At 37.1% G+C, this 144179-nt stretch overlaps 1 protein-coding gene across 1 annotated transcript; it reads right to left on the bottom strand.

The window, feature by feature from the left end:
- Nucleotides 1-35007: 35007 nt before the first annotated feature.
- On the bottom strand, nt 35008-126306 carry RAB28 (RAB28, member RAS oncogene family). Its single transcript, XM_068543224.1, has 7 exons — nt 125996-126306; nt 121072-121168; nt 115862-115950; nt 104565-104694; nt 51861-51964; nt 47036-47113; nt 35008-35956 (listed from the first exon to the last, which is right to left on the bottom strand). Exons 1-7 carry the CDS (start codon nt 126068-126070, stop codon nt 35864-35866), a joined length of 666 nt encoding a protein of 221 aa, XP_068399325.1. The 5' UTR covers nt 126071-126306; the 3' UTR covers nt 35008-35863.
- Nucleotides 126307-144179: the final 17873 nt, after the last annotated feature.

Raw genomic sequence — 144179 nt, 5'->3', positions numbered from 1 at the left:
AAAAGGAGAAGTAACAACTGACACTGCTGAAATACAAAGGATCATGAGAGATTACTACAAGCAACTAAATGCTAATAAATTGGACAAGCTGGAAGGAATGGACAAATTCGTAGAAAAGCAAAACCTTCCAAGACTGAACCAGGAAGAAATAGAAAATATGAACAGACCCTCACAAGCACTGAAATTGAAACTGTGATTAAAAATCTTCCAACACACAAAAGTCCAGGACCAGATGGCTTCACAGGTGAATTCTACCAAACATTTAGAGAAGAGCTAACACCTACCGTTCTCAAACTCTTCCAAAATATAGCAGAGGGAGGAACACTCCAAAACTCATTCTACGAGGCCACCGTCATTCTTATACCAAAACCAGACAAAGATGTCACAGAAACAGAAAACTACAGGGCAATATCACTGACAAACAGAGATGCAAAAATCCTCAACCAAATACTAGCAAACAGAATCCAGCAGCACACTAAAAGGATCATACACTATGATAAATTGGGGTTAATCCCAGGAAAGCAAGGATTCTTCAATATATGCAAATCAACCAATGTGATACACTGTATTAACAAACTGAAGGATAAAAATCATTTGATCATCTCAATAGATGCAGAAAAACCTTTCAACAAAATTCAACACCCATTTATGATAAAAACTCTCCAGAAAGTAGGCATAGAGGGAATTTACCTCAACATAATAAACGGCATATATGACAAACCCACAGCAAACATCATTCTCAGTGGTGAAAAACTGAGACCATTTCCTTTAAGATCAGGAACAGGACAAGGTTGCCCACTCTCACTACTATTATACAACATCATTTTGGAAGTTTCAGAGAAGAAAAAGGAATAAAAGGAATCCAAACTGCAAAAGAAGAATTAAAGCTGTCACTGTTTGCAGATGACAGGATACTATATATAGAGAATCCTAAAGATGCTACCAGAAAACTATTAGAGCTAATCAATGAATTTGGTAAAGTAACAGGATACAAAATTAATGCACAGAAATCTCTTGCATTCCTATACACTAATGATGAAAAATCTGAAAGAGAAATTAAGGAAACACTCCCGTTTACCACTGCAACAAAAAGAATAAAATACCTAGGAATAGACCTACCTGAGGAGACAAAAGACCTGTATGCCGAAAACGATAAGACACTGATGAAAGAAATTAAAGATCATACCAACAGATGGAGAGATATACCATGTTCTTGGATTGGAAGAATCAATATTGTGAAAATGACTATACCACCCAAAGCCATCTACAGATTCAATGCAATCCCTATCAAACTACCAATGGCATTTTTCACAGAACTAGAACAAAAAATTGCACAATTTGTATGGAAACACAATAGACCCCGAAAAGCCAGAGCAATATTGAGAAAGAGAAACAGAGCTGGAGGAATCAGGCTCCCTGACTTCAGACTAAACTACAAAGCTACAGTAATCAGGACAGTATGGTACTGGCACAAAAACAGAAATATAGGTCAATGGAACAGGATAGAAAGCCCAGAAATAAACCCACGCACATATGGTCTCCTTATTTTTGATAAAGGAGGCAAGAATATACAGTGGAGAGAAGACAGCCTCTTCAATAAGTGCTGCTGGGAAAACTGGACAGGTACATGTAAAAGAATGAAATTAGAACACTTCCTAACACCATACACAAAAATAAACTCAAAATGGATTAAAACCTAAATTGTAAGGCCAGACACTGTAAAACTCTTAGAGGAAAACATAGGCAGAACACTCTATGACATACATCACAGCAAGATCCTTTTTGTCCCAGCTCCTAGAGAAATGGAACTAAAAACAAAAATAAACAAATGGGACCTAATGAAACTTAAAAGCTTTTGCACAGCAAAGGAAACTATAAACAAGACGAAAAGACAACCCTCAGAAAGGGAGAAAATATTTGCAAATGAAGCAACTGACAAAGGATTAATCTGAAAAATATACAAGCAGGTCATGCAGCTCAATATCAAAAAAACAAACAACCCAGTCCAAAAATGGGAAGAAGACCTAAATAGACATTTCTCCGAAGAAGACATACAGATTGCCAACAAACACATGCAAAGATGCTCAACATCACTAATCATCAGAGAAATGCAAATCAAAACCACAATGAGGTTTCACCTCACACCGGTCAGAATGGCCATCATCAAAAAATCTACAAACAATAAATGCTGGAGAGGGTGTGGAGAAAATGGAACCCTCTTACACTGTGGTGGAAATATAAATTGATACAGCCACTATGGAGAACAGTATGGAGGTTCCTTAAAAAACTAAAAATTGAACTACCATATGACCCAGCAATCCCACTACTGGGCATATACCCTGAGAAAACCATAATTCAAAAAGAGACATGTACCACAATGTTCATTGCAGCACTATTTACAATAGCCAGGACATGGAAGCAACCTCAGTGTCCATCAACAGATGAATGGATAAAGAAGATGTGGCATGTATAAGGAATGAAATTTTACTCAGCCATAGAAAGAAACGAAACTGAGTTATTTGTAGTAAGGTGGATGGACGTAGAGTCTGTCATAGAGAGTGAAGTAAGTCAGAAAGAGAAAAATAAATACTGTATGCTAACACATATTTATGGAATCTAAAAAAAAAAAGTTCTGAAGAACCTAGGGGCAGGACAGGAATATAGATGCAGACGTAGAGAATGGACTTGAGGGCACAGGGAGGGGGAACGGGAAGCTGGGTCGAAGTGAGAGAGTAGCATTGACATATATGCACTGCCAAGTGTAAAATAGATAGCTAGTGGGAAGCAGCTGCATAGCACAGGGAGATCAGCTCGGTGCTTTGTGACCACCTAGAGCGGTGGGATAGGGAGGGTGGGAGGGAGATGGAAGAGGGAGGGGATATGAGGATATATGTATACGTATAGCCGATTAACTTTGTTATAAAGCAGAAACTAACACAAAATTGTAAAGCAGTTATACTCCAATAGAGATGTTAATAAAAGAAAAAAAAAAAAAAAAAAAAAGGAGCAGTTTTTATCCTAACCAGGGGAAATGGCTGTTTCTAAGTCTAGAGCAAATGTTACAGAAGGTGGGCCTAAGAGAAGTTAATGAGATCAACAGGAAAGAATATTTAGTAAAGTTGACCAGTCAGGGTTCTGTTTACATTCTGACTGTCAACTCTAATCACGATTTGAACTCCTATCTGTGTTTATCAATGGAATTAATGCCTGTTGGTTCTGCATTTCTCAACCAGGACCCAAGCTCAGTCAACATTTTCATGTCAGAGCAGCAAGAGTTAACTGTGACAACCACCGTTTATGTGTCTGCCTAGGTCAGGTCACTGGGATCTTTTGTCTCTGGGAATTTCTCTCCCCACCTGGCTGCCTCTGGCCATCATATTTGCCCTTTTGATTCTACATCTCTAGCTATGACTGCTTGAATCAAAATGAATACCTGACCCTGGCTCCCTGAGTTTGAGCTAGGATTCTGGGTCAATCAATGAGTCTTTGCAAGTGGTGGCATGGAAATATTATGATTATTAATTATAATACATTAAACCTTATATTATAATTAAAACTAAGCAAATAACTCTATACTACCCAAAATATTGAAAAATAATACTCCAATTAATTTATTTACTAATTATTTTTTCCTGGTTTGTATAATAGTCCAGAAAACAATCCTAAAATTCCTCATAAGGAATTCTGAATGCAAGAGCTTCATAACTGGCCTCCCAGGCCCCCACCTGTCCATTCTCCCAATCTTCCTGTTTGGTTTCTTCCCTAAGCACATGGCTTATCAGGTTATGTCCCAGATCCAGAATTTTGACAAGTTTTTCAATGCCTTCAAAATAAAACTCAGTTGCTCTTGTGACATCCATCATCTGACAACCATCAGTCCTCCTTTCTTAAATCTTTTACGCCCTTCACTCAGCCCAGTCCCACCCAGGAATGAAAGGCTTGCTGTTCTCCATGATGCTCTTACCGTGACCATGAAGCTGGAGCTGCCTAGACCTACACTGACCAGTATGGCTGTCAATAGTCATGTGTAGCTACTTAAATTTAAGTTAATTATAATTAAACAGAATTAGAAATTCATTCCCTCAGTCACACTAGCCACATGTCAAGTGTTCAAATGGCACATCTGGCCGGTTGCTACCACGTTGGATGGCACAGATAGAGAACATTTCCAACATCACAGGGAATTTTATTGGACAACACTTCTTTCTTCTAACCTCTACATGTCCAAGCCTACTCATCCTTTCTGGTCACACTCTCATATGCCACAATCTTTCCACATGAGAGCCATATAGCCACTCTGAGAAATTTCAGTCTTTCAGTTATTCTTCTCTTGGTAGTTGTGATAGACTGAATGTTTGTGTCCCCCCACTCTAAAATTCATGTGTTGAAATTCTAACCCCCAATGTGATGGTATTTTGAGGTGGGGATTTGGGGAGGTGATTAGGTTATGAGAGTGGAGCCCTAGTGAATGAGATTAGTGCCCTTATAAAGAGGGCTGAGAAAACTCCATGCCCTCTTCCACCATATGAGGAGACAGCAAGAAGACAGGCTGTCTGCAAGTCAGGAAGTGGGTCCTCACCAGACACTGAATCTGCTAGTACTTTGACCTTGGACTTTCCTTCATTCAGAACTGTGAGAAATAAATGTTTGTCTATTAATTCCCTCAATCTGTGGTATTCTTCATAGCAGCCCAGATGGACTGAGGCATAGTTAAGTGTCTAGGCTTTGGATCTTGTCTGGAAATATCTCTACTGATTACTAGCTGTGTGACATTGAGCAATTCACTTAACCCATCTGTGCTCAGTTTCTTCATATGTAATATAGAGATAAGATATACTTGCCTGGTTGCATTATTACAAGCATTAAACAAGTTATTAATATGTGTATTAATGGACAATGTTAATGTATGCAAAGTCTTCCAGCAGAATACTTCTATTAAATACATAGACTATCTTCTCCTAAAGGATACAGACAATAGGTAGGCAAGCAAATAAACAAGAAGCTATACTAAGAAGAGATTGGGTGGGAAAAACAGCAGAGTAAGGAACAATTGGAGTGGCCATGGTGGGTAGGGAGGCAGTAACTTCTATTTAAAGGAGGTGGTCAGGATAATTTTCCCTGAGAAAGCAAAGACTTGAAAGTGCTCAGGGAGTGAGTCACTACGATATCTGTGGTAAAAGCATAGTGGCACAGAGAATACCCTGTGTGAAGGCCCTGGTGGATACAGATTTGAAATATTAAAACAGTGGTTCCCAAAGGGTGGCCTGAATTTTTTCCTACTTAAAATGTCTGAATCAGGATTTTGATGTGGCCACTCCTCCTATGCTGGGGCATTGGGCTTGCCAGGTGGAGAATCTCCATCAAACTGTTAACTAACCTCATCTTCCAAGTTGTCCCTCCACGTAAAAGCATCCACTACTTGCAAAGTGATGCTGAGGCTTAAAGAGAGCTTGTCCATCCAGGACTCAGTACCAGCCTGGGCATGCGGTAGGACACACTACCTGGTCTTTTTTTGGTATTATCACTGAACAGAAAAGGAAAAAGATGTTGTTCATTGAAATAGGCAAAATTATACTTTGGTTACAAAAATGCTCACATCTCATTTGCTCTTTTTCCCCATAAAGCCCACCGTGGATTCAGATGACACCAGGGCAGATGGTTCAGAGATTCATCCTGCCTCAGTCTTGTGGAACCCCCATCCCCCATGGTGCTGCCAGCATGGGCACAGCAGCGGATATGAGCACATGAGGGTCTCACGCAGGTGGTTAAATGCTTTAATCTGGAGGTAACCACCTCTCCTGTGCTTACAGCCCATTGGCCAGGACTGATCATATGACCCACCCAACAACAAAAGTAATGGTGAGGAGTGGCCCTCCCATGGGCTGAGAACTGTATGTGGCCGACATCGGAAGTCCCCACCACAAAGGTCCATTCAGAAATGACTCTCCCAAGATATATGGCTAAGCAGGGGCACTAACAGGATGAACACCAGCTCTGCCAAACTACAAAATCCTTGCTCTCCTACCACATCCCATGCTGCTAAAAAAGGCTCCTTGGCAAATAGAGAAAATTCCTCTCAGATCTCAACTGGCTGCTGAGTAAAATCTGAGGTGGACGCACTTCCGAGGACATCACCCAGAATCTGTTCAGAGGAATCCCAAAGGAGCGAGATCACACACAGAGAGTCAGAGGAGGGATTCTCCCAGACTGAAGACCAAGGTAACATGAGCACATCTTCAAAGCAAAGACATCACATGTGATACTCTGGAAATGCCTCTTCACAACAGCATCCTCTGATTATTGTCAGTAACTCCACCCACCATCCCTGGGTCCGTACTTCTGGGAAAATGGCAATTGCTCTGTTCCCTAATCTCTAGTCAAACCAAATATCTGGCTTGTGTCTCTTTTATTGGACAGCTGCAAAAGGCACCATCATTGCTCTGGCATTCGGACAGCTGAGCAAAACCTGAGCCCAACTGTCACCTGTGCGTGGAGAGAACCGGCTTCCGCTCACTTAGTTCATCCAGAATGGGACTTGGTTGCTCCCAGTCTGGAGTCTGGAGAGTCTCTGTGAACAACAAAGTGTTCCTTTGTAGACAAGATCCCAGTAGAAACAAGCATCTTTTGACAAATCTCCACAAGACAATAATAGTGCTCAACAAGAAAACTCAGGAGGGAATTTCGTTTTAAACATGTGCTCCATAAAATGGAAGCCAAAAGCCCAGAGGATGCAGCTTTGGGGGAATTTCCCAAGTTCATATCTTCCTGCTTAAGAAGAGCCCTTTGACTTCAGCAGTAGTGGGTCAAGCCACGTTTCCTGCCTTTCATCAGGCTGCTTCGAGGCCAGCTGTGGTGCCAGGTAGCACAGAGGAAAATGCTGTCTTTGGGAACTAGAGTCCTGAACTCAAGGCCAAGTGCCCCATTTTAGCTGTGAGAGCAGCAAAGAGTGGCTCAGTTTACTCATGTGTAAAATAAGGATGAAAATACTGCTCGTGCAAAGTTGAATTAGATAAAATGAGACATAGTGAAACACCTAGAATGGTGTCTGGCTTAAAATGACAATTCAATCTGTTGTGCCAGTCTTCTTAGTTATGTGAATACCGTTAACCTTTGAAAGGAAAGTCAAAGACAGTGCTGATGAGGTGACATCAGAGGTAACCCAAAAAGGTGGTGGCCCTCAGTGGGGCATCCTTTGGGAATGCATCAGGTCCAGGGTCTGGTCCTTAGTCTCTGAGGTTGAGAAACTGGTTCAGCACACTCAGAGGTTCAGTCTCTTGCTGATGGGTGGATATAAGAAGTCTACCCTTTCCTGGGAACCCTTCCTAAATATCAAGTGTTAGTCATCAAAATCATCACAGGATGAGCAAAATGAAAGAAAAGGCACAGAAGGGCTGCATCCAGATGCCATCTAGACCGCTGTTCTCCAAAGTTTAATTTTCATTTAAATGTTGTGTTTTCTTTTAGATGGCAGTCTAAAAAGAGCATGTAACCACATTCTGGATCTGAACTACCATATGTGGTTACCAAAATTTTAAATTCAAATTAATAAAAATTAAATAAATTTTAAAATTCGGTTCTTCAGTCACACCGGCCACATTCCAAGTGCTCATGGCTACATATTGGACAGCACAGAAAGTTCTATTAGACATTGCTGTTCTAGATCACTATTTCATCCACGAGTATTGCCGTAAGATTTAAGACCTCCAATTATGATTTGCCTTTACCACTGAATAAGAGCCAAACAATACCACTTTGTTGAAGGCTGATACTAAAAAGGACCAAGAACATAACTGGTATGACACATTCCCAGTAGTAGCAGTAGCAGTACTCAAAGTTGTCATATTAACAGAGAGGAGAACAGGTGGGTGACAGCAGGAGGGGTCCCTCTACTGGTATGTGCAATCGCAGGAGTCCAAGCAGCAGAGGTTTAATCTGTGGCTTAGAGTCCACGGTCATAGTGAGAAAACAGAATTGTCAGGCTCTAAAGGAGCCCCTGCCTCCTAATTCCTCCCAACCCGTTCAGAAAGTCTCCACAGTGTGTCCCCTGTGTGCCTGAGAACACACAGACTGTTGTTTGGAAACGCAGTCTTCTGGGCCGTGGGACACAGTCTGCCATTTTGTCTTTTCCTGCCACGCCTGGCCAGGTGATACGTCTGCCACTTCCTGCTCCAGAGACAGGAGACCCCTGTGGCCTCCTCCCAACCTGGGGAAGCTTCATGCAGAAGAAATATCTACCACCTGTATGCCTTTGTCTTACTAAGTGGCATCTTTCAGACATTTCAGTGATGTTGCAGCCTTGGTTAGTTTTTTATTGGTGCATCTTCCTCTTTTCAGGCACCGGCCTGAGTCCCAAGCAGGAGGCAGGGCCAGAAGGCTAGCCAAGTGCTACATACCATGCTTTACTCACCCATCCCTCCACACCTAAAGGTATTGGGGGGGGGGGGGAATGTGCATCTTCATTTTCTTTCCCATTGAAGTGCCCTCCTCCGGGCTAAGTGGAAATTTTTTTTAATTTAAAATTAAAATTTTTTCACACTGCTATATTTAAAATAAATAGCTAACCAGAACCTACTGTATAGCACAGGGAATGCTGCTCAATATTCTGTACTAACCTAAATGGGAAAAGAATTTGAAAGAGATTAGGTACATGTATAAGTGAATCACTTTGCTGTACACCTGAATCTAATACAACATCGTTAATCAACTATGCTCCAATGTAAAATAATTTTTTTAATAAATAAATAAAATTCATGATGACAAAAGTAAAAAAAATTAAAAATTTTTTAATTTAAAGAAAAAGAACCTAAGATCCTCCATGTAGAACTATGTTAAATACATTTGTAAAAAGAAGGAAAGAAAAAGTATTTCCTGTGGTCAGGTCTGGGTAGTGGAACTCACTTGTTCCACAACTACCTATAGGATGCCTTCTAGGTACCAAGCACAGTTCAGGCACTAAGGATATAGCAGTGAACACAACAAATATCTACCTTCATGGACTCTAGTGGAGAGACAAACAGTAAAAGCAAAACAAGTGAGATATAGTCTATCAGATGGTGATGAGTGCCATGAGGAAAAGTGAAGCAGAGGTGGGAGACAGGTAAGGCTCGGAAGGTGGAGGTAAGTGCTCTTTGACAGTGTTCATTCAACAAGGGGTCCACTGACAAGGTACCATTTAAGCATAGAAAAAGGGAAGGGAGTAACCCAAGCCCAGTGCAGATTCTGAAATTCCTCCTTGTGGGGCCTCAGCCCTCTCTCCTTCAAATCCTCATGAATCACTTCTGTCTTCCAAGTACCACCAACCCAGTTTTGTTGAACTTCCAGGAATTTGCATTAACAAAACAATACCCTGGGTTGTTTGGGGGTTTTTTTAAGCACTCCAAATATAAAATTAGGTTCTAATATTAAATATGTTCTTTTAAATGAAACAGCCATTGCCCAGAAATTCTGATGGACGCTCTGTCCCCAGATAACTGCCTTATGGAAAGCAATACTTACAGCAGGTGGCGTTCTTCCAAAACCCACTTTGGGCTTTCGTCTTTCTGAAAAATCTGATTTTTCACATTTTCTCTTACTCGGAGACATTTGTGCATATTATACCTTATTAGTAGCAGTTAAGAATTAGTCAGAAAAATACACTGTAGGTATTTCAAACAGGAAGGGAAATAGGTTCTAACAAAATCATTGGAAGAGCTGAAGAAGAGAGAGTTAGGGAAAGCTTCCACCAGATCTCAGATTCACCACTAGTTTTTAGAGGATTAGCAAGTTGCAGTCACAGAACAACCACTGATGACAACCACAGGCAGCAAAGAGACAGGTAATCCGAGGATAACATCTGGAGGCCATCGCAAAGCCTCCCATTTGCCAAAACTCATGCATCTGCCCACCACTGCCGGAGAAGGAATAATATTGATTTGGCCTCTGTTCACCTGGTGAATCACATCTCAGTGCCTGTGGTCATTGATGAAATCTAATCTGGAAACTTGCTGCAAGGAATTCTGGGAAATGTCATTCCCAGGCTCCAGCCTCTGTGATTTAGGGGAGAGCATGATATCTTCACCCTAGATGGGTGAGAATGGTGCCTACGTTGACAGCAGACTCTCCTGCCCAGTCAACTCACTGTGATTTTCAACTGATAAATGTAACTTGTGCAACAGTGGTATCCCTCCCCCACTATCCCAGCTAAGCACTCCGAGAGGCTCACTTTAGCATCTCAAGCAGAGTGACAGCACTTTTATCTCCTAGGTCTCCTGAGTCTTTCAGTTGTCCTGAGGGAAGACAACAGATAGAATTCTCCCAGTGGCAGAACTTAGCTCCCTGCGGAAGTGGTCAGCTGGTGGGCTATTGACCCAGCACTGTTCCCACTCAGACAGGAGAGTTGACCAGCACCGGAAACAGGACACCCTACATTCAGGTTCTCTCCCTCTTTTTCCCCTCCTCCTTGTAGCTCCATCACCCCATCCCATCCCACTTGACATCCCACACAGAAAGCCCTGGAGTTTAAGATCCCTCTCCACGGACCCTGATGGGCCATCAGAAAGAGGTTCAATGGAGCATTAAAACAGATCCTCTAATTAGTAGAAATTAAAGCTCATTCCCTTCTCCTCAAGGGCCCCATCTACACAAAACATGGCCTATTTCCATTCTCCTGGGGAGGCGTTTTCTATCAATCCCGGGAGAGATTACCCGCCTCTGTAGAATGACCTAAAATATCACTTCTTTCAGTTCCAAAAAGGAAGACAAAACAAGTTGAGTGTCCATGTAATTTTGTAAAGGTGTTGAGCCCCTGGTATGTGCACTACAATAGGGTTCCCAGGCACTGAGAGTGAGGGATGCAACAATTGTGCATTTGAGAACTCCCCAGATTAGGACTCTCCTGGGTTCTGACTGTTGGAAATGATGGCGAATTTTCAGAGATGCACAGTCAAAGACAGTCAGACCGTGATAAAATCATATGGTGTGAAATTTACATTTTACAGAGCACAGAATTGTTTTCATTTGTTCCAAGTAACTTGGAATGACTCTATCAGTAGACTGTGCAGATGAAGTAAATCCAAACGCATTATGTCTCCTAAAAAGAAACTGAAATCGCAAACACACTTAGTTTGCAGAACAAGTACTCAAAGCACACTTGTGTGGCTGAAGCAAAAATGTATTCCTGTATAAAAACCAAATGTCCCATCTTCTTAAGTTAGGCCAGGAGAGTGTTTAATGTGACCTAGTACGAAGTCCATGATATGGCCTTTGGCCCTAAGAATACCTAAGGTTCTTAATCTTTTCGATCACAGACCCTTTTAAAGTCTGGTGAATGGTGGCCTATGTTTGCTATAGTTTTACCTGCTCCGTGTGCTTTCTCATCTCCCTTCTTCTGGGGCCTGTGCAGGACTCCTCCCCCACTCCACGTGGTTCTGTAAGACTGTCAGTGTCACTGTGGGGCCACAGGGCACAGATGTGACCCAGGTGGATCAACAAGAGTGGCTCAGTGCTCTAAACTCAGTGAATGGTGAAGGCATGTCTGAGTGGCCCAGGCAGGGGACTGAGAGTCATTCTCTTTCTACTCGGTAGTACTAATCTGGGAGGTGTGAGTGCAGGGTTGCTGGCAGCCTTTTTGTTCACCAAGTGCAAAGAACCTTGAATCAGAATGAAGTGAGAGGCAAGCTGAGTTGAGGGGTGGAGTAAGTGAGAAACAGAACAACCATATTCAGCCATTCTGGAAGCTATTATTGTCCTGGGTATGAGCCCATGGAAAATAAGCCAATAAATTACCTTGACGCTCAAAATTTCTCTCTTATCCAGCTAAGAGTTCAGGATAAACAGATCCTCTGCCTAAAGAAAACACACATACCTACAACCTGTGTGCATAAAATAATTCATATAATATCAGAGGCTGAAGTCCTTCCAAGGATCCTAGGTAAAGAGGCCTTGCCCATCCAGTTTTCTAGATGGTCTTAGAGTAGAGCTGATTTTACAGTCAAAACCATCTTCTTCCTACGCATCAATGTTCTGTTACACATTAAAATGTTAGCCCCTGGAAAGGTAAATACCACGAGCCATTACCAGTTGTAACAACCATTAGCAAACAGTCCAAGGGTCATAACTATAATTCAGAACTACCTGCATAGACTTATTTGGCCACAGATGACAGACAAGTGACATTTTACTCTTAGGATTTGAGTTCAAGCAACTCATTTTCCCCATTTGTACAGTTTTCCTATTTGTATAATGAAAAATTTGGACATGTTTCCAAAGGTCCTTTCACTACCGGATCTGTTAAATTAACCACAAGTGCTTCTTCCATTTTCGATTATAATATCATCTAAAGCCAAGTCAAAAAAGGAAATATTTCTTCAGTGAGCACAGCACTTTGCTTTCCCCCATCTGTGAGTCCTGATGTTATACAGACTAGCTTTGGTTTCCTCTCTACCAGAGTTGTTTATCAGAATAATATGCAGAGGAGGTTACAGATTAATAAAGACATCCCATTACCCTTTTATGTCTGTTCTTTTAGTTATTCCAGAAAGACTCCAAACTCAATTAAATTCTCTATGTTCGCAATCCCCTTGGGAAGGCTGGGAAATGAATGTGTTAATAGTTATATTTATTCATAATATTTTAAAACAGATATATATGTATAATTAATATATATTGTAATTATATACATATTATATATAAATATATATTTAAAAATAAGTTCATATATATATATATACATACATATATGAACAGAGCAAAACATTTTAAGATACAATGCCCAAATACATGGGACTATTCTCATTGGAGGAATAAAATTTAGATCTTGCAAGTTGAAACATGGAAACACCTTTGTGCTAGAATCATCTCCAGAGGAGAATGTGTGAACGAATAACTATAGCCGAAATATAGTGTTTTTCTCTTTGAAATAATGTAATGGGGGTCCCAGTCTGAGCCTCATCTGTGCCCACCCTGAGGTTTATTCACAGCCTGCAATAATGGATGCACAGTGAGGCCCCAATGAGATTTATTTCAATAAGGGAGAGAGAGAAGAGTACCCTGGTAAGGAAAAGCTTATGAGTGCCTTTATACAGGTTTGACCAGAGAGCAATGTGTCTGCACCTGTGGGGTGAGTCTGGGTACAGCTCACACTGTCAGTTAGAGATCCCTGAGGTCCTCTACACAGGATCCGAGCCTGATTTGTGATAAAGGGACTGCCATACAAAAGCAAATACAGGTTAGAAGAATGGGACAAGTTACGTGTAAGGTACCCGCAACCTTGAAGCCAGCAGCTGAGGCACCAGTTGGACAAGGTGTGTTTGAGGCCAGTTTCAGTGGCCTTGAGCAGGCACTGGTAGACACCAGCAATCCTGCTGAAAGCTTTGACAATCATTGTCCAGAAAACATATTGCGCTAGAAATCAAGACTGGGAGAGGAATGAAGCTAAAGCCACACAACTCGAAAAGGACAGGTTCCTAGAGGAGAGAAGATGGACCCACTTCTTGGGGTTCTCAGAACCATATGGAAGGCTTTGGAGGATACTTGGAGGCTGGAATTTCTCCTCATTCCACTCCCACCCTCCCCCCTGACCCCTGCAGTAAGGCAGAGTTTCTTTATTTTTTATGTTCTGCATTCTATGCAGAAAACCACCCTATCTCCCCTCAAGATGATATGGCCTGGGCAGCAGAAGTACCAATGAGGTAGGCCAAATGGAGCTTTGCCCTACAGTGGTCAGCAGATAATTAGAACATGGAAATTCTGGGCTGGGTTCTACCATTTCAGGCCCTCTGCCCAAGTCGACATTATAGATTCAAACTGAGACCAGCTGCCAGATTTCCAGTTCTCCTTTCTCTGGATTCCCTATTTGTAAAACAATGCTACACCATTTGGATACCTTTGAACGGAAATATCCAGTGATTGTCAAGGTGATGAAATGAGATTGGAATATTCCAGAAACAAATCTGTATAAATGACACTTGGAAATCTAGGGCCTGAAATGAGGAAAGAGTGGGCAGGCCTGTTTAATGGTGACTGACTCTAAAAGTCACAGTTCACTGTTCCCTGGTCTTTATCCAAGAATCTATACTGTATACAACTCAACAACAAAATCCAAACAACATGGTTTAAAAAGGGGCAAAGATATGAATTGATATTTCTCCAAAGAAGACACACAAATGGCCAAAAAGCACGTGAAAAGATGTTTAACATCATTAATCATTATGGAAATGCAAATCAAAACTGCAATGAGATACCACTTTATAACAGATGGATGGATAAACAAAATAGGGTATATCAAGGGAATATCATTTGGCCAGAAAAAGGAATGAAATTCTGACACGTAACAGGATGAACCTTGAAGACATTATGCTTAGTGAAATAAATCAGATACAGAAGGACAAATATTGCATGATTCCACTTCTATGAGGTCCCTAGAGTAGTCAAATTCATAAAGAGCAAAGTAGAGAGGTGGTTGCCAGAGGCTAGGAGGGCAGGAAAATGGAGAACTATTGTTTAATGGGAACAGAGTTTGCATTTGGGAAGCTGGGAAAGCTCTGAAGATGGATGGTGGTGATGGCTGAACAACAATATGAATATACTCAATGCCAATGAACTGTACACTTAAAAAATGATTAAAATGGTCAATTTTATGTTATGTATGTTTTACCACAATTTTTAAAAAAGAATCTGTACTTGCCACCCTTTCCACATGCCTTTGAGCAATGATCACGTGTTCAGGTTGAGTGTCTCTGGCTCTCGCTGGCACCACACCATTTGCTAAGTTGGATGCCCTGTCACCAAGAGGTGGCTTCAAGTACTCTGATGAACAAAGTTACACTCCGAACACTCCCATTTGCTGATGTGACTATGTGATTTCACAAGATCCTGTGCAACCCAGGCTACCACCGTGTGGCAGAGAACAGGAAGGGACAAAGAAAAATTGGACATCAGTGTCAGAATGTCAAGCTCCTGCTGTCTCAAGTGTCTGGAGGAGCCCTTAGAGGCACCAAGCCCACTGCAGGGGGGCCGTGTGTCCTCAGTCCACTCAGCCCCATCTCAGAGAGGCTGGCTTCATTTATGCAGCGCATGTGGTTTACAGAAAAGAGAAGCAGCAGCACCAAAACCACACCACTCCATATGCATATGAAGCCCTTGTTTAGAGAGGCTCAAAAGGGAAGTTCTTAGTCTATAATATCTCTTCCCTGAAAATTCCTTCCGGGCCTCCTCCAACCTCAGCACTATATAGAGATGTCAAGTGTTTATCCAAGTTGCCTCCTGCTTTCTGTGGCTCAGCCTATTCAGAAAGAATGTGGCTTCTCTGTTCCCTGCCCCTCTGAATATTCTGGCTCCCCTTGGATTCCTGTAGCTGATTTTCTAGCTTTCCTCTTGCTCACCCATTCTTCTGGTTTTCAAATTGATTTTTACTTCACTTGCTTGTGCAAAGGACTGGTGAAGCACATATATACATAAAGATTAGCAAAATGACACAATCAGGATTGAAGAAGAAAAGGAGAAAGAAAATACTTAAGCTGTAAAATTTAGCGTAGCTACTGTAGCTTCAGAGAGATGCATTGTTACACCAGCTCTCCATGCCAAAACGAAGACGCCTAGAAGTTTCTAAGGGAAACAGTGCTTTTGAGGATAGTAAATTCTGAAATTTCTTACTTTATAAAAGGGACATTGACAGGGAGACATTGTCAACACTTTCATGGGATATGAAAAATTTCATATGGCTTTGTCGTGTTCCCATTTTTACTGCTTCCGGATTGGTTAGACCGTTTTCTCTTGGGTTCTATTCTCTTTTCAGTGGCCAACTTGGAGATCAAGAGTTCTTCAAGTTACAAACTTTTCTATGCCATATTTCCTATTATGTGGGAAAACTCAGGTCCTATGGCAAAGCCAATGAGGAGCTATGGTGTCAGCCTGCACCAGGAAGTCCTTCCTCCCCTATAGCTTACTCTCTAAGTCAGCATATCTGACCATCAGATGCCTTTGACTACCTAACCCCTTACCCACTGCCCCGTCCCATTACTGCGTCTAAACAGTTGAAAAATGGACAGAAGAGCTTTGTGGTGTACATTTGCCAACATGATTAATGGTGGATCAGTGACAGCAACTGGTCACAATGCTGCATCTTATCCCCTCCTCCTTGATGTGAAGGGAATAGAGGTCAACCCCTCATCCGCCCTGTGTAAGACAAAAAAGCAAGCATCCAAACTCATCTCCTTTACTTACTACAGGCCAGAAAACAGGCCAGGACACCTGAGATTAACCCACAGAGGAAAAGAGATAGGATAGGAGAGGGCAAGCAAGAAGCATGCTTGAACAATGACCTTTAATATGATAAACGCACCAATTATTAATTTAGGACAGTAGTCTATTTTAAAAAAAGTAATTCCATTGAGTCAAGTGGGACTGTAAGGTGTATTACCCACTGGATAGACCTGCTTGGCTATTTGTTAATTATTTCCCAGTGTGGCAGACACTGTTGGTTGGCTGTCATGTCTCAGTGGCCATTTCCAGACCCTACTACATTATCCATATTTTCTATATTGTTCTAAAAGCTAAAACTTGATCTCCTGGTCTGCCCTGAACTAGGGATGGCCTTGTGAGAGTCCAGTGGTGGCCAGTGAGAGACAGGAAATAGCCCCTTGGGGAAGGTGTCTGTGGTAAGCAAAATAATGGTCCCCAAAGTTGTTCGTGTCCTAAACACTGGAATGTTTCCTTCTCTGGCAAAAAAAAAAAAAAAGACTTTGCAGATGGGATTAAGACAAGGATCTTGAGATGGGGAGATTATTCTGGATTATTCAGGTGGGCCTAATGTTACCCCAAGGGTCCTTATAAGTGAAAGAGGGAGACAGGAGAGTCAAAGGAGATGTGACACAGAGCAGAGTGAGAGTGATATGATGAGAGAGTCAACTGGCCACCTCTGGCTTTGAAGCTAGGAGGGGTTCACAAGCCAAGGAATGCGGGTAGCCTCTAGAAGCTGAAAAAATCCAGGAAACGGATTCTCTCCTGAGAGTTTCCAGAAACAAACAAACAAGCAAACAACAACAACAAAAAACCGCAGCCCTGCCCACACTTTAACCTCAGCCCACTTCGAATCCTTTTGGACTTTTGACCTCTAAACTTGTGTTGTTTTTAGCCACTGCTGCTTGGGTGTGAAGTCGGTGGCAGTTTGTTACAGCAGTAATTAGGAACTATACAGTGTCTCTTCCCAAATAAACGTGCTTCACTCTTTTTCTCCTTCCCCCTTCTTGCTGAGTGGGATGTAGCTACAGGGTCTGGAGGGATAGCAGTTTTCTTGCAATCTTGCAGCAATACCCATGAGGATGAAGGACTCATGCTCAGGATAGCAGAGCAGAGTCTGGGTCTCCAAAGCCTTCACCAAGCCACCAGCCCTGGGCTGCCCATCCCTGAACTTCATGTCACATGAGACAAATAAAATGTGATATGTTTAAGTCACTATTGTAGGACTTTGTACAGTGGTGTGCTGGGGCTGACTCAACAAGCCTCTGAGAGGGAATTATTAAATTTTCAGGAATTTTGTGAGCCAGTTATTAAGTACAAACATTATTAAAACTTGTTATATAGTCTTACAATCAAATAAATTATGTCAAAAATAAAGGTAATAGATACTCATACTCTTTGATTTCTAAAATATTTTACAGATTTTACTATTACCTATTCTCTTGAGACTATGTACCTCTATTGTATCTGAATGATGTTTTTTATTTCCCAATTCTATATTATGTACATAGTATATACTATACTAGATACTATATATCTTCACAATTCCATATCCAGTTCCATCACACTCATAGCTTAAAACCAGCCATGGTGGGAGTATTTCCACTATGGAAATCAGCAAACACTACAAGTCAGGGTTTTATTTTTTCCCAGCGTCAACTGTTAAACATTTACTTATCCGACATTGGTTTTGTATTTATTTCTGCAGCCAAATACATTTCTAATTGATGCATCCCTAATGGTTTTTAATGCTACTTATAGTAAGAGAAGAGCCACAACTTGTCAGTTCAAATTATATTTGTAGGGAACTGGATTCTCCTTGTTTCTCTTAAATAAAGATTTAGGTACCAGGCACTGTGCTAGGCAGGCTCTTTCATATTCTACCTTATATAATCCTTCCCTTATCCCCAAAAGGTAGATATTATAACCCCATTTCACACACGAGGAGACCAAACCTCAAGGGAAGAAGGGATTTGCCAATGATCTGTGGCCCGTTAGAGGCCAAGAGAGGATTTGAACACCCTTTCGACTGAATCTGTGCTCATTCTTCCACAGCACAATGGGCTTTGAACATAGCAGGCACTGAATAGATATTTGTTGAGTTATTGAAACAAATATTAACTCTTCCTTCCAGGTAGTTGGGGACCCAGGATGCTGGACTCATGTGCAAGGCGGCTTTCACACCATATGTGCAAAAGACATTGGCACCAAGCAACTTTTCCTGAACATCAAAGAGAGCCCTGAAACACTTATGGTTAGAAGATTGAGTTTCATGAAAGTATTAAATTTATGTTTTTTTGAAAAGCATCACTGGGGGAGGCACCGTGGTTACAACTCTCTCATCTTGAAATAGACACAGAGTAATTTCCTCCTTTGCTGGTTGTCAGCCTGGCTCCCAATCATTCCCCCCAGAGCTGGCAGAATTTCAATGACTCTAAAATTAATCTGTGGGGCAGAGAGTTTGTCCAGTGCCTTGAAACTCTGGGAGCTTTGCTGTGGTCTCAAAGTCAGTGCCTGGGATGGAAAGTCAGGAGGTCAAAGGTGAAATCCCAATTCTTGGCCCAACTGGGGACTTTGGACAATCCTGTGGACACACTTCTCCCCTGGTTTTATGACAGAAAACCCCACAAATTATTCTGAACTAGAGTGATCTAGCAACTAATAGAATTGCTAGACACATACATGGAATTTTTAACTTAATTTTTTCAACATTTGTTTGCATTCCTAAGGAAGACAGGCGTGTGAACAGTTAACGTGATGTGTGTAGTGAAAAAGACATGGACAGGCTGCTATGATTGCACAGAACTTCAGGGTGACTAAGTCCAGTGAGGTGGGGAGGGAGAGATCAGTAAAGGCTTTTTGAGATGATGATGCCTGAGGTTAGGTTTAAAGAAAAAATGGAACTAGATAAGTGAGAAATTGGGGTGGGGATTACAAGCAAAGGGAGTCATGAACCTACGAAGCAATTAAGACGGCTAAAGTACAAGCAGCTCAGTGTTATAAAGTAACACACAGAATGGCAGAGAAATAGTTACAGGAGTAAGCAAAGGTACGGACACATAGGGAACATGGATGTCACAGTAGAGTACCTGCGGTTTATCTGTTATGCAATGAGAAGCCATCAGAAGTTTTAACCAGGGGTTGACACAGCCCTGTTTCTGTTTAGAAACTATCCTGAAGGCCCCGAGATCCATGAAAAAGTTCTTGCAAAAGAATAGGTAGGAGATGAGCATCAAGGATGGAACTGTGGTTAGAGGGTAGAAGGTCAACATACACATTCAGAAATATTCATTGGAAGAATCATAAGACATACAGATTGAGGTTAGAGCTAACCTAGGGTAATGCTGAGTTTCTGACTGGAGCAACTAGCCGGATGGTAATACCATGAACTAAGCATGGGCACTGGAACAGGTCTGGGTGAGAGAGAGCTATAGAATGAGTTCAATATGAGTGGTGCATGTGTCATCCAAGTGGGGATGTCCAACAGCAAATGGACATATGAGTCTTCAGAGAACAGCGTGCTTTATTCATGTCTGAATCCAATCTAGAGCAAATCCTGGCACACACAAAGCTCTTGACATGTATTTGTAAATTGGAAGGATGGAAGCCTGAATAAAACTTAGGAGAAGGGTTCAAGGTAGGAACAGAGGTTTGATGGAGTGAGGTTAGCAACTTACTGAGTGTGGTTTAAACTGAGAAAGAATGAAACTCCAGAGAAAGAGAGAGTCTCTCAAGTGAGAAGAGGGCCAAGAATGAGATCCTTGGGAGCACCAATAAGCAAGGGATGGGCAAGACAGACCATGCAAGGAGATGGAGACTGGGGGCACAGAGAGATTGGAGGGGGACAGAGACAGATATCCCAGAAGCCAAAGGAGTCATGTGGAGAAGCAACATACACCCTGAGAAAGATCCATGGGAGTTCTGTGGGAGCCTTTGCAAGAGCAATTCCAGTGGAATGGAGGAGGTGGAAGCCAGAATACCCTGAGGTGTAACACAGGGGTGAGGAAAGGAATATTAGATAGGGTAATAGCAGGACTCAAGGTCAAGGGGGTGATGTTTTAGGACAGGAGAGACTTACACATGCTGGAAGTGTTAAAGGGTTGAAAATATAAAGAAGAGATGGGATTTTCTACACTATAAGATCCTATAGGAAGTGCCCAGGTAGGAGACTGGCAATAAAAGTGGAGAGAAAGGGAGATGTGGATCTGTCTGAGACTGAGAAGATACAGGCTAGGCATGGAGATTCCTTTGAAAGTGCATCATTTACTTACATCATTTACAGAGGATGCAAAGTGCATCATTTACTGTAGCTAAAACGTTGGGGAAACCCTCTGTGTCCAAAAAAAGGGAAACGGTTGTATAATTATGATATACCTACCCAATGAAATATTTTACATTTATAAAAAGCAATAGTTATGAAACCATGTGGTCATATGAAAAAAGGAGTCATAAATGATGCTAAATGAAAAGGATGGAAGATTGCCAATTCAAGAGTTACAATTATTTTTAAAAGAAACTTCAGAAAAACTTCTGGAATATTAACACCAACTATGATCATGTTATAAGATTTTGAGGGTGCTTCTTGGTACTTTGTGTTTGATTTTCTACAAATTTATTTAATTTATTTTGAAAATTTAAAAAATAGAGTTAAAGTAGGACTTACTTGATAATAGCCAAGTTTTTCCATTAGCAATAAATCTCATTCTTCTGCATTAATCCAAGAATCAGAGCTCCAGATAGCATTTCCCTCTGCTAGAAACCTTTCCTCCATCTCAGCTGCCTCATAATTTATTCTTCATCTTTTCCTTCACAGCCCTTCCCCTGGAGAATCTGAAGAATACCACTGTCATGGACATAGGTTTTCAGTTGGAATGTCCAAAGAACTATGTCCAATCCCCAGGACAGCATCTGTCCTCACCGTAGGGCAGGTGGCCAGGGTGCCAGCCAGCCCTGAAGTTAGCATATGTTTCATTTGACACTTTGCTTAAGGTCTCACCTAATTCTGAAAATGTAATTGAGACAAGGAATTTAGGGGGAGAACTCAGGGGTTGGAATGAGACAGAACTGGGTTAGAATCTCCATGCCTTCTTCCTATTAGGGCAAAACAATTATGGAAATGGAGTTTCAGTCTCTGCATTTGTAAAATGGGGGTAATGAAACCTACTTCACAGACTTTTGAGAATCATAAAAAAGGCATCACATATGTGTGTGTATGTATATTTCTTATTATATCTATGTAAGACAATATCTATATCTATATATCTATATTTAAATCTATATTAACTTTAGAATTTCTTAGCTTGGGTTTGTATTTCAGTGTGGTCACTTACAAACTATGTGAGCAGGTTACTTAACTACCAGTGATTGAGAATAAGACAGGATAATGGAGGAGGAGGATGGTAGTAAAGGTCAAATGGATCAGCCACTAAAAAGCTTACAGAATTTGCTCATGACCCTGGGGAACGATGGGACAGACCACTCAAGAGTAAATGGGACTTGAGACAAAAATTAAGTTCATTGTAGAAAAACAAAGGTATATTTCTTGCAGCCCTAAGTTTGTGCAGTGAACATTACCTGGTAATTTGGGTGAAAAGGTAATAGTGGAGATAGCTGGCAAATGTGGAAGGAGATAACAAGACAAACCTTCTGTTCCATTCCTGGTCTAATAATCTCATTTTACAAACCAGTCAACGGAGGCCCAGAGAGATGAAACAAATTGTTCATAGCAAACTAGAACTCAGGTCTTCTGGCTCTCAGACACATGCTGCCTCCCAAAATAGTTTTCTTATGGTTTTACCAAAAAAAAAAAAAAAAAAAAAAAAAAAACCAACACAGAATAGGAAGGCCATGCGACCATGCTCTGGGTTAGAATGAACCAAAGCATTGAAGCTGAGCCATTTTCCCAAAGTGCAATTGCTCGAGGGAAGAGTCTTCATGGGAAAGGCAAAACCAAGTCTCTACATTTCATCTGATTCCTGAGTTATGTCTGATGACATATAACCAGTGCATCCTAACTGGTTGGCTTGAGAGATTTTCATCTATAGAGTACACTTATATTAGGTTTGGCTCAAGCCATGATGGCCCAGGCTGATGACTATCAACTAATTGCTTCAGCTCTGTGGCCACTCCAAAATCTTTCAACAGGATACATTCTTAAGTTCAGATTGCCTGTGAGAATCTCTGTCAATGAGCCTATCTTGAACTGATCCAAGTGACATGGGGTCATTTTCTGATCTAAATTATTGTGTTGCATAAGACTCCTTTGGCTGCAGGTGACTGAAACCTGCTTTGAACTAACTTAGATAAGTGTGTAAGTTTCTTATAAGGATGCTGGGTCTCACTCAAGGACAGTATTTGGACTCCAGGACATATTGGAACCAGGGGTTTGAATGCCATCAAAAAATCTGTCTCCATCTTTCATTCCTGAGCCACTGTGTCCTTCCTAAATTGAGGAATCCTAAAGAAGGAACTCACTGGCCTGTTTGGGTCAGGAACTCACCGCTGATCAGATCAACTTGGCTAGAGAAGGTGAGTCACAATAAGTGTCTCTGTCTCAGCTTCCATGTAAGAATGAGGTGGGAATAGATAGGCACCAAGTGTTAATTTTAGTATTTACTAAGTGTAGGGCTCTATACTAGGTTCTAGGAAACAGGAAGCAAGGGCAACCAAAAGTTGGAGAAGAATCAGATTCCCCCTCAAGGACCCTCCCACCCTGGAAGAGAAAATGATGTAATACAGCCTAGGCACTGCCCCCACCATGTTGGGTAGACAGAATGGAATTCCATCTTATACAGGGCTTGGATTCTGAAATTAACAAGCAAAACAAAAGAGGTCTATAGTCAAACGCATTTGCCCTAAATACTTGAATCACACCCCACACAAGATGTTCGTGGCACGAGAGACAAGCAGAACCAACACTGACTTAGACAACTCAGGTCCACATCTCCCACCTCTCACTCCAGGGTACATGCTCACTGAATAGATGGGCAGGCAAAATCACCCACACTGTCAATAATCATCTCTCTTCTTATCGTGCTCTTTTACCAACCTTGCGGAGTTAAATCTATGGAAGTTAAACACACATAGGATGTGACTCATTAACTTACCAAAGCCACACAGCACCAAGTTTGAGAACCAGGATCCAAGTCCAGGGTGGCCTGACTTTTCAGCCCATGATCACACCCGTACACTGGGAAGGCTGCTAGAATTACTTCATGCCCCATTCTCCGAGCCTTTTAAAGATGGAGGTCCCCACCTTCTCCTCCTTGGAAATCCCTGGCCCCGAGGATGGGGCAGCACAGAGCTCTGCTTAGGTGGGTCCACATGTGTAGGATTGGGTTGGGCTAGGCTGGGCTGGGCTGGGCCAAGCTGAATTGGGAGGTCATCTGGACAAGCACAGGGGCACAGTGATTCTAGGGAGGCTGGTGGGAAGCCATTCATTTTCCTACATTGTATATGCTATAAAGAGCTTATCAAGGAGATGTTTACAAATGGGGAGCCTCACTGTTTTTAACAGATTAACTGTAACATATTGATTCAGTGACCTGACAACCCATTTCCATGAACTGCTGGTTTACATTTGACTTTTTTCCTGGCCGGTAGGCGGATAAAGAGGCCACCAGGTTGACAGGGAAGAGGTTGGCCATGCCCAGAGCTTCCATTAAGCAATTAAGCATGGGCTCTGCAGGCTCTGATACACCCTAGGATCCAGCCAGAACTCACACCTCACTCTTTCCTACATGGTCACTGAAACCTTCCACCCAGCCCTGCCTAGGGCAACGTTCTGACCAACTCTGTGCCAAGCCTCTGCTCCGAACAACACAGAGGAACGTTGCTGTTGTTGTTTTAGTCAATTAATCAGGTTGCAACCACGTTGGACAGGACAAAAGGCCTCCAGGACAGGTCCAATTATATTTTCTGGTCTGGAACAGGAAAATCTGACCTCTAGGGACATTAACTTGCATGTACTGAGCCCTAATCCGTGTCAGCTGTGGTCACTGCCTTGATCTCATTTAACCTCAAAACTACTCCAAGAGGTAGGTAGTATTCTCTTCATTGTTGGGGTAAGAAAACTAAGACTCAGAGAGATTAGGTTAACCAAACTGATGCAATTTACAGGTGGTAGAACTGGAGTTCCCACTCAGGTCTGTCAGATTTTAACGTATTTTTTTTCATAATACCATGTGGCCTAATCCAGATACCCTTCCTGTACCCGTATTGGCAGATGCATTTGGATAACTACTACACTGCCCTTTCTAGAAGTTCAATTGACTCAGATGTCCTATGGCCATGTTTCTCACTGAAGACTAGGTTGCTCCCCACCCCAAGGAGGGAAACTTGGAGAGTCTAAGCCAATGATTCTCAACCCTAGAGGCTCATCAGAGCTCTTTGGAGTGTACACACACACACACACACACACACACACACACGTGTGTGTGTGTGTGCACAACAGGGCCCCAACTGAGCCCAGTTAAGTCAATCTCTAAGGGTAGAACCTAGACATCTGTATGTATTTTAAAGACTCCCCAGTTCAATCTCAGCCAGAGTTGAGAATCACTGGGCCTAATCATTTCCCTTACCACTGGTCTGGGATGAGCATCTGATAAAAATTCGGGCCAACAAAAGGAGTGAGAAGTCTTCTGGAACTCTGGGCTTTGAGGAAATTATTCTTCTTTATTTAAAAGAGGCATGAGGATGGAATGGGCCCCCTTTTCTCTTTCTGACCTTTGGATTTCGTGCTGTAAAGATGTGACGCCTGGTGTTATTGCAGCCATCTTGAAACCACGAGAGAGCCAACCTAACAGCCAATAGGCTGAGGATGGCAAAGAAGAAAGGTAAGAATCTGGGAACTTGGTGGCATTTTTGAGCAGCTTAACCCCAGAATCACCTTACCCTGAGAATACCTGTTGTGAGAGGTGACCAATATTAATTTTTAAGACACTTTAAGTTGGATATTCTGTTGCTTGCAGCCAAAGAGATCTCAACAGATAACACCCACTAATGAGCTTCACCTGCCTACTGCCTGGGCTATTTCTAACAGGGGCAGAAGTACATCAGCAGCTAGGGCCCACCAGACAGTAAGTCCTAAACTCAGTCTTGCTGCCCAAAGGACTAATAACTAAAGTGAGCCCTGGGCGTGTCATTAAACAACTAGTTACCATGAGAGCCATTCCAATAATAACCATGACATTTATTATGCACTTACTTCATGCCAGGAACTGTGTGAAGCAAAGTGCTATAAGTATGTCATCTCATTCCATCCTTATAATTACCCAGTGAGATAAGTACTGTTATCTATGTTTTACACATTAGGAAACAAGAGACCCAGAGAAGCTAAGGAATTTGACCAAGTTTGCATAGCTAGAGAGTGGCAGAGACAGGATACTAACCCCAATCTGTCAAACTCTCAAGATTTTTCTTAGTTCCAGGAGACCATGTTGTTTCACTTCCCTGTGACTTATGATGTTCTGTGTGCTCACACATTCACTGAAGTGCTTAACGATGCGAATAAAAGGCATTCATCATTGTAATCCCTAATGGAGATAACAGAAATATTAGCAAAGGCTGAAGTGAAAACAGTTCAAGTGAGGCCTAATTTTTCCAAGGCCAAGTAATAATTTACTTTATCACAGCAAAGAATTTTATTTGACAAATGTACACTTTATCATCTCTGGTCTGCTGAAAAAGTAAGTTTACATTTTTCCTAGCCATAAAATTAAAATAATTTTGGCTCCAAAAACGTAGAAGAAATCCCATTCTAGGTTCAAGCATTTGCCTGGAAATTTAAATGCTAAATATGGAGCGTGAATAAACACCATTCCCGTCAGGCAGGGCAGACTCCTGAGTCAATCAGAGGAGGGTTCAAATCCCAGTCCTGCCTCCTGCTGACCAGGTGACATTGCACAAGACGTTTCATTTCTCCGTCTCAGCGTCCTGATCTGGAAGATGAGAATCACAACTGCCACTGCAGGCAGGCCTGGGATGAGGGTTAAACTAGGTGCCCTACGTAAACTGCGTGGCAAAGGAGATGTGCTATAAAGCTTGGCTATTATGAAAAATATGTACAAAGTGCCTAGAATGGGACCTGGTGCAGAGTAGCTCCTCAAGAAATCTTTGATGCCTTCTGTCTCTCTTCCCTCTCTTGTTCCTCATCATCAACAGTCTTCAGGGGTGGGCCTTCAAAGAGAGCACCGAAAACAAACTAGACCAGGTCCCCTCTGTTCCTGGTTGTGGGAGGAGTCATGAGACAGCACCCACATCTTGGTTCACTCAGCTTCTTGTCAGCTTTTCCAGCATCATCCCTACACCTCACCCAAACACAGGGCAGCCAGCCAATCTGTGCGTGGGCCACCTGCCAACTTGGAAGACAAATTTGAGAAAGTGTCAGAGGATTGGGATAAGGGACAGAACAGGGGGTAGAGGTGGGGTGAGAGGGAATGGTTAAGTTGGCTCAAGAGCCAAGGGTTTTGGGGAAGCTGGAAAGAGACGGTCCCCCACTCTCAAGTTAGAAACAAATGAGGGGATTTCAAGAGAATCTGGACTGCTAGTGGGACAAGCAAAACATGCGGCCTCAGCAGGGCATTACCTAACATGGGGGGCTCTATTGCTGCTCTATAAGAGTTGGTTAGCCAAAACTGGACTCCAAATCACACTGAGAAAAGCAGACAGAAAAGGCCAATAGTTCATGTACGTGCTTAGAATTGTTATAAGTTTTTAAGGTCCTCCCCAACCATGATTAGAGTCTCAGTTCAGCCCCATGGAGTTCTCAGGGCAGTCACCATAGTTATCACCCCATTTTACAGATTTGTAAACTGAAGCTTCAAAGCTGGCAATATGTTCTTTGTCATATAAGGGAGAAGTAGAAACACAGAGAAATGAGCTTGTCCGGCGGTTCCCAAACAGAATCCAGGACCCTACCTCTGGGGTGGAGCCCCAGAATCAGTATTTTTTTAAGCTTCCCAGGTGATTCTGATCATAACCAGGTTTGGGAACCACTGATAGCATCTAACAAACTCACTGCAGATAAAGAAATGGAGCCTGACAGAAGTGGAGGGATTTGCCCACATTCACATAGCTGGTTAGTGGCTAAGACAAGGTCAGTCTCTAAGCTGAGAGTCTCCAGGACAGAGCTCCTCCCAGCTCACCCATTGGGCTGTTTAGTTGCTCATGACAACCTACAATACAGATAGGTTTCACTCATTCAATAAACCTTTACTGAGTGCTTCTTCAGTTCCAGGCGCCAGGGAGATACAAACAATAGGGTTGTTGGCCTTAGAACCCTGGGTAGCCTGGTGGTGCCATAAGCTCAGGGCTAGTGCTTCTAGCTCAGGGCCTCTGGTGAGGCTGTGGTGAGATGAAAAGCTGGAGGATTCACTTCCTTGTACAAGCAAAGGGCACAAGAAAGCTTGGTAACTTCTGTTTGGGGGGGTGGAGGGTGGGCATGGGGACTTATAGGGAGGACTGAGGCTTCAGAGGAAGGGAGAGAAAAATAAGGAGAACAAAGGCTCCTTATATGGAAGGTGGGTAACTTTTGTTTCAATAAGCCACTTGTGTGCTGTGACTTTCTACAATTCAAGTTAGAATAAACAATTCTGAACTAAAGCTTTCTAAGGATACTTACTGGGTATAAGAAACAATTTGACATTACTGAAATATGTTAAGACCAAAATAGAGGCACCAGGAAAACATCCCTGTAGGCACGAGTCTTCACTACCACAGAGAGATCGTATCTGCCTTTGCTCACGGTTGCTGGTGAAAGTCAGTCCACACCAGTGCCATGTAGAGGACTATACAGGTCAGGGAACCCACTACATTTGCATGAGGAATTTATCGTCTCTAATGCTGCCAAGGTCATGGGGAGGTGGACACTTTCATTTGCCATGAGCAGGATAAGCTGTACAACATTTCTGAAGTGCAGTTTGGCAAATTTTATAAAAATATAAAACATTTTCAAAATACCCTTTGAACCCAGCAATTCTACTTTTAGGAATTTATCTCAAGGATAAATATATAAAGGAAAACATAGAAAGAGATACATAGGATGTTCAACAAACATACTTTATAATAATAGTGAAAACTTGAGGGGAAAACAAATGTCCATAGATTGCAGAATGACTAAATTATCCTGTTACACACTTGAAAACCATGAAACCATTAAAAATGATGATGTGTATTTATGTTTATGGATTTGGAAAATGTCTATAACATCACTTTTATTGACAAAAGCAAATTTCAAAATGAGTTATTTAATATAATGCAATTTATTATAAGTATAGCTTCTGGAAATATGCATTTATGCATATTTGGAAGATGGTTTTTCACCAAAATGTCAACAATAATGAGCAGGGGAGGGGTGATTTTAATGTCTTTATTTTTCTCTGTATTAAGTATTTTACAGTACTTCTACAGTCAGAACAAATGATAGAGTTTTTTTTTCATTTGGAGATTAAAATGTTTAAAGAAACTAGGCTAATTCCAACCTGATTTAATAGAGATTGCAAATATTCATTCATTCTTTATTTTTACAGGCTCCCCTTGTAAATATATATTCATGTAATTCATTTATATATTCAGTCATGAAAACAGTTGTTCATTCATTTGAAATTGTTTAATAAGCACCTACTGTGAATGAGTCACAGGAATGGTAATAAGTAAGTATAACATGATAGCTAAGAGGTCAGGCTTCTGAGCCAGGCAGACCGGGGTTTGGATCCCTGTTCCATCACTCTCCAATTATACAACCTCAGACAGGTTATCAAACTGCCCTGAGCCTCAGTTTCCCTATCAGAGATAATACAAGTACCCATTGTATTAGTCACCTATTGCTATGAAGCAAATTACCCCAAGATTTAGTGGCTTAAAACAATAATAATGATTTATTATCTCTCATCGTTTCTGTGGATCAGGAATTTGGGGGCACCTCGCCTGGGTTCTTCTACCTGGAGGTCTCTGGTGAAGTTGCAGTCAGATGAAAAGCCAGAGGGTTCGCTTCCAAGCTGGCTGCATCAGAGGGCTGACAAATTGATGGCAAGGATCATAGGGGCCATCTTAAAGGCTAACACGTATATCAAATGAGAAGAGGTTTATAAAGGGCTCAGTATATCTGCACTGCATCCATTGTAAGCCATGGTGATGATAAAGAGCACGTATAACCTTACTCACAGATGAGCCTCAGGAAACAGCCCAGAGACGTTAAGTAGTTTGACCAGTCATACAGTCAATTGATTTTTGAGCCAGGAGAAGAAGCACATTTTCTAACTTGTCTCTACAGGGTCCCTCTTTCCCTACGGGAAATCCCAGTGGAGACACAGAGGTGAGGGACCACTTGCTAGAACAAAGTAGTCACCAGAGTTGAAGATAAACAGATGTTTCAGAAGGAAGGGTGGGGAAGCTGTCAGAGGATTCTGAATGTCGGGCTGAGGAAGTCATTTTCCTTTGAAGGAAAAGGGCATGAGGAGCCATGGGGGGTTTGGAACAAGAGTGACTTAATTCAAACCTGTGCGTCAAATTTAGCAGGCTGTTGGAGCAACCCAGGCATCAGGGGATGAGGGCAGCAGCAGTGGAAAAGGAGGAGGGGCCCGTGAGACACGGTGGCTAGGAGTCCTATCCGTGTGCCACCTGCGGATCTAGGTTAACTAAGGATTAAGGAGGCCGGGTCACAAGGCTTACATGAGAATGGCTAGCTGAGCTGGTACGTGTACAGTGCTGACGATACTTGCCTCCCTCGGCCCGAACACCAGCCCTGAGTCTCTTTCAATCTACAGTGTAAGAGACCTAAGAACATTCAATATGACTTGGAAGCAGGGCTTTAAAACAAATAGTCTGCCTTTCCTCTCACTTCCAGCTCTCCAGTGTGGAAAACTGATGAAATGAAGGGCGAGACAGAATGGAATGTATGTGGTCTGAGCTCAGCCCAAAGGCCCTGCTCTACTGAAAGGCTCACTTCCTGGGGATGAAGGTGCTGGGAGGGTTGTCTCACTCGGGGCTGTCAGGCCAAGCCTCACTTCCCCTGTCAAATCGGTTCTGACCACTCCTTCACCCCTGTCTGGAGGCACTGAGCTGCTCTCAGCACCCTGCCCACCATTTTACCAGGATGGATTCTCTCCTGATACCTAGGACGCCAGGATGCCCTGCTAACTTGAGGGCAGAGACTGTGTCCCTAGGCACATCATGTCCCGAGGGCTTAGCCTGAACACTAGGATTCCGCTCTCCAGAAGAGTTTGACAAATAATTTTCTCTCCTAATTTCATCAGCTTTACATCCAGACACTGAGGTTGTGATCCAAAGGGCTGAATTCATCCCATCAATAGGGTTGCCATTCATATCACAGGTCTTATAGATTTAATCACCCATTTTCCAGGATAATTAAGTGACCGGCTCTAACAAAACAGTGCGACAATTTTCTAGAAGAGGGAAATAAAGCAATGTGAGAAAGGAACTTTTTTCTTCTAATTGGCACAATGATTCTAATATATGGCTTAGCAGTAGCCTTATCCATACGGATTTTATTTGGCCAATATAACTTTAAAGATTGGATTGGAATGACTTTAGACAGGCACATGCTCTCCAAACCACTGCCCACTCCCTACTGTCTTATGCTCTTTAACTGCTTTGTATTCATTCATTTACCTACCTAGCCCCTGATGCCATAGGAGTTTGCAACCCTGCAACATGACCCAACACTTCATAAAGCATAAAGCAGGGGTTTGCAAGGTTCTTTCTTGGGCTGGATCAAAATCTTCTTTCTATAGCTTCTATCCACTCCTCCTATTTCTGGAGTCCTATAGGTTCTATATTGGAAGTTTAACCTTTTTCTAAAGTGTGGTCTTTCACCTACTTGGAGATGACCATCAGAGTATCTCTCAGGCCTTCCCTTTTCCATATTAAGCATACTGTCTTCCTTCAACTATTTCTTATGACGCTGGATCCCCTCACCATAATCAGAACGTGCCCTCTTAAAGAGGGGCACCCATAAGAGGAAAAATAATGCAGGCATGGTCTAATCTCTTCTAATTCAAAGTGTAATCCAAAAGCCAGCAGCATTAGTATCACTTGGTAGCTTGTTATAAATGCAGAGCCTCAAACCCCATCCTAGATCTACTAAATCAAGATTCTCCAGGTGATTCGTATACACAAACCAACTCGGAGAACAGAGACTCTTTTGGTATTAACATAGCCTAAGATTACATGAGTCAGTCTTTTAAGAGGCAATTATATTGTTGACCCTGATTCCTGTTATCTGAAATCCCTGTTTTTTCACTCACTGCTAAGCCACATCTTCCTATACGATATTAGGGTTTTATTGAAGCATTTAACAGTCTGATTACAGAGTCTGGTAACTCTGTTTGACGAGTTATACATGTACCTAGACTAAGATTTTAAGGATAAAACACAGATCATGTTCATCTCTTTGATGCCAAGCAAAGGCCCTGATACACGACAGTTGCTTATGTAAGAAGTAACAAAAAAATAAACTAACAAACACTTGCCAAAATGATAAAGGAAACTGAGTCACGCTGTTAAACGATTCGTGGCGTGGCGTGATCTGGGGCTCAGTGTCGGAGACTGGGATTCTCCCCACTTCTCACCTCTGCTCCCTCGGGGTCAGCTCTGTACTTGGGCAGGGCCGCCCTTTGTGTCCTCAAGACGGCTGCCGGTGCTGCTCAGAGCTACAGCCTTCTCATCCTAGTTCAGCGGGCAAGAAGTCATTTGGAAACTTGAGGGGGTGAGAGCTTTCTTCTTTCCTCTTTTCTTTTTCAGAAACCTCAGCAAATGTACCCTCCAGCTTCATTAGCTCGGATGGAATTAACCACTCATTTCTGAGCCAATCACTGAGGCCAAGAGGAATTAATATCCTAATAGGTTTAAGCCAATGAGAATCTACCCCTAGAGCCGTGAGTGGCTGAAAATGGAGGAGGGCTCCATCAGGAAATCAGGAAACTGTTGTTGGGAGAAGCGGTGACATGATGTTGGAGAGGAGGCCGACAGATGTCTGCCACAATGCTCAATAGGTCTGCATTTCCATTTCCTCTGAATCTTGCGACTGTTTTTCAGGATGTCCAACATTATAGCAATCACCAGAATGGGTTATGGCCAGAAAACTTTTCTATTTTTAAACGGCACACAAATTATTATGCCCCATCACATTGTTTCAGTGATCGACTTTAAAGCGCCCTGGCTTACCTCCTCCTGGAATAATAAAGCAGTCACAGGAGGAGTTCTTTGGGCCACTCCAAAAACCACTCCAGAGTGGTTTGCCACACATAATAGAGGGTGCATTTGAAAGGCAGCATCCAATGACCAGTTCTGGCTGAAAACTTTTGTGTTTTCAAAAGTTCAATAAGCAGAAGTGACCACAGTGTGTTTGAAACTTTATAGCATGCGTCTTCAGGAGACAAAGTGCCTAAAACTAGATGGAAAGACTTGTAATTTTTTAAATTAAAAACTGTAGACAGGAGAGGTAACAGTCAAAGTAAAATAAGCATGAATCCTACGTTTTTGTTTCAAAAATAAAACCCGAGGTATGGGGAAAATTGTAATATGGAATTCAGAAATCTGCTTTGGCCATATGCTCTATTGCATGTTCACTGTGCTTGCTTTCCTTGAGCCAAAAGGCTCTCCATGACTGGTCAAGCTTAGAGGGGAGAGACATAAAACCAATGAGACCAAAGGCAGGGGAGGCATTTTTCTGTCCTTACCTCAGCGATCAGAGGGCAAATTTACAATCACTAGCCTCTCTGGACACACAGCTTGCTGGTCTAGGTGGTCGGTGTGAGAAAGTGGTGATGGCCAGCGCTGGCCATCACCACTTCTCAAAAGAACAACATAACACCCAGGCCTGGTCAACCCCCAGGAAGGTCAATGGTGATCTTCACAAATGGAAGGCAACCTAATTCGGTACCCAGCCTAGTCCATCCCATCTCAGAAATGGTTTGTGTGGATCCTGGCTTTACCACTTACTCGAAGAGGGACTTGGTGTAATCACTCACTTCCCACTACAATGTCCTCATGTGCATGACAGGAACAGTGATAACCGTCTCATAGATCGGTGTGAAAATATAATAGCTCATGTGATAAGTGCCTGGAAATGTCCCGGACAGAGCAAGCCCACAAAGGCCATTCTCTTGCCTGCCCCGTTCAGGCCCATTCGGTGCTCTGACTTTATAAACACATAACTAAAGTATTTTGGCCTGATCATAGATCTTATATAATTTCTCTCAGCCTTCTCCAGATGCCTGTGCAATCATATATATGTGTTAAGTTATACCTTTTAGTACTGCAATAATTGGGACTGAAAAAAAAGAACTTTTGAAAACTCTTCAAATTTTCACATACATATATAAATGACATGAAATGATCAAAAGGGCATGGCCTCACCCCTTACTGAATGTAAAGCCTTGGGTAAGTTTAGTTCAGTAGTAGACCTCAATCAGTCACAGCTTTAAAACAGCAGCAACAATAACAAACATCTCTCCCACTAGACTGTAGGGCCCTTGAGGGTTGAAATCTTTTACTCAACTTTATATTCTGCTAAAGGCCCTAGCAGACTGACCAGCATATATTAGAAAGATGTTGAAAGGAAGGGTAAACTGAACTATCTTGAAGGGCATGCCACCTTGAAAGGCTTAAAAAGGCTGCTTAGTTGCTATAAAATGAAAAATACAGAAATCAAAGTAATGAAAGACTGGACTCAATGTCTAACAAGTACAGCAGTCACAATTTTTAAATTTCTTAAATTTCAAACCACTCTTGAAAAAGTGTCACCTTGGCCGAGAGACAGAAGATCTCCTATAGGGTCTACCTCTGTGATTCCATGACCTCTTGCAAGTTCCTTTTTTTTTCTTTTTTTTTTAAATATGATTATACCAGAGCAGCTCACGGCCCCGCCTGCCCCTGCCCAGGTCCTGGGACAGCAGGGAGCGCCAGAACCACCAGGGGCTTCCCCACCTCTGGCAAGTTCCTTTTTCTCTCCAGACTTCGGTTTCCTTAGCCGCACAAGATGTGAAATAACAAGTTTCCTAAAATCCCTTACAGCTGTAAAATTAAATGTCCAAAATTTCTACACACACCTCTGGCAAGTCTCCTATGAGGAACGCACTCTGACAGGCACTCCTGAAGGACGTGAGAAAAAAGAGACCCAGGACTGTCCTTCAATAAGCTCATGGTCTATGAACAATATAACACAAGGACACAAATAACTGTGATCCAAGGCTGGAAGGTGTAATGGCCATCCAAGAGGTGCTCACGTGGCATCTGCAGCTGTGGAGACAGGAGTGGTTTTGCAGAGGAGCAGCATTCATCCCGTCTCGATGTGGCCAATACAGAACACCCATATGCCAGCCAGGCACTGTGCCTGCGCACAAACAACGCAACACAACTGTTACCAAGAGAGAGCCCTGCCCTCATGGTGTCTAAAGGCTGACTGACAGAAGGCAGACATTTGGAGAGGGGGAAGGAATTCCAGGCAGAGGGACCTGTGCAGCAAAGACAGGAAGGCAGAGCATCAGAAAGCATCAGTCACACAGGAGTGAGCCGTGGCTCCACTGGCACAGAGGCAGGCAGTACACAGAAGAGCAGCATGAGAAAAGGTAGAGGGGTAGGATGCAGCTGATATGGAGCTCCTGAAATGCCAGGCTATGGGGTCTGGATTTTAACCAGTCCAACAAATACCCTAACAAATCTAAGTGACTGAATGTTTATTAAACTTCACACGATCGCTGATTTGTATCCAAAAACACCTTGTTTTTCTGTAACTAAAGGGAAGATGGCTGAAAGAAAATTCTCCCCCCAAAGTAATTTAAATAAATTTATTTGCAGGAGAAAAACATCTGAACATCAGGTACAGTCTGATCCACAATGATCCAACAATCGTCATAATTCATTCTGGAAGTACTCTTACACAGTTGGCAGGAGAAAGTCCACATGGAGCATGAGCTGAACGTTCATCAGAATTCACAAAGCCATCTAACCTGAGTATTACACAACACGTAATGATCATGATACAATAATAAAAATACAATATCCAATACTCACTACTTTGTGAGCTACAGCTAAAATATAAAGAATTTAGGCTCTTTTTTAAAAAATGAAAAAAAATATTTCTGTTATAGCTTTATTTCAAGCATTTTCAGTTAGATACAGCTTTATATATTTTCACTCACAACAGACAGCAGAAGAATGCCTTCTTAAGTATCTGTAGATAAAATATATTAGTCGTTTAAATGTTTGCACTCTGAAGCATACTTTGCCAGGTATGAGTTCAGATAAGAGTATGAAACTGTGCTGTGGCAAAATCCTGGCTGATGATCAAGACTTAGATAGTTTTCATATTTGTTTAAAACAACTTACATCAGGGAAAAAAGAAGTGAGGACATAAAGAGAACCAACATTATTCTTTTTCAATGAAGCAGTCTCATTCCAGAGAACGGGCTTTCCATTTTGAATTCAAAGTGTGTGGTCCCAAAGTTGAATTCTTTCCAGTCCAAGGAGCTGCCTGTGGCTGAGGCAACACGCAATGATGAAGCGAGTTGAGAGGAAAGCGTTAACTGAACTACAGAGATGGTCACTGATAAAACAAGTTCCTAGAGGTCCTCGAGCCCACACAGAGGCGAAGGGCAGCCAGAACTATCAATACAGAAGAAAAATGCGCTCACTGAACTGCACACATAGAGCTTCTAGGAGGGTTAACAGTTCTTGACATAGGTTCCTGGTTGTAGTTTACAATATCTGCCTTCACCACCCTCTGTCATAAAAGAAAACAAAGTTATTATCAGGACATCAGAACATTTAGAAAGAGCTCCTTAAAGTATATTTTTATTTTCTGAACTTTGGTGAACTCCTGATGATAGACATCATAAATGAAGCAGGAGCTGATATTAAAAGAACCAGCCAGGACCAACTAAGGTCAAGATGGGATATACTTTGCTGGAGGGTGAGGGAGTAGCGGGGCAGGGGTAATTCTGTTAAGGATGTAATAGCATTTCTTTTACTGAGTCTTCTCTGGTTTTATGACAATAAAAACTTGAGGTTACCACAAGTCTAATAAAAAATTGGCAAATCAATATGAAAAATTAAGCCCTGGTTATAATTTAAAGCAAAGGAATTAAAATTAATCATTTATATATCTTAATTCATAGATAAGACCTCACCATTTCAAAGAATATCATTATTTATTAATATTTCCATAAATCATTATATCCTGTCATAACTTTTTAAAGAATGTTTATCAATTTGTGAGCTGGTAAAAAGAGATATAAATGTCAAAGAGAAGTTACATATAAAGAAGAAATGTTTTAAGCAACCCAATTTTTAAAACTGTTCTCCCAAATCCCTAACTTACTTCCAAATAGCTCACTATTGGTTATGAATAATGACTCTAACAAAATATAGATTAATGAGAAAGTTAGAAAATTACCTCATATTCATGTTTTTAAAATAATTTAAACCAAAAGACACTTTCAACTCTTCCTTCCTTCCCTCTAACACACACTTCAAGGAATATCTTAAACAATGAATTTAGCAATATGCCCTAACATTCATCTCTAAGTAATTATTTAAAGTAAAACAAATCCTTTACTGTTTTCAACTCTTTTACTAACTGCACACACAAGCAGACAAAGAAGGGTAACTCAAGGCAAATTTTAAAAATACTCTTTCAATTACCAGGCTAGTTCAGGAAAAAATGGTAAGGAATGAATAATAAAATAACTGCCTCAATTCTCCACTTCACTGCACATGTAATAAACACAACCATAAAGACAAATACGTTTGAAAGTAACTGAAATATTACTTTAATTTTTTCCCAATTCCTTGTGTAAGTCATAAGTCTCCCAGCAAAGGATCAATTTTTCAAAGTTCTAAACCAGGACTTATGCAATATTAATTCCCAATAATGTACAATAATCATTTGAACTTCTCTATTCATAAAGAATAAAGAACAAGACAGCATTCTCTAGTTCTCCCCACCCTCCTCCCCCAAATTGCAACAGTTTATCAATTAATACCTGCACTACTGTACTGAACAGATTCTACTCTGAGCAGAGTTGGTATGTTGATTATCTTCTTCCGGGTACTTCACTATTTCTGCCCTGACAATATGCTGTCAATTCCGTACAACATAAACAAGATGCAGAAGAAAGAGGAAAAAAAGAAAGAAAAAATAGAAAGTTTGTTCAATGACTGAAAATAGAAGGGAACAAACACCAAAGTAGAAAAAGAAATACACACATAAATTTAAACATGTCACAAAAGAAATAGCAAAATATATGCATATAAAAGTAAAGAAAATGAACAAAGATCCAAGAAACATTATTCTCTACAATTCTATTTAATTACTGAAACAGACATGTCTACTGAACCTCTCAGAGAAGCTGTGGGTTCTATTTTTGATATCACAATTACACATAATATATATAATGCCCAATATTTCAGAGGGCAACAAAGCATTTGGGGGCTTTTCTATGCTAAAGTGCAGCCAAGGTCCCAATTCAATTTCTTTTTACAAACATTACTGAGGATCTACTATGCGCCAGTTGCTCTATACTAGGAACAAATGATGAATTACACAGGATTTGTTCATAAGTTGCTATGGACCTAATGGAAAGAGAACATGTACACAGCTAATTGTCATACCAGATAAGTGCTTTACTAGTGGACTTAAAAATACGTTGTGGGAACAAAGAAGAAGGAGTGATTCATTTTCTTTGAAGGTGGGAGAGGATGCATAAATCAGAGGAAGCTATATGTTATTTACAATTTTTACATTTAATAATATTTATTACTTTTCAAAGGCTTTCTTTTGAAGCTCATTCCCCCACCCCTCACACAACCCTAACCTACATGTTTCCAAATTCCATACAGAAATAAATAAGTTCAAAACACACTTTTCTATCATTAAAAAAAAAATTCTGACATACAATATTTAAGCACAACAGCTGTTGTTTTCAAATATCTAAGAGTTTTGCTAAATAAAGAATCAAAACTAGTTAGGTTTTTTGATTGCTATAACCCTTAAGATGAAAAGACCAGGGGCTTCCCTGGTGGCGCAGTGGTTGAGAATCTGCCTGCCAATGCAGGGGACACGGGTTCGAGCCCTGGTCTGGGAAGATCCCACATGCCACGGAGCAACTGGGCCCGTGAGCCACAACTACTGAGCCTGAGCGTCTGGAGCCTGTGCTCCGCAACAAGAGAGGCCGCGATAGTGAGAGGCCCGCGCACCGCGATGAAGAGTGGCCCCCACTCGCCGCAACTGGAGAAAGCCCTCACACAGAAACGAAGACCGAACACAGCCAAAAATAAAAATAATAAATAAATAATAAATAAAAAATTAAAAAAAAAAAAAAAGATGAAAAGACCACATATGACAAATATGATAGAGATAACACCCTCCCCCAATTTTTTGGACTTGAAACTATCCTCACTTTTAATGAGTTCAAATATTTTATTTCAGAAATATCTTCCTTCATAATAGCATCTATTAATTAGCACATACAGAAAAAAACATGTTAATCAGGTTGCTGCTTGTGATAATGTTTATAAAGATAGGATAAACAACTGAGAGTGAATGAACAGGACACTACGGTATATTAGCCTTGGATGGGCTCTGCTTCAGTTCTCTAGCAGGCAGTATTAACTTCTGGATAAGACTCATGATTTACTAGGCACTCAGCCTGATGCTATCAACAGAAGCATTACCAACTGCCACATGACGTATGAGGGGGGTACATCAGTGAAACGTTGAACACCATCATCTGGCCTCCCCAAAACTAATTGTTTCACACCAAACTATGGGTTACAATAAAGAGAAGGGATTTTCATAATCAGTAAGCAACTCATTAATCCTCCAAAATGATGGTTTAAACCCTATCCTATAAACACAACCAGGTTACTGACCTGTGGCCAAGACATTCTGGTCAAAGTTATTGACTAACATAAATGACTTGGATTTTCACCATTAATTCTCATCAAATTAATACAGAACTAACAAGGCGACATCTTTCTTGGGGGCCTTGGCTGTTTGACATAAAGCTTTGCACAAAGTTCCTGAACTGGAAGCCAGAACCAAAGCTCTGCATATTCAGAGCTTTGCTCTCTATGAGTAAAAAAAGCATAATTTCCATGTCATAAACTTCATGATAGGTGATTTCACAGTAGTCGGCTTGTTTACAAGTCATTCATTCATTGACATTTTCAGAGAAAATGTTTCCTACAAAACACCCACCTTTATTTTTGGAGCCACAAAGTACACTCAATTACTCTCTGCTATTAGTCAGTTGAGTGAAAATAATGCAGTGGCCCTAAGAGGAAGGGAGCTGTGTGGTTGAACACCAGCTTAACCCTTGTTTTGTCAAAGAGTTGTGAGCAGATACTGGAAATGGTAGCTCTCCATAAGGGTAAGAAAGAAAGCAACCTAGGAGTTGAGGTAAGGTATAAGCAGTAGAGACTGACTCTTTGGAAGATACTAAAGATAAATTTGGTCAATTCTACAACTGTGTTTTAGTCCAGATAGTAGTAACAAATTTACCTTTGCAAAAGTCATAGTTTATCATGCTCAGGATATGGAGTAAACATACTTTGACAGCTGAAACACCTGTCACTATCACTCATTCAAAGCAAACCACTATTCTAGGTATTGGAAACATTCATATAAATAATACTTGATCTCTGTCTTTTGAGACGCATAAGAGTCTAGCATGGACTATACTACAAAGCTACAGTAATCAAGACAGTATGGTACTGGCACAAAAACAGAAATATAGATCAATGGAACAGGATAGAAAGCCCAGGGATAAACCCACGCACATATGGTCACCTTATCTTCGATAAAGGAGGCAAGCATATACAGTGGAGAAAAGACAGCCTCTTCAATAAGTGGTGCTGGGAAAACTGGACAGGTAAATGTAAAAGTATGAAATTAGAACACTCCCTAACACCATACACAAAAATAAACTCAAAATGGATTAAAGACCTAAATGTAAGGCCAGACACTATCAAACTCTTAGAGGAAAACATAGGCAAAACACTCCATGACATAAATCACAGCAAGATCCTTTTTGACCCAGCTCCTAGAGAAATGGAAATAAAAACAAAAATAAACAAATGGGACCTAATGAAACTTGAAAGCTTTTGCACAGCAAAGGAAACCAGAAACAAGACCAAAAGACAACCCTCAGCATGGGAGAAAATATTTGCAAAGGAAGCAACTGACAAAGGATTAATCTCCAAAATTTACAAGCAGCTCATGCAGCTCAATAACAAAAAAACAAACAACCTAATCCAAAAATGGGCAGAAGACCTAAACAGACATTTCTCCAAAGAAGATATACAGATTGCCAACAAACACATGAAAGAATGCTCAACATCATTAATCGTTAGAGAAATGCAAATCAAAACTACAATGAGATATCATCTCACACCGGTCAGAATGGCCATCATCAAAAAATCTACAAACAATAAACGCTGGAGAGGGTGTGGAGAAAAGGGAACCCTCTTGCACTGTTGGTGGGAATGTAAATTGATACAGCCACTATGGAGAACAGTATGGAGGTTCCTTAAAAAACTACAAATAGAACTACCATACGACCCAGCAATCCCACTACTGGGCATATACCCTGAGAAAACCATAATTCAAAAAGAGTCATGTACCAAAATGTCCATTGCAGCTCTATTTACAATAGCCAGGACATGGAAGCAACCTAAGTGTCCATCATCGGATGAATGGAAAAAGAAGATGTGGCACATATATACAATGGAATATTACTCAGCCATAAAAAGAAACGAAATTGGGTTATTTGTAGTGAAGTGGATGGAGTTAGAGTCTGTCATACAGAGTGAAGTAAGTCAGAAAGAGAAAAACAAATACCGTATGCTAACACATATATATGGAATCTAAGGAAAAAAAAAAAAAAAAGGCCATGAAGAACTTAGTGGCAAGACGGGAATAAAGACACAGACCTACTAGAGAATGGACTTGAGGATATGGGGAGGGGGAGGGGTGAGATGTGACAGGGTGAGAGAGTGTCATGGACATATATACTCTACCAAATGTAAAATAGATAGCTAGTGGGAAGCAGCCGCATAGCACAGGGAGATCAGCTCGGTGCTTTGTGACCACCTAGAGGGGTGGGATGGGGAGGGTGGGAGGGAGGGAGATGCAAGAGGGAAGAGATATGGGAACATATGTATATGTATAACTGATTCACTTTGTTATAAAGCAGAAACTAACACACCATTGTAAAGCAATTATACTTCAATAAAGATGTTTAAAAAAAAAAGTGAATAGTAAAAGAAAAAAATGGAATATAATCTGTAGGTCTTAGCAATATTTTTTTGGAACTGTTTCCTCAGGCAAGGGAAGTAAAAGCAAAATAAAGAAATGGAACCTAATCAAACTTAAAAGCTTATGTAGAGAAGCACAGGGAGATCAGCTCAGTGCTTTGTGACCACCTAGAGGGGTGGGATAGGGAGGGTGGGAGGGAGACGCAAGAGGGAGGGGATATGCGGATATATGTATACGTATAGCTGATTCACTTTGTTGTACAGCAGAAACTAACACTACATTGTAAAGCAATCATACTCCAATAAAGATGTTAAAAAAAGAAAAAAAAAGCTTATGCAGGGAGAAGGAAAGCATCAACAAAAGGCCACATTAAATAAGCATTAAATAATGAAAAGGCCGCCTAATGAATGGGAGAAAATATTTGCAAATGATATATCTGATAAAGAGTTGATATCCAAAATACAGAAAAAAACTCATACAACTCAATATAAAAAAACAAAACAACAAAAACAAAACAAAACAAAAAACAGATTTAAAAATGTTAAGAGGACCTGAATAGGCACTCTTCTACACAAAACATACAGATGGCCATGACACATGAAAATATGCTCAACAATGCTAATCATCAAGAAAATGCAAATCAGAACCTCAATGAGATTATCATCTCACACCTGTCAGAATGACTACTGTCAAAAGGACAAGAAATAACAAGTTGGCAAGAATGTGTAAAAAAGAGAACCGTAGTATACTGTTGGTGGGAATGTAAATTGGTGCAGCCACAATGGAAAACACTATGGAGGTTCCCCAAAAAACTAAAAATAGAAATACCATATGATCCAGTAATTCCATTCTTGGGTATATATCTGTAGAAAATGAAGACACTATTTGAAAAGATACATGCACCCCAATGTTCATAGCAGCATTATTTAGAATAAGCAAGATATGGAAGTCATGTAAGTGTCCATCAACACATGAATGGATAAAGAAGATGTGCCATACACAAACACACACACATACAGAAACACAATGGAATATTACTCAGCCATAAAAAGAATGAAATTTTGCCATCTGCAACAACATGGATGGACCTGGAGGTTATTATGTTTGGTGAAATAAGTCAGATAGAGAAAAACAAATATTATGTGCTTTCACTTATTTGTGGAATCTAAAAAATAAAACAAACAAACTAATATAACAAAAGGGAAATAGACTCACAGATATGGAGAACAAACTAGTGGTTACCAGTGCGGAGAGAGAAGAGGGAAGGGGCAGGATAGGGGAAGGGGACTAAGAGGTACAAACTCCTAGGTATAAAATAAATAAAATACAAGGATGTAATGTACAGCACAGGGAATATAGCCAATATTTTTAAATAACTTTATATGGAGTGTAATCTGTAAAAATATCAAATCACTATGTTGTACACCTGAAATCAATATAATATTTTAAGTCAACTATATAATTCAATAAAAAAGAAAAGAAACTAATGCATACCTAGTTCAAACCAAACAAAGTCATAGTTTATTAACTGGCCAGTGAAAATGTCACTAATTGGGAATTGTAAAAAGTGTATCTAGAGCATACTTAACATATTTGTCTGCCTTCATGTATTCTGGGAGTCCTTGAGGACAAGGACTTTAACTTATTCATCTTTGTATCCCAGATTCTAGTGTTCTGGCACAAAGTAGACTCTCAAAAAATGTTTGCTGTATTAATAAGCTGCATTCCCTTTCTTTTCTCCCTCCTCCCTTCCTTGAAAAGCTTGTAAAGTGTGTTGATAACTCATTTTATATGACTCCCAAACAGGAATAATCTCAGTTAGAATTAAAATAGCAGAATCTCTTTAAATAATCAGTGAATGGAACTAAGACTAAAACCTTATTATAAATATTTGTCACAAATGAAATTACTATAGCGTCAACTTGCGTGTAACTGGTGAGTCTATAGTCTAGCTCCTTCTGTATAAAATAATACAAAACACTTTATCACTTTGTGACACCGAATTCCCTCAGGAATCTTTCAAATGACATAAAAACTACAGAAAACAGGTGCATAAGCTCTCTCTCTCTCCCCCTCCCTTTCCTCCCTACTCCCCCACTCTCTATAGATATAAAATCTGAACTTCTTTGGTTTTAAATGAACTTTCAGAAGACATCAAATGGCCAACAGGTACATGAAAAGATGCTCAATATCACTAATGATCAAATTAAAACTACAATGAGATAGCACCTCACACCTGTTAGAATGGCTGTCATCAAGAATATAAGAGAGAAGTGCTAGTGAGGATGTGGAGAAAAGGAAACCCTTATGCACTGTGGGTGGGAATGTAAATTGGTGCAGCCACTGGAAAACAATATGAAGCTTCCTCAAAAAGTTAAGAATAGAACTACCATAACATCTAGCAGTTCCACCTCTGGGTATTCATCCGAAGAAAATGAAACGATAACTCAAAAAGGTATATGCACCCCCATGTTCATTAAAGTGTTACTTATAATAAGCAAAATATGGAAACAACCTAAGTGTCCATTGATAGGTGAATAAAGAAAATGTGGTATATATATATATATAATGTAATATTATTCAGCCAGGAGAAAGGAGGACATCCTCTCATTTGTGAAAACATGAAGAGACTTTGAGCATACTGTGCAAAGTGAGGTAAGTCAGACAGAGAAAGACAAGTACTGTATGATATTACTCGTATGTGGAATTTTAAAAAGCCAAACTTGTAAAAACAAAGAATAAAATGGTGGTTTCCAGGAGATAGGGGGGACAAGAAAGATGTTGTCCTGTCAAATGTTGTGTCAAATACATTTCAATAAAAAAAGACACTGTGCTTAACACGGCTTGCAAGTATGCTCTTAGAAACATCTCTTAAAAATAATGAACTTTCAAAAATGTTTCCACTGTGAAATAAATAATTTAACTGGCACAGGCACCAAATTCATTGATCTCAGGAATGGAGAATGAGGTTTCCCTATACAAAGGATTCTGACAAACACAATAATGTAGGGCTCTAGCAGCTTGAATGCATCTTCAAATGAATGAATTCAAAGCCAACACCAACAAACTGAAGATAGAATTAAACTTCATAGCATAATAAAGAAGATGGGGTACACTAACAAACAAGGTGGGGTGTATAGGGAGGCTGGGGAACTATGTAGTTAACACATCTGATGCTGCTTTAGTTAAAATATGCCTAGATGTTAAGTCCATCTCTAAAGTCCAAACAGTAACTCTTTGGCTCCTGTGACTAAGAGTGAGCTACAAATATTAATAAAGCTTCCCTAGAACACTGTCTTTCAAAAGTATCCCAGTTACTCCATCTCCCTGGAGTTGTCACTGAACCTGAGCACTGCTCTGGGGCTCAAGCGATGTACACTCCCTTCTCAGTGCAGCCTCCTGTGCCACACCAGTACACCTTCTCCTCTTGGGGGGGCTCATCACTGGGTCTCCCCTTTTCTCCATTCCTCAGGTGAGAAACCTCAACGTGATCTTGGACTTCTTCTCCCTTTTATCCAGTCATTCCACAAGTCCTATTGATTCTTCTGTGAAATGTCTCTTACATCCATTCTTTCCCTTCCACCCCGATTCTGGTCCTTATCACATGAGGACAGTAACCCAGTCTCCTTGCTTTCAATCTCTTTCACATCCATACCACACACACAAATCCCATTAGATTAATCCTATCTAAAAACTGCTTTCATTTATTTCCCTGCTTAAAATTATTTTCCACTGTCAATACATGAGATAAAATTTATCAACTTGGCATTCATAAATCTCCATAATCTTTTTCTCAAATTCCCTTCACACTCCAACACAAATGGTCATTTATTTTAACCAAACTAATCTTCTGCTTCCAAAATACAACCTAAGCTTTTCAACTTGTTCATGCCAGCTTCTTTTTCAACTCCCTACTCCAAACTACCCAGTAAATCTTCCCCCAATATGGCAGAATGGAAACATTAGGGGCACTGCTATCAGACAGGCCTGAGTTCAAATCCTGGCTCCACCACTGCCTAGCTGTAGATTAGTAGATCAAGTTACTTAACCTCTCCACTGTCTCAGTTTTCTACCCATAAAATGATGAAGTGCCACCTGCCCCACAGAGTTATTATAAGGGTAAAATGAGATAACACAGTGCCTAGCACATAATATATTAATTTTCTTCACTGAAAGCAAGGACTGCATCTTAAGCTCCTTTAAATCTCCTCTGAATCCACCACTAACACACTTATAATATATGACCAATAAATCATTTATGATTGGTTGATAATCATTCATAGACTATCTAACCAGGGAGAAACGTCATTTAGGAAGTGAAGCTAAAAAGCAGAGGAATCACTTGACCTCTGGGGTCTGCCAAGGTCAGTACTATCAAGCAAATCATGGTAATTTCTCTTTCTTGTATCCATCCTCCTAGGCCAAAACGAAGTAGCTATTTTTGTGTCTGGGAGCAATTTATATGGCACAAATATCGGAACACTGTGCCTGGCCACAGTAAGTGCTGAAATGTCTTTTGAATAATGAGAAATAAAAGTAGCAGATTTCCAGAGTTCCAAATATTTTAATGAAATTCTAGAAACAGCCATATCAGCATAACAATTTTCAACTGATATCTGCTCAAATTGTTTAAACACACACACACATGCACACACAAAGAGTGACCATGACAGAACTAACTCTAAAAGAATTAAAGAAAAATTTAACGATGGGGAAAGACTGTTATACCTTTTTAGCTTCACAGAGCAGGGACAGAGTGGAGCGGATTGAGGGAAAGTGCAATTTATATGTTGCTTCTAAGCAAATCACTTCCGAAGCCTGACTTTAAACTACAGACTCTTGCTCTGATTTTTCATTCAATCAAACATGTGAATTGGTATGCTATTGTAGTGGTATTTTTAAATGCTTGACTATTGGTATTCATGTTTATTTCTTAGTCTAAGAGAACAGTCTACGAACAGTGAAAGAATTCAGAAATCCTCAATAATTAATACCATTATTAAATTAACAATAAAATAACATGAAGAATTAATATCATTACAAGGCAGGACCTTTTAGAGAAGAACAGAGAGCAAGACTTTAGAAAAAATAATGTTTTACCAAAGCAAACATGGAAGATGCCAAATGGGGTATAAACTCTTACTAGTTAAGACTAAACTTTGATAAATATTATAGTTGGGATTTTGTATAAAATATAAGAAGGATATTGTACAGTAATCATGGAAGAAGGACTTGAATAAAGAAGTACAAAATAATACAGTCAGTTCCTTAACCCATTATTTAACCACTGATGAAATTTTTATTGTATTAATCTCATTTTTCCAACAAAAAGGACAAAATGAGGTTTCAATGAGGTTCCATCATTTGGCAAAAAGTTAACATCCTCCACCTTCTGCAATAAACACTGATTCATACACACAATCTATTTTTAAGGCTTTTAGGGATATGTACATAGAATGCATGAATGTAAAAGGATTCAGGGTGAAAATTAATGTCTTTTAAGAAATAAATTATTTTTTAAAATATACAGTTCAATATAATCACCTGTGACTGTTCTATTTCTGCTTTGTTTAACTTGATTCCAAGGATTTCAGCAGCAACTTTCTGAAAACACAGGAAGACCTACATAACAAAAACAGGTTTAAATGATTTAAAACAGGCGTGCTTAAGTTACCTTCAAATAAATTGAACTTTCTAAAAAGTGATAAACAGCAAAAACTGCAAAAACTATGATGAACCAGGTTATCCCAAAAATAGCTTTATTTGTCAAATACACAACATTTTAAGTATAATAATTTTTTAAATGATTAAACCATAATTTGAAAAGCCATACACTTCACTGAACTGGTCTAAATATGCGTTTATCCTTTAAAACTTATGCTTTTAAAGATTTAACATAAGACAATTAATTACAGCTACCAAATTAAAAAAAAAAAAAAAAAAAAACTACTAGCATAATAACAAACTCCTGTAAGTCCTGAAGAAAATGAAAATAAATTAGTCTATACTTTACTACCTGGGTAAAGTTTCTCGCTGCCAGTTCTACAATGGTCTTTTGATCTGGCGTTAGCCTATCTTCAAAGGTCTTACTTTACAACTCTTTAATAATCTTTGTGGTTCTCATCAATTTTAATAAATTCTCCATATCTCTTGAGCAAAAAACTCATAATCTTTACTGTATTTTATCAAACAGAAAATGAGCTGTATACTCCATTATCATTAAACAAAAATCTACAGACAGGAATCCAGTCACCGACTTTAATGCATAACTTGTCTTTGTTCTGTAAGTGTCCTATCATATTCTTATCCCTACTTATCTCATGATTACTTACTGAATATTTATCACAACTTTACTAATTTAACTTCGATCCCTAATCAAAAAGAGATACATATCCCCAAAAGGTTTATGTCATTTGTACCCCAAAGATCATTATATATTATAGTTCACTGATGGTCAATGTTCAAGGAGAAATAAGAAAGCTAGTGTGGTGGAATGGAGAGAAAAAGGGGATTGTAAAAGAAAACTAGCAGAGAGATTAAGAGTGTACAAATCATGTAAAATCTGGTAAACTATGGGAAGAACTTTGGCTTTCACTCTGAGTGAAATGGAGGGTGGACTGATGTGACTTCTATTTAACAAGGTCAACCTGGTTGTTGTATTGAGTATTCACTATAGAAGAAGATCAAGGGTAAAAAAGAGAAATCATCAAGGACACTAACGTAAGAGATGATGGAGGCTTGAAACTAAGTGGTAGCAGTGGAGATGGTAAGAAGCAGTCACCAGATTATGGATATATTTTGAAAGTAGAACCAACAGGACTTGGTGATAGATGTGGTATGTCAAAGAAAGACAGGAGTCAAAGATGACTCCAAAATTTTCTTGGTCTTAGCAACTGGTAGAAGATCTGCCATTTATTTAAGTGGGGTAGACTGTGAGAGATCTGAAGAGTGAATATCAGGAGCTCAGTTCTGAACCTGAATTAAACTGGGACTGGCTGTTAGACACCTAAGCAGGAGGGATGGGGTATATGAGTCTGGAGTTCAGGGAAGAGGTCTGGCCAAAGCCATGAGACTAGATGAGGTCACTAAGAGAATAAGTTTAAAAAAGAGAGATATCCAAGGATTGAGCCTAGGGCACTTCAATATTTAGAAGTTGGAGAGATAAGAAATTAGCAAAGGCAACTAAGAAAGTAGTTAGCAAGGTAGGAGGGAAACCAGGAGGTGTAGTACTCTAGAAGCTAAGTGAAGAAGGTATTTCAAAGAGCAGAGAGTGATCAACTATTTTATATGCTGCAACTAAATCAAGTAAGATAAGGACTAAGAACTGACCACTGAATTTAGCAAAAAGGAGGTCACTGGTAGACCTTAATAAGAGCATTTTGGGGTGAAATATTGGGGGCAAAAGTCTGACTGGAACTGCTCAAGACAAACTGGGAGGAGAGAACTGGAGACAACTCTTTCAAAACATTCCACTGGTAACTGGGGGGAAGTAAGCAGTAGCTAAAGATGTGGGATCAAGAGTTTTCTTGTATTTAAGATAAGTCATAATATTTTGTGTGCTGATAGAATAATCCAGTCGATAGAAAAAAAAAAAAATGATGCAGGAGTGAGAATTGCTAAGCAATGTTTGTTACTAGGCAAAGAGAAATGGGAATAATGCACAGTGGAGGAGTTGACCCTAGCTAGGAGCATAGATTATTCATCCATAGTAACCTTGGAGGAGACAGCAGATATGGGAAGGGATACGGGGTGGGAAGGAGAGTTGGGGTAGATGTGGTGGCAGGAGTTATGTGAAAGTTGTCTTCTGTTTGTTTCAAATATTTTATAAAATAAGGAACAAGGGCATCAGCTGAGAGAATGGACAAGGAAGTTTTGAAGATTTGAGGAGAGAAGAGAAGCTATGAAACAGTGGTATAGGTGAGGGGGAGAGATAATGGCCTAAGGACATGCATAATTACTGAGCAGCATAAGGGCCCACTTGAGGTTAGCTGTTGTGAAATGTAAGTGAAACCTCCCGCATGCCTCTGGGTTTTTTTCTCTGACCACGTTCAAATACAAGAGTGTAACCATATAAAGGCAGGGGCTTGGTTAAGGTTTATCCAAATGAGTCAGATAAAGTGAATGAGCAGAAAGGGACTTGACAGTATTTGCGTGGTAATGATTTGATTGGCCATGAGATTAAGTTACAAAGAAAGGAAAATGAGGACATGAAAGGAGGACATTGAAAAAGTGTTAGGATCAATGTCTTGTAGGTCCTGCTGGGGTTGCAGACTGATTGGGTTAGGGCATTCAAGGGTGTGAGCCAGAAAGACAAGATGGTCAGTGATTAGGATGCCTGATATTGCAATATGAGATAACAGAAGGGCTGCAGTAATTTGTAATGACAATGCATGGGAGTTTGTGGCTGAGGTGGGGTGGAGAACAAAGATACTGAAATCACTAAGAATTATGACAAAGGTACTATTAGAGAAAGTACAGTAAGCCAGGAGCTCAACTCCCTAAGCAATGAAGGGAAGTAACCTGGGATTGGAGATGACTGCAAGTCTTAAAGTGACTTCACAAGAACAAACTATTTCAAAGTTGCATTTAAAAAGAAAACAATGAGGATTTTTACAGGTGGTTCAACATAAGTACACAAAAGATACTAAGTGGTTAAACACAAGCTAAAATACTGGAAGTTAAAATAATTCTAAAATGACAAAAGACCCCCAGGAAGATACATGAGGGTAAAAGCCTAATCCATGGATGGATTTATCAAGGAATATTGATATTATATATTTTTTAAATGACACATGTGGGTATGTGCCCATGTTCGCATTATCCTGGGGAAAGGGTTCCAAAAGGTCACATGTTTAGATGAGTCTGACCCCCCCAAAAGATTAAATACCCTTTATAATATTTAATATTTACCCTAAGCCTAAAAACCATCAGTGAAATCATACAGGAAGAACATCAAAAAGATTAAACCACAGAAAAAAATTCAAACTTCCTTTGGTTGAAAATGTCAAGAAAATTAACGGTCAAACAAAAATCTGGGCAGTGGAAAATATTTGCAAAAATTATGACAAATGGCTGTTATCCCTAACATAAAAATGGTCATAGGAAATTTTAAAAAGCAATAGAAAATTATAAACAGTTAATAAGCAGAAAGTTAATAAGTAATGAAATTTTTAAAATTTCAACCTCAACAGCAAAGAAATTCAAATTTAAATAGCAAAATCCCTTTTTTTCCTTGCCTACCAAATTGACAAAGATTTAAAAATAAATAAATAAATTCTGAATGTTAAAAAAGAGTACAGTGATATGGCACTCATACAATGCTGGTGGTAGTATAAATTAACGTAGTCTTCCTGGTGGTAATTTGGCAATAGGTCTCAATTCCCTTCCAAGGAAATAATCAAAACATCACAGCTTATGGGCAAAATTTTACATTAGAAATTTTGCAAAATTTTACAATGTACTGAACTTAGAAATAATCTATATGCCCAACAATAGGGACGTGGTTGGATAAATTTTTGAACATTTATTTAATGGATTATTAACTCTAATGGATTATTAAATCTATTTAGTAATATTAAGTGACAGAAAATTTTCTACAGATAAATATATTAAATTAAAAAAACAAAATTATTTCTATATTATGATCTCAATTTTCTTTTTAATAAACATTTAGCATGATTAATATGGTGAACCCTGGAATGTCAATCCTTAGGGTTTACAAATCCTATCTCCACCACTTATTCTGTGTACCCTGGACCCCCACTACATAACCTCTCTAAGACTATTCTATAAAATAGAGATAATCACTTAGGATTGCTGGAAAATAAATCTGAATTATATGTGAAGATATTTTGGACTATTTCAAAAATATTTTAACATCATTCTAAGTTTCTTGTTTAAATGGTTATGGTGATTTACACAATAAACATCCAGTCAAATATGAAAAAATAAATTAATTTAATTAAATAGAGATAATCAGAGTAGTACAGTGCCCATCACAAAGTAGGCACTCAGTAAATGCAATCCACTAGCACTAGTGGCAGAAGCACTAATATTTGTGAGCATCAGAAAAATAAGACTAGAAGGAATCATATGAGGTTATGAATGGTCATCTCTGGATGCTGAGATTATGAGTGATTTATATTCTTTTTAACTTTTGTATTCTTTAATTCCCTAAAATAACCATAAAATTATGTTAAATGAATTATAAGAGGAACATAAATAGAATAAACATGTTATATCTAACCTGATATTTTATGTCTTCAACAGGAATTAATTTGTTCCAAAAGTTAAGTAATGGAAGTATACTTCCTATGAAAATAAAAGTAAAACATCACTTGTAACATTCAGTATTCATTATTTTACTTACAGAGTCTCCTGTCTTTGCTGAGACAAAGTGGCTACTAAAACCATTTTCCTGGCAAAACCTTAAGTGTTTTTCAGGTTTTACTGTTCGCATATGCTCCAAATCAACTAGAAAAGTGAACAAGAACAGAGAACAAAATTCAGTATTAGTTAATCAATACATTTTTAACATGTTTAAATTTGACTTATTTTCCAGTACTGTACCCCAGCTTAGATATGAGCTGTGTAATTTGGGGCAACTTATTCAACCTCTTTACGCCTCAGTCTCTAAATCTAAAAGCTGGGAATAACAAATGTATCTATCATATAGAGTTCTCTGAGAGTTAATCCATGTTTACTGCATAAGGACCAGCACATGATAAGTGCTCAAAAAAACTGAAGGCTATCATTCCTATTATCTATATAGCTTCAGGCACATTGATGATACTCAAAAAAGATCTACTTAGTATAATGTGTTTAAACATAGTGATTAATTGCAACATGCACTTACTCAAACATATCTGGTTTGATGGTTTAATTACTTTAATAATTACAATAGTTCTGTAATCTCTACAAACGTTAATGTTAACACAAATGCATTACTAATTTTCTTCTAAAAGATACCAATATTTCATTGTATATTTACTTTATTTACAGCCATGGTTTAATTTCACAAAGATAACAGCTCATTTGTTTTCCAAAACTAAAAGTATCCATTTTGAAAGTAGTAATGGGCCAGGATATATTTTCTTGAATAGTTGTAGGTGCTTTAAAGCAAAGCACAGTACTCATATCCAATACTGGTTTTATCCAGCACAGTTTAATTTTTTCAAATGTGATCTTTTATTGAACAGTTTCTCTTTTTACAACACTACAGACCCTATAAGGGTGTTCACTCAATGCTGTCAAATTATAAGGCAAATATATTCACAGGATTTAAGGACAACTAGGCTCTTTGAGTCAATATAGGAAAAAAAAACTTAAACTGATTTCCTGAGGAAGGGACCCAACCAACTTGTAAAAACTTGTAAATTTGCAAATCTAGTAAGCCTACATAATAGTGGCAATTGATTATCAACTAAAAAATGCTCTCATACTACGTAAAAGGCTTTATTTAAAATTATATTGAAGGTCTTTAGTTTGTAAGCTCAAGAGATCTTTCTCTAGGAAATTTTTGATCTAGTGGGGGATTCCTTAGCCCCATTTATATCGCTTAGCTTGGATAATATGCAGCTTTTTTCTTTTCTGGCCACAAGTTGCTATTCCTTAAACATCACTGAGACTTTATTTACAAGAAGAGGCCAAAAAATGTCCAGATACCACAGGCATCAATTTGTAGAAGACTAAAATACTAAGCTATTAGCTCTGACATTTATACATCTAGTTTATCATAATATTGAAGTTAAAATACTTTCCTAATTCAACAAGAGTAAGAACAAATCATGTCACTAGGAAAATTCCCCAATGAAATTACTGTCCAGTTAAAAAAAATAAAGTCTGTCATTCAACATGTATGTGCATTTGTCTTTTCTAACGGAAGAGTCTATCATTGTGTCTTTTCTTCCTTTTTTCTTCTCTCCCCCCCCCCCCGCCCCCAGCCCCGCCCCACAACTCCTCAACTACTTATATAGATAAACTACCATAAGCATTGGGGGATTTACTAGCCAAGCAAAAGTTTTTCTCCTAACAAAGATAACCATGAGAGACTAATACGATCACCGATCAACTGATAAAAAATTATTCAATAAACATAAGCAAGCACTGTGGTAGGCAGTGAGAACCCAAAGATGAAAAAGATACAGTCCAGGTCCTAAAAAAATCACCACCAGTATTATGAACATAAAAGACCATTAAGGATCATAAAAGTTATTTTAAATAACCAAGACTCTGAGAATTAGACAGCAGATATAGAAAAAGCCCTCACAGAGCTTGAGTATAAAGCTTTCCTCTATTGTGTTAGAATTTAGTGAGCAACATTTAAGAGGACTTAGTTACTAGAGTACTCCACTCTAAATAATCCAGAAATGTAAATTCTGAAGATGAAATTACAGTGAGATACTGGTAAATTCTTTCATTTCTTCTATTTTTAAAAGCATCCTTAAAATTATCATCCAGTATTCATCTGACATACATGTGATAACGATCTTACTGCTATGATTTAATTTCCCTTATGTCCTTCAGTGAACAACATCATTTTGCTAGTTCTTGTATTTTATTTTTGAAAATGGAATTAAAATCTCCTAATAGCATTAATACGTGAACATTTCCCAAATATTCTGAAAGACAATTATGAAAACGATATAAAAAATGCCACTAACTAGAGACAACTACTGTTAACATTTTGGTGTATATACTTCCAATATCTAAGCAACTGAAGGACAAAGGCATTAACATTGTAACATGCAACTTCTTTTAGCTCAACCATACTACACCCTGCTTAAAGTATGCTTAACAATTTCAATGGATAACCACTTTATTGATCATTCATTCAACAAATATTTGAGGGCCTACTATGGCCAGGCACTGTCCTAGGGGCTGCAGATACAATGAACTGACATTTTAATGCAGAGAAAAGAGACGAACAAGTAAATTACTGTGTATGGTAAATGCTGATATATCTTATGACAAAAATAAATAAAGGGTACATGAGAGGAATTACTATTTCAAACAGGTAGGTCAAAGACCTTAAGAAAGCTAAGAACAAGGAAATCCGGGGAAAAGCCTCCCAAGCAGAGGGAACTGCAGTGAAAAAGGCCCTAAAGGAAGGTTACATTTAGTAGATTCAAAGAAAAGCCAGGAGGCCAGAGTGGCTGAAAAGAGTTAGCAAGAGAGGGAAACAGCAGGAAATGAAGTTTAAAAAGCCAGGAACCATACAGGTCACTGTGAGAGAGATGGGAAGCTATTGGGGGGTTGTAAGGAAAAAGAAAAAAAAAGACATAATCTGACTTACATTTTAAAAGGTTCGGGTTGCTGTGCTGAGAATAAACTGTAGTAAAATGTAAAGCAGAGAAGCCATCGAGAAGGCTATAATAAAAATCTAGGAAAGAGAAGATGGTAGTTTGGACAAGAGTAGGAGCAAGAGAGATGGTAAAAAGTGGGGCAAATTCTCAATATATTTTTGGAATAAAAAGTGAATAAGAAATGCTAATGGATTTGACATGGGATGAATAAGATAAAGAGAAATCACTTGAAGACAGTTAACTTGAACTTTAAGTGAGACAGTATGTTGTAGGTTTTGTTCCAGGTACACTCAGCTGCAATGGATGGAGATACTGAGCAGATGAAGATTTGCATTTAAGTAGAGCCGGGGTTTTCTCAATCATGTACAATTACTGAAAAGAAGGGCAAATAATTGAAGATAATAAATGTAAGGGAGTGATTATATTGATAGACCATGGAACTTAAGTTGGTAGGAGGGGGGTTCAGGAAAACGAAAAATTGGTAAGATCAACTGATGTTAAGGTCGTATGTGGGTTTAAAAATTACTGGAATTGGGTTACCAAAGGATGTGAGGTGGAAAGACAGGAAATAATAGACTGGGATACATGAAACTGATAATTGATATCATGGAGAGGGTATGGGAACTAATATTGACTAGGTCTTCAGAACAACTATGTTAGTGTAGGTGGGTGACAAGATTATGGCAGACGAAGAATTCAAGGAACTGAGAGACCAAAGTATTATAAGGATAATCTGTATGTGTACTAAAATTACCAAGAATCATGATAGCAATAGTAGTGGAGTGACTGTGACCCAAAGCCAAAATCTTCAAGAAATTCAAGGCAGTGATTCAGGGGTTGGCTGATAACTCCAACAAATATAAGTAGCAGGAGGTATAATCATATGGCTTGATATTAAAATCTAAGGGTTTTTAGGGAAGATGAAGGAGAATGTTCTGGAAAGAGCAATATGTAACAAGAAGGTAACTACCAGTTACCACTACTCCAGTACCAGTGATAAAGTAGATATAGAAGGGGACGTCAACATTTGAAAGAGCTTCAGGGGACAGCAGCACTGTCGTTATGGGAGAGCTAAGTGACAGAAGTAGTTTTAAAACTTTTGTCAAGAAAGATGTTGAGAATACGTACAAGAATTTTATTGATACCTTATTTGTAAGTTCCTGAAGGCCCAATGGAAGGATCTCAGAAGTTAAGAAAGAACAGAAACTCGGGTCTGAAAAGTGAAGGACAGAACTGTACAGGATAAGAATGCAGGAGGTAAATCAACTACATCAATGTCAAAGGCTTTCTTGTGTAGCTGACATAAATGGGGATAAAAAACCATGAAGATGAAAAAATTCTAAGACTGTGTTAGACAGACAAGAAAATCCAAATATTTCACTGTCAAAACCAACTGTGCAAAAAAAAAAAAAACAAAATCACTTAGCTCACTTACCCTGACCTGGAAATTAAAATGGAAAGAAAGAAAATAAGTTATCAAGATACTAAGTCTATCTGCCATGTTCTTAAAATCACATGGTACGTGAAATAGAAGTCTTAAGAGAATCCAGTTAACTTTGGCTAACAAGAATAATTTTGATAACAACTTGGAAAGCTGTTTGAGAGAGTAATATGTACAATTTTTAGTTTAATAAATTTAAAAAATACAAATTACAGCACTTCATATTTTATAATTTAGGTTTACAGCAAGAAAGAGATACTAACAAAAGCGCATTTCAGGGACTCATGGAATATTAACAATCCACTAAGAAGTAACATTTTCTCAGAAATGTAACTAATAATGATATTTTACAGAATGTTAGACCACCTTAAAAGGCCTTTTATAATGTTTCACATAAACCTGTGAAAACATTATTCAATCTCAGTATGTAAAGAAATGCAACTGAAAAAAAATAAAGTACTGAGTTCACCTTTCAAGATGAAAAAAGAGAGAGAGAGAGAAAGAGAAAGAGAGAGAGAGAGAAGACACCCGGTACTGATGAGAGCTGGTACTACTGGCTTTCTGAAAAGCGACTCAAAAATGTGTGTTGAGCCTTACAAACATTTCTACTCTATGACCAAGTAATACAATTTGGAAGAGTTTATCTTGAGGAACACATTAGGGATGTATAATAAGAATGATAAATTAAGTTCTTCACCACAGTCATTTGTAATATAAAAAATATTGGAAGCAATGTAAATGTCCCAGAATAGAAATACAGTTAAATTATGATATAACCCCACAATACAATACTCTTTGGCCATTAAAAATTATGAACTTAAAGGGAATTCCCTGGCGGTCCAGTGGTTAGGACTCAGCACTTTCACTGCCATGGCCCGGGTTCAATCCCTGGTTGTAGAACTAAGATCCTGCAAGCCACGCGGCCTGGCCAAAAAACAAACAAACAAACAAACAAATCATGACTAGTAAGTGAGGTCTTGGGGATGATTTTTTTGTATTTGATACCAAAGACAAAGGCAAATAATCAAAAATAAACAGTGGGACCACACCAAATTAAAAAGCTTTCAACGAAGAAAACCATCAACAAAATGAAAAGGCAACCTATGGAATGGGAGAAAATATTTGCAAATCATATACCTGATAAGAGATTAATATCCAAAATATATAAGGAATTCATACAACTCAACAGTTGTATGAAACAAACAACCCGATTAAAAATGGGCAGAGGAACTGAATAGATATTTTTCAAAAGAAGACATACAAATGGCCTACACGTACATGAAGAGATGCTCAACATCACTAATCATCAGGGAAATGCAAATCAAAACCACAGTGAACTACCGCCTCACACCTGTTAGAATGACTATCATGAAAAATACAAGAGATACCAAATGTTGGTAAGGATGTGGAGAAAAGGGAACTCTTTTGCACTGTGGGTGGGAATGTAAATTGGTATAGCCACTATGGAAATCAGTATGAAGGTTCCTCAAAAAATTAAAAACAGAACTACCATATAATCTAGCACTCTTACTTCTAGGTATATAACCAAAGGAAATAAAAACAGAATCTCAATGAGATATCTGCACTCCCATGTTTATTGCATCATTATTCACAATAGCCAAGACATGGAAGCAACCTAAGTGTCCGTCAACAGATGAATGAATAAAGAAGATGTGATACGTACACATATGTAACAATGGAATATTATTCAGCCATGAGAAAGAAGGAAATCCTTCCATTTGTGACAACATGCATGAAACCTAAGGGCATTACGTTAAGTCAGACAGAGAAAGACAAGTACTGTATGATATCACTTACATGTGGAATCTAAAAAAGCCAAACTCACAGAAACAGAGAGTAGAATAGTGGTTACCAGGGGCTGAGGGTTAGGGGAAATGAGATGTGAGCCAAAGGGTACAAACTTCCAATTATAGGATGAATAAGTTCTACGATTCTAATGTACACATAGTGATTATAGTTAACAATACTGTATTATATACTTGAAAGTTGCTAAGAGAGTAAATCTTAAATGTTCTCACCACAAAAATGTTAATTATATGAGGTGATGATGGTAGTAATCATTATGCAATATATGTGTATGAAATCAATGCACTGTATACCTTAAACTTACATCATGTTATATGCAAGTTATATCTCAGTAAAGCTCGGAAAAAGGCTATCAAGTGAAATACACAATAGTACAGGATGTTAAATTAGAGAGTATAAAATTGCATATAATAAAACTCCTACTCTGTAAACATACTATATATGTATATATGTGCATTAATAGATGGCAAGAAAAATACACTCAAATTTTTAATAAATTTGTAAAAATTAAAGTTGAGAAAAATAAAATTTTTGAATGACAGCTTTTGTTTTGGACTATTCTTTCAAGGATGTTTGTATGGCAACTTACAAAGAGAGAGTGTCTCCCTCAGGAATAAAGTGTAAGTTTGTTCGTCATCTGGTATAATAAAGATAATCTCTCTCTCCAGAGCAAAGTTCAGAGATTTTCTTGGAGACCATTATAAAAGAGATAGGTTTCCTAAGTTCAGGATTCCTCAGCTGTGAGACAAACCACTAGATATAGATCATCTGTGTGGGTCCCCTCACACTATCCTAGCGGAACCGACACAAACATGGGGCTCATCCTACTTGCTATGCTGGGAGTAATAAACTCCCTTATCTCTGATCCAGGAGCCTCATGCCTTCTGCCAGTAACCATGGCAGTAGCAGGCTAACTTGTTAGCTTCTAAGTAGGGTAAAATCTAAGATCCTTCACTGTTTTTGACAAAAAGAAGAGTAGAACAGACACATAATTATAAGATGAGCAGACTGGATAGCTGTTCATAACCTATACTACATTTTCCAGCATGACTTGCAGTTAGCTGCGGCCATAAGACTAACTTCTGACCAAAGTAATGAATAAATGATATGCAACACTACTAGGCTTGACCCATAAAAACCTTCCATGTGTGGTAGTCCTTACTCTCCTTTTTCATGGTAACCCATGAAGCCAACTGTTGAAAATGGCAGTTCCAGAAAATGGAAGGAGTTTGGGTTCCTGAAAGGGAGATGAGCCACTGATAAGCAGTACCTGGTTTTGGCCTTTCTGTAAATAAGAAATAAATTTCTATTGTGCTAAGATATTGAAACTTTAGGGACTGTCTGTTTATAGCATCTAGCATTACCTTAACTAATATAGATTGCCTTAACTAATATAAAATAATATAGATTTTCATCTTTCTTGTTAACAATAAACCTCTCCCTGAGTATATACTGGGTCTTGAGTGACTAAAAATGACAACATGAAGTTGTAACTAGCAAGATAATAAAATCTAAGCATTACAATTGTCTCTGAGATTTTGGTTATGTCATATTCAATTAAGCAGTTAAAAATTACATTAAACAATTATAAATTGAGAGGCATTTGCATTTTTAGTTACCAGGGAGACAAAAACAAACAAAACACAAACCACTGGAGAAATTTTCTTTCTTCTGCCATTAAATGGCTCAAGTAATACATGGAAAACAGTATGAAAACAAAAATGCATTCTCCTTTGTTAATACATTTTGCTGGAAAATATAAAATGCCTGAACAATAATCAAGTCATGACTTGAAAATGACTGAGTGCAATTGAGGAAAACAAAGAAACATAATAAGCAAGAGTGGGGATGTGCAGAATAACATGAGGATATCACTGATACACAGCAATGCAAAGCCACTGGAGGCTTGTAAGCAAGGGCACAACGTGATCTTTGCATTTTGAAACAATTACTCCGGCTACTACGAGGAGAAAGAATCCAGAAGGGTAAAACAGATGCAAAGAAACCACTTTAGAGGACTTCTGAAGCAACTTAAAGTCTGTTTCAAAATTTACATAACACTTTGGGTCCTCATAACAATCTTGACAAATAGGTAAGGCATTAATCTAACTTCACACACAAAAAACCTGAGGCTCAGAGTGACTTAACCAAAGTCCCGTTGCTAGTCACCTGTAGCACCGGAATTAGAACCAAGCCATCTGGTTCCAAATCCAGTTAGTGTCTCACAAAGAAGGAACAACAGCTTTGGGGATGACCACTCAACAGTCTTTTATTTAGAGTTTTAATTAAAAGAATAAAGACATACAAACTTTAAATGCTCATTATTATAAAAGAGTGAACTATTATATACCTGGTTATTGCTTACTGGTACTTTAAAAGTATTTATTAATAACAGTAACTCATAAAACTGAGCCCATCAGCATTATAAAATATGATACTCTGCCTTAGCACTTGATTACATAGTCCTTTACAAAGCACTTGCAGCTGTACATACAAGTTGTGAAATTACATAATGTTTAAAAATGATCCATCATGATTAGCCGACACATGACAAGTAAAATACCCTTAATAATTTATTAAATTTGATTTACATGTGCTTAAAATTATGTATATATTTTGACTTCTAAAATACACACACTAATGCTAATAAGCCAAGTACATGACAACATCTCTTTTTAAGTACTATTTTTTTATAAGTCCTATTTGTTTACTGGCATCCAGGCATCCATATTCAGGATCTCCACTCTATCTACTTATAGGATTACTGGTATAATGAACAGAATAGTCTTCCAATATACAGTATCAAATGTACTAAATAGCTTAAAAACTATATATCAAATGTATAATAATCAGAGCTACTGATCAAACTAAATAGAAAATTTTAAGTTAAGTAAAATTTTTAAATTCTGAAAAACATTATGATAGTTTCTATATTATTTTTATATTGGCCTAAGAGTTTACAATATTCCTGTTTTCCTAAATATTCACTTTTCAACATGCTATAAGAACATATTCTATAATGAATATGACTCTTTCATTCAAACTAGAATGTATTACTTCATGTTTTTTTTAAAAAAGGAAAGTATTCTATGATGCTAACTTATTATATTATTGTCTATGCCCTGTCAATGGAAAGCATTAAAAGTATAAACTATTTAGGCTTCTTAGTCCATATATATGGCAAAAACAGAATATTCTCTGTGAAATTACTGTAAAATACGTTGCTGCCTAACTTAAAGAAGCAAAATACAAATATAGCACTTGTACAGATTTTCACAGTAATTTTTAGGTTATCAAGGAAACATCTAGAGTGTTGATCTGGTTATACTCAATTCAAACAAACTACTTGTCACATTAACTACCTCCAGGAAGTTACTCCAAACACAAAATAAACTGTTTATGCCCCTACTCAGATAGATAACATGACAGATTGTTATTAGTTGAAGACAGATGAAATACATTAATTTGATTGTGAGCATATGTTTAATTTTACCCTGCCATGTACACTCTCTAATGCTGTCTTTCTATGATGACATAGTAAATCATACTGTATTAGAAGAATTGCTAATGCAAGAAAATAAAAAATTACCAGAACTTGACTTCGACTTTGTAGATTCTTAAACCAAACTTCTTAAAAAAATACAACTGCCTGAAAATCACTGGGTTCCACAAACACATAAAGAAAAAAGGTGTCATCAAAGAAACTAATTTCTATTATAAATCTAAAAACCTCAATGCAGTTTAACATTTTTCCTATATACTACTTTTTATATTTCTTTGTGAAATGCTTCTTCCCTCCTTTTCCCATTTTCTGTTTTTAGTGTTTATCTTGTTAATGTGTTTAAGTGTTTTCTATAAGAAGGACATTTGCCATATTTGTTCCAACATTTGTTTCCCTCAGGTTAGGATTTTCCTTTTCATGATGCTTTAGATAGAAATTAAGATTTTATGAAATCAAACACACTGAGAAAATAAGCTAATTATTATTTAAACTGCACTTACTTGGTTCTTCTGTTATAGGCAGCTAAAAACAAAAACAAATGAACGAAAAAGCACATAACACAATAGCCACTCGAAAGTACTTGTTGAATAAAGAAAAACAGTTTTAGGCTCTTAAAAGAAATACAAAATATCAAAGGTGTCTAAAATAATATACATCCTTCATTTTACAGGAACACTATACAGGACTGAAAAATTAATGAGTTAGAGTCTCACACCACAATAAGAATGAATATCACAAATGTTTTGAGCAAACGAAGAAAGACATTAAGGAATACACATAAATGATAGCATTAATAGGAAATTTTGTTTGTTTATTTATTTTTAATTTTTGGCTGCATTGGGTCTTCGTTACTGCACACAGGGTTTCTCTAGTTGTGGCACGTGGGCTTCTCATTGTGGTGGCTTCTCTTGTTGCAGAGCACGGGCTCTATGTGTACAGGCTTCAGTAGTTGCAGCATGTGGGCTCAGTAGTTGCAGTGCGTGGGCTCAGCAGCTGTGGCTCACGGGCTCTAGGGCATGCAGGCTTCAGTAGCTGTGGTACACAGGCTCAGTAGTTGTGGCTCATGGGCTCTAGAGCACAGGCTCAGTAGTTGTGGTGCACGGGCTTAGTTGTTCTGTGGCATGTGGGATCTTCCCGGACTAGGGATCGAACCCATGTCCCCTGCATTGGCAGGCAGATTCTAAACCACTGTGCCACCAGGGAAGTCCCCATAAGAAATTTAAAAATGACAAAATTTACTATTAGTCAGTAAAGCATACACAGATGATAAACTAAAAAGAACAGCAAGGAAAAGATCAGGACAAAGGATAGTAGTTAACTCTAAAGGTAGAGAGAGGGTTGATAAAGGTGCCTGGTTGGCCTCTGGCATGCTTGCCAATGCTCTATTTCCTGACCTAGAAATAGCTATTCTTTATACATAAATTTGACATACTTTTCTGTGTGTATATCTCACTATATTAAAAATTACTAATAAAATAATAATAATAATATGACAATCTTCTCTTTAAACCAAATTTTTCATATAATCATAAAGAAGGGTCACTGTTACAAAAATATTCATGGTTTTCATAATCTTTCCCAAGGACCTCTAATAACCCCTTATTATCAAATCATACTCCTTCAACCTACCTATATATGTCATGAATCTTGTGGATTGTCTCTTTAATTATTTATCACCTGACTCTAACAGATCCTCATTTGTTAATTACTTTTGCTTCTAGTAATTCTCCAACACTTTTATATTCTCTATATTGCTATAAGATTTACCTAATCACTTTTCATTGTATTTCTATCGTATAGTTATATACATATCTACAAACAGACCTATAAGGATTCTTAGGGGATAATGATGAGTACCATTAACTCTGTAGAGTCACCAGAACAACACCAACAGCAGCCAGTGTCAAAAGGGCAAGAAGAAGAGTATGTAAAAATTCATATTATTTCAACTTATTTAGTACCATTAATTACCTAAATTCCCTCTGGTGGTAGAAAATGACTAACTACCTCTCCTCAAACTTCAGGATAAAATGTAATAATAGATCGAAATGAGGACATAACACCATGGGGTAGGTAAACCTTTCTATATTTGTGACTATCTGTAACTTTTATTGCTTACTGACGTTTCTTATTTTGATTCATGTTTTGGGCAGTCTCCACAGGAATTCTTACGAGAGAATTTCATACTGGCTCAGTACAACATAGGTTTATTTGCAAAGTCTGCACGATAGATGAGTAAATAGTAAAATAAGGTCCCAGTTCACTTATGCCTTTCATACAAAGATCTGTATGAAAAAAAGAAGTGTATTTGTCTTCCCTAGACACCAGTATACCCTGGGATTGTAGAAGGAACAGAAGCTATAGTAAGAACGGCTTCAATTGGCAATTATATTATGGTTATTTATTATTTTTTATATTTTCCTCTCTTTTCTAATTGCCCTCAATGACCATACACTAGATCCATTGGGAGAGGCGGAATGATAAAACATGATTTTAAATAACAACAAAAAGTAAATAATATTAAAGACAAAACTGCCCAATAACAATAGAATTCAGAGTAACAAGAATAGCTAACATTTATACAGCACCACACTGTTTTATAGGCACTTTACACATATTAAATCGTTTAATCCTCACAACAACCATCATTTGACAGATGAAAAAACTAAAGCGTAGAGAGGATAAATGACTTTTGTAAGGATACACATCTAGCAAGGGGTGGAGCCAGAACTCAAACCCCAGGCAGTCCAGCTCCAGAGTCTGCATTCTCAACTCTGACACACATGACATTGTTTCACTCATGTCATCCCAAATGGAAAATATCATTCACTTTCACTGCCATATAAAATATCTTTGTTTGAACACAGCACAATTCATACAACTTTTCTCCAACTGACAGACGCTCAAATTGTTTCCAGTTGTTATTATCAACAATGAAGCACCATGACTACTCTTAGTATATGCCACCTGATACATATGTATAGCAATCTGTTTAAGATATAAAACTGTTGAATTGTAGGGTCTATGAATGTTCAACCTTACAGAATGCCAAATTATTTTCAAAGTAGTTTATCAATTTATAATCCATCCAGCAGTGAATATAAATTCCTGTAGATTCACATTATGTCTCTGTAACTTCTTAGCTTTTCTGATTTATACCTTATTACTTACCTGTGGTCTATTTTTTTTTAAACGTCTTTATTGGAGTATAATTGCTTTACAATGGTGTGTTAGTTTCTGCTGTATAAAAAAGTGAATCAGCTATATGTATACATATATCCACATATCCCCTCCCTCTTATGCCTCCCTCCCATCCTCCCTACCCCACCCCTCTAGGTGGTCACAAAGCACAGAGCTGATCCCCCTGTGCTACGCGGCTGCTTCCCACTAGCTATGCATTTTACATTTGGTAGTATATATATGTCAATGCTACTCTCTCACTTCGTCCCAGCTTCCTGTTCTCCCTCCCTGCTTCCTGTTCTCCCTCCCCATGTCCTCAAGTCCATTCTCTACATCCGCATCTTTATTCCTGTCCTGCCCCTAGGTTCATCAGAACCATTTTTTTTTCTAGATTCCATATATATGTGTTAGCAAACAGTATTTGTTTTTTTTTTTAATTTCTTTTATTTATTTATTTTTGGCTGCGTTGGGTCTCCGTTACTGTGCACAGGCTTTTCTAGTTGCAGCAAGCGGGGGCTACTCTTCGTTGCGGTGTGCGGGCTTCTCATTGCGGTGGCTTCTCTTGTTGCAGAGCATGGGCTCTAGGCGCGCAGGCTTCAGTAGTTGTGGCATGCGGGCTCAGTAGTTGTGGCTTGCAGGCGCAGGCTCAGTAGCTGTGGCGCGTGGGCTTAGTTGCTCTGCAGCATGTGGGATCTTCCCGGGCCAGGGCTCAAACCCATGTCCTGTGTTGGCAGGCAGATTCTCAACCACTGTACCACCAGGGAAGCGCATGTTTTTCTCTTTCTGACTTAACTTCACGCTGTATGACAGACTCTAGGTCCATCCACCTCACTATAAATAACGATTTCGTTTCTTTTCATGGCTGAGTAATATTCCATTGTATATATGTGCCACATCTTCCTTATCCATTCATCTGTTGATGGACACTTAGGTTGCTTCCATGTACTGGCTAATTGTAAACAGTGCTGCAATGAACACTGTGGTACATGTCTCTTTTTGAAGTATAGTTTTCTCAGGGTATATGCCCAGTAGTGGGATTGCTGGTCGTATGGTAGTTCTATTTTTAGTTTTTTAAGGAACCTCCATACTGTTCTCCATAGTGGTTGTATTAATTTACATTCCCACCAAAAGTACAAGAGGGTTCCCTTTTCTCCACACTCTCTCCAGCAATTATTGTTTGTAGATTTTTTGATGATGGCCACTCTGACCTGTGTGAGGTGATACCTCACTGTGGTTTTGATTTTCATTTCTCTAATGATTAGTGATGTTGAGCATCCTTTCATATGTCTGTTGGTGACTGTATATCTTCTTTGAAGAAATGTGTAATTAGTTCTTCTGCCCATTTCTGCATTGGGGGTTTTTTTTTGTTTGTTTTGTTTTCTGATATTGAGCTGCATGAGCTGCTTGTGTATTCTGCAGATTAATCCTTTGTCAGTTGCTTCCTTTGCAAATCTTTTCTCCCATTCTGAGGGTTGTCTTTTCGTCTTGGTTATGGTTTCCTTTGCAGTGCAAAAGCTTTTAAGTTTCATTGGGTCCCATTTGTTTATTTTTGTTTTTATTTCCATTTCTCTAAGAGATGGGTCAGAAAGGATCTTGCTGTGATTTATGCCACAGAGTGTTCTGCCCATGTCTTCCTCTAAGAGTTCTATAGTGTCTGGCCTTACAATTTAGGCCTTTAATCCATTTTGAGTTTATTTTTGTGTATGGTGTTAGGGAGTGTTCTAGTTTCATTATTTTACATGTAGCTGTCCAGTTTTCCCAGCACCACTTATTGAAGAGGCTGTCTTTTCTCCATTGTATATTCTCCCCTCCTTTATCAAAGATAAGGTGACCTTAGGTGCGTGGGTTTATCTCTGGGCTTTCTATCCTGTTCCACTGATCTATATTTCTGTTTTTGTGCCAGTACCATATTGTCTTGATTACTGTAGCTTTGTAGTATAGCAGGAAGTCCGGGAGCCTGATTCCTCCAGCTCCGTTTTTCTTTCTCAAGATTGCTTTGGCTATTTGGGGTCCTTTGTGTTTCCATACAAATTGTAAAATTTTTTGTTCTAGTTCTGTGAAAAATGCCATTGGTAATTTGATAGGGATTGCACTGAATCTGCAGATTGCTTTGGGTAGAATAGTCATTTTCACAATATTGATTCTTCCAATCCAAGAACATGGTGTATCTCTCCATCTGTTTCTGTCATCTTTGTTTTCTTTCATCAGTGTCTTATAGTTTTCTGCATACAGGTCTTTTCTCTCCTTGGATAGGTTTATTCCTAGGTATTTTATTCTTTTTGCTGCAATGGTAAATGGGAGTGTTTCCTTAATTTCTCTTTCAGATTTTTTGTCGTTAGTGTATAGGAATGCAAGATATTTCTGTGCATTAATTTTGTATCCTGCTACTTACCTGTGGTCTTATTTTGCATTTCCTTGATTAGTGATGAGACTGCACTTACTTTCATACGTCTTTGGGAAGTCTGTCCTTCTTCTGTGAAATTTCTGTTCATGTTTTATGTCCCTTTTTCTACTAAGTTGCCTTTCTTGTAGATTTGTAAAAGTATACTAATCTTTTGTCAGTTATTTGGGTTACACACACCTTCTCCCAGTTTGTGGTTTACCTTTTTGAATTATTTAATGTGTCACTTGATAGAAACAAATGTGCTTATCTTACGCGGTTGATATAGTCAACATTTAAATTTAGCAATTACATCTTGTTTAAAAAATCCTTCCATATCCCAAGGTAGGAAAGATATTCTTTCATTTTTTTCCTTCTAAAAAAGTTGTGCCATTTACATTTCAGTCTTTAATCCGTTTGGAACTGATTTCTGTGTATGGGAGTATGATCGGCGCCATTTTCTTTTTCTCCATAAAAATAAACGACTATTCCAGGACTACTTATTAAACATTCTCTTCTTTCTTGAAGATCTTCAATACCACTGCCATTATAACAACAGGGCTCCCTTTACGTGAGGGTTTGTTTCTAGCATCTCTATTCTATTTCCTTGAGTGAATTCCTCATTGTCTTTATTACAAGCTATTTATAAAAATTTTTGATCCCTGGCATAGCAAATGCTCCTGACCTTGTAATTCAGGAACATATTAACTATCCTTGGCCCTTTTATCTATCCATATACATATTAGACTCAGTTTGCTTAAATACCACACACAGATAGCACTGTGTTTTGAAATCATGCTGAAACAATAAATCAATTTGAGATGAACTGCTCTTTATAATATTGGCTCTGCATCCTTGAACATGGGAGTTGTCTTCTTTTATTTGGGTCTTGTATTTATAGCTTATATTAGAATTGTATACTTTTCTCAACATGGGGATTTTTGATAAAGCTATTCATATCATCTGAGAATTTGGTAGTTTTATCTCTTCCTTTTTAATCTGTATGTCTTATATATCTTTTTTCTTACTGTTTTACAACAGCTAGGACTCCACGAATGATGTTGAATAGGAGTGGTTAGAGTGGACATCCTTGCCTTGTACCTGATCTCAGGAGGAAAGCATTCACTCATTTGCTATCAAGTATGATGTTAACTGTAGGTTTTTCATAGATGCCATTTATCAGGTTGAAGAAGTTACTTCTCATTCCTAGTTTGTATGGAGTTTGTTTTTTTAATACCATGAATGGATGTTAAATTTTATCAAATGCTTTTTATGCATTTATTGAGATCATCATATGGCTTTTCTTCTTTAGCCTATTTATATACTAAATTATATTAACTGATTTTGAATACTTGAACCAGCCTTGCATTTCTAGGATAAACCTCACTCGGTCATGACATAGTATCCTTTTTATATATTGCTAAATTCAATTTGTTAATATTTTGTTAAGGATTTTTTTGTGTCTATGTTCATGAGGGATATTAGTCTGTAGTTTTCTTACATTGTCTTTTCCTGGGCTTAGTATCAGATTAATGTTGATGTTATAAAATGAATTAAGAAGTGTTCCATCCTCTTTGGTATTCTGAAAGAGGTTACATACAATTGGTATTATTTCTTCCATATGTGTTTGGTAGAATTCACCAATAAAACCATCTGGGCCTGTAGTTTTCTTTGTGGGAACATTTTAAATTATGGATTTAGGGGGTCTTTTTCATAAATACAGCAATATTTAGGTTATCTATTTCTTCTTGAGTAAACTCTGGTAGTTTGTATTTTTAAAGGAATTTGTGCATTTAATCTAAATTGTCAAACTTATGGAAGTAAAACTTTTCATTATATTCCCCATTCTCCTTTTAACTACCCACAGGATTTGTGGTAAATTCCCCTCTTTTATTCCTGATATTGTAATTTGTATCTTCTCTCTTTTTTCATGGTCAGCTTGGCTAGAAGTTTATCAATTTGATTGATCTTTTCAAAGAACCAGCTTCTGATTTCATTGATTTCTCTATTACCTTTTATTTCTACTTTTAGCTTTACTTTTTCCTTTCTTCTGCTTGCATTAGGTTTAATTTGCTCTTCATCTTCTATTTTCTTGAGGTGAAGACTTAGGTCACTGAGTTTGGGAATTTTTTTCTTTTCAAATATAAGCATTTAGTAACACTAAACATTTCTCTCTAAACAACTATTTTAGCTGCATCCCATAAACTTTGATATGCAGTGCTTTCATTTTTATTCAATTCAAAATATTTAATTTTTTGTGACTTCCTCATTGATTTGTAGGTTATTTAAAAGCGGGTTGTTTAATTTCCAAATAATAGGGATATTACAAATATCTTTATGCTATTGATTTCTAGTTTAATTCCACTACTGTCAGAGAACATATTCAATTCTTTTAAATTTGTTTTTATAGGCCAGAATATGGTCTCTCTTGTTCCATGTGCACCTGAAAGCAATGTGTATTCTGCCCTTGTCAGATTAAATGTACTGTAAATGTCAGTTAGGTCCAGCTGGTTGATGCTGTTCATGTCTCTATATCCTTACTAATTATTTTCTACCTGTCCTATCAGTATTGAGAGGAGTGTTGAAATCTCAGCTGCAATGGTGGATTTGTCTATTTCTCTCCTCTGTTCTGTCAGTTTCTGCTTTAAGTATTTTGAAGTTCTGTTGGCAGATTTATATACATTTAGGATTGTGATGTCTTTTTTGTAAATTGACCCTTTGATCATTATGTAATGTCCTTCTTTATCCCTGCTAAATTCCTTGTTCCTGGTATTAATGTAGCTACTTCAACTTTCTTTTGATTAGTGTTTACAGAATTTATCTTTTCCCATCCTTTTACTTTTAACCTAACTGTATCTTCATATTTAAAGTGGATTTCTTATAGACAGTATATAGCTGGGTCTTGCTTGTCTATCCATTCTATCTCTGTATTTTAATTGGCGTATTTAGACCAGGTGTTAGCAAACATTCTCTGTAAAGGGCCAGACAGTAAATATTTCAGGCTTTACAGGTCCTATGTTCTTCACAGCAGCTACTCAACTCTGCTGTTGTAGTGAAAAAGCAGGCACAGACAAGATGTAAACAGATGAGTGTGGCTCTGTTCCAATAAAACTATTTATAGACACTAAAATTTGAGTTTCATGTAATTTTCAGGTGTCAGAAAATGTTATCCTTCTTTTGATTTTCTTCCAACCATTTAAAAATGTAAAAACCATTCTCAGGTAGTTGGACATACAAAAAAGCAGCATGGGCTGTAGTTTGCTGACCCTCGCTCTACACCACTGCTCAAATCATTCTTCAGCTTACAATCCCTTAGTGACTTTCTATAGCTCTTAGGAGAAAATTCAAACTCCTTAAAATATTGTCTCTGCTTCTCAACTCTTCCTGCCTTGCACCCTATGCTCTAGCATGACAAAATGCTGTAAATTTCCCTTACACTTCAGACTATTTCCTAGCTCCTGAGGCTTCATTCATTCTTCTACTTCTTCCTGAACTGTTATTTCTTGTCCTTCTCTGTATGGCACATTCCTGCATATCCCTTAAGATTCCTGTTAAGTATGTACTTCTGCTGTAAAGTCCTCCAGTACACCAAGTACTTTACTCTAGGACAACACTATCATACCATCTCCCCTACCATTGTGCTTAGTACATCAAAGGCACTCATGAAGGAATGACTGAATGAATGAATACTTTAAAATATAAGAGGAAACTGAATGTGTGCAAATGTTTGCAATAGTAAGAACAAAGTCAAATTCTAAGAGGTAGCTATGTTTTTATGGTCATCAAAACATTTTAACTAAATTGATTATAGAAAAATTTTTTTAAATCTCATAAAAACTGAAAGCATTTTCTTAATTATAAAATATCTATTAGATTTTAATATTAAATGTAATGTAACAAACTCTCAGAAGATGGTGCTAGCCCAATATGTCAATAAGCCAAGAAATAAATAAATAAGACAACTGACCAAAAAAAAAGCTTCATCTGAAAAAAATAATGGAACTACTTAAGGAAAAGGCACGAGTACAGATAATTCCTAACAAAAACCTTTTTCTGAAAGAGGAAAACTTCATTCCTGAACCTAAGACTAAACATAAAATTTAATCAATTTTCACCAATTCTTATTAAAGTATAGAATACCAATCAGTAATCTTTAATGGTTCAAAAAGAGATCCTAAGGAAAGAGTGAGCTTAATTGTGAGCTTAACTGCAAACCTGAAAACATTCATCTCCACTGATAAAGAATTCAATTCATAGTTTCAATATATTAGCAAATCAAATTAAAACTCTATATATAAATGGCAGGGGTAGGGAAGAAGATGGAATAAAGAAGGAAGCAAAATTATACACCCATCTTTGGTCTTCAGTTTTAAACCAATGTCTTACACTGCATTACACAAGTGATATATTTTAAATAACTCACTATGCTAATACTTCAATATGTGATATAAATACATGGAAATAAAAGTGGTTTTTAAAAACCGTATCAATGGTAATTTTACTTTAAAAAGTTATAAAATTATTTTACCAATATTTAATAATATATTTTATTAAAATGTAATAATACTTTTGGACCTCTCCATTTGGCATAACTCATTCAACAATTATTTATTTCATTGTCTTTTATATATAAGTGTCTTGGAAGAAAATAAAGCATTATAATAAAACCTCATTTGGGGCCAAAAGTGGGTCAATTAACCTGAGTGGTTACATAATTCTGTCTATTGCCAACAAAAAAAGTCAACCTCAAAAATCAAAAATATACTATCTCTGATATTAAATAAACACGTTGAAAACAAAAGATCCACAATCCAATTCCAATGAAGAATCACATGTCACTGAAACAGGTGATCAAACTTTAAAGCTGACAAAAAGAAATGTTTAAGACCTTACTTCTTAATTGATCACATCATATTACATTACACATCTAGAGCATAATATGAAAATGAAAGAGGAGGGAAGGGGGTAGGGCACAACCTTTAAAAGAATGATATAGCCATAAGACATGACAAAGACTGGTTAGAACCAACTGGGTCCACGATGGCAGAATATTCAACTTCCAGTGGACCTTGAGCCTCATTATATGCTCATTGTAATACATTAGCTTGCTAAATGACACACACACCAGCACCATGACAGCTCTGAGGCTAACTATAAAAGGCCAAAAAGTGGGCGGTGGCCCAATTCATGGAAATTCCCGCCCTTTGCCCCTGAAATAGTTGGAATAATCCTCCCGCTCATTAGCCTATGAAATTACCCAGCCCATAAAAACTAACCACACCATATTTCAAAGCTCTCTTGCCTTCTGAGACGGCCCACACTCTGTCTGTGGAGTGTGTTTCTCTCTAAATAAATCCACTTCTTACCTATCACTTTGTCTCTCACTGAATTTTTTTTGCGATGAGACATCAAGAGTATCAAATTCCCCGAGAACAAAAATATGTCTCAACATTGGTTGTCAAACACCTCTCACTATGCCTTTGCCATAGTGCTGATTTAAAACGACACTTCTGTCTCAATCTAGGCCATTTAAATGTAAAAACTAAGTGGGTCTTTATGGTGAAAAGACTTCAACTGTTGTTTTCTTTTTAATCTATTTATTTTTATTTTTATTTATTTTTGGCTGCATTGGGTCTTTGTTGCTGCGCGCAGGCTTTCTCTAGTTGCGGTGAGCGGGGGCTACTCTTCATTGCAGTGCGCAGGCTTCTCATTGCGGTGGCTTCTCTTGTTGTGGAGCACGGGCTCTAGGCACGCGGGCTTCAGCAGTTGTGGCACGCAGGCTCAGTAGTTGTGGCTCACGGGCCCTAGAGCACAGGCTCAGTAGTTGTGGCACACGGGCTTAGTTGCTTCGCGGCATGTGGGATCTTCCCAGACCAGGGCTCAAACCTGTGTCTCCTGCATTGGCAGGCAGATCCTTAACCACTGCGCCACCAGGGATGCCCGACTTCAACTGTTTTTAAGAGATTGTAACATTTGTTTAAATGTTTTTTAAAACTAATATTTAAGCACAATAAGGATCTTTTAATCCAAACTATTAAAGGTTTAAAATACCATTGATATGCTGAAGAAATATTAAAAATGAGAATACACAGCAGCACTAGGAAAAAAAAAAAAAAAAAAACTAAGGAAAAGGTGCCAAGAGTAGAAAAGAAAGAAAAATTTCTGGAAGATAAAATGAGCTGGTAGAAATAACTCTCTAAATACGAGATCTAATATTAAAATTTCTACTATGAACCCTGGAATAGGTAGGGTGTCTCAATTAGGGTTCAATCAATGAGGCAGAACCAGTATGGGTGATAAAGAAGAAAGATTTATTACAATGGTTAGACTTTACATAACTGTGGGAGTTACTGAAGCAGTAGATGTAGGCTACCTACATTAGATGCCACTGCATCTAATCTTGAGCCTGAAGTCACTATAGGTCAGCCAGACCAACAGTCAGGAAGGGAACTGGATAAGAAGAGCAAGGACAAACTGGAACCTGTAAGGATAAGCTGGAACTGATAAAGACAAATGAAATCTGCAAGAACAAACTGGAACCTGAGGGGATGACAGGAACCGGCAATGACAAACTGAAACTCGCATCTGTCTCTCACCAACCCAACCCTGACGCCAAGGGTGACTATAGGAGAAGCATGCACCCTTCACTAGAGAGCTGTACATGCGGGGCAAGTATTCAGAGATGCTGGAGGGGGAAATCTGACAGGAGCTGAAGGAACTGCAGGTCCACATGCTATCCCACACATACAAGGTGAGCCAGCAAATCAGTGATACAGTGTGAGAGCTGCCGCAGTGCCTAGTACTTGGCACTGACCCTCAGAGAGTCAAAAAGCATGCCTGCCGCTTCGCTTCCCTCTTACAAATCTTCCACAAAATGTCTTTTGTAACCAATGCTAACTGACCAATACAGGGAGGGAAATTTTGGGAAACGTATTTCCAGTTTAGCCAAGCTAACCTAGTACACTGTCACCACACAGAGAAACAGCAGTGCACCCACATAACCTCAAGCTGTCACAAAGGTATAAAGAGAGAAAGGAACGACAGCTGTACAGAGTGGTAAACTCTAAATCAGTCCAAAGTAATTCCTTTCTAACTTCTACAATGGACAGGGGTCTCAGTTATTGCCTGTCTATATGCCCATGTTAGAAGCCTGACTGTCAATATATATACTCTATAGTAAGGGTGAAATATATTGCAAACCCTGAAGGTTGTCCTCACATTCCAGGTAAGAACTACTAAGAAAATCCAATAATGACCTGCATCATAAATTTTAAAACCCAGATCAGCTACTAATACTACTCAATTATATCTTCATATTTAAATAGGAATAAGCAAGAGTCTACAGAGCTTAAGAAATCAAAAACATGAATGGGAGGACACAGAGCTATTAATAACCCTCAAGAAAACAGTCAATAAAGAAAATGAAGGACAATGAAAAAAACAAAGCAAACATCCCATTCTTGTCATCTCCAATCTCTTCCCACTCTGGCAGTGGAGGCTACAGCAGTGGCAACAGATGCTGCTGATTCTGTTTCTTTCATTTCAGCTTTGTGGTTGTAGCAATGGCTTCAGCAGGAATTGGAGGGCAATGAGGAAGGCTGGGGCACATCTGGGATGGTAATGTTCAATATTTTGATGAGGATAAAGGTTATATAGGTGCATAATTTGTCAAAATCAACAAATGGTACACTTAAAATTTTTTCATTTCACTGTAAGTAAATTTTACCACACCGAAAAAAAAAAAAAAAAAAGATCTCTAAGTAATGTACAATGAAGTGTTTAGGTGTAAAGTGTACTGCCTACAACTAATTTTGAAATATATCAAAATATAGATGAACTGCTTAGACTGATAGAGGGATGGATAGATACGCGATAAAGCAAACAGAACAGAATGTTCATTGTAAATTCTAGATCAGGGGTCAGCAAATTATATAGCATGTAGGCCAACCTGGTCTGCCACCTGTTCTTATGGCTCACGAGCTAAGAACAGTTTTTACATTGTTACAAAGTTGAAAATAAATGAAAAGAATAATTCATGACATAAGAAATATGAAATTCAAATTTTAGTGTCTATAAATAACATTTTATTGGAACACAGCCACACCCATTCATTTACATATTGTCCATGCCTGGATTGGTACTACAACGGGATAGTTGAATAGTTACAACAGATGCTGTATGTCTTGCCAAGCCTAAAATATTTACTATCTGGCTCTTTTCAGAAAAAGTTTGCCAAACTTCTGCTCTAGACAGTGAGTATACAGGTATTTACTGTAAAATTCTTTCAACTTTCCTGAATGTTAAAATTTTTATAAGAATGTTAAAAAAAAAAAAACAAAAACAGAACAATAATCATAAACTGACTCTACAGTGGCTCATGAGGAGGGGAAGAGAGGGTCCAACAGTCCTGAGTGCTGCAACCAGCTTTTCTAAATCCTACCTGCAAGAAGCCATGTGCTTGGAATTGCAAAAAGATGAGAAAACTACACAACCAAGTTTGTAGTCTTGAAGAGATGCTCTGTCCCTTAAAAATCGGCCTAGTAACATTCTACCCACCAGCCAAGGAAAGTGTCAAGGAAGCTTGATGTTACATGAAGTCTTAGGTCAAAGAAAGAAAAATTTTAAAAACATCCATGAGAAATCAAAACATCAAGCCTTCCCCCATTCTCACTCTCAGTTGAAGACTGGTATCAGTTTCCAAGGGTTCTGAAACAAAGTACCATAAAATAGGTGGCTTAAAACAGTAGTAATGTATTCTCTCAGAGTTCTGGAAGCTAGAAGTCAGAAATCAAATTGTTGGCAGAGCCATGCTCCCTCTGAAGGCTTTTGGGAAGAATCCTTTCTTGCCTCTCCTTAGCTTCTTGTGGTTACTAGCAAACCTTGGCATTCCTTGGCTTGTAGCTCCATCACTCCAATCTCTGCCTCCATCTTTACATGGCTTTCCTCCTTAAGTGTCTGTATCTCTGTCCAAATTTCTCTGCCCTTAAAAGGAAACCAGTCATTGGATTTACAGATAACCCTAATCAAGTACGACTCATCTTAACTTGCTTACATCCACGAAGACCATATTTCCAAATAAGGTCACATTCACAGGTACCGGAGGTCAGGATTTCAACATATCTTTTAGGGCAAGGGTCCTCAATCTGCCGGGCCGTGGACCACTACTGGTCCATGGCCTGTTAGGAACTGGGCCACACAGCAGCTGGTGAGCGGCAGGCAGGCGAGCGAGCGAAGCTTCATCTGCCGCTCCCCAGCACTCACGTTACCGCCTGAACCATCCCCCCCCATTGCTCGCATTACTGCCTGAACCATCTCCCCCCACAGCCCCCGTCTGTGGAAAAATTGTCTTCCAAGAAACCGGTCCCTGGTGCGAAAAAGGTTGGGGACCGCTGTTTTAGGGGAAAACAATTTAACCCACAGCAAGGACTGTGCTTCCCATTTCACTGAGAAACTAGAAACAGTCAGGAGTCCTCCTACATGTCACCAGATCTACACATCAAATATAGTATAGGCAGTCGTCTATACTCCTGTTAGCATGAATCAATAAATGATCCATGCTCCTACCCAAAGTCAAACCATTTATTTGTACACTAAATCCTACCCCCCTCAACTACATAATGACACCACTCCAGCAATTCTAACATCCCTCTCCTATATCATCAATTTTACTCACTCTATTTCATTTCTATCAGCATACAAACGTATTTTTCCCATCCTAAAAAACGAAAGCAAAAACAATTCTAAAACTCCTGACCCCACTCCCCCCTTCCATTTCTCTGCTTTCTTTACAGCATACTCCTCAGAAGAATCATCTATACTTATTAATTCTAATCTCACTTTTGTCCTCACCACTTCACCAAAATTGATCTTATAAAAATAAACAATGAATGGTTGCTAAAGCCAATAGTCAATTATTGATCCTCTTCTTACTTACCTATCAGCAGCATCTGACATAGTTGATTCCTCCTTCCTTGGAACATTCTCTTCAACTAGCTTCCAGAATATCATACTCAATACTAAACACAGACAAGTAACATTCCATGAAATGTCCTATAGGTACACTGAGATATAGGACTTTTAACGCATTCTTTGAAATTATATCAATTTCATCAAGAATATCAGCAAGACCGCAGGATACAAGATTAATATATAAAAGGCAACCACATTCCTATATACCAGCAATGAACAAGTAAAATGTGAAATTAAAAACATTATGCCATTTACGTTAATACCCCCCCCCAAAATAAAATACCTTGGTGTAAATCTAACAAAATATGTACAAGATCTATAGCTTGTAAAGGAAATGTACATATAGAGAAAAACTACAAAACTCTGATAAACAAAAGCAAAGAAGAACTAAATAAATGGAGAGAACTAAAGAAATGGTGATATATTCCATGTTCATGGGTAGGAAGACTCAATATTGTTAGGATTTCAGTTCTATCCAACCTGATCTATAGATTCAATGCAATCCCAATCAAAATCCCAACAAGTTATTTTATGGATACTGACAAACTCATTCTAAACTTTATATGGAGAGGCAAGAGACCCGAGTAGCCAAAACAGTATTGAAAGAGAAAAACAGAGTACTGACACTACCCAACCTCAAGATTTACTAAAAAGCTTCAATAATCAAGACCATGTGGTACTGCAAAAGAACAGACAAATAGATCAATGGAACAAAACAGAGAGACCAGAAATAGACCCAAATACATATAGTCAACTGATCTTTGACAAAGAAGTAAAGATAATACAATGGAGCAAAGATAAGTTTTTCAATTGGTGCTAGAAAAACTGGACACACATGTGCAAAAAAAAAGAAAAAAAAAATTAATCTAAACACAGACCTTACACCTTTCACAACAATTAACCCAAAACGGATCACGGAACTATTTGTAGAATGTAAAACTATAAAACTCCTAGAAGATAACATAGCAGAAAACCTAGATGACTTTGGATATGGCAATACCTTTTTAGATACAACAGCAAAGGCACAATCCATGAGAGAAAAAATTGATAAGCTGGACTTTGTTATTAAAATTAAGAACTACTCTGGGAAAGACAATGTCAAGAGAATGAGAAGACAAGCCAGACCTCACCAAAGAAGACACACAAATGGCAAATAACATACGAAAAGATGTTCCACATCATACTGTCAATCAGGGAAATGGAAATGAAAATGCCAATAACATAGCACTATAACCTACTGGAATGGCCAAAATCCAGAACACTGACAACACCAAATGCTGGTGAGGATGAAGAGTACAAGGAACTCTCATACAATGCTGGTGAGAGTGCAATCTGGTACAGCCCTTTTAGAAGACAGTTTGGCAGTCTCTTACAAAACTAAACATACGCTTACCATTCGATCCAGCAATCGCTCTCCTTGGTAATTACCTAAATGATTTGAAAACATGACCACACAAAAACCTGCCCACCGATGTTTACAGCACCTTTATTTGCAACTGCCAAAACTTAGAAGCAACCAAGATGTCCTTCAGTAGGTGAATGGACAAATAAACTGCACTAAAAAGAAATGAGCTATCAAACCATGAAAAGCCATGGAGGAGCTTTAAGTGCACATACTAAGTGGAAGAAGACAATCTGAAAAGGCTACGTACTACATGATTCAAACTATATGACACTATGGAAAAGGCAAACTATGGAGACAGTAAAAAGACCAGTGGTTGCCAGGAGTCAGGAGGAGGGGATAGGTGGGGAGCACACAGGGTTTCTAGGGCAGTAAAGATACTCTGTATGATATCATAATGATGGATACATTCCATCACATATTTGCTCAAACCTTCAGAATGTATAACAACAAGAATGAATCATAATGTAAACTATAGACTCTGGGTGATTACGATGTACCACTCTAAGTTCATCAATTGTAACAAAAGTACCACTCCCGGGGGTTATTAATAATGGGGGTAGGGCTATGCATACGTGGGGGCCGGCGGAATATGGGAAATCTCTGTACCCTCCCCTCAATTTTGTTGTGAACCTTCAACTGCTCTAAAAAATAAAAGTCCTAATAAAAAAAAAATCTTTTTAAAGAATATCAGTAAGCAGGCTGATTGGTTCTGGAATTAAGCTCCCTTGGCTATCACTACAATTAAGGACTGAATCCCGTATAAAACTATGTCAAGAAATGTTGTTTTCCTCAAATCCTTCAATCCTTCACAGTAATTTAGCAAAGAGTTTTCTACTTCAGAAACTCTAACATTAGCAAATCTCTAGCATCATGAAAAGCACTCAAGATCCTACTTTAGAGCGCTCTGTGCGTGTGTGTGTGTGTATACAAATGAGCAGGAGGAATTCTTAGAGAAAGCCAAATTTGGTCCATATACATTTTTTTTAAGATCTTGATGAATTTGGCATCATAGGAGAATTAATAGAAACTTTTTTTTTTTTTTTTTTTTTTTTTTTAGAAACTTTTAACATCTGACAAAGTTCTTGGCTTTTATGGGTTGTGGCAGTTTGGGGGATTTTGTTTAATTTTTTTTTTTTTTTTGAATTTAATACATGTGCACAAAGTTCTGTGGTAAGAAAAATTCGACAGTATAGTAGTCATACTTTGGAGCAGCATCAATTCTAAACGACACAAAAGTGATTATCCTAGAAGGATTATCACTTTGAGGTACTACTCTCCCTTTCCATTCCCTCTCAACACCTGCTTGTATTATAGCAGTGAAATAAAAAAAAAAAAAAAAAAAAAAAAAGCTTAGGTTAAAGGCGAGATGTGATTTAAAATGTCACATTGACAACTTTAAGCTTTATGACTATCATATTATCAAATTTATTATCTCTGGTGTTTTAAACTTGAGATAATGTTCAAACTGAAGAGCACAAAAAGTGTACCTGATCGCTTAGTTCAACCTAAAGAATCCCTTTTGACATTCTCATCTTTTGGGAAAAAAAATTCCAGTGAGACTTTCATAAAGATTCAGTGAAAAAAGCCTTATTGGGAAAGAGAGTGCAGAAAAGAAATCATCCTCTTCTTAACCTCAGGTTATCACCTAGCTTCATCCAACCTGATAAGATTTGCGCACAAAAGAGGATGCAACTTTGAAAAAGAATCTCTGAGGAGAAGAACAAGAATTGAGACCCTGATACAATGAGAACCATGAGGAAGAAAATGAAATGCTTTTATAAGATCCTAAATGATGCTTCATCCACATCTATGACTTTGACTTTCATTCCACAGTCTGCACATGGTACTGATCCTTTACCTTGATCTCCATTTAATATCCCACCTTCCCATGACTGTGCATAAACTGGTCACTATCCATTTTTAATCTTATAGTCCAACCTTCCTCATAATTTTACGGCTATATCTTGAAAACTATCAGGTCTTTAAGGGTAGGGACCATATCTTATTCTTTTTGTATTCCCAGTATTTAGCATGATTCCTGGGCAAAACAGGCCCTTAACAGATGTTCACTAAATACACATATTACCTTACTTGTATTGATGAGATTATTCTCATGCTACTCAACAGCATTAATCAAAATATTTGGCTGACTTTTAAAATATTTTAGTATTAGTTTTAGTCTTGCTAACCTTTACTCTCAAGATTATGACTAAGGAGAATATTTTCACCCTATGGGCACAACACGTACTTTATAGACATTTGGATTTTCAAGACCAATCCCTAAAAAGAAAATTTCAGTTTATGTGTTTTTTAATCATCAACATTGTCCTTTTCCTCCTTGCTTTGCATGAATCAAGATATGTACGGTGTAAGAAAATGGTTCAGTCTCATGATCCAAACAATCAGAATTCCCCATAGATCTGATATTCTGAAATGAACTGATCCACTACTGAGTTTTTCTGATTATTTCTAAATTTTAAAACTCTCTTCATAAAAACAGCTAACCTAAAACACCGGTAAGTATAATCTTTATCTTATTTAGTATACAAATATGAAGATACAAAACACTTTGGAAATATAAAATATCTGAAGACTAAAAGCCTTCTTAAACTACTACTGCTTCAAGCTCTGTCAGAACAGCTGGAACAGGATTTTCCTCCTGCCATAAATAACTAGAAAACCAAACAAAATATATAAAGCAGACACTGAATATCAGGGAGGATGATCCCTGAGAGATGAGAAACAAATAAAATGAGCTTTATAATCACTGTGACTTTCTACCTGGAAGAACTTTCTAAACTATATAAAGGAGAAGAAGAACACAAGGAAAGTATTGAAAACAATCAGCCTGTAGACTAGAGGAAACTGAGATTGCAGTTCAAATAAACTGAAGCATTTGGGATTTTGTGAAGCGGAGTATCACAAAGAAGACAGCTACAAAGAGGAAAAGGTCGAGAAATCTTTATGAGTGTTCTTGAGTCTGTTTTTGACTACTAAACTACACATGTACAGGCAAAACTCCATGAGACTGGGCAAAGAAAAATGAGAAAGCTGCAACTAGAAAAATTCCCAGAATGCAAACAGAACTGGGAGATACTCAATTTCCAACCACTAAAGAGGAAAGAACTCATTAGATACCAGGGCATTCAGTGGAAGAACACAAAAGGGTAACACCTTAGGAATAGGGCTAAACTAGCCCTACAGTATGGTCACTCTAACAAAGCTTATAAACTATCAAGTTACAAATAATTTAAGTGCCTACCAAAGTACAAAATAAGATAACAAAATCCAGGACTCAAGAATGTAAAATATCCAAAGCCCAATAAAAGAGTGTTAGATATATGAAGAAACTAAAATACAAGTAATAACCAGGATAAAAAATCAATCTGAGAAACAGATCTAGAAATAACAAAAATCATGGAATTTATCAAGCACTTTTTAAATGAAAAATTCACTAGAGGGGCTCAGTAGCAGATCCAAGCAGACAAAAGAAATAATCAGTGAACCTGAAGGTAGGTCAATTGAGATTATTCCCAATCAAACTGGAGTAGAGGGAAAAAAGCAAATGATTATCTCAATAGATAATGAAAAAGCATTTGACAAAATCCAACACTCTTCACGATAAAAACATGACAAAGATATCTGTTCTCATCACTTCTGTTCAATGTAAGTTCAAGCTGGGGCAATTAGGCAAGAAAATGAATTAAAAAGTATCCATACTGAAAAGGAAAAAATCATCTCTACTTGCAGATGGCATAATCTTGTATGTTGAAAGTCTTAAGGAATCTACACACGCAAAAAAAAAAAGAAACTATTAGAGCTAATAAACTTTTTCAGCAAGGTTGTAGAATATATATACAGAAACACATGCATTTCTATACACTAGCAATGAACAATATGAAAATGAAATCAGAAAAACATTTCTATTTATAATAGTACAACAGCATGAAAAGTACAAAATACTTTATAGACGGGTGAATTTTATACCCTGAAAGCTTCAACGTTGTTAAATTAAAGAAAAAGTAAATAAATGAACAGACTTCCCATGTTCCTGGATTGGAAGACTTAATATTGTTAAGATGGCAATACTCCCCAAATTGATCTAGAGATTCAATACAAATTCCCAGCTGATGTCTTTGCAGAAATGACAAGCTGATCTTAAAATTCATACGGAAATGCAAGGGACACAGAATAGTCAAAACAATCTGGAAAAAGAAGAATAAAGCAGGAGTATTAGACACTTCCTGATTTCAAAACTTACCACAAAGCTACAGTAATAAGACAGTGTGGTAATGGCATACGGATAGAAATACATATCAATGAAATACAAGCGAGAATCCAGAAATAAATCCATATATCTATAGTCAATTGATTTTTGACAAGAGTGCCAAAACCATTCAATGGGAAAAGAACAGTCTTTTCAACAAATTATGCTGAGACAACAGGATATCCACATGCAAAATGAATTTGGACTCCTACTCACACCATTTAAAAATTTACTCAAGGGACTTCCCTAGTGGTCCAGTGGCTAAGATGCTGCACTCCCAATACAGGGGGCCCAGGTTCCAGCCCTGGTCAGGGAACTAGATCCTACATGCCGCAACTAAGAGTTCACATGCCGCAACAAAGATCCCACATGCGGCAACAAAGATTCTGTGTGTCACAACTGAGACCCGGCGCAGCCAAATTAATAAATAAATATATTAAAAAAAAATTTACTCAAAATGAATTGAAGACCTAAACTTAAGAGCTAAAACCATAAAACTCTTAAAAAAATACATTAGTATAAATCTTCATGACCTTGGGACTTCCCTGGTGGTGCAGTGGTTAAGAATCCGCCTGCCAATGCAGGGGACATGGGTTCAATCCCTGGTCTGGGAATATCCCACATGCCACAGAGCAACTAAGCCCGTGCACCACAACTACTGAGCCCACGTGCCACAACTACTGAAGCCCGCACGCCTAGAGCCCGTGGTCTGCAACGAGAAGCCACCGCAATGAGAAGCACGCACACCGCAACGAAGAGAAGGGTAAGCTGGGAACAAAGTGAGAGAGTGGCATGGACATATATACACTACCAAATGTAAAATAGATAGCTAGTGGGAAGCAGCCGCACAGCACAGGGAGATCAGCTCCGTGCTTTGTGACCACCTAGAGGGGTGGGATAGGGAGAGTGCGAGGCAGGGAGACACAAGAGGGAAGAGATATGGGGATATATGTATATGTATAACTGATTCACTTTGTTATAAAGCAGACACTAACACACCGTTGTAAAGCAATTATACTCCAATAAAGATGTTAAAAAAAAAAAGGGTAGCCCCTGCTCTCCACAACTAGAGAAAGCCCGCATGTAGCAATGAAGACCCAACGCAGCCAAAAATAAAATAAAATAATTAAATTACATTAAATTAAATTAAAACGTCATGACCTTGGATAAGGCAATAGTTTCTTAGATATAACACCTAAAGCATAAGCAACCAAAGAAAAAAAATAAATTGGATTTCATCAAAGTCAAAAACTTTTGTGTATCAAATGACCTAACTAAGAAAATGAAAAGCCAACCTGCAGAATCAAATAAAATATTTATAAATTGTATATCTGATAAGGGTATAATATCCTCTAAAGAACACAACACAACAATTAAAGACAACAAAACTTAAAAACGGGCAAATGATTTGAATATGTATTTCTCCAAAGAAGATATACAAATAGACATTAAGAACCTGAAAAGATACTCAACATGATTGTTAGGGAAATGAAGATCAAAATCACAATGAGATATCACTTCACACACACTAGGATGGCTATAATTTTTTTTTTTAAAAAAGTAAAATAACAAGTGCTGGTGAGGATCTAGAGAAACTGCAGCCCTCATACATCACTGGTAGGAATGTGAAATGGTGCAACTGCTGTGGGAAACAGCTTGGTGGTTCCTCAAAAAGTAAGTTACCATATGACACAGCAATTCCATTCCTAGGTATCTTCCCAAGAGAAATAAAAACCTATGTCCATGCAAAAACGTATACATAAATGTTCGTAAAAGCATTATTCATAATAGCCAAAAACTGGAAAACAACCCAAATGGCCATCAACTGATGAATGGATAAACAAAATGTGGTAAGTTATATCCACACAATGGAATATTATTTAGCCATAAAAAGAAATGAAGTACTGATATATGTTATAACATAAATGAACCTTGAAGACATTATTATAAGTGAAAGAATCCAAACACAAAAGGTCACATATTTCATGATTCCATTTATATGAAATGTCTAGAATAAGCAAACCCATAGGAACAGAAAGTAGTTTAGTACCTCGCCAGAAGTTAGGGAGGGGAAATGGAGGGAAGAAGGAGAAAGGGCAACAGTGACTGCTAATGGGTACAAGGTTTCTTTTTGGGGTAAAGAAAACGTTCTAGAATTAGATAGTGGTTATGGCTGCACAACCCAGTGAATATACTAAAAACGGTATACTTCAAAATGGTGAATTTTATGGTAGGTGAATTATATCTAAATTTTCTTTAAAAATCCCATAACTATAGCATCCCGTAACTATGACAAAATTTTCTTAGTATGGTCAATAGTCTCTTGAGGTGATAAAAGTGTTTTGTTCCTATTTCACGACTCCGAATTAATAAAGCCAATAAAACTTTAGATCATGCATACAAAACTCCTAAACTCTCTCTTAATCCCTAAATTTTGCTCCAATATGATACACAATGAATAATGCCCTCAAACACAATTACATATATACAATTCCCAAAGCACTAACTATATCTCCACCCATTCCTCGCTCTTTAGAAAGCATATCAGAATATAAGCTGTAATCATATATATTTATCACATTATTATATATATTTATAGTATTTATAATACAGAGCCCAACTGATCACATCAAGTGTGTCATGACTGCCTTGTTGCACCTGAAAATTTTCTGCAATGATCCACTTGAAAAACTATCAATAACAAATCTTTGATTATATGGAGACTATATGATAGATTATAACAATACTAGGTAGAGCTTCTTATTAAAACTCAGTTACTTTTTATATGTGTCCAACAGATTTTTTTTTAATCTTTTTATTTATTATATTTTAAATATTTATTTATTTATTTATTTGGCTGCATCAGGTCTTAGGTCTTTGTCGCGGCATGCAGGATCCTTTTTTTGTTGTGGCGCGCGGGCTCTAGAGCTCGCGGGCTCAGTAGTTGTGGCGCGCGGGCTTAGTTGCCCCATGGCATGTGGGATCTTAGTTCCCCTACCAGGGATCGAACCCACGTCCCTGCATTGGAAGGTGGATTCTTAACCACTGGACCACCAGGGAAGTCCCATGTCCAACAGATTCTTGGATGGTTCATTTGCTCAACATCTTCCAAAAATTTTTAAATTTATATTTCCATATGCATCATATTTTTTAAATTTGAAAAAAGTCAACAGAAAACCATCAGTTCAAAAAGAGATAAAAAAGACCATCTTCTGGAATTAAGCCTAGCATATTCAGTAAAAAAAGAGAGTTCGTTTGAATGTTAGATACAGGCATACCTCACTTCATTGCATTTCACTTTATTGTGCTTTGCAGGTATTGCATTTTCTAAAAATTGAAGGTTTGTGGCGACACTGCATTGAGCAAGTCTATTGGTACCATTTTTCCAACAGCATTTGCTCACTCTGTGTTTTTGTGTCACATTTTGGCAATTTTCATGATGTTTCAAACTTTTCCATTATTATTATATTTGTTAAGATGATTTATCATCAGCGACCTTTGATGTTACTGTTGTAATTGTTTGGGGGCGTCACGAACTGAACCCATATAAGACTGCAAACTTAATCGATAAATATTGTGTGTGTTCTAACTGCTCCATCGACTGGCCATTCCACCGTCTCTCTTTCTCTCTTCATGCCTCCCTATTCCCTGAGGCACAACAATATTCAAATTAGGCCAATTAGTAACCCTACAATGACCTCTAAGTGTTCAAGTGAAAGAGTCACACATCTCTCACTTTAAATGCAAATCTAGAATGATTAAGCTTAGTGAGGAAGGCATGTCAATAGCTGAGACAGGCCAAAAGCTAGGCCTCTTGTGCCAAACAGTTAGCCAAGTTGTGAACGCAAAGGAAAAGTTCTTAAAGGAAATTAAAAGTGCTACTCCAGTGAACACACAAATGATAAGAAAGCAAAACAGCCTTACTGCTGATATGGAGAAAAGTTTTTATTATAGTTGATTTACAATGTTGTGTTTCATTTCTGCTGTACAGCAAAGTGACTCAGTTATACATATATATATATATAAATATATTCTCTTTCATATTCTTTGCCATTATGGTTTAGCATAGGATATTGAATATAGTTCCCTGTGCTATACAGTAGGAGCTTGTCGTTTATCTACCCTATATATAATAGTTTGCATCTGTTAATCCAAAACTCCCCGTCCTTCCCTCCCCCACCCCCTCTCCCCCATGGCAACCACAAGTCTGTTCTCCATATCTGTAAGTCTGTTTTTGTTTCACAGATATGTTCATCTGTGCCATATTTTAGATTCCATATGTAAGTGATATCATATGGTATTTGTCTTTCTCTTTCTGACTTACTTCAGTTAGTATGATAATCTCTAGGTCCATCCATGTTGCTGCAAACAGCGTTATTTCATTCTTTTTAATGGCTGAGTAATATTCCATTGTATATATGCACCACATCTTCTTTATCCATTCATCTGTCAATGGACATTTAGACTGTTTCCATGTCTTGGCTACTGTAAACAGTGCTGCTATGAACATAGCGGTGCATGTATCTTTTCAAACTATAGTTTTGTCTAGGTATATGCCCGGTAGTGGGATTGCTGGGTCATATGGTAGTTCTATATTTAGTTTTTTAAGGAACCTCCATACTGTTCTCCATAGTGGCTGTATCAATTTACATTCCCACCAACAGTGTAAGAGGGTTCCCTTTTCTCCACATCCTCTCCAGCATTTATTATTTGTAGAATTTTCAATGATGGTCATTCTAACTGGTGAGAGGTGGTAACTCATTGTAGTTTTTTTTTTTAATAACTTTTCTACTACTTTCTAAAATTTTTATTTTATATTGGAGTACAGTTGACTTACAATGTTGTGTTAGCCTCCGGTGTACAGCAAAGTGATTCAGTTATACATATACATGTATCTATTCTTTTTCAGATTCTTTTCCCATTTAGGTTATTACAGAATACTGAGCAGAGTTCCCTGTGCTATATAGTATGTCCTTGTTGTTTACCTATTTTATATATAGTAGTATGTATATGTTAACCCCAAACTCCTAATTTATCACGCCCCCCCACCTTTCTTCTTTGGTAATCATAAGTTTGTTTCCTAAGTCTGTGAGTCTATTTGTTTTCTAAATAAGTTCATTTGTATCATTTTTTTAGATTCCATATATAAGTGATATCATATGATATTTGTCTTTCTCTGTCTTACTTCACTTAGTATAATCTCTAGGTCCATCCAGGTTGCTGCAAGTGGCATTATTTCATTCTTTTTTTATGGCTGAGTAATATTCCATTGTACATATGTACCTCATTGTAGTTTTGATTTGCATTTCTCTAGTAATTAGCAATGATGAGCATCTTCTCATGTGCCTATTGGCCATCTGTATGCCTTCTTTGGAAAAATGTCTATTTAGGTCTTCTGCCCATTTTTTGATTGGGTTGTTTGTTTTATTGTTATTGAATTGTAGGAGCTGTTTGTGTATTTTGGAAATTAAGCCCTTGTTGGTTGCATCATTTGCAAACTTTTTCTTGATATGGAGAAAGTTTTAGTGGTCTGGATAGAAGATGATCCAGCCAGAACATTCCCATAAGTCAAAGCCTAATCCAAAGCAAAGCACTGTCTTTAACTAACGAAGGCTTAGAGAGGTAAGGAAGCTGCAGAAGAAAACTTTGCAGCTAACAGAAGTTGATTAATGAGGTCTAGGGAAAGAAGCCATCTCCATAACATAAATGTGCAAGGTGAAGCAGCAAGTGCTCATAGAGAAGCTGCAGCAAGTTATCCAGAAGATCTAGCTAAGTTAACTGATGAAGGTGGCTACACTAAACAACAGATTTTCAATGTAGATAAAACAGCCTTATGTTGGAAGAAGATGCCATCTAGGACTTTCACAACTGGAGAGGAGAAGTCAATGCCTGCCTTCAAAGGACAGGTTGACTCTCTTGTTAGGGGCTAATGCAGCTCATGACTTTAAGTTGAAGCCAATGGTCATTTACCATTCTGAAAATCCTGGGGCCCTTAAGAATTATGCTATATCTTCTGTGCCTGTGCTCCTAGATGGAACAACAAAGTCTAGATGACAGTACATCTATTTATAACATGGTTTACTGAATATTTTAAGCCCACAGTTGAGAGCTAGTGCTCAGAAAAAAAGGATTCCTTTCAAAATATTATTGCTCACTGACAATGCACCTGGTCACCGAAGAGCTCTGATGGAGATGCACAATGAGATTAATGTTTTCATGCCTACTAATACAACATCCTTTCCATAGCCCATAGATCAAGGAGTAATTTTAAGTTTCAAGTCTTATTATCTAAGAAATAAATTTTGTAAGGCTATAATTGCCAAAGATAGTGATTCCTCTGATGGATCAGGGCAAAGTAATTGAAAACATTCTGGAAAGATTCACCATTCTAGACACCATTAAATAACATTAGTGATTCTTGGGAAGAAGTCAAAATATCAACATTAACAGAAGTATGGAAGTTAATTCCAACCCTCTTGGATGACTTTGAAGGGTTTAAAACTTCATTAGAGGAAGTAACTGCAGATGTAGCAGAAACAGCAACAGAACTAGAATTAGAAGTGGAGCCTGAAGATGTGACTGAATTGCTGCAATCTTATGATAAAACTTTAATGAATGAGGAGTTGCTTTTTACAGATAACTAAAAAAAGTGGTTGCTTGAGAGGTAATCAACTTCCGGTAAAGATGATGTGAAGACTGTTGAAATGACAACAAAGGATTTAGAATATTACATAAACTGAGTTGATAAAGCAGCGGCAGGGTTTAAGGGGATTGACTCCAATTTTTTTTTCTTTGTCAGGTGACTTTTTTGTTGTTGATTTTTTATTGAAGTATAGTTGATTTATAATATTGTGTTAGTTTTAGGTTTACAGCATAGTAATTCAGTATTTTTGCAGATTATATCCCATTATAGGTTATTACAAGATAACTGGTATAATTCCCTGTACTATACAGTAAATCCTTATTGTTTATCTATTTTATATATAGTATTTTGTATCTGTTGATTCCATACTTCTAATTTGTCCCTCCTCCCTTCCCTCTCCTCTTTGGTAACCACAAGTTTTCTGTATCTGTGATTCTGTTTCATGTATACATATACATTCCTTTGTGTTATTTTTTACATTCCATATATAAGTGATATCATATAGTATTTATCTTTCTCTGTCAGGCTTATTTCACTAAACATAATATTATCTAGGTCCATCCACGTTGCTGCAAATAACAGTATTTCATTCTTCTTTATGTCTGAGGAAAGTTCTACTGTGGGTAAAATGCTATCAAACAGCACTGCATGCAGAAGAGAAAGCGTTTGTGAAGGGAAGAATCAATCAATGAGGCAAACTTCATTGTCTTATTTTAAGAAATTGCCACAGCCAGCCCAACCTTTGGCAACTACCACCCTGATCATTTAGCAGCCATCATCAATGAGGCAAGACCCTACACCAGCAAAAAGACGACAACTTGCTAAAGGCTCAGATGATGATTAGTATTTTTTTAGCAATAAAGTATTTTTAATTAAGGTATGTACGTTTTTTTTTTAGACATAATGCTACTTAACAGACTACAGTATAGTGTAAATATAACATTTACATGCCCTGGGAAACCAAAAAATTTGTGTGACTCCCTTTGTTGTGATATTCGCTTTACGACGGTAGTCTGGACCTGAACCCACAGTATCTTCAACGTATGCCTACGTGGTTCTAAAAGTCATATGTGATATTCTATTTCTGTAAATCAACTCACCTTCCCTTCCTTTGGCTTCCATTATAATTTTAGAAGTACCGGAACAGAACAAAAAGGAGGAGGGCACCATTTGCTTTTAGAAGCATTCTTCCAATAATTTGCATAGTATGTGCATTTGATTCTGATAACAAACAAAAAGTTATTCAAATAATCTGACTAATCCACAGTTTCATATATTAAATATTCAAAGGTGGTCTACAAATTTAACGTCCACTGATTTCCATAACGTTTTCAAAAGAGCTCTTATTTTGGTTTCCTCATTAGTAAATAAAATAATAACATCAGAAGACTTCTGTATTATTCTAGCTTCAACTTCTATGATTCTTTGAGATTTACTTCTAACATATTAAACCATAATGGCTCTGCTTTGGGCTGAACTATGTCAACCCTGCCCTCCCTCAAATTCATATGTTGAAGTTCTAACCCCCAGACCCTTAGAATGTGACTTTATTTCAATATAGGGCCTTTAAAGAAGTAATTAAGGTAAAATTGAGGTCATATGGATGGGCCCTAATCCAGCATGACTGCGGTCCTTAAAAGAGGAGATTCGTACATAGACACGCATGAAGGAAAGACCATGTGAAGATAAAGGGAGAAGACAGCCATCTACAAACCAACCCTGCAGACACCTTGATCTCAGACTTCTAGCCACTAGAATTGTTAGAAAATAAATTTCTGTTGTTTAAACCACCCAGTTTGAGGTACTTTGTTATGGCAGCCCTGGCAAACTAATGCAGGCTCTAATATTTTTTGTTATTTAGATCCTCCTAGCATGGAAACAAACACCAAAATATGGAAGTGGAACTCATATTTTAAGAAACTCTAAAATGAGTTCTTAGGATTTTTTTTTTTTGTTGTTGTTAAAAAGCCAACATTTAGATCTTCTGCCCATTTTCTTTTTTTCTTTTTTTTTTCTTTTTTACATCTTTATTGGAGTAGAATTGCATTACAATGTTGTGTTAGTTTCCACTGTACAACAAAGTGAATCAGCTACCTGTATACATACATCCCCATATCCCCTCCCTCTTGAGCCGCCCTCCCACCCTCCCCATCCCACCCCTCTAGGTGGTCACAAAGCACCGAGCTGCTCTCCCTGTGCTATGCGGCAGCTTCCCACTAGCCGTCCATTTCACATTTGGTAGTGTATATATGTCAGTGCTCCTCTCTCATTTCGTCCCAGCTTCCCCTTTCCCCCATGTCCTCAAATCTGTTCTCTATGTCTGTGTCTCTATTCCTACCCTGCCACCAGGTTCATCAGTACCATTTTTTTAGATTCCATATACATATGCATTAACATACGGTATTTGTTTTTCTCTTTCTGACTTCCTTCACTCTGTATGACAGACTCTAACTCCATCCACCTCATTACAAATACCTCCATTTCATTTCTTTTTATGGCTGAGTAATATTCCATTGTATATATGTGCCACATCTTCTTTATCCATTCATCTGTCGATGGACATTTAGGTTGCTTCCATGTTCTGGCTATTGTAAACAGAGCTGCAATGAACATTGTGGTACATGTATCTTTCTGAGTTATGGTTTTCTCAGGTTATATGCTCAGTAGTGGGATTGCTCCTTCCGCCCATTTTCTGATTGGGTTGTTTGTTTTTTGATACTGAACTGCGTGAGCTCTTTTTGGAGATTAATCCCTTGTTGGTCAGTTCGTTTGCAAATATTTCCTCCCATTCTGTGGGTTGTCTTTTTGTTTTGTTTATGATTCCTTTGCTGTGCAAACGCTTTTAAGTTTAATTAGGTCCCGTTTATTTTTGTTTTTATTTTCATTACTCTAGGAGGTCTCCAAAAAAGACACACAGTTGGCCTAAAAGCACATGAAAAGATGCTCAACATCACTAATTATTAGAGCAATGCATCATCAAAAAATCTAAACAACAAATGCTGGAGATGGTGTGGAGAAAAGGGAACCCTCCTATACTGTTGGTGGGAATGTAAATTGGTACAGCCACTACGAAGAAGAGTATGGAAGTTCCTTAAAAACTAAAAATAGAACTACCATATGATCTAGCAATCCCACTCCTGGGCATATATCTGATGAAAACCATAATTTGAAAGGATACATGCACCCCAATTTTCATTGCAGCACTATTTACAATAGCCGAGACATGGAAGCAACCTACATGTCCATCGACAGAGGAATGGATAAATATGTGGTACATATATACTATGGAATATTACTCAGCCATAAAAAAAGAGCAAAATAATGCCATTTGCAGCAACACAGATGGACCTAGAGATTGTCATACTGAGTGAAGTCAGACAGAGAAAGACAGATATCATATGATATCACTTATATGTGGAATCCAAAAAAAATGGGACAAATGAACTTATTTACAAAACAGAAATAGAGTCACAGATGTAAAAAACAAACCTATGGTTACCAGGGGGGAAAGGAGGGTAGGGATAAATTGGGAGATTGGGATTGACATATACACACTACTATATATAAAATAGATAACTAATAAGGACCTACTGTGTAGCACAGGGAACTCTACTCAATCCCTGTAATGACCTATATGGGAAAAGAATCTTAAAAAAAGTGGATATATATAAAACTGATTCACTTTGCTATACACCTGAAACTAACACAACAATGTACATCAACTATATTCCAATAAAAAATAAATTAAAAAAAAATTTTTAAAGCCAACATTAAATTCCAAATGCAGAGATACCCTTGAACTGGCTCAAGACTTACTTATAACATGATGTATCCAAACCCTACCAGTTTTTCAAAAACTCAGTTTGAGGTCTACATTCCTCTTAATCCTTTCCCTCTCATTGATACAGTAGTGCTAAACTATACGTTGTTTTTCTTTTGTACTTTTTGTCCATTATGTTAATCTTACTTCCACAAAAAGACAAGTTTCCTGAAGGCTGGATTCATGATATATGTGCCTAGGAAGCAGCCACATGCTCACAGAAAGAACTTATTACTTTATGGATTGACTGTCTTAAATATAATAGTTATATTAAGTTTGCTATTATCTTTCTATGCTGCTTAATTTTAAGGTATTTCAAATGAGAAAGAACTGAGAACATGCCTTTAACACATGTATAGAATCACACATAGATTTGAAAACATCCTACAAGAATTACCTAATTTAGCCTAATTAATCATCTAATTAATTCTTTAATTATTAGAAAAATACAGACCATAATATTTATTCTTATTTTTTCCACTGTTAGCAATATATATCTTTTACAGTATACAGTGGTTAATCTTTACCATTCCCTGAATGATAATGAGAATATATTTTCACAGTAGCAATTGGTGACATTTCAATAAATCAATGTGCTGCAGTGATACCTAAATAAAAGCTTATTTCACTATAATGATGCTTCCAGGCTTCCCTCAAGTCAGGTGGTTACTTGCAGTTAATGACCTGTGACATGCCACACAAGTAGTCCTAAAAAGACTTATTATCCACCGCATGTGCAACAATATTTGCTTTATGGATGGCTAAATGAATGAAGACATTCAATGTAACTGTAAAAGTAAAATCAAAAGAAAACTTACAAGTAACATGTTTTCTTTAAGTAAAAGGGCTGTGACCATTTTCCATTAATACTTAACCTTTTGCTGGAGCAGTGCAACCACATATAATGCTCAAATCCATAAAGCCCAAGAGCTGTTCTGGGTTAATGCTAATTAACTGCCTCCGATCAAAAGAGCAGTAACTTTCCAAAAATGTGATATCATCAGCTTTTATTATTGACGTCAAAGTCACATCACAAAGCTTAATGAACAATAAAAAAAAAGACAAATATGCTTTATACATAAGTTGAGAGTATGTATCTTTCAGTATCTTTCAGTCGAATTTACATATAAATATACAACAAAAACACACCAAGAAAAGAATTATTACTATCATGCTTCAGAGAAAATTTGCTAATCTCAAACAATACACTATTTTTTATAGCTGCCAGACTTTGTAAGCATTCAAATCTTTACCATTTATAATTTTATTTCACTTACTAGACTCGGCTTTTTGTCCACCATATGTCCACTGTGGATTAACTATTCCCTTAGGTACAATTAAGGCCTTTCCATTTGTTGTAAGAAGAGCTAAGTATGAAGGACACAGCCAGAAATAACATTTATACCTCAACCAAAAACAGAAGTACATTCAAACTCCAACGATGGTTTATGCAGCATCTTTTTTTTTATTAGACACATGTCTACAAAGCAAAATAAACTTGAGATAAAAATTCATGGCAACTGTACACCAGCTTTCACCATTCAGATTGAATATCAAAATTATATCACCACCATTAACTGAATTTAAATATTTTTTCAGAAAAATATACTTCTAAACTACAAGTTAAGTGAAGGGTGGCTTCCAAACAATAATTATAACCAAAATTTAAATCATTTTTTATGTATTTCAAAGACATTTCACAAAATTTTTAATGTTTTTGATTTTTAAATCCTTAAATTCAAAAAATACGAGACTTAGCAATACCTCCTCCCATTACCCATAACTAGAAGAGAGGATTTGGAGAAAGAGTGGGAAATACAGTAATAACAACTAACATATATAGCACCTATATATACCAGGCATGGTTTTAGGAGCTTTATATATATTTAATTTTTATTACGACCTCCTTATAAGGTAGGTGCTATTGTTATTTCCATTTTACAGATGACAAAACTAAGGTACAAAGACGGTGAGTACCTTACCATGGTCACACATTTAAATAAGTGAGCCCATATCTGAACCTAAGTGGTCTTACTTAGAAGTCTGTGTCCTTGACCACTACTCTATACTGTCTCTACATTAAGGATATTAAGGTGCTAGAACACACTATAAAATAAATACCTATAAGGGAAAATACCACTTCTCATCTTTTTAAAATTAAAATTTTGAATGAAAATTAAGCGATGAGAGCTAAGAGTTTAGTTTTCAAATGAACTATGTGTGTAATGTAAGAGGCATTTTGCATGATCTTATGTAGTAGTAACTCATAAGCACCAAGTGAGGCTGTTATTATATGCCTCTTCCAGATGAAAAACCTAGCCTCAGAGTTTTACAAAAGCTAGGAAAAAAAACAGTATTATTTTCTCTTTATCATCTCAAAATTTCCATAGTTCCATCTTTTACTAAGGTAGAGAATTAATAATTTTCTAGTCATTCATAACAAGTATTTATTGAGCATTTTCTGTGTGCCAGGGACTGAGCTTGATACTAGAGACACAGCAGTGAACAAGGTAGACAGTCTCTGCCTTCATGGAGCTTTAGTTACAGAATACCTACATAATTCCAAACGGTAAAAAAATAAAATAAAAAACTCTGCTCTAAAAAAGGTGACTTTTTCAGAACATTATAGAGACCAAACTAGTCATTACCAGTAGAGAGAAGGAAGGGAAGAGGGGCAAGACAGGGTAGGGGCTTAAGAGGTACAAACTACTATGTATAAAAGAAATAAGCTACACGGATATATTGTACAGCACAGGGAATATAGCCAATACTTTATAACTTTAAATGGAGTATAATCTATAAAAATATTGAATCATGATGTTGTTTACCCTAAACTAACATAATATTGTAAATCAACTATACTTCAAAGAAAAAAAAGAAATGCTATTTTTAGAGCCCCAAAAAGCACTTGAAAGTTGGTCACATTTCCAGGGTGTGCCTGGCAAATACTAAGAATTCAATAAATCTTGGTTATATTTATTGTTATTAGGTATATGCACCTATTCATGTATATAGAAAATGGATACTTAATAATCTAATAACTGAATGATAAAATGAGCCTAAGAAATCATCTCTGCAAAGATAAGAAGACAGGATTTCAATCACATGAAAAGTTAAACTCTTAAAATTGTATGGCAACAAATATGTTCAATTAATCAGACTTACAACTAAACAGAGTTTGGGTCATCATATTTTAGGAATAGAAGGTGCTCATGATTGCCTAGTACGATCCCCTCATTTTATACATGAGGATCATCTTAAGTGATTAAATAAATTGCCAAGGTAATGTAGCTAGATAAAATGACAGTAGCAGGACAAAGTTTTTTGATCCCTACTCTAGTGTTCTTTTAATCTATATTGGATTTATTAAACAATCACAGCAAATATAAAGTAAAATAAATCATTAAAGGGGCTTAAATTACATTAATAAAAATCTCAAATCTTTTCACAAAAAGTTTTTATAGCTGTATTCTTTAATTTTATTTAGTATTAATGTAATATTTAATAATTTCTTCTAAAATTTAAAATCAGAGAGTCATCATAAAAGAAACAACAGGTGGATTATGCTTTCTTTAGCATTTAATAAACTTTCTCTATCATGACAATGAAAGACAGACAGAAATCATATGAACAGATTGCTATGACCGAAATGCTTACACAATTCCCCCAAAACAAACAAAACAAAACCACAAAATCCTTAAACTTCTCAAGCTAAATAAACTATAATCTGTCAAAATGGTTTAAAGTAAGCCAACTAAAAAAAAGTTAACTATGAAGTGACATAATAACATCACTGCAACAACTGTCAGGTGAAAAATGGTTTCTGATTAGTATTATGAAAAAGCACTTATTTGACATTTTGTTACCCAATGTATCAGTCACAACACCAGTGTGAATGCAAGCTTATGCGTTTAATTTGATAAAACTACTCAACCCATTAAACTTGAAATACTATCAAAGTGTTCTTAAAGTACAGTAGGAGTGTGAAATACCATATAAGAGAACAGCTGTAAGTGTATGTATTAAAATACTCTCTCACTCAGTATACAGAACACTGATGTTATCAGTATCAGAATAAGATGCTACCAGCATCCTCCAGTATGTAAATAATCATAGCTCTATTTGACAAATTTACATGTAAAGAGAGGAAAAAGAAAAAAGAAAAAAAAAATGAAGCAACAGAAACATTAGGTCCATCTGAAAAAGACACTTGGATCTGATACTTTTGGGATTACTATCACCAGAACAAAAAGAACCATATTAAAGTAAACGGGTAAGGGGCAGAATGTTATAATTTAGACTGTATAAACAGAATGAACTTTTCAAATCCTCAAAAGAGTTTTTGTTTATGCCTTATAAATTGTAAACTCTTTTAAACAAACTGGTAATAATGACTCACTTGTTCACTTTGCTAAAATATTGTAGATGATAAATTTTATAGAAGTTGATATGAATCCTTCAAAACAGGAATCAAAGTAAATGTTACTTACTTCATAGTTTCACATTTCCACTCTCCAGATACAATAAGAATGTTTGAAAACTCAAGTCGCAGCATAGGCAAGTACTTTCATGTAAATTCCCATGAAGTTCTTAAAGCTGGACATAAAGCCATCTCTTATACTCATCTATTACTAAGAATAAAGAATAGTCTTTAAAAGCCTTGTGATAACTTTACTGAGAGCATCAGTAAAATTTTCAACTTAAAATTTACTTGTTTTACTAATACATTTCCATGGAGTTCAGGGAACACAACTTACAGGGTACATTAAAATGTAACCTTTGAACCTCACAGTGTAAAACATCACTTCCTGGGCAGAGATAGTACTCCAAGAACAATCAATCACTGTTAAGAAGAATATACACTCAACATTGTTAATTAGTGTTGATGCACTCTTCTCTATGCCCTCATCTGTCATGAAGATTGTTTAAAAATCTGAGTTATTAGTCTTTATTTGGGAAAGGATCTGTTTAATATCTTTAAGAGTAGAAATCATTCATCCATCCACTCTATACTGGAGCATGATAATTCCTACTCCCAATACAAGTTACTGATAACCACCACCCCTCCACTAACTAAGAAGCTATAAATCAGGAAGGGGGCAGCTCCTATGCAACCCTGTTAATTTCTGTTTACAATCTATCCAACTGAGAATGTTAGCTAGTCAGGGGAGAAACTAGGTGATGGATCAGATAGTAGGAAAACATAACAGCTTAAAGATAGAAAATAACAAAATGACAAATTAAAATGCCATGTGGTTATAAAACATGGATTGAATATAAAATTAATCTTTAAAAAATTAATATTCCTGAGTGTTCATTTCATTTTAATTTGAACTTTCCCTGAAACACTAAAAGAAAAACTAAAAGTGTATTTGAGTGAAGACTCTGATTTTTAAATTAAACACAAAAATTTAAAATTTGTAAATAAAAAGTTAAAAGTGTAAGTTTCTACCAGTATGTAAAAGTCACAAGAAAATGAAGCAAAATTCTTAATTTTTTTTAGATTTATTTAACCTAAAATCATGATATAAAATCTATGACATTTTATCTCTAACATGATCCAGCATAATATAACTTCAATGTGTTTCTTAAGAAACTCTGACATTATTCACCAGAGTGGAATTCACTAGGCCAGTTGGGCCTGAAGGCCATCTAATAAGTTCCCTGTTACCTACTATGTATTTTTCCTTATTAAGAAAACAATTTTCCCTGAATAACGTATCCCAGGCCATATACACTCTTAATTTCAACAGAGTCTTCCTGAAAAGGCTTTTATTCATTCATTTGGTATTCATTCATTCAGACATTGTTCTAAGTGATGAGGTGCCTAGCTTTCACAGAGCTTAGACAGACAAGAAACAAACAAGAAATGATATCAGATGACAATGAGACTATGCAAATAACTGAAACAGAACGTCCTGACAAAAAGGGACTTGATGACTCGCTTAGATTTGAGTGGTCAAAGAAGGCAGCTCTGAGGAGATGACATTTAAGATGAGATCCAAATGACAAAATGGAGCCAGCCAAGACAAATGTGCCTTACACATATAGTGGACAAGGGAGCATTTAGTAGAAAATTAGGTCTGAGATGTAGGTAGGAGCCAGATAACCCTGTGCTTGATGAAATTGGATAAGGAGTTTGGATTTCATTCTATTGTGATGAGAAAGCACTAGAGGGTTTTAAGGAGAGAAGTCATACAGTATGATTTGCCATTTGGGAACTGGATTTAGGAGATCAAAGCTAAGAGCAGGAGGAAGAGTTAGGAAGCTAGTGCCATAGTTCACATGAGAGTTGATGATTGTGTGTTGGGGCATGGTCAGATCCACCTGTAATAAGCCTGTAATAAGTGGTCATATATCGAAAATCCCTAGGTTCTGCAGTGCAGGCTCTGATCAAGTGAGAGTGCCCCGATGCTTGGAGAGCAAGACCTTCAAGGCCAGGAAATCAGGTATTAAGCCTGGTGCAGAAGTTGCCTTAGATGGTAATATACTTGTTTCCAGGTGCTTATGTGGCTATATTCATAGCCGATCAGACAACGCACTGTACTTGGAGCCACAGACATCATCAAACTCCAATGGAACTTCCACAAAACACACAGAATAAGTAGATGACTTACCCCTTTCCCATTTTTTTTTTAAATAAATTTATTTATTTATTTATTTTTAATTTTTTGGCTGCATTGGGTCTTTGTTGCTGCGCACAGGCTTTCTCTAGTTGCGGTGAGCGGGGGCTACTCTTCGTTGTGGTGCGCAGGCTTCTCATTGCGGTGGCTTCTCTTTGTTGTGGAGCATGGGCTCTAGGTGCACGGGCTTCAGTAGCTGTGGCACGCGGGCTCAGTAGCTGTGGCTCACAGGCTCTAGAGCGCAGGCTCAGTAGTTGTGGCACATGGGCCTAGTTGCTCCGCAGCATGTGGGATCTTCCCGGACCAGGGCTCGAACCCGTGTCCCCTGCATTGGCAGGCGGATTCTTAACCACTGCACCACCAGGGAAGTCCTCCCTCTTTCCCATTTTGAAAGTTACTACCAGGAATATTTTTTTACCTCACTAGGGAAAAGTAGGGCCTTCCATGGAAATTTGAACATAATTTTATTTATTAATCCCAACAACCAGACAAAGCAAAAGAAGGTCAAATTCTTAGAAAACTTGAAGATGGTAGAGAAAAAGAATAAAATTAAGACCCAGATTAGCAGGTCCCAATCACTCCTTAAGCACTCTCTGTGGTTCAACCTTTGCACAAATTAACAATGGCTAGCTGAATACACATAGCTGGCACTCGAGAATGTTTGCTGAATTAATTGCCCTACCCAACACACAGCATGAGAACTATCATGGTAAAAAACAAGGAAGAAGATGGTGACAAAGGAATTCTCTAGGAACCATTTTCTTCAGGCTACTTTTGTAAAATATCTATGTCAGCTGTACTAATTTGTAACTTGTGATCTTTCTAACTGAAGCTATAGTCCATGCTTTTAAAAGGCTATTATGATTAATAATAATAACTAATAGTTATTGGGCACTTACAGTGTACAGGAAATGTGTTCTAAGTGTTTTTATGTAATAGCTCATTTAATCCTTAAACCGACTTTATCAGACAGAAACCATTATCCTTATTTCCAGATGAAGAAATTGAGACTTAAAGACATAAAGTAACTTGTCTGATGTTACACTGCTGATAAGTGAAGAAACTGGGCTTGTAAGCAAAGTCTGTCTAAACTTAAAACCCTCTGATCTTAACCACGACTCAATACTTCACTTAAAATCTTAAACAGTACAAAGAAATAACACTACTGTTTTATATCCTTTTAGAATTGAATATAAAATAAAATTAATTAATTTGTTTTAAGTACAGTTGACCCTTGAACAACGCTGGTTTGAACTGTGCAGGTCCACTTACATGCAGATTTTTTTTTCAATAGTAAATACTACAGTACTACATGATCCAAAGTTGGTTCAATCCATGGATGCAGAACCGTGAATAAGGAGGAACAGAGTTTACAGAGGGCTGACTATAAGTTAAACGTGGATTTTTGACTGCAGGGAGGAACTATGCCCCTAACCCCTGTGTTGTTCAAGGGTCAAATATATTATATACTTTTAAGTACTATATACTGAAATAATTAACTTACTAATTATCAATTCTACTTCATTAAAGCAAGTCCCTTCCTCTGCTGGCTATATCATTAACCTATACTAGTTAAACCATAATAAAATGCAATTTTTACAAAACTAAACCTGTAATTCATCTTTACCTAAAACTATTCTCAATCCTCAGCCCAAATTTCTGAGAGTTTACCATATTTTAATAAAAAGCACATGATTTTATAACTTACTAATTATAAGCTCTTACTATGGAACAAATTCACACACACACACTCTTTGTATGGAAATTTTCTCTGTATCCCATCTTTTTGCTAAACTTTGGCTAAAAGTTGGCTACTGCTGCCAATATTTTCATAGCCTACACATACTTCTTTTCAACATATGCTTTCTATTCAAGCAAATAATAGGACAGAATAACGAATTTTTAAAAGCACATTTAGGCAGATGATGACTGTGTAGATAATGATCATAATAATTCAAACGTCTTCCCATCATGCTTCTTTTGCTTTGCCTTTAACTAGTATCTAAAGTCTTTGCTTTTAATTGAGGAAATTCATTGTCAATAGATCTACTCTAAAAGAAATGTTAAAGGAAGTTCTTCAAACAGAATCTGCTATCAAACAGACTCTTGGATCTAAACAGATAAATAAAGAGTGCTGGCAATGTAATAAGTAAATGTAAAATAAAATGTACCTTTTTTCTTATTTTTAATTGCTCTTAAAAGCTAAATGACTGTTTAAAACAAAAATTATTTATAGAATATGTAAAAATATATCTGACAATAATAACACAAAGGATTGGGGTGGGAGGGAATTAAACACTAATGTTTAAGCTCCTTATACTACACATGAAGAGACATACTATCATTTGAAGGTAGACTAATTAAGGATGTATAGTGAACATCTTAAGGAAACAACTAAAAATATAACATATAAACATATAATATGTGTAAGTTAATAGGTGAAATAAAATGTAATAATAAATGATCGATTAACTCAAGAGAAAGCAGAAAAAGAGGAAAAAAAAGAAAACAACAGATTGAACAAATATAACACTCATCTGATGAATGAAAAAAGTCAGATGAAACAACTGTGAAAGCCTTGCCATCTGGAACATTCTCTGAATCTGGGAGCTGCTTCCTTGACTTGGAAAACGCTCCAATGTTTCATGAGGCCCTTGATATAGAAACTCTTAATAAAACCTCTTTAATTAGTTTGGTGTTGCTCAAAAAAAAAAGAAGTCTTTGCTTTTTAATATAATTATATCCCCAAAAAAGAAAATGAGTGCATACTACTATAATGTAACATCAACTTGTAAACACAAATTGTAAGATCATTCACTACATGATAATATTGATCATATGAAACTGGGCCGGTGACAGATAGCAGTAAATAATATCCAGGAAAATGTTTGTCTCTAATCACTTAATTTTACACATGTAACATTCTGTGTGACTGCATACTCTATTATATGATCGCATTCTGAAAGAGAGTATTATAAATACAAGAAAGTGGTTAGAGCTAAACCAAAAGTGAAAAAATTCTTTTGACTTTCATGCAATTAAATCTCAAACATAACACTGTAACAGTTTTTTGCATAAATTCATATAATTATATAAATGTTTGTTTTTGAAACCCAGGAATGGCATCACCAGCACAGTCCAATAGCCCATCTAGTCTGACATCCTGTCTTAGACAGTGACCAATGGCGGAGGCCTCACAGGATAGCATAAACACATAACATAATGTATATAATTGTGCACCACTACACCATTACTCCAGATGTAGTTAGATTATATCCTGAAAGAAATGAAAACAAATCCCAACCCCCATCACTCCCTTACTCTATAATTTCCCAAAAGGTGACGGGAAACCTCCAATAAAGCACAAATTTAACTATAACATAAACCAATGCTTTGGTGACATGACGAATGACTAACAAATGATCTCCTAAAATGAAAAGCTGCACTCAGAAACAGAACCTAAGCTCATCAAAACTTATGATTTATAAAGGGGGATTTCAATGAATTGAAAAGCATCTGATTCACTCAATTAGATCTAAAAAATAGATGAGCAAAATTTAACTAAAGCTTTAAAAAAAAAATGTTTCTTTTACCCAAGCCATCCATTTTGTGATATGTGATACTGTTTTCTAGAAAGTATTATAAAATTTATATTTTTAACTCTTCAGAGAAATAATATTCACACCTGTTTTGTAATGGTTTTAAAGTAAGGCTTGGATTTATTAAATGTTCATCTAAGTGTGCAAAACCACATAATGAAGAAATTGTGGTTTGGTCCTTCAGGAAGTACTATTTCCTAAACAATTATAGACAAAAAAAAATGCACTGTATTTTTAAAGACTTTTGGAGAAGATAATTCTCTTGGTAGTATACTTGGGTATTGATTTAACAAAGCTTATAGTCAGGAAACAGTTCCTGACCTGAATCCTCCATGGTATAATTTAAATTCATTTTCTCTTTTTCTGACCTCAAATAAGTTGTAGAAGATTAGGTAATATCATATCTTATATATTTGAAAACTCTTATTAAGGTCCCCTTTACCAGGATAAATGCATTGCAGGACTATGAACCAAATAATAATCCTGTACTGAATTCAGTCTTATAATTTTTATATGCTGTATATCATAGCCCAAGAGACAGATCTCAAAAATTACTTATCCATCATTTTTACCAAGCACCACTCCTCTCCCAATATACTCTTTCTCAAAAAAAAATCTATATTTAAGAACAAACCTCAAAAATTTAGAAAAGGAAGTTTATGAGCGATGAGAGCAAGGAACAATGCACACAAAATTCCATGCAGACACTGCTTCCTTCCCTAGAACAGGGTATCATTTAATGAAATGTATCTCTCAAAATCTCTGGGGCAGAGCTGAAGCTGCAGTGTAATATCATAAAATCTGCAGCTGTGTTGCTGTTCTTAATAGTCCACGCTGCTTCCTTAGACAACAGGAAGCCAAAACACACACACATTTTAGAACAGAACTTACCTTAACAAGGAATTGGCCAAAGCGGCAGAGCAGTTACGATAGATCAAGCATCAAACTGTTATTGTAAAGACTGTACACATCTTTAGGAATTTTCTCCTCAGCTTGCTCACTCCAGGAAAACAGTATCTATTTATGTTTCCAAACATCAATTTTTTTTAGGAATAAAAACTACAGGATAGACAAATAAAGTTTACTATATATAAATAAACATTAATAACTTACTTTTATTGCCCACCAAGGCAACCAGTGGCTGAGTTTCAGACTCCTCACTCACTTTCTTCACCACAGAATACCAATCTTCTAAATTCTCAAAGCTTTGATAATTTGTAATATCATATACCAAGAGGATTCCCTGTCACAAAAGAGTTACAGAATATTTATAATATGCTACTTTAAAAAATATTAATACTGAACACTGTTAAGTAATAGATATGTTGAATAGAGTATAAAAAGTACAAACGTGGACTGTTTGTATCTGACTTCAATTTAGGTATTAGCAGACAGATAATACTGAATGTCTTCATTCAAGATAAATCCAGCAATTAAGATACAATGCAAGCTAAAGAATAATTTTATCAAACTGTAAGTGGTTTTCCAATGAGATATCTGGGATATGCTTGGTAAGTTTCAATAAAATATAAGAAAATCATATCATAGAGGTGAAAAAAGCTTCAAGGTCTACAATTCTGCCTGTCACTTTCATGAGGTCAAACATTTAAACCTTTCAATAAATAACCATCTGCTGCTGCTCTTTTTAAATATTTTCAAAAATTGAGATTCCATGACATCCCCTGACAGTCAATTTCAGCGTTTAACACAATTTTCTTTAAATGAAATAAGTCGATTTCCTCTTTCGGTCCTGTGTGCATTTGGAGAACAACATGAGAGTGTCCTCCTTATAATAACCCTTCATGTACTTGAAGATAGTTAAGTAACTCCTTCACCATCTCCTTTCCAGAATAAACAAACTCAATTCCTTAAACTTGCCTCAAAGGACCTATTTTCTATCCCTTTAATCATAGTTGTTGGTTCTTCCCAGGACATGCTACATATAGTTTTTTGACATCCTCTTTAAAATGAGCAATGTAAAACTGGACATGATACTGTAATAAGAGCCTGGACAAAGCCAAATACAACAGAGCGATTGCTTCCTGCCTCTTATATATCATATTCCTTTTAATATATCCCATTATTTTGTGTGGGAAGGAGAAGAAGTATGTACACTCACAAAAATAACACTGCCACATTCTTGATTCTCATCCAATTTGTGGTCAAATACTTAATACAAAGCTCTCTGCATATTTAAGTCTGGACCCTAATGGCATTTATGTCTCCTTCTTCTTAAGTTATAATCATAACTGTTGACTACTTTTTTACACCTACTATGTACCAGACAGATATCTGGATCTTTTCATTAATCCTCACAAAAATCATGCAAGACTGGTATTATTATCCTCATTTTACTAATAAACACAAAGTCACATGGAGCCAGGATTTGAATCGAGGACTGAATGAATATAAAGTCCACCCATTCAGTCTACAAAAATTTGTCTGCCAACTATATATGCTAAGCATTGTGCTGGGTACCAGGGATATAAATTCCAACCTCAAGGAACTCACAGTCTTGCAGCAAAGCCAGGCACATAAGCAGACAAGTATATAACACACAAGTCATGGCCAATGATATGCTGGTAAATATTAATTAACCAGCTTGAGGCATGGCAGCCGTGGGGAAGGGATGAGAGAGTGTTATTTATAGCATCTGCCAATTTCTGTAGTGTAAATACTCCCCTATGGTCATTTTAAAGCTATCAATGTCCCTTCACTGAACAGAGTTGGGTAGGACACCATTACACAGCACTTCCATCATACAGATACACTAGATATAAATAACCCCAAGAGCGTAGACAACAGAAATATATAGTAAAATAATCAGTAAGTGATGCATTTTGATCATATAAATCTTTGTTTTTAATATAATTTATGAGTTTTTATATATTTTTAATCATGAATATACTCAATAACCGGCTCACAAAAATTCCTGAAAATTTAACAATTAACTCTCCCAATGTGGCTCTAGCTTACTACTATTATGAACTTCCAGTACGATGCTCTTTTTTTCCAGTTTTATTAAGAAATAGTTGACATGCATCACTGTACAAGTTTAAGGCATACAGCATGATGGCTTAACTTACATATATTGCATGCTCTTTTATTAAACTACACTGGCCCCCAAGTCGCTTAGCTTCTCTGGGTCTCAAGTTATTTGCCTCTAAAGTTAGATCATTGAATTAGACACTCTATATCCCTTTCAACTTAATTATTCCATAATTTTTATGCAAAATTGTTTGTCTGATTTATTTTAGTAACTTATAAATCTATTTCTGCCCTCCCAAATGCTCTGAAATAATGCCCAGCACAGAATTATTTGAAATAATGAACATCCTACTTTTCTTATTAAGAATAATGCCCCAGAATTAGCCTCTGAACAAAGCTAATATTCAATCTATTGACTCCACCTCCAGTTGACATGAGTGATACAATATATTATGTTGAAAGAGCTCTGCCCTAGAAGTCAGATTGCCTTTGGATTGTAGTCCTGGCCCTACCATCTATTGATCTTGGGCAATGCTTCTGTCATCCACCTTCATAATACCTGTCATGCCTAACTGATTATGTAAAGTAATAAAAATAGACAATTTAAAAACAACAAACTACACACTTACTGGGAATTTTTTTATTATTATTCTGAATGAATATGAATCACATTTTCAGGGCAAATGTGAGATTGTTTTCACTCTCATAAACTGAGCCTTGACCTATGGTGCCTCTTAAACCTTAAAATTTTTAGAACCCTTCTAACTAATATATTAAAATATTCATCGCAACATGGCTCAATATCTGAATAGAATATATGCAAATAAAACATGGCCAGCATCTCTTGATAATCAGTACTAGACCAGAGCTATAGAATAAATATTAACTATCACTGATCTAGACCAGGAGTTGGTAAACTATGGCCCCCAGGTCAAATCCAGCTCATAGCCTATATTTGTAAATAAACTTTTATTGAAACATAGTCACACTCACTTAAGTATTATCAATGGCTGCTTTTGCACTATAATGGCAGAGTTGAGTAGCTGCAGCAGAGACAGTCTGACCTGCAAAACCTAAAATATTTTCTATCTGGCTTTTCAAGGAAGTTTGCCAATTTCTCATCTAAACCAATATATCCCAATATTCTTCAGTCAGCAATACCTATGAATTGTCCAGGACTCATAAGAAAGACAGAAGGATAAACACCTTTTCATTAATCTAGCTATCTACCAACCCAAACATCTATCGGCTCATATATCCATTTCTCAATACCATTTAATGCAAAAATTATGATTTTTATCTTTGCTCCTAATATGACAATTTTGTACCAGTTTTGACCAACACCCATGTGGTTAAAAACTGAGAAGGAGAAATGAGAAAACCAAAGACATTAACATAGAAAAGAAGTTCTAGGACTTTCAGTTTCAGCTCAGACATGTAAAGAGCTTGGAAGTCATCACTGTTCTTACAATAAGAAAAAAGCTGGACAAACTGAAAATCCATGACTTTTCTTGGACACAACAGAGAGCTGAGTTTGCAGGGCAAATTGCCACCCTGAAATCGGAGTGATGGGTGAATCCAGAGAGTCACAGCCAAAATCTGCTTACCTGGAACAAAAGCCACTAGAGCCAGTAAATAGTAGAAACATTTAAATGGTAATTTTGATGAATTGTTGGAGGCTGAGTGTGGGCTAGCTTGAGGATGAGAAACTCCTGGGGGACACAGTCTTTGGGATACCCCCATACTTTCATGTGTTTTACCTCTAGGAACCCCACAAGATCCTCATGGTGAAGAGTCAAGAGAAATCCCCTCATGGTTCTGGCATGAGAGGAGAGAAAGTAACCACTGTAAAATATGCCCAGAGCATTATCTGTAAAATGGCATCCTCCCAGGAAAAAAGCTCAGAGTCTTCTACCACATGAGAGAATGGCATTTTCCAACTCCCGCCCCTTCTAGTCATCCTGTCTCACCTAAATGAGAAAAGCTAAGAAATATCTATGAAGGTCACAGCCCAGGGACACAGGTGCTTAAGTCACACAAGGCTGTGACTTAATCATAAGAGTATAGAATGTTTCCCCTCTTCCATACTTTAACACACACCAATAGGGCTCCAGTATAATAGTAGATTACATTTGAAAGAGCTGCAAGACACAAACTCCAACAAAGGAAGAGTTCTTTGAGATGCCCAAAAAGACAGGGGAGGAAAAACACAAGGACATTAGAGGAATTTGATGGCTCTGCCATCTAAAGATTCAGCAAACATTAAACACAGACCAACTCCTGGCCAAATTAACATAAAACCTCACACTAAAAGCCTATTTATTTGAGCTCTTATTACTCAATACATCATGTCTAGTTTTCAACACAAAATTAAAAGGCACACTAGAAGGAAGTTTGAAGAGAAAAAGCAAACATTAGAATCAGATTCAAAATTGAGACAGATTTTGGAATGATCAGAACAGGAATTTAAAATAAATGTAATTAACATTTTAAAGATTCTAATGGAAAAGGTAGAAAACATGAAAGAACGGTGGGTAATATACACAAAGAGATGGAAACATTAATGAATAATAAAAAGGAAATGCTAGATATCAAAAATACTATAACAGAAATAAGGCCATTGATGAGCTCATCAGTAGACTGGACACAACCTAAGAAAGAAACAGCCAGCTTTAGGATAAGACAATAGAAACTTTCGAAACTGAAATGTAAAGAGAAAAAAGAATGAATAAAATAGAATATCAAAGAACTATGGGACAATTCTGAATGTATATGACACATGGAACTGGAATACCAGAAGGAGAAGAGAAAATGGAACTTAAGAAATATTTGAAGTAATAATGGCCAAGAAATTGCCAAAATTAATTAAAGACACCATCCACAGATCCAGGAATCTCAGAGAACATCAAGTAGGATAAATACCAAAACATCTACACCTAGGCATCATATACTTAAACTCCATAAAACAAAACACAAAGAGAAAATCTTGAGAAAAGGTAGGGGGTGGAAGCCAAGGGGAGGGAGGGAATACTCTATCTATAGACCAAGAAGGAGAAGAATTATAGAGAATTTCTCTTCAGAAACCAAGCAATTAAGAAAAGAATGGAGTGAAATTTTTAAGGTGTTGAAGAAAAGGACCAATCTAAAATTCTAGACATAAAAAATCCTTTTCTAAGTAAGGAGGAATAAAGACTTTCTCAGATAAACAAAAACTGAGGGAATTCATAGCCAGAAGACCTTCTCTGGAAGAAACGTTAAAAGAAGTTCTTCAAGAAGAAGGAAATGATACAGGTCAGAAACTCAGTTCTACATAAAGAAAGGAAGCATATCAGAGAAGGAACAAGAAAAGGTAAAAGAAAATCATTAATTTTTCTTATTCTTAATTAATCTAAAATATAAATATTTAATAACAGTAACAAGGTATTGAGTGATTATAGCATATGGAAAAGAGAAATGAATGACAGTGATGCCATCAGGGACAGGAGGGATGAACTGAGAATATTCTTTTATGCAATATTTTATGAACTACACAGGAAGCAATATAGTATCATATGAAGGTGGACTTTGATTAGTATAAGATGCAAACTCTAGGGCAATTGCTTAAAAAACAAAGTTTTAGTATAATTGACAGACTAAGAGATAAAATGCTCAAATAAAACCAGAAAAGAAAGAAAGAGAAAAGGAGGGGGAGGGAGGGAAGCAAGCACAAGGATCAGAAAACAAACATGAAAGATATGAATCCAACTATATCAATAATCACTTTAAATGTGAATGGTCCAAATACACCAATTAAAAAACATTGTCAGAGTAGATGAAAAACCAAGACTCAACTATATGTTGCCTACAGGAAACACGCTTTAAATATAAAGACACAGGTTAAAAGTTAAGGGATAAAGAAATACCATGCTAAAGGAAGTGAAAAGAAAACTGGAGCAGCTATATTAATTTCAGACAAAGCAGACTTCAGAATAAGGGAAATCATGAGGTATAAAGATTGGCATAATGGTAAAGGGGTTAATTCTCCAAGAAAACATAACAATCCTTTGTGTATATACACTTAATAACAGAGTATCAAAATATGGAGCCCAAAACTGATAGAACTGTAAGGAATTCAAAATCCACAGATCCACTAATATAGTTGCAGATTTCAACACCCCTTTTCCATTAATTGATATATCAAGCAAGCAGAAAATCAGTAAGTTGACCTGAACAGCAGTAACAATCAGCTTCATCTAATTGACATTTATAAAACAGTCCATCCAACAACATTAAAATGTACCCTCTTCTCAATCTCATATGAAACATTCACCAGATAGACTACATTCTGGACCATAAAACACACCTTGACAAATTTATAAGAATAGAAATCATACCAAGCATGTTCTTAGATTACAATGGAATCATTAGAATAATAGAAAGAGCTGGAAAAACTCAAAATATGTTGAAATTAAACAACATACTTCTAAATAACACCTGGGTTGAAAAAGAAGCCTCAAGAGAAGTTTAAAATATCTTAAATAAAATACAACCTATCAAAACTTGGAGATACAGCAAAAACAGTACTTCGAGGAAAATGTAGAGCACTGAATGTATATATCAGAAGAGAAGAAACATCAAAAATCTAAGCTTCCACTTTAGAATACTGAAGAAGAGCAATTTAAACTTAGTGCAAGCAGAAAAAATAGTAATAATAAAAATTAGAGCAGAGATCAATGAAACTGGAAAGAGGAAAACAACAGAGAAAATTAATAAAAACCAAAAGTTGGTAACCTCTAGCCAGACTAACCAAAAAGAAAGACAGAGACAGAGTCAGAGAGACAGAAAGATAAAGAAAGAGAAGGCACAAATTAACGAGGGGTCATGACTACTGGTTCCCACAGACATTAAAAAAATAATGAAGGAATAATATGAACAACTCCATAGCCCAAAATTTGAAAACATAGGTGAAATGAACCACTTCCTTGAAACACACAAACTACCAAAACTCATACAAGCTGCCACAGACTCCCAGGGCCTCTACCCACCAGCTTCAGCATACCAAAGCCAGACCTCTAAGTACTCATCTCTTTGGGAGCCTATAATATAAGTACCCTCAAAGCCCTGAGTCTCTCACCCCATCAATCAATCTAGTTCTCTTCTGATTCCTTTCAAAAAACTATCAGAAAGTACAACTCCCTTGGAAATGCAACACATCTTGGCAACAACTCAAGTCTAAGAAGAATCTACGGGGAACTGCTGGAAATAACTGTTTCTTGGCAATCTTGTGGCCATCTAAACCCACCACCATATCTCATGTCCCTGATACCCTCTTTTATCACCTATCCACCATTTATCTTTCTGCTATGTCTTCATCCCCATACTTTCCTGTGCTTCCTCTTCCTAATTTACCCTCCACCTGCTCCTCTTTCTAAATTTTTCTGCCATGACTTTTGGAAATGAGACTTCAAGTTTAATAAATCCTTCTACATCTTCAAATTCTTCACAAAAATTTCCTCCATCTTCTATGCCTTAACTTCACTTTCCTCACCACCCCCCGCAATTGCCAAAAGATATTACCACCCCTTCTCTTTATAAACCTTAAGACTTTTAGTAAATATTGCATAATATTATATAGTACTTTGTTTTCATCTATTTCACTTATCACCATATCTAGTAAGCATGATGAGTCAGTAAACCAAATGGATACCATTTTCAAAGGAATAACTGACAGCAGTCTTGAAGGAACAAACACTGTGGCAACACTTAACAGTATTATAAGGAATTTCAAAATTTAGTTCTAAAATTTAACAGATACAGTACATACAATTTAGTGAAAGTTACCCATTTCCAAAATACAGGTATTTTTTTCTCCCTGATTTGTACAACAAATAATCTACTTTAGTTTTTAATTAAATATAGAAATGAATTAAATCATACAGATTATACAATAGTCATAACCACATATACTGTACTTTGCTGTATAAGTACTACCTGTAAGAAGGAACACTAATGCAAGAGACGTCTGTAAATATAATAAGTTATAAGTTGACAAATATCCAACTAAAAAATTCATGGTAAAAGACAGCAGAGGGTCTCAGGGAGTCCAACTTTGAGATATGCTCTCTCCCCAGTTGCCATACTGGCACCATATCCTTTTGTTGGTGGTTAACAGGGTGGCTCATCTGTGTGGGGCACTGGTACACAATAGTAGTTATGTTCTACCTCACAAATGAGTACACTTCATTGAGTTTATACTCAGTAGGGCAGTGTTTGCAAACCACTTAGATTCCAGGACGGAAAGAGCTACAAAAATGAAACATCCAGTCCTTCTCTGAGGTTTGTTATTAGCCTCTGTTAGCCACAGGTTACAGGGCACTAAACACTATGTACTGTGTGTTTGCTTGTAACCACTATGAAAAATAGCCTATAACATCTTTCTGAAGACTCCTAGAAAATTTTAAGTTAATTTAAAATCTGGGAATTTAACTGGGACATACTTCAATTCTTAGAACTAGTTTTTGACAAAATACCTCACTAATTCTTTCTTCGGTGTCTATTCAATTTTGTTTCAACCAACACTATTCAATACACTATCACTAAAATTTAATGCTACTGGTGGGGAAAAAGTGAAGAGGGTAAAATCATCAGTTTTATCTGAATCTAAGTTAATTCCAGCCTACAAATAAGCTTCTTCCTGGATAAGAAATGCTTTAGAAAAATGGATTCACAGAGCTTAACAGCCCAGATACATGTAAGATAATTCTTTCCATACACATTACATAAGTTAGAGAACCTAAAACAAAATCCTAAATAAGACATTATACTGATGTCCTCAAAACAGCTTGTCAAAGCATTTCTGAAAGACTTCTATCATGTAGCATGTGCACAAAAGTCCAAAGTATTCGTGAGATGGGCAACGTACAGCATCTACAACAACTCTAGAAGCAGTATAGATCTACTTTGAAGAAAAGTTATGTAATTATATAAAACTATTAAATGCTATTAAAATGTTTATGAAAACACTGTTTTTTTAAAAGTAACGTTTCTCCCAGTTTATGGTAGTGAACTGTAGTCTGAGCTTCTCTGGCCTGGGTAAAAAATTTACATGTATTTTAACAAAAGAAACTACTGGCAAATTTACTTAATTATATTTTACATAGCATTTAATTTAGAATCTCTGGAAAGCAGAGAAAATTTATGACAACTCATTTTATCATCTCAAAATTCCTACTTTCCTGGGACGATTTCATGAAAATGTTCATGAAATTCCTACAAACACTTTATTACATTGCTTTTTAATAAAACAGGGTATATGATTTACAGAGATTGTAAAGTATAAACAATGTAAGACACTGTCAAAAGAGAAAAAAATCAACATGTACCTTCGAAATAGAAATCTCATGTGACATTCTCTTTCTCCCAAGATGTGAAGTACATTAGAAAAGAACACAGACATTTCACTAAACTCAAGTATCCTCAAAAATGATGGAAATTTTTTAAATTTGCCCACTAATGTCTGCTGACTTTAAGCAGCTATGTAATAGTATAAAACATATAAAGAACTGATTTGAGGGGATGGTCACACAACATTGTGAATGTACTATATACGACTGGTTATATACTTTAAAAATTGTTAATTTTATATTATGTGAATGTCATATCAACATTAATTTTTATATAATAATTTTATAATATTAATAAATTTAAATTTTCTATAAATCAAATAATAAAATTTTTTAATGATTTGAAGTAAGGTAAAATTAAGAGTCTAACCCATAAACATTACATTCCCCTAATTTTTAAGTGAAAAAAAATGTATTAATTGAATGTTATATTATTATTTACTCTGAAATGCATAAAAACTTCCCATTCTCCACTAACTTTAGGTATATCTATAAACCATAAAAAGCTATTCTATTTGACATTCAGAGTCAAATATCATTAGAAGCTTGACTAATCTAGTTTTCATTTTTTTTAAATCCAATATGTGTCCATGAAGATAGATTTCAATGGAGCAAAGAGGAAAGAGATTGTTATTTTCAAATCCCATTTTACCAACTAGGTGAATGAAACAAGGACTGTGGCTTCCCACAAATCTCTGTCCAGCAATTTCTCTTTAGCTTAATATCTACTTTAAACATAATCAGTTTAAAACAGAAACACACAACAATGAAAAAGCCAGACACAAAAATCTGAGACATAGTTTTTAAGAGAAAAACGAACAATCATAAAATATTAAGTCATATGGTCACAAGTGAAAATGTTAAGTGAGCAGAAATATTTTCCAGGAGACAAAGAACAACGTAGAAGAAGAGGCAAAGAAGGGTCTCAGAGCCAAATCTATATATCGATAACGCAAAAAACAAAACCCTAGGGCCTTTATACGTGATTAAGAACCATATGAGCCTCATCCTTCTCTGAATATTTTATAATTCAGAATCTATTTTCCATTCAAAATTAAGGCAATGGTATTTGTTAAGTATCAAACTTCATACAGCAGAGTGCTTAATATTCTGTCGTCATCTTCTAGATTCATTTCTTATGAGCAACCCAGCTCCACATAACCAAGTTATGATTCTCGACTTAAAATATCGAACTCCAATAAAAAACTAAATGAGGATTATGAATATTATCCCCCCCAATACCTCATGATCATATGAAAGATACACACTAACTCAAAGTAGAAGAAAAAGCAAAAATAAACAGCATGTCAATAATTAATTTGTTAAGTATATTAATTACTACTTTGCATATTTTCTATTTGTATAATTTAATTTTAAAACTTATAAATTATGTCTATATAAGCTAATGTACCAAAGAATTTTTGTTATATAATCATTCAAGTGGTTTTTCTTACTCTACACAGATTTTCTTCTGAAAAGACACCACACATGACTATCATGTTAAAATGCTGTATGTGCTTCATATATATAATTAGTCATATTTAGTTTTCTGATACAATATATTGATATATTTGTTAAATCTGAAGAACTATAAATATTTACTAGACTAATTCACGGCACAAAAATATATAGGCATATATGTATGCTTTTTGTCCTTGCAACTTAAAATGAAATTAAATTTTCCTCTCTAATATTTATCATTCAATTTACGTATTCTGTAAGTAGTCCACAGAACCAAATCAGTTACTAAATATCAAAATATCATTTATCACTGCATGTATTCAACTGCTGACAATAGTATTAGTAATATAAGTAGCATATGAAAGCTATTAGAGTCATCCAGTTCCCTGACCCAAATCATTCCAAACATGATTTTGGGGGAGGATGAAATCAAAGGATTAGCACAAATGTAAAATCAGTCTCCCTACATACCAGATAAAAATCAAGGTAGAAAGAGCATGTATGTGTGTGTGTACCTGCTTGTGTGTTTGTAAGGAGAGTATCTTCAGTACTGGAATAATCATACAATTCGTTTCATACCTGTGCTCCATAGATATATTTATCCAACATCTTGCCTCCTATTGTCTGCCCTCCTATGTCCCAAACTTGAAGAGTAACATTCAAGTTTCCTAGAATATAAAACAATGAATATAAAAATAAGAATACAAAAAAAGTTAAGGAACAATATAACAATTGAATACAGTTTCACAGAACATTAAGTCACAGTGATAAACTCTGAACCTAATTTGTCTTTTATTCTGCATGTTCACATGGTCACATATTTGGAATTGTGAAATAATGTTGTCAAAAGAGATAACAGTGGGAAATTTAGATTTACACTTTACCCCATTTCCATGAAACCACATTTATAATCACCTTCAAAACAAAAGAAAATAAAGAAAGCTTTAATTCACAAACTTCTTTAACCTTAAAGAATTTTTTTTCTTAAACAGAGCATAAAACAATAAAGCACTTATATGTGGAGTAAGATATATAATTTAAAAATTACAAGTGAACTTTATATACTAATGTACCTTATTGCACATAATGAATTTTCCTGTAAGTTCTAAACTCCATAGGTTCTAAAACTCACAGATTACTAATAGACTACAAAAATGGTCCCACAGTTTCAACTTCAATGAATTTTTAAATTTGAATGTCAGCTACTATATACAATAGTGAACATAATTTTAAAATTATATGTTTTGAAATTTAACCCATAAAATATAAACATTTTGACAGCCCTCTTCAGAAATGATGTAGGTTACATACCCAATATATCACTAAATATTATGATGCATTTATATCTGTTCAAAGCGTTCCACTGAAACAAATCATAATACGTGCTTCAAAGCCCTCATAAAATAGTCTAACAAATCTCTTCCCCATACAAACATTATAAAAGCATTCTAAAATACTAAAGGGCAATCTTTAAAATTCTTTTGTCCATTTTGCCAAATATTTACTTGTTAAAAAAATTATAAGTTATTCTCTATTATCAATGCAATTACAAAATTTAAAGATCAAGTTCAATATGCTTTGCAGTTTAACATTTCAAACTATTTCTCCTAATAAAATTATGCAGCTTTCTCCAAAGGTAGACAAAATCTCAACTAGTACCTTCAAAATGAGCTCCCACACCAAAAATGTATCTTTCTGAATGATTTGCAAATCAGGAAAACTCAAAAACTTAGACACTAAGAAACTAGTCTCACTTCAAATACAAACCAGAAAAGGATTATATAGATATGAATTTTTATGCCAATGCAAAACACTAAAACTGGAGAATGTTAGTCACACCATTCAATGTTGCAACTGAAAAGAAAGTACGACACTGGATTAACCAGCCAAGTTTTACCCTTAACTCTAAGTCTCGTTGGGTCTGTATTACAATCTTTCCATTATTTGGATGTAGGTCTGTTCCATCTGCCAACCTGCAGAGGATTTACATGAGCAACTTTCATTAGCATTAATGAGAGCTACTAAAGTTCATCACCCGTCATCATTCCCAAATATACACACTTTCAACGCTCACAGAGTAATGACAGAAATGTTCTTAAAGGTCTATGAATAAAAAAACCAAAATGTCACACACTAAGACTTACCCAACAACTTGTGTAAACCCAATATCTTAAAAATCTAAATTTTTCGATACTCAAAATTCATTCTCCTACAATGCTGTCTCAAATTAAGCAGGTGAGAAAGGGCTAGTCGACACTGTAAGTATATCAAAAAGTTTCAGAAGCCCCTAGATAAACAGGCAGTACTCTGTTCATTTTACTCTCAAAATTCTTTAGTTATTTGTTTACTTCAAAAAACAGTACTCAACAATATTAACTTTTTTAAGTAAGATTTTAGGCAACTCTTAATAAAGGGCATTTAATCCCATTTTCTTCAAGTTCAATAAATCCTATCACTTAACTTCATATCAAGAAATATGAAGCTTTTTTCCTTTAAGTTCTGATACTTAGTTATGATATTTAGATCTTATCCTATCTGTAACTTTAGAAACATGATCTTCATTACATGTTTTCAAATTCTGACTACATCATTTCAAGACTGACTCTAAATCGTTTATAACTATCTCCCACCTGAGAGGTTTATATTTGTGTGTTGAGGATATTTTTTAAATCCATACTTTTCCAAATAAACACTGTTTGTTGTTCTTGGCTTGTTTTTCTTTAATACACATATTCTAGTGCCTCAGATAAAAATAGCTATGCAATACTAATAACCCACTAATACACAATGCTAGCCAAAAAATAAACAAACTTTTGCTATCGTTATAGCTTCAACAAATGATATTAACTTCATAGTTATTTCATGTATCTAGAAAAGTATTTTTAACTTCCACATTTGAATTTTAGGCTTATTAACACATAAAAATAAAAATAAATGGGAGTTCCCTATTTGGGAAACAAAATAATATAGAATTCAAATTAATATTCCTTTTAGTTTTTGCAAGCAAAAACATATGAAGGCTTCCAGTATATTTTCAAAATGACATGCCTATAAAGCTACATAAGAATTTTCAAATAATCAACATTGAAAATTTTTTTAAAACCAAGAATCCATCTAATATAAATTTCTAACTAATAAAGAATGTTAAGGAGGAAACTGTCAGCAACCTAATCCCAAATGCAAAATACTAGAAAATTCCTGCTCTTCTGTAAGCAATGACATTTAACTAGGGAAAAAAATAAATAAATGAGGTGACAAAATACAGGTAAGTTGCTTTTGGTATGAATCAAAGCCACCAAGAGGATTCAACAGTGACCTTGTAAAAGTACACTTGGTGCCTTGGTTAACCTTACTTAAAGTCAAGATGGAACTAAAAACACAAGTCTGCCCACTTCTTGTACTAAAGACTTAGAAATCCTTTTCACAGTAGAACGCTGTTTACTGACTGTACCCACAAGCTTCCTGAAAGTATTTTGACTAAGGCTCTTAAGAAGCTCTATCAGCAGAATCTCTGACTAACAGATACACTATTTTAAGCAGTAAAATCTGCACAGTGGTTGCATCCAGACTATACAGCATACCAGATCATGAAATATACTAACATGGATGAGTATTTGCAGAGTAATGACCTTGAAAACTTGCATGAAGAGAATGTCAATAGATGAACAGGAGGTATTACACCTCTAACAATCTGAATGGACAGAAGACTTACTAGAATACTAACAAATATTAGATTTGCCTCCTATGCTGCTGTACCATAAATTCAATTAATGCTGCCTGTAATGTTTTAGCAAATGATACAAATATGAATCCTTGGACACAGTGAATTAAAATTAAAGTTAAAGTATATAAAGGGTATACTATAAACCTTTTAATTTATTAACCTCATTTCTTAATGTACCTATTAATATAAAATCAAGTTACATTAAAACAATTTTTTCTTACTGAAACTTCTACCACAATTTTGAGTCCATTAAATAGAATAAAACCAACTGCCGTTTTATAAAAAAAGATTTTTTTCTGGAACTCTGCCCATCAAAATAAAACCTTAATCAGGAAAATTAAAATATATATTCATTAAGAGTATATATTTCCTAATGTCATTTTTAACCTAAGTACTTTCTAACTCTAAAATATCATATTATAAATTTGGATTTCAAAAATACCAAATATTTTTTACAAAGTCATCAAAATTTAAAAATCGGTAGTATTGTGCAAAAAATCAGAAATCATCATATATATTACATATATAAAATGTCTAAAACCAGTCTTAAAATGTTTTTAATGTTTGAGTAGGTGCTTGCTCCTTTATTTAAGTCTTTGAACTGAAAAATCAGAAAAATTAAACAATATTAATAATATAGAAAGTTAGTGCTTTTGCTAATTAGCATCGAAAACAAAACAGTCAGTAATTAAACACACTTTGAGGCTCTCTGTGTACAAATGGCATCTCTGAAAAAACTGTTGCAAAATAAGTTTTCAGTATGTATATTATGTGATTTGTACATGTATTCTACTAGTGACTGTTGTAAATATTCTGAAAGCAGTATTAACCTATCCATAAGAGTGAGAATAATAAAAATGAGATTTTCAGTTTTGAATACATTAAAAGAAAATACAAATGAAACAAAATACACGTTTCTCATTAAATCTCTTTCTGAATAATAACTTAGTAATGGCAAAATGGAATTCTTCTCTTAAGCTATATCTTCTAATTTATTTTTCATTGGTAGCCGAATACCAACCATCACAAAATATAAGAGAGTATATTACTAGTGAGGTATACAGAATACCTTCAATTACCAAGAGTTTTTATTAGCTGTTCTAAAACATTCATAGAGAGTTGTCTGATAGATGTAGTATTTGAGAGGTTAATGTATTTCAAAAATATTATAATTTATTAAACCGCTTCCCACTGTATCACTCACGTTCCAGTATATGAATCTGACACTACACTTGCAACTGTTTTTATTCAAATGTGTTTCCTCAGAGAGGAGAAAGATGGACTAGTTTATGAAGTCAATCAAGATAAACTGCTTTTAATAAAATACATTAAACATATAATTTAAGCACAAGTGAATAGACAGAGCATTTTAAAGCCCCAATTGTTCAGAAACTAACTTAAAACAGAAACCACTCTTTTTTTGTTATTATTTCCCTGTATTTCCCACAAAATGTGCTGCAACTGGCATCTAAATAGTTTCTTTGCATGGTGAACTGAAACATCTTGAATGCTCAAACTGTATTTTTATGAGTGCCTAGGGACCCTAAATTTTAGTGGTCTATTAAATGCCAGCAATTTCATGCTGCCTTGCATAAAACAGCATTCACATATTAGAGCACAGAAGTTCCATAGCTACATTATACTTCTGTTCCAACTTTCTCTCAAACAAAAAACTGAAGCAGAGGTTAATCAAAATAATATTTAAAAAAATAATCCTTTCCAGTCTTCTCACATTTAGTTCATACAATACCTGTTGATAATTATATGGCATTTGATTTTGTTTTTAACTTTAGAATTTTATAAGCAACTATTGTTTATCCTCAAAAAATGTGCAGTGGTCAAAAACAGTGGGAGAGTGGGGAGGATATAAACTTTTTCCTTACACACATGGACAGTATGTCTTCATGGTAGATGCTGATGAAAGTTAACCTCCCTAAGATAGATTTACTGATTACATATATTTTCACATACAAACAGCCCCAAAATTTATTTTACACATTTCTGCTTATGTCTCTTATTGTCAGATATGGACAATTTTCTATGTTAAGACATTTTAGTCTCTTACCTGGCAACATTATTCTTCTCAAAAAGAAATCCAGTCCTATAGTTTGTTTGTACTGTTTCCCAAAAGTTTCTTGAGCAAAACACGTAGCTAAGGAGGTCTAAAAAATTGATGCACAGAATATCAAAATTAATGTCTTTGTTTTAGAAATGTAAACATAAAATCATTACTAAATCTTATTAAGTAATCTTAATATTTATACTCCCATTAATCCATCAAGCAACTTTAAGCAGTACTAATCAGTTACAAGGGGAAGAGGAACTTAACATTCCACCAGGTAAATTTCACTTGCCAACCAGCTATCAGTGGCAACAACAGACTAATCGGCTAAATCTCTTTAAATCCCCTGATTGTCAAGCTCCCTACTCCTTGCTGGAAATTAGAATTTGAGAATTATCAACAGAGAAAACTAAAACAACATGATCAAAGATCTGAATCTTATATGTCCCTATATATCAGTTCAGTACAACTTTCAGAGATGTTTCATTTCTGAGGTTAAACATCTGAGTAGTTTGTGCCCTCAGCCAATAAGAAGTAGAACTAATTAAGGAGAGGAAAGCCTGTTTATAGAATTTCCTTTCTTTTTCCCCCCCAAGAACCATGTCTAATTTTTCTCTACATTAAAAGTGTTGTACTTCCCTGGTGGCGCAGTGGTTGGGAATCCGCCTGCCAGTGCAGGGGACACGGGTTCGAGCCCTGGTCCGGGAAGATCCCACATGCCATGGAGCAACTAAGCCCGTATGCCACAACTACTGAGCCTGCGCTAGAGCCTGCGTGCCACAACTACTGAGCCCACGCGCCTAGAGTCCGTGCTCCGCAACAAGAGAAGCCACCGCACCACAACAAAGACCCAACACAGCCAAAAATAAAATATAAATAAATTTATTTTTTAAAAATGTTAAATGAAAATGATTCTATAAAATGACTGATAATATTTATCTTTTAAATTAAGAAGTTGATATTTTTAAGATTAATATTAAGCAGACAAAAATAAATATATTCCACCCAAGAACCATAAAGCTTAAAAGTCAAAAGAATACTATAATCAGAACAAATATATATCTACATTTTTTTAAATAACAACTCTAAGTTACATTCAAAACTCTAGAGTTTCTTTAGGGTACCATTTCTTACCAAAGCAAAAGAATAATCTAGTAACAACTGAAATAACTCAATAACTCAAAAGCTTCTTAAACATTTTAAATGCATTATTTATTTATCTGTAAACTTCCCCAAAAAGAAGAGAAAGGGAGTTTCATGAAGCTTTTATGCTCTTCAATACAGATTCCTAAAGTTAAGGAAAAATACCTCTTTCTTATTTTAAAAGTTAAAATTAGATGTCAACTCCTAAATAATGAAAACTAAGATAAAATTTCCAAGATAGCTTACTATAATTAATTACAACATAAGTACAGTAGTGCAAAAGAAAACTTGGCCAAACTTCAATTCCTTTAAACAAAAAGACCTAAAATTCCTTTGACATAAGAACCATATTTTTCATATAAATGGCAATTTGCACACACTAACTCCAATTCTTTTAATATTTAAATACTCAGCATTTGTAAGAAACCACTAAAATATTTGGTCAAATATTTATTGAGCACCATAAGAAAGATGTTCTGCTAGACTCCGAGAAATAAACTCACTACACCAAAATGAAAATTCATTTGGCTTCCTTGATAATATAAAAACTAAGACATTAGAAAAAAAAAAAGTAAGCATTCCTTTTTAAATCTTTTTTCATTTAGCCTTGTTTATGCCATTGAGCTTATTTAACTTAGAGCACAAAATCATCTGTGAAGAGGCTCAGAGTTCTAGAGAAAAATAATTAACACTACTTATACTATTACAGATATTTCAAAATGTTTAATATATGGATGGCTGAAACACTTTTATAAGTCTAAGAGAAACTCAAGGCACATGTAACTTCAGCTTAGTGTTTCTTTTCCTAAAAATCGGACTTCTAGAATTTGAAAGCCTCACACTTTTGAGGCAAACATAAAGCTAGAATTTTCAATTGGAATAGACTACAATCTGTCAAAAGTACAGGTCATTGTGAACAAAGAATATTAAAATGGGTTCTTATACCATCTCCAGACATCTCACTATAAAAACTAAACAGAGAATCAACTGAATCAGTGGGAAGGAGGCACATCCTCTTCACTTATCTAGATATTACGCTATCTTTCTCATTCAATAATTTCTCAGAAGTCATTGTATAAATACCCTTTTTAAACAATTATGAAGAGAGCAACCATCTTTCATATCTGTAACTTTTTTTTCTGATTCTTTATAGTTTTTTTGTTTGGTGAACTTTTGCTAACAATTTTTAACCATACTACATTTACTAATACTGAAAAGACACCATAAAAGAATATTTTGCCTCAAAAAAAATCTTAAGTATATAATAAAATCCTAAGTATGACTCAAAACAGGAAAGAAATAGAAACACGTGTTAATAGCAGGAGGAGCTAAATTTCTCTTGAATAAACTGTTAGTGGTCATCTCAATATTCTCTTGCTTTTGTAAGGGTGTATAAACATGCCCTGAGTTAGAACTAGCAAGAAAAACTGATACTAGAAAAAATGGCCAGGTGTTAAATCAGGCTACAAGCAAGAATGAAAGAGAGGCTGAATTCATAATAGAAAAGGACAATAAAAGAAATAGAATGGGAATGTTGGTAGCTGCCAATAATATGGCAATAATCTGAAAACTGAATAGGGTATGGAAAAAAACAAAAGCTGATATATGAATAATGAAAAAAGGTTAGATTTCTGATGCTGGTATCCAGAAATTTCTGGCAGAAAAAAATCTTTACAATTTTAAAATAGATTAGTCAAGATGACAAAGACTAAATCAGAATGCCATAAACAGCATCACTGTTATCCTTTGAAGCAGAATGATAATCCTAATTCAATAGTATAGAAGGAAAAACATATGCTTTGTTGTACACTAGATAAAATTTTTGACAGAGATGAAAAATCATAATTATTCACACTAAATTAGTAACAAGAGGAAAATGTATGACAGGCTAGATGAAAAACCTAGATAGGAATTATGAACAAATTTCAACAGAGAAATACATGTATGATAATGGATGAATACTGGGAAAAAAATTAACAAAAATTTAAAGAATTACGATAGAATGTAGGATAATGGACAATTTTTGTGTCTTTTTATAAGTGTATTAGTGTTATAGACAGTCATTATAGTTTTAAACAGGAAATAAATTCAGTTATGAGTTGACCATAAAAAGATTTAGGAAGTGAAAAGTTAGAAGACATTCAAAAGAAAATACGAATGATGAAAAAACTATAAAAATAGAACTTAAAATTTTTACTGAATAAGGGTGTTAGAAACAATGCTGATTCATTTAAAACAACTCATCCATTCAAAAAGTTGTTACAAGTGTACAAAAAGTCATAATTAATACTTTATAAAGAAAAGTGATCCCAAGTTCTTTTCTTCCTCAAAATGTTTAAAAGTAATCAGAGCATATTAAGTTGTTTTTCCTCAATAATAAAAATCAATAACAAAATATCAGGGATGGCAAGAAAGAAATTAACAAGAATCCTCCAAATCCTGCATATGAATGACACCTTTCCCTAGGGCCCTAGGAACTCAAATCTCAGAACGAGAGACAGGAGCAGCTGTGCAGTGCCAACTGCCAGGGAAGATGTATCGAGCAGTCGTCACCATAGGAACCAGGGTCCAAACTACACCAGGAACACGAAAACGTGAAGCCGAAAACGGGAAACTGGTAACAATAATAACCAGCGTTTCTGAAGCCTCTAGTTGGGAAAGCGGATGGAAGAAAGGAGACAAACTCTAACAGTATTCCCAGAAACAGTGTTGGCGCCATTGATAGGAGCGACAGGTGTGAAGGTTGGCCGGGCAGAGGCTCTTCACCTTATTTGGGGCGTGGATCAAGAACCCTTTAAGATCTTACGGACCATCTCCAAAGAGCAAGCACCGGGCAATGTTTATTCCATCTCAGGAGCTCCACAACCCTGGGTTAAAGACCTCTGCCTACGAGGTAAGGGGACTGGCTGCCAGATATTCTCACGCACTCACTCTCATTCATTCAACCAACTGTCACTGAAAGACAGACTTTAAGGCAATGATCCCCTCTGTCATGCTAGCAGCTCTGCCCTCAGCATCCAGCCCAGAATAGGAGTTCAATAGATATTTGTTGAACGAATGTTTGTGTTGACAGGTGCTGTGCTGGGAACAGAGATGAACAGATATGATGCTCTAAAACAGCAACTAACGTTTACTGAGTGCACACCATGTTATGAAAGCTTTATGTAGATTTTCATATTTAATGTGGATTTGCACACTTCACCCTTCGAGGAGATCCCTATCAATATACCCATCTTACAGATGAAGTACAAACAGGATAGCAATTTGCCCTCCAATGATCCGACCAGTAAGTGATGGAGCCCCAATTCTCTCACCCAGGGAATCTGATACCAGCGTCAAGTTCTTGGGAGCTCCCAGTACAGTGGAGCCATCAGAAACGGTAAACGGGGGGAAAGGAGCAAAGTGCGACCTGGACTAAAGTAAAAAGAGGTAAGATGCCTTGGCAGATCCTTGCCAGTCCTCAGAGGCGAGAAGCTGGAAAGCTTCCCAGGGAGGCGATACTGGCTCGTGTCTTGAAGAAGTAGGAGTTCGCGATCCAGGCAGGGGTTAGGCAATGACTTTTTTTTTTTTTTTTAATTTAAGAGGAGCTGGACAGCTCTCGACGGACTTCACCAAGCGCCTATTAGTGTCGAACCCCAGGCCACGACCTCGCGGGCCCAAGCCCAGACGCCCCGGGGCTCGGGGACATAAGGCGACGCCGAGGGGCGGGGAGGAGGCTGGGGGGCGCCAGGGCCGCGCCGGGGTTCCTGCAGGCCTGGCACGGCGGGCCCGCTCGAGGACTGACCTTCCCGGAGGTGCCGTCCCCCAGCACGACGATTTTCAGTTGCCGGTCCTGGCTCTCCTCCTCAGAGTCCGACATGGTGTCCCAGGAACCAGGCCCACCTCCCCTCCCTCCCCACCGAGGTAGAAGGAGGAAGGGAAGGAGGGGGTCTCTGGGGGCGGGGGAGAAGAAGAAGGGCGGCAGTGGGGGCAGCACCCCCCGTCCCGGTGTCTCAGCGGCCGCCGGAGGTATCCGGGCAGAATCACTCGGCGGGAGCCATCTTGCCCACCTCCCCTCCCTCTGCGCGCGGCCCGGCCCCCTGAGCGCGACGTCGGGCACGCTTCCCCGCATCTGTGCCAACCCCCGCCGACCGCTAGCCTTCCTGGCGGGCCGACCCATCCGCAGGCCTGGGAAGAGGAGGCGTTCGAACCGAGCAGGCGAGACACGGCGCCACATTCGCAGGGACAGTTGGCAAGAGAAAAAAAGTATGTGTATAACTTAAGCTAGGTAGAAAATCGGGGACAGAGTAGCGCGCAGACGTTCTATTAAATTCCCTTGTTTCCATCTCCCCCTGTGAAGATTCCTGAAGCGAATGGTTTAGCCCCACGAGGAGGGGGAGTGGGGTGACGCCAAGGCCGCGCGCCGCGGTTGCCATGGAAGCGAGGACACAGAGGAGAGGCTGCGGGGCAGGGCCTGTCTCAGGGCGCCGGGGACGCCGGTTGCCGGGCGGAGCGCGCAGGGGAGGGGCCTGTGGAGCAGTGTGGGCGCCGGGGTTCGCGCCCCGGGAAGAGAGGCGGCGTGGTGGAGGAGGGGGCGGTTGCTAAGGACGTAGCTGCTGTGCAGCGAGGCTGCCGGGCGGCGCGAGGCGTGGAACGTAGCTCTGGTGCTGCCTTGTTTCCTCCTCAGACCTTGGGTTTCCTCGTCCAAACAGCGGAATCTGATCATTCACGAAGCAGTTAAGCTAGAGCAGCAGTTCTCAAAGTGTGATCCAGGGAACCCTGAGGGTCCCGATAAAGTCAAAAGTATTTTCCTAATAATTCATTTATTTTTTCCTTTCTCACGTTCATGCGCTCACAAGTATACGTAGAAGTTTTCCAGAGGATGCATGATGTGTATATCACTCTGACAGCTAAGGGAGCAAACATTTCTCAGTATTCATTTCAATGCAGTGATGAGAGCTACAACTTACATAAACAAAAACTATTTGGGGTACACAATAATTCTTAAGAGTGTAGAGGGGGCCTTGAGCCCCAAAAGTTTGGGAAATACTGTCCTGGATGGATGATCTCAGTCTAGTAGCATAGGTAAAAGACATAATTGGAAATTTCAATATAATGAGATAAATTCCACAATATTAATGCCGGCCTACTATATTTGTCTCCTTGTTAATTACTTTTCGTGGATTCACGTTCACTCCTCATGGGAACCCTATAAAGTAGGCAGAACTATCTCATTTTACAGATGAGGAAGCTTAAGTCACAAAAAGCTTAGCTCAGAGGCAGTAGTCCTGGAAAGAATATGGGAATTCAAATGGGAAAGCAGTACAGTTTAAAGAAGTACCCATCCCTGGCAGCAGCACTGAAGTTCTAATCACAGACCTGCGCTTATTAGATGTGCGACCTTGAGCCACAATTTCCTTATCTATCAAATAGAGGCACTACCTCCTTCATAGCGTTGAGAATTAAATGAAGTAATCACTGTAAAGTAACATAGCACAATGCCTGGCATATAATAAGCACCCTCATCGTCACCATTAGACATGGTCCATATTGGAGCATCACTGCTTTCTACCCAGGTTATCTTAAACAGGGTTCCTATGCAGAGCTTCAGTCCCTTCATCTGTAGACAAGGTTATCCACAATAGTTGACACCCAGTTGTTTCCAGTTCTTCCAGTTCCCAGTTCTTTCCCTACTCCCCACCACCACCACCACCACCACCAACTTTCTACATCACTGGATGTGTTAATGAGAATTAGAAGAAAAAGTTAAGTGAAAGAGCTTTGCAAAGTCCATTGTAAATGTTAGGTTGAGGAATCTGTTTCTAATGAGGACAGATTTAACCCCTTCTTGTCCACGAGGTCAGTTAATGTGGCAGCAATTGGCTTTTCCACTCTTAATGGAAATGGTTATGTGACCCAGTTTGACCAATGAGACAGAAGAGGATGTCCTTTGGGAGACATCTGGGAAAGATTTTCCTCTCTGATTTAAAAAAAGAAGAAAAGAAAGAGTAAAAGAGACTCAGAAGGAAGGCTCTCCCCCTTCCTTCCTTTGCTGTGATTATTTGGGTGAGGACATAATTCTTGGAGCAGCTACAGCCTTCAACACCCTACCTCCAGGCTTCTTGTTATGGGGAATAAATCTAAGGTACTTTAGTGATGTATTCCATTACTTGCAGACAAAAACATCCCAACTGGCACAAATATTTGGCTAAAAACTAGGTTTAGTTAAGGTCATTTAAGTGACTTTCATGTGTGGTTTCAAACTTTGCATTTTGTAATCACCAATTTCCTGGACAACGGCTTTGATGGAGAGACATCATTTATTTGGATATGGATTCATCCCTGAGACAGTATTGCTACATGAAACAAAAAGTCAATTGCATTCTTTTGCACAAGATTCCAGGTTGAAAATTAGATTTGAAGACTAGGAGCCATATATATATATGTATGTGTGTGTATATATATATATATATATATATATATATATATAAATTAAAGAGAAATGGGAAACTTTTTCAGTGGTCTTAAAACTAATACCTTAACAAAGTGCTTAGAAGGAATTCTCTGGCAGTCCAGTGGTTAGGACTTCGCATTCTCACTGCCGAGAGTCCGGGTTCAATCCCTGGTCGGGGAATTAAGATCCCACAAGCTGTGAGATGCGGGGGGAAAAAAAAACCTTAGGTAAGAATTCTGGAAATTTCCAAAAAAATTGGGGTTCTTTAGATAGAAAGAAGTAAGATTAGTTACACCTGTCTGATAAACCTGTCTGCTATCTGTAAAACCGCCTTCCCACCTAACTTTAAAATATCTTTTCTAGTATCCCTAACAGGTGACAAAACAAACTTTGTTGGAATATATCCTGATTCAAGGAGTTTATTCCCTCATGAAGTAACTTGGACTATGGACAGATAGGCCTCATTATTAGAATATTCTTTCTGAAATGAGCTGAAGTCTTTCACTAAAAATTCCAACTAATGGTATTGGATGTGACTTCTGGAATAAAACAGAAATTCCCGACTCTAAAGGAAGGTCTTCAAATTGATTCCCTATAATTAATGATTGATTTGACAAATACTAAGTGAATGCCTACTGTGTGCCAGGCATTCTTGCTCCCAACTCTTCTGAGCAATGAGCACACACATACAAGGGCTCTGCTCCCATGGAACTTGCAATTTGGTGGGGAGGTATAGTAGACTAAAGATATGAGGTCCCAGTCCCTGTTTTCTGTTTGACCCAGACAGGAAAAGAGAAGGCAGTGTGACCACAGAAGCAGAGACTTGAGTGATGGAGCCACATGCCAAGGAATGCTGGCAACCACCAGCAGCTGGAAGAGGCTGGGAATTAATTCTCTCCCTGGAGCTTCCAGAGAGAGTGCAGGCCTGACAACACCTTGACTTCAGTCCAGTGAACACTGATTTAGGGCTTCCAGCCTCCAAAACTGTGAGAGAATAAATTTATGTTGTCTTAAGCACCAAGGTTATGGTCATTTATTACAATGACCACAGGAAAGTAACACAAGGAGGAACATAAAAATTTAATAAATCAACAGGAAAATGTCAGATTGAGGTAAAAAAGGTACTAAAACAGCCAATGGTTGGGATAAAGAGTAAAAATATCCAAACATTTTTATTCATCACTAATGAATATGAGAAAATACTAAGTGGATCAGCAAGTAAACTGATTTAAAAAACCATGGATCTCTGCTATCATCTCAACAAATCCAATAGTCATCCGTCAGTTTTCTTTCACTTTTTTCCAATATTTCATAATTTTGAAGATTCAGAGCTTAGGACTAAAATTCTAAGTAAATATGGATTTGGAAATAAAGATAAAATATGATTAAGATCGCTAATTATTAGGGAAATGCAAATCAAAACCACAGTGAGATATCACCTCACACCTGTTAGAATGGCTATTATCAAAAAAGGCAAGAAATAACAAGTGTTGTTAAGGATGTGGAGAAAAGAAAACCCTCATACTTTTTTTGGTAACAGTTTTGTTGTTAACTTTTTGGTTTTTTTGGCTGCATTGGGTCTTCGTTGTTGGGTGTTCGTTGCTGTGCATGGGCTTTCTCTAGTTGCAGTGAGTGGGGGCTACTCTTCGTTGCAGTGCGTGGGCCTCTCACTGTGGTGGCTTCTCCTGCTGCAGAGCCGGGGCTCTAGGCGCACGGGCTTCAGCAGTTGTGGCACGTGGGCTCTAGAGCGCAGGCTCAGTAGTTGTGGCTCACGGGCCTAGTTGCTCCGCGGCACATGGGATCCTCCCAGACCAGGGCTCGAACCCGTGTCCCCTGCATTTGCAGGCAGACTCTCAACCACTGCGCCACCAGGGAAGTCCCCCTCATACATTTTTGATGGAAATGTAAATTGGTGTGGCCACTATGAAAAACAGTTTGGAGATTCCTCAAAAAATTAAGACTAGAAGTACCCAGTTCTGGGTATTTTTTTTTAATCTTTTTTTTTAAATTTAATTTAATTTTTTTATACAGCAGGTTCTTATTAGTTATCTATTTTATACATATAAGTGTATATATGCCAATCCCAATCTCCCAATTCATCTCACCACCACCACCACCCCCCATGCAGCAATTCTGGGTATTTATCCAAAAAAAAACAAAAACACTAAGAAAAGATATATGCACTCCTGTGTTCATCGCATCAATGGATGACTCGATAAAGAAGATGTGAGATAAATGTCACAAGTGGAATATTACTCAGTCATTAAAAAAAGATGAAATCTCTCCATTTCTGACAACATGAATGGACCTTAAGGATACTACACTAAGTGAAATAAGTCAGATGGAAAAAGACAAATACCATATGATTTCACTCATATGTGGAATATAAGAAACAAACAAAACAAAATAAATGAACAAACCAAACAAAAGCAAACAAGTAAATACAGAGAACAGAGTGGTGATTACCAGATGGGAAGGGGCAGGGCGAGGGGGGTGGTGGGGAGGGGGAGGGTGAAATGGTTAAAGGGGATCAAGTGTATGGTAAGGGATGGAAACTAAATTTTTAGTGGTGAACATGCTGTAGTATACATAGAAGTCAAAATATAATGTACACATGTAACTTGTATAATGTTATAAACCAATGTCACCTCAATGAAAAAGAAAAAAACAAAAAAGAAAAAAAATATTGAGTAAGGGAAAATAATGGTCATGTTCCCAGCTTGTACACTTGATATTGCTGTATTTCTGCTGAAAACCTAAGAAGAATATAGAAATGAGCCCCAAAATTTATTGATTTATTAAACTCCTGGAGGACAAAAATAAGCCTCGCTTCCTGAAATTCTCTTCTCCCTTGATTATATATATATATATATATATATATATATATATATATATATATACACACACACACACATATATACGTGTGTGTGTGCGTGTAACCATGACCTAGATCAAGATATAGAACAATTCAGAATCCAGCAAGCTCCCTTGTGCCACCTCTCAAGTCATTACCTCCTCAAAGGTAACTACAATTGTGACCTCTAGCACTATAAATTAGTTTTACCTGTTTTTGAACTTTATAGAAATAGACTCCATACAATATGTACTCTTTGGTATGTGGCTCTTTTCACTAAATATTATGTCTGTGAGAGTCATCCATGTTATTATATATAGCAGTAGTTTGTACTTTTTCATTGCTGTACACTATTCCATCATATGAATTAACCACAACTTAGTTATCTACTCTGCTGCTGATGGACATTGAGATTGTTTCAGGTTTGGGGATGTTATGAATAATGCCCTTTAGCACCCCTCCTCCAAAGGAAATCACAGTTCACAAATAGCACTCTCCTCACACACACAAATTCTTCTGTCTACATTTTATAGTCTTGAGATGATTGGAGCATTTAATAATCATGAAGCTGACTATTGGATATACCTTTTTAACATCTACATTTGTTGATTTGCTCATGGAGTGTTTCACCTATTGTATCTAGTGGTCTCTACTGAAACTTCAGTTTTCACGTAGTGTTCTGTTCAGCATTATAAAGATGTCAGTTCCACACAAACAGATTAAACTCACTTTCAATCAAAACCTCCCTAACTTTTTTTCATTGACAGACAATGTTAAATTTTATCTGAAAGAATAAACACGTGAGGAAAATTAAGGGAAGGGGCAAGAAATGAAAAGCTCATCAACAAACAATATAATTTTTCTAAAAGATACTAATTACAATTGCAACTGTATCATGCAGTACCTAGGAATTCATCTTAAAATATTGTATGGAAAGAAATTACAAAACATTGAAAGAAATTAAATAAATACTAAATACATGAAGAGCTATCACATGTCTATGCATAGAAATACAATATTGTAATTATATCAGTTCTACCAAATGATCTACAGAGACAATGCAATTCCAATAAAATTTTTCATGGAATTTGAAATGATGCATCTGGAAGGCAAAGATCCAAGATTGCAAAGATATTCTAGAAAAAGAACAAAAAAACTTGCTTTACCAGATATTAAGACATCACATAAAGTTATAATAATTAAGATATAGTGTATTTATTCTTTCAGGAATAGACAAACTGACCATTATAACAAAATGGAGAGCCATGAAATAGGCTCTCACATACTTGGAACTTTGATCTATGACAGATTATATATGACAGTAGATAAAAAGGGGACATAGTTGGAAAGCATATATGAAAAGAATTGAAATTGGAATTCCTACATTTCATCACACACACACACACACACACACAATTCCAGTGGAATTAAGAATCTAAATGTGAAAAACAGAAGTTAAATAATTTGAGGTGACTATCTTTCTTATCTTGGGATAGAGGATTTCTTGAACAAGACCCAAATAATTAACAATAAAGAATAATATAAAGGAATTCACATTAAAATAAAAAAACTCCCCTATCAAAAGATACCATAAAGAAAGTGAAAGTGTAAGTCACAAACTAGGAGATTTTTTCAATACATAAAATGTACAACCAATTGATATTCTGAATATACAGAGAAGTACAAATCAATAAGAAAAAATCCAATAGAAAAATGAACAAACAACATGAAAGGCATTTCACAGAAAAGGAAACATGTATGTTCAATAAACTTATCCAAAAAACGTTCAACCTTCTTAATATAACTGGAGAAACACACACAAAAAAAGAGCTTAATGAGATACCATTTTATATCCAGTACATTAGCAAAAATTAAGAAGTCCAACAATATCTTTATCAGCCAAGAAAATAGAAACCACATAGTTATGTCATCAGAGAGAATTTAACATAGGGAATTGGTTCTGTGGTATTAAAAGACTGAAAAAAAATAAAAATAAAAATAAAAAACAGAAAGGGAACACTGCAGTAACACAAAGTTAGTTACTATAGGAAGCAGTTACTACCCCTAACACTGAAGAACCAAGGGAAGAAGTTAGGGGCTACCCTAACATTAAAACTTGAAGGAGAAGGCCTGAGGAGGTGGGATTCAGACTTTTGCCTCACTGCTGTTGTCCTTCAGGAATGTAGAGGAAGGACTCAAGGAACTAAGAGTCAAAATTCTGAGGAAGGAGCTCCACTAGCTGCTACTGGCTGTGCTTCTGAAGATCAGTAGAGGGGCTACACAGAGCTGGGACTCACTTCTGAGGAGAGAAAACTGTCCCACTGCTTTTGGTGCCTCTAAGTGAGTACAATGAGGCTGATTCTAGGAGTGTAGAAAAAAGCTGGAAACTGGAAATAACCACCCTTATAACCAGCTTCTGCTACTGAGGTGAAATGCCATTGTTGGAAGAACATCGATTGGAAAATATCACACAAACAGAAAAGAAAGCCCCTTCTGTCTCTTCCTACTTTCCAAACTCCCTCTAGTGCCCCTTGCCATTAGCAAAAACTAAAAGGAAGCAAGCTAGAAAAAAAGCAATGTCGTTTTCAGAGTACTAGTTAAGTCAGTACAGAAGGTGGGTTTGGAGCTTAAAGACAAAACCTTTACAACCAACACAACACCAATTGTTGAGGAGGATGTGGACCAACAGGAACTCATACATTTCTTGTGGAGAATGCATGGAACCACTTTAGAAAACAATTTGTCATTATTTTGTAAAGTTAAAGATCTCCCTAACTTGGGGTCTAGCAATTCTACTCCTAGATATATTCCCTGAAAAATCCCATACATAAATGCACCAGAAGAAATGTACAAGAATTTTCATAAGCTCATTTCATTTGAGAAATCATCCAAAGGTCCTTCAACAGCAAAATGAATAGATTTTGGAATATTCACATATGGAGATATTATGCAGCAGGGAAAAATGAATTACAGCTACCTGGATTAACCTTAGAAATATAATATGGAGTAAAAAAGGCTAATCGTAAAAGATTACATAGAGCATGATACCATATTTATAAAGCTCTAAAACAAGAGCTCAAAACTAAATGTATATACATCCATGTATGAACATATATGGCAAAAATTATCCAAAAAGATAATAGTAAACCTAAAATTCTAGTTAATGGTAACCTCAAGATGGGAATAAGAATGTGGATGGAATAGGAGAAGAACGTCACATTGGGGATTAAGTCTTCAACTATGAATTGTATCTCCTTCCCCCAAAATCATATGTTGAAGCCTTTACCCCCAATGTGACTGTATCTGGAGACAGGGCTTTCAGGAGATAATTAAGGTTAAATGAGATCATAAGGGTGAGTCCTAATCCTACAGAACTGGTGGCCTTACAAGAAGAGAGAGAGAGAAAGCGATCTCTCTTTACACCCACACATACTGTGAAAAGGCCATGTGAGAACATAGCAAGAAGGCAGTCATCTGCAAGGCAGAAAAAGAGCCCTCACCAGAAACTGACCCTGCTAAATCTTGATCTAGGACTTCTAGCCTCCAAAATGGTGAGAAAATAAATTTCTGTTGTTTAAGCTGCCCAGTCCACAGTATTTTGTTATGGCAGTGCAAGCTGACTAAAACAGATTTTGTACACAATTCAGTCCAAAGCTAAATCTAGAAGAAAAATAAGTGGTAACTGCCTAATTTTTAAGTATTGGAAAGAGGTTAGAACTTCCAGATTTTTAAAATATTATTAAACTATCATAATTAAAATTATGTAGAATAGGTACTGGAATAAATAGCTGGGTTCCTTCAACAGAAAAGTTTAGAAATACTCCAATATATCAAGAAATTAAGCGGATAGTAAGGGGGGAAGTTTATTTCTAATCAGTGGGGAAAACACGGTGATGCTCATGGTGTTAATTTTTAAAACTAAAGTCTACCTCATCCCTTACTCCAAAGTGAATTCCACATGAAATTAAAACATTTTTGAAGCCATAACAAACTAGAAAAAAAATAGGTAAATATTTATAGCCTGGAGTGGAAATGACTCATGTAAGCACGGCATGAAGCTCAGTCAAAAAATTAAATACTTATAATATGTGTACATAAAATTTTAAACATTCATGTGGCAAAAAGCACCATTAGGATCATATAAGCTTCCACAAAAGATAGATTAGATGAGGAAAACTAGAAAAGCTACACATAGTATTTTTTAATCTATTTGAAATGATCAGAGAATTACCACATTATGACATGAGTAATTATAGGGCTAAGAGGAAGGAAGCCCAAAGATCAGAAGCCAGCATTGAGGACCACTCTCCCCAGGAGGTATCTGCTGGTTCAAGAGCAGAGTTGAGAGACAGGATAAGTAGCACTTTTCACAGTCTCATACAGCTGGGAGAAGAAAGGGCAAACAATGAAGGTCAAGGCACATTACAAAGGAGGAACCTTTATAAACCAACCCCCATTCTTTGGGTTAAGAAGTTCCTGAAAAGCTACATCTTAGGACTTAGGGCGGGTGAACTGGAAATACATCACCTCCACAGAAATTGAAGCCAATTTTTGTGCTACCTCAATTCCTCATTGAACTAAGATGATCTGGGTTGCTAGTGCTCCTGGGTGAACTACTGGAAACAAATCTCTATTCTCTCTGCAGGAGTATCAAATTATCTCTACAGTTTTTCATCATCAATATCTAGCACTCAATCAGAAACTTGGTATGTGAGCAGCGAGACTTGGTGACTGAAAATCAAGAGAAATTGTGAACAATAGAAGTAACCCACAGAGATCCAGATAATGGAGATATAAAACATGGTCGTTAAATAGCTGGTATATGTAAGGGTTTATACGACAAGACTGAGAATTTGGTCAAGAAGTTGAAAATGTAAAAGAGAACCAAGTGGAAATTAGCAACATAATAACGGAAATTATCCCAATGAGTAAGTTTAATAGCAGGTTAGACACAGTTGAAGAGAGAAATAATAAGGCAGAAAATGAATCAGAAGATAATATCTGGACGGAAGGGCACAAAGACAGTGGGAAAGAAATAATAATCAGGTAAATGCCAAGGAAAACCACAATGAGCCACCACTACACCCTCACCAGAATGGCTATAAAATTACAAAGACTGACATTGCCCAGGTGTTGAAGATGTGGAGTCATTAACATTCCATGCACTGCTGGTCGGAGTATAAATTTCTGTAACCCCTTCAGCAACCTGTTTGGTATCATCTACTAAAGTTGGATATTTATATGTCCTATAGTCCAATGATTTCATTTCTTAGTATCTATCCAAGCAAGAGGCATACAAAGACATGCACAAGAATGTTCATAGCATCATTATTTATAATACTCTAAAACTGGAACATATCTAAATATTCATCAACCATTGAACTGTGGTATATTCCCACAATGGGGTATCATGCAACAATGAAAATGAATAAATTGCTACATGTTACAATATGGAAGAAGTCTAATCAATACAATGTAGAATGAAAGAATCCAGACATGAATGAGTACATCCTCCATGATTCCATTTATATAAAGTTGAAAAAAAAAAAAAAACCTATGGTATTAGAAGTCAAAACAATGGTTACCTCTGGGGAGGAAGAAGTGGGTAATGATGAAGACCAGGGCACAAGGGAAGCTTTCAGAGTACTGGAATCACTCTATTTTTTTTTTACTTGGCTGGTGGAAATATGACTTTGTCCACTTTCTTATCTGGTGGAGATATGAGTTTGTCCACTTTCTTATACTTCACTAAGATATAACCTTAAAATTAGTGCAATTTTCTATATGTTATTCTTAAATTAAAATTATAAATATACACATATGTGGTTGATAGTAAATGCATAGTAAAATTAAATCTAGAAGAATATAAGCCAAGTTATTTATAGCCATTAATAGTAGCAAGATTATAGAGAACTATCACTTTGCATGTTATATATTTCTGTATTTTATGAATTTTTAAAATGAATTTATTTATTCATTCATTTATTTTTGGCTGCATTGGGTCTTCATTGCTGCGTGCGGTCTTTCCCTAGTTGCGGTGAGCGGGGGCTACTCTTTGTTGCGGTGCACGGGCTCTAGGCACGTGGGCTTCAGTAGTTGTGACAGGCAGGCTCAGTAGTTATGGCTTGCAGGCTCTAAAGCGCAAGCTCAGTAGTTGTGGCACACGGGCTTAGTTGCTCTGCGGCATGTGGGATCTTCCCGGACCAGGGCTTGAACCCGTGCCCTGCACTGGCAGGCAGATTCTTAACCACTGCACCACCAGGGAAGTCCCTGTATTTTTTTTTTTTTTTAACAATAAGTTTAGGCATTGCATAGGTAGTATTTTTATTTATTTATTTATTTATTTATTTATTTATTTATTTATGGCTGTGTTGGGTCTTCGTTTCCGTGCAAGGGCTTTCTCTAGTTGCGGCGAGCGGGGGCCACTCTTCATCGCGGTGCACGGGCCTCTCACCGTCGCGGCCTCTCTTGTTGCGGAGCACAAGCTCCAGACGCGCAGGCTCAGTAGTTGTGGCTCACAGGCCTAGTTGCTCCGCAGCATGTGGGATCTTCCCAGACCAGGGCTCGAACCCGTGTCCCCTGCATCAGCAGGCAGATTCTCAACCACTGCGCCACCAGGGAAGCCCAGTCCCTGTATTTTAAGAATTTTTTACAGTGCACATGAATGTGTGTTGTAATCAGAGGAAAAAAAAACCATGAAAAAATACATGAATAACAGCAAAAGACTAGATAGTTACCTACAGTCCTTTTCACAGTGAGCAGATGAGAACTTTATTGTGTAATAGGAAGATTCCACTAATTTAGAAAACCTGTTAGTTTCATAATCATCTAAGAGCCTTTGTTTGAAAAGAAAAAAAAAAATTCTTGTTTGTAAAAGAACCCCAGGCTGGTGTGTGAGCTTCAATTTCCCAGCTGTCCACAGTTCTGCCTCATTACTTGGGGATGTGCTTCATTGATTCCTAAAGCATAGCTCCAGACAAAACCCAAAATTTGTAAAGCAGGAGAGTTCTCAAATCACCTCCACAGCTGTGAAAACCAGGCCTATCACAACTTACCAGTGAGTCTGGCATGGTTAAATAAGGTAATACATGTGGAAATGTTTTGAAAAATTAGAAGTTATGGTATAAATGCAAAATATTATTTGAAACTTGATTGTGGAAGCTTTGGGGATGTGAATTTCCCTGACCATCAAGAACTAGCATAGAGAACTCAGTGAGTTTTAAGGAAACTCTGCATTTCCAGATTCCATGGACTGGCGGTGGTACAAATGTTCTCCAAGACATACTATCCTTTACTTTGACCCCTTCAGAAACCTTGTTTTACACAGCTCTCCTCTATAGCATAACTGCTTTACCTGTGATGGTCCCTTAGCTGGATCATCTGGGTTTCCGGTTTATCTATGTTTTGAAAATTAGGTTTCAGACATTCAGACAAGTAAGATGATATTATAAAATATTATCTTAACTTTGGGATAGCATTTCCCAAAAGCAAGTTCTTTGGGACACTAGTCCCATGAATTGCTGTTCAAATAAAGTTTGGAAACAACTATAGCTACCCCAGTTTTGGAAAGTGACAATGCACTTGAGCATAACATACTCTGAGAAATATTGCAATAAGCACTCTCTTTGGACTTTTTTAACTCAAAATTTCCCAAACTTATTTGACCAAAGTAATATTTTACTGATATAATATAGAACTAATGTTGTATAAAACATTATTTCAGAAACTGTACTTTAAAAAATTCCAGGAGAGAACGAAATCTGAAAAGCAGTTAAGAAGCTGACTTTCAACACTTAAATCTTCATTATACAAAGTTCATATGAAAAAGACTTAAATTTCTCCTTATGTATATGGAGAATCCAATCTATTGGTACACAAATATTTTGATTCAGAATGTATTTAAAGTTTTCTCAGTGCTTTTGTCATTATAACTAAAATAAATTAGTATCATAAGAACATTAAGAGCTATGCAAGCAGAGTGGTTAAAGCACTGGCCTAGATTCAAAGAGATCTGATTTTTATTTGCAGTCATGTTTATGACCTTGAAAAAGTAATTTAAATTCTGAGTTTCAGTTTTCTCATCTATAAAATAGAGATTATAGTAATATACTTTCTTCATAGGGTTGTTATAAAGCTTATCAATAATATATGTATGCATACAATGCTTAGTACAACAACAAATCTATGTTAGAGCCTGTTATTAAAGTGTCTCATTTTGATATCAAATAAGCACATTAGAATATAAATATTCAAATGAGTTTTGCCTATAAAACAAAGTCACCATGGCAAGCTATACAGTTAAACCAGTGATGCTAATATTTTAAAAATATCTTTTTTGGAAGGTGAGTAAACAGAGAGTAAGCTTTCTGACTAAATATGGATAAATTAAACTTTGGTGTGATATGTGAGAAATATTTTTCTAAAAATATAACTGAATTCAATAAAAACATTTGATATAGTCCCTGAATGTGAAAAGCCATGGATTAATACTACACGCTGTATGATGGTTAATTTTGAAACACTGAGGTTTCCCGGTGCAGAGACTCTACCTCAAGACTGCAACAGAGAAATCCTGCCTGAGTTTCCAGCCTGCTGGCCTACCTTAAAAATTTCAGACATGCCAGTCTTCCACAAACACGTGGACCAATTCTATAAAGTCAATCTCTCTCTGTCTCTCTCTCCACACACACGTGCACGTGCGCACGTGCACACACACACACACACACACATACACACACACACGCTAATGGTTCTGTTTCTCTGCAGAACCCTGACTGATACAGGTTGTGAGGGATACAAAGTGGAATTATGACTTCATTGGATTAGTATTTATGCTATCTTTGCATTTAAAAGAATTCCTCTTTTTTTGAGCGCCCATTGGGAACCAGACACTTTATGAGGAACGTGAATATACATGATCTAATTCCATCGTCATAGTGATCCAACAAACTACAAAGTAGTAGATCTTAAATTATTATAAACTGCAATTTATTAATTGCTTTACAGAACATAAGACCCTAAAAACGGGGGTAGAAATATAGAAAGAAAAAGTAAGGAAACATGGAAATGAAAAAAATAAGGCAGGAAAAAAGTTATTCTGAAAATCCATTGTCTCCTACTCATGAAACATTTTTAGTTATCTTGGGCTGAACCTAAGTAGCTTTTTTCAAAGAAAGTTTAATTATGATATAATGGGACAAAGTACACCTTTCCCTAATTACCCAACACTCTATTACTCCACGGCATAAACATAAAAATTGTTTAAGAATATATACTGGAAAAGTATGGAATAAAATGAGTCATAAAACATGAGTTTAATTTCAGCGCTACTTATTACTAGCTTGGAGGCCTCGGTTAAGTCTCTTAGCTTCAGCAATGTAAATAAGAGTAAGCACCTCACAAGAGTACTATGAAGATGAAATTAAATGCCAGTATTTTAAAGAACTCTGTAGACTATACAAGGAGGTACAAGTACTTGTTTTTGTTCATTTGAACTTCCTAGCTATTATATCTTCATTTATCCTACAGTTTACTTAATACAGCAGAGACAGAATTGAAAAGAGGCTAAATTTCTGCTTCTAGCAGTTTTGCAAACTATTTGAAGTCCTCCCAACATAAAACTAAGACTTTCAAGAATTACACTTTTTTTTTTTAATGGAACTTTAAGAAGTGAAAGTTACAATGACTGAAATGAAAATCTTAGTGAATGGATTAAGTAGTACGTTTGAAACAGCTCAGTAACTGGAAGATAGAAATAATGACATTACCCAGAATGTAACAAAAAATATATCAGGAGATTTTTTTTAAATGAAAGAGGGTTTAAGAAACATGGAAAATAAGATAAGAAGGTGTAACACAACTAGATTTGGAGAAAGAGGAGCAAGTAATGTGGAAGAAACAATATTCTACAAGGTTAAGCCTGAGGATTTTCCAAAACTAATGAAAGACATTAAAATGCAGATAGAGAAAACACAATCTACTAAATGGAATAATAGAAAGTGATACCCAGACTCATTGTGGTAACACTTCATAACCTGACAAAGACCAAAAACATTTTTTTCATGTTACATTTTATATACTAATCACAGACTCACATTGGTTTATTTTCTTGTAATCAGGAAAGTACAAAATAATAATGTGTTACAATGATACATTTAATTGTTAACTTTTAAAGTTTTTGGAGTTTCTCTTGTGTTTTGTTTCCTTTTTCTCTCCCTGTCTGTAACAGGCCAATTCATGACTTGCTGGAACTCATACCACAGAGCATTTTTGCCAACTATTTATGTTCTTTCCTTACTTAGGTAAAGTAAATTCCATACTTTCTCAGTGGGGTTAAGGTCAAGACTCGGAGGGGAGCCACTCCTTCCTAATTAGTTCCCCAGACTCCTCTTTTTTTTTCCTTTTTAAATGGCCACAACAGTTTAGAAAAATGTTTGGAGTCATAATCCTCCTGATAAATGAATCCCTGATCAAGCAGCTGGTTTCCAGAAGGGACTCCTTGCTGTGCTGTAATTATGTTGAAGCTGAACTCCAGTAGTTCAGGTCAAGCTGAAGTACTTGAGGGGACCATACCTGTCTCTGATACGCTAAGCTAAGAGACTCCAGCTTCTCCTCTCCAAAGCTCCCACCCAAAATATCAATTTTTTTTAGTCAATGAGAAAAATACTTATTGATGGAAATCCACATGAAGGTCTTCTACTGGTGACCCAAGGTGGGGGAAGATCCATGCTTTCAGAGAGTAATGACAATGTAGGACCATCCTAGAAATCTTGAAAATAATTTTCTATTTATATATAATGCACTTAATTTCTGAGCTACTGAATAGTCATGTATTAATAGTGGCACCATATTATCTGTCTGATATATTTAAGTCATTCTAAAGGGAAATATTTATTGAAAAAAGGTTATATCTCAGACTAAGAAAAATAAACAGGAAATTACAAAAGGCTACCTCTTGAATACTGTAAATAATGGCACTTTACAACACACACACATGAATGCACACAGAATTTTTCACCTGAGCACATGCTAAATTTGTAGACTTCAGCTACTTTTAACTCTTACAGATTTATTTTCCCTCTCTGATTCTTCTAGGATAATAAAAACGTTGTCCATGGGCTTCCTTGGTGGCATGGTGGTTAAGAATCCACCTGCCAATGTTGGGAACACGGGTTCAAGCCCTGGTCTGGGAAGATCCCACATGCCGCAGAGCAACTAAGCCCGTGCTTAGTTGCCACAACTACTGAGCCCAAGTGCCACAACTACTGAAGCCCGCACGCCTAGAGCCCGTGCTCTGCAACAAGAGAAGCCACCGCTATGAGAAGCCTGCGCACCACAACAAAGAATAACCCCCGCTCGCCACAACTAGAGAAAGCCCACGCACAGCAACGAAGACCCAACACAGCCAAAAAGAAATAAAATAAATTTATTTAAAAAAAAAAAGTTGTCCACGTGTGCCATGTGAAAGTACAGTCTTTCATCACTTTCATCACTTTTAACACTTGTCAATAATGTTTTATCACTCAGCTACGAAGCTGATTTGTGTTTTTGCCAAGAGACAATGTTAATTTCCCTGCTGTCAGTGCCTTTAATAAGAAACATACCTTTCCACACCACTACTATAACTCCACCTTTACCTTAATTTCAGAAAAAACTCTTCAAATCTTTCTGGAAAAAACTCAGAGACATTTTGGAAGACAATGAGACTCAATGTGTGAAAAAAGATGATGATCACCCATATTCCACTAAAAGACAAGAGACAGGCACGTAGAAGACATTTGCAACATATAAAATAGAAAAAGAGTTAATAACCAGAACGGTATTAGTTTTCTAGGGGTATCATAAAAAACTGCCCCAACAGAAATGTATTGTCTCACTGTTCTGGAGGTCAGAAGTCCAAAATCAAGTTGTCCATAGAGCCACACTCTTTCTGAAGATGCTAGTGAAGAATTCTTCCCTGCTTCTTCTAGCTTCTGGTAGCTCTATGCATTTCTTGGAGGAGAAGAAGGAGAAGACCTCTGTATGTCTCTTAGAAGGACTATTGTCATTGGATTGAGAGCTCACCTAGATAATCTAGGATGATCTTGTCTTGAGATCCTTAACGTAATTACATCTGTAAAGACACCTTTTCAAATAAGGTTACATTCGCAGGTTTCAGAGGTTAGGACGTGGACATATCTTTTTAGAGGCCACCATTCAACTCACTACACCTAGCAATCAGACTCCTAGTTAAAATACTTCTAAAAGCTTTTGGGGACTTCCCTGGTGGTGCAGTGGTTGAGAATCTGCCTGCCTGTGCAGGGGACGCAGGTTCGAGCCCTGGTCCGGGAAGATCCCACATGCCATGGAGCAAATAAGCTTGTGCACCACAACTACTGAGCCCATGTGCTGCAACTACTGAAGCCCACACGCCCGTGTGCTGCAACTACTGAAGCCCACACGCCTAGAGCCCATGCTCCCCAACAAGAGAAGCCACTGCAATGAGAAGCCCGCGCACCGCAATGCAGAGTAGCCCCCGCTCGCCCAACTAGAGAAAGCCCTCACACAGCAACGAAGACCCAACGCAGCCAAAAAATTAAAAATAAATTAATTAAAACTTTTGATTTGAGGTAATTTCCTCTACTATGTACATATAAGATTGAATAAAGTATAAAATAGAATTCAAGATACAAATCATGGCGA

Source organism: Eschrichtius robustus, chromosome 4 (assembly GCF_028021215.1).
Source record: "Eschrichtius robustus isolate mEscRob2 chromosome 4, mEscRob2.pri, whole genome shotgun sequence".
Classification (NCBI taxonomy): Eukaryota; Metazoa; Chordata; class Mammalia; order Artiodactyla; family Eschrichtiidae; genus Eschrichtius; species Eschrichtius robustus.
The sequence above is the reverse complement of the archived record's forward strand: the minus strand, read 5'-3'. Positions and strand labels throughout refer to the sequence as shown.

Bases quoted from the DNA above. Each gene is read 5' to 3' on its own strand.
- RAB28 (XM_068543224.1), bottom strand. From the start codon at position 126,070: ATGTCGGACTCTGAGGAGGAGAGCCAGGACCGGCAACTGAAAATCGTC. The intron at 104,695-115,861 runs GTATGAAACGAA...CTTTTGTGACAG, and splicing joins AATATATCTATGGAGCACAG to GGAATCCTCTTGGTATATGA. The intron at 47,114-51,860 runs GTAAGTAAAATA...TTTGTTATGTAG, and splicing joins CAGCAAAGACAGGAGACTCT to GTCTTCCTGTGTTTTCAGAA.